This window comes from Eumetopias jubatus, unplaced genomic scaffold, assembly GCF_037043125.1.
Source record: "Eumetopias jubatus isolate StellerSeaLion01/CBP00866 unplaced genomic scaffold, mEumJub1_p1.0 scaffold_12, whole genome shotgun sequence".
Classification (NCBI taxonomy): domain Eukaryota; kingdom Metazoa; phylum Chordata; class Mammalia; order Carnivora; family Otariidae; genus Eumetopias; species Eumetopias jubatus.
This window is the reverse complement of record NW_028274818.1, coordinates 106,021,488-106,163,070: the sequence shown is the minus strand read 5'-3', so window position 1 is coordinate 106,163,070 and position 141,583 is coordinate 106,021,488. Positions and strand designations below refer to the sequence as shown.

General features: G+C 48.1%; 3 protein-coding genes across 8 annotated transcripts; 2 read left to right on the top strand and 1 right to left on the bottom strand.

The window, feature by feature from the left end:
• The first annotated feature begins 20,788 nt into the window (after window positions 1-20,788).
• Window positions 20,789-110,500, top strand: LMTK2 (lemur tail kinase 2). Of its 2 annotated transcripts, none has more exons than XM_088016713.1 (14): window positions 20,789-21,041; window positions 42,868-42,989; window positions 46,452-46,596; window positions 61,711-61,784; window positions 66,213-66,331; window positions 66,510-66,597; window positions 79,201-79,334; window positions 90,385-90,469; window positions 91,913-92,034; window positions 96,599-96,748; window positions 98,179-101,161; window positions 105,162-105,294; window positions 105,557-105,799; window positions 106,745-110,500. In XM_088016713.1, the coding sequence occupies exons 1-14, from the start codon at window positions 20,960-20,962 to the stop codon at window positions 106,771-106,773; spliced, it is 4,509 nt and encodes a 1,502-aa protein (XP_087872839.1). In that variant the 5' UTR covers window positions 20,789-20,959; the 3' UTR covers window positions 106,774-110,500. The 2 variants fall into 2 exon arrangements, with proteins under 2 accessions (XP_087872839.1, XP_027944217.1); XM_028088416.2 differs by having other exon boundaries at window positions 20,789-21,047.
• A 1,329-nt stretch (window positions 110,501-111,829) lies between these two features.
• Window positions 111,830-114,814, top strand: BHLHA15 (basic helix-loop-helix family member a15). The gene is made up of 2 exons (XM_028088466.2): window positions 111,830-111,902; window positions 112,585-114,814. Exon 2 carries the CDS (start codon window positions 112,638-112,640, stop codon window positions 113,184-113,186), a length of 549 nt encoding a protein of 182 aa, XP_027944267.1. The 5' UTR covers window positions 111,830-111,902; window positions 112,585-112,637; the 3' UTR covers window positions 113,187-114,814.
• A 728-nt stretch (window positions 114,815-115,542) lies between these two features.
• Window positions 115,543-141,361, bottom strand: TECPR1 (tectonin beta-propeller repeat containing 1). 5 transcript variants are annotated; one of them, XM_088016711.1, is made up of 25 exons: window positions 141,295-141,361; window positions 137,657-137,903; window positions 137,056-137,238; window positions 136,661-136,783; window positions 135,640-135,765; window positions 133,403-133,577; window positions 133,197-133,297; window positions 131,320-131,421; window positions 129,868-130,013; window positions 127,097-127,608; window positions 126,817-126,962; window positions 125,838-125,993; window positions 125,200-125,349; window positions 124,927-125,084; window positions 123,856-123,983; window positions 122,724-122,826; window positions 121,502-121,598; window positions 121,354-121,433; window positions 120,263-120,319; window positions 119,591-119,771; window positions 119,183-119,318; window positions 118,233-118,325; window positions 117,581-117,687; window positions 117,303-117,422; window positions 115,543-117,130 (listed from the first exon to the last, which is right to left on the bottom strand). In XM_088016711.1, exons 2-25 carry the CDS (start codon window positions 137,879-137,881, stop codon window positions 116,969-116,971), a joined length of 3,567 nt encoding a protein of 1,188 aa, XP_087872837.1. In that variant the 5' UTR covers window positions 137,882-137,903; window positions 141,295-141,361; the 3' UTR covers window positions 115,543-116,968. The 5 variants fall into 5 exon arrangements, with proteins under 5 accessions (XP_087872837.1, XP_027944234.1, XP_087872838.1 ...); XM_028088433.2 differs by lacking the exon at window positions 141,295-141,361 and adding an exon at window positions 141,233-141,294; XM_088016712.1 differs by lacking the exon at window positions 141,295-141,361 and adding an exon at window positions 141,233-141,294 and having other exon boundaries at window positions 127,097-127,578.
• Between the last annotated feature and the right edge of the window lie 222 nt (window positions 141,362-141,583).

Here is a 141,583-nt window from a genome sequence, read left to right as displayed (position 1 = left end):
GGCAGACGCTTAATGACGGAGCCACCCAGACACCCTTTATTGTGGTTTTTGTGGGAAGGAATGGACAAGGCAGGGAAAGCAGGGTAAGCAGGCTACGCAGGTTTAAGACTGGCTAGTTTGAATAATTCCAGTGGGCTCTGGGGCATACAGGCTGTCCCTAGTTGGCACCGTGGCCCTGGGGGATTAGGGCACAGGGATGGTGGCCCAGAGTGTGAGAGTCCCATAGAGGAGGAGGTTGGAATATGGGCTCTGGAGTGGTTGGTTAGCATTCAAAGGGTGTGCTCAGAGGTGAGGGGTGTATTACGTCTAGGGATTAGCTAGCCCTGGGACCGGCAGTCCCTCCAGGGTCAGCAAGGCCCCAGATATGAAAGGGTCAGAACACAGAAAATAAAAGACATGGTTGATGCACCATGCAAGAGTTTTGATCACAAGTACACTCTGGACCATGAGAGATGAGCGGGATTGCATCAGGCTGAGAAGGGGAACAGGGGAGCATTTGTAAGCAGAAGAACCTGTGTGAACAGGGGTAAGGAGGCGGGAAGGGGCCGGCACACGTGCCATGGTGTTCTAGAAAGGCCTGGAAGGTCAGATGGTCCCGAGCTCCACGTCTTCCTTTGCATGCCAACCCTTCTGCTTCTTATCAGTTTCCCCATCACGGAGAACTGTACCCCAAACGTCTCTCACACATGCACCTTTCCACACGCTCTGCTGCCTAGCCAAGTCTAGGCCACTGCAGCTCCCCCTGGTCTCCAGCAGCCTCCTAGCTGGTTTCCCTTCCTCTGCTCACCCACCCTCCTGCCATCTTCATGAGAGGTCAGTCTGACCATGTTATTTCTCTGCTCAAAACCTTTGGTGCTGGGGCACCTGGCTGGCTCGGTCAGTAGAGTACGCAACTCTCGATCTTAGGGTCACGTTGGGCATGGAGCCTACTTAAAAAAATAAAATAAGGGGCACCTGGGTGGCTCAGTCGTTGAATGTCTGCCTTCGGCTCAGGTCATGATCCCAGGGTCCTGGAATCGAGCCCCGCATCGGGCTCCCTGTTCAGCAGGAAACCTGCTTCTCCCTCTGCCTGCTGCATCCCCTGCTTGTGCTCTCTCTCTCTCTCTCTCTGACCAAAAAAAAAAAAAAAAGTGAAATGTCCCCAGCAAAAAATTCAGTTAAAAAAACTCTTCAGGCGTCCTTAACAGCGACTGGCCAGAGTCCAAAGCCTGGACTTGGCTTTCCCTAACGTCATGCCCCGGCCCCTGCTCTCCTCTCTGGTCCCTGCCCACCCTCTCTGGGTACCATCACGTGCCCTCGAGCACCCCCCTCTGTCCTTAGGACACAGCCCAGAATCAAACTCATCATCTTCGCCTGACCCCCCCCCCAAGGCTGGCTTGGTACCTCCTATCTAGCCTGAATTGTACTGTATTTCTAACACCTGTTTTCTTCTCTCTCTTACTCATTAATTCATTTGTTCATTCAATCAGTCAATCAACCTTTGCTGGCCATGTGCCGTGAGCACTGAATCCAGCCACTGGGGGTGCGGAGGGGACTGTGTCTGTTGAACCCAGCCGAGGGCCTGCTGTCACAGCCTGGGTGACGGAATAACAGAACCGAGACCGGGAATGTGCGAGCCATTTGAGGGAAAAGTCGTCTCTTTAGATGTCCCTGATCAGGGTCTTTGCTCCCTCCCTCCGTGCAGCTCTGGTGGAGAATCAGAAGCCCCAAGGGGCAGCCAATCTTGAAGCAATAAAGGGGGATCCTGCAGACACCACGGCGAACTCTCTCCATGTGGGACATAAAACCTCTGAATATCGCCTGCCTCAGATGCTTTATGATCCCAGACCTATTCTTTTCACCAAAAAACTACAAACTCAGGTGAATTCCAGGGGGACAAACTGTACGTAACATTAAACCCCACAATCTCTTTGAATGACCTTTCCATCTTTCTTGGGGCCTTAGGTCTGTATACAGCTGTCGTTAGTAGGTACAGGTTTTTTTCTTTCTTTTTCTTAGCCGGATTTTTACCGCAATCGGTATGGCGTAGCAGGTTAACTTAAAGGCTGTGGAACCCGTCTGCTGGAATGTGCATCCCAACCCCTTGCTTGGTGTGTGACCTAGGGCAAGTGGCTTGATTTCTCCGTGCCTCTGTTTCCTGATCTGAAAAATCAGGGTAGGAATAGTACCTATCTTGCTGGGTGGATGCGGTGGATTAAATGAGTTAATACGTGTAGACCAGGGGATGGGCCATGGCGAAAGCGTCTATGCAGCTGCACAAGCCAGAAATTCAGGGTCCACCCTGTGTGTCTCCCTTTTGCTACCTTCCGTCCTATTCCAACCATGTTCTGTGGGTTGTACCTGGGGGCGGGGCCGTCTTTCTCCAATCCTCTCCTTTCTCCTCATGTCTACCCTCACCACCTCGGTCCGTCGCATCCCCGCTGAGGGACTACACTGCTCTTCCTCACAGCTCTTTACTCTGCCCACATATCTTTTCCGAATAGTGATTTCACTTCCTTTGGATAAATATCCAGAAGCAGAATTGCTGGGTCATATGGTCATTCTATTTTTTATTTTCCAAGGAGCCTCCATATTGTTTTCCACAGCGGCTGTACCAATTTACATCCCAACAGAAGAGCACGTGGGTCCCCTTTTCTCCAGGTGTCCACTGAATGATGAATGCATAAGCAAAACGTGGTCTATCTATACAATGGAATATTACTCAGGCTTAAAGAGGAAGGAGGTTCTGGCACCTGCTCCAACATGGATGAACCTGGCAGACACCATGCTGAGTGAAGTAAGGCAACCACAAAAGGACAAATACTGTATGATTCCACCTATATGACACGATTGTCGTCAAATGTGTAGAAATAGAGAATAGAATGGTGGTTGTGGGCAATGTGGGAAGGGGAATAGGGAGTTAGTATTTAATGGGTACAGAGTTTCACTTTGGGAAGCTGAAAAGGGTCTGGAGGTGGATCGTGGTGGTGGTTACACACCAATGTGAATATACTTACCGTACTGAACCATACAATTCAAAAGGATTAAAATGGCAACTTTTAGGGGCATCTGGGTGGCTCAGTTGGTTAAGCGCCTGACTCTTGATTTCAGCTCAGGTCACGATCTCACGGTCGTGAGATTGAGCCCCAAGTCGAGCTCCATACTCAGATTCTCTCCCTCTCCCTCTGCCCCTCCCCCCACTTTGCCCTCTCTCTCCTCTCTCTCTCTCTCTCTCAAATAAATAAATAAAATCTTTTTAAACAAGGACAACTTTTATGTTATGTGTATTTTACCACAATTGTAAAAAAATCGGTTTCTCAGTCCATCAGCTACATTTCCAATGCCCAGCATGTGACCAGTGGCTACCATATTGGATTGCAAGGATATAGAATATTTCCATCATCTCAGGAAGTTCCATTGACCAGCCATGAGGCCAGGATGTAGCTGAGGAGGAGTTGGGTGTCAGGGACCTCAGTGGTTCCTCTTTATTGATATCATCACCAGGAATGAGGCATGAGGAGGAAGGGAGTGGGCTGCAAACCTTCCCACGGAGTCTGGTGCTGAGTGCATGGTGCCCTCTGGGTTTTCCTATCATCCTCCTGGATGCTTTGAGAGTGAGCTGGACTTGATCACATAAGCAGAGCCCTAAGCCCAGGGCTCACCTTTTAGCAGACAAAAGAGACACGAGATCTCACCCACCTTCAGAGAGATTATAGCAAGTGCACCTCCCTCCATATGGTTTCAACACTATTCTCCCTCAGTTTTGAGTCTTTCAAAAGTTTTAATTTTAAAAAATTGTCCATATGCCAGGGTTCTTGCCATAAGGGTTGAGATGGCTTACAAAAGGAAAATATTCAATAAAGTAATCACAACTTAGGTAGGAAGACAGAGCCAGGGCCAATAAAATGAAAAAGGAGTGACAACCAGGGGCAAAAGAAGTCAAAAGGCATGTCAAAGACATGAGTTGCTCTAGCTTCCTATTTGCTTCAGAGCTTCCTGGCAGGCAAAGTGAAAAGGGCGATAAGATCAGTTGTGTCCTTTTTATTGTCAGGGAAAGAAACACGTCTATGGCAGACATCTCTCCTTCGCCACTTCAGATCCACTCTCAACCCTTCACCACACCATCCTCGGTCCCAAGAAGAGCTGTACAGAATATACTAATAGGTTCCTGTGCCCTTTAGTTTCTTGCTGGGTTTAACCCATGCAAAGCTCTGGCATGAGATAAGAGAAAGAGAGGGGAGTGAGGTTGGGTTATTTACCTCCCCCGCCACGCCCCAGTGCCTTATCCCTTCGAGGTCAAGTTGCCTTGGGCGGCTGTTCCCTCAACTGAAGGTCGTCCTTCTGTACCTCTCTCTCCTCTCCTGGGTTCTGGTAACCCCTCCTTCCCCACTCCTTCCTGCCAGGGCCGATAACAACTTGGCTACTGTTATCCACACCTTTGTAAATAGCTCCGTTGTAAATAAACCCTCCTAAAATGATCCTATTTTGAGTGTGCCATCTGGATCCTGATGGGACCCCGACTGAAACAATATCCATTTCTCATGGGAAGCAAACTCTTTTTGCCCTAAGTTTGAAAATATATGTCTCGTGCAGAGTGCATTATAGGGGATAAGAACTGAGGAGTGGCGAACAGTGACCCCACAGCAGAGGCAAACGTGCAATGAGTTTCAATGAATTGTTTCCTTCGTGAGAGCCAGGAACATCTCATTCATTCATCCCGCAAATAATTATTGATCTCCTACTATGTGCTCGGTACTGTTCTGGGTGGTGGGGATTACACTAGTGAACAAAATGCAACAAAGTGAAGACATCTCTGTGGGAGGCTGAGCTACTGTGTCCCAGTATGTGCACTTTGGAGTGGTGGTTCTCAAACTTCAGCGTCCGATCCCCCGGAAGGCTGCTTTAGACACAGATAGCTGGCTCCACCCCCAGTTTCTGTTTCAGGAGCTTCAGGCCTTTGGGACCTGAAAATGTACATTTCTAATACATTCCCAGGTAATGCTGATGCTTCTGGTCTGGGGATAACACTGACTTCTGATGCCTAAATCCCAAGAGTGCCCTCTGGAAATGAACAGGTCCTGCAAGTCTTCTATCGGTAACACATCTTCTCCTTGACTTTTGTAGACCATCTGGGGCTGTAGTCTCCAGCCAGGGCTCTGGATGCTAAAAATCCCCACTCTTAGTTAACTGGACCTTGGTCATAAGAAGCCAGGAGATGTCCCTTTATGAAAACAATGACACCAACCAATTCCAGGACCCTGGGTAGCATGGAGTGTTGAAGGATAAGATCTAAACCTACTAAGTGTCTGAGTACCCTCTTCTGTATTCTCTCAGTACAGTGGGGACTGGCTTCCACAGTAAATGAAAGCTCCAGTTCTTAGCTGACCACACAGCCAGCTAGAGAAAAGGCTACATTTCCCAGCCTCCCTTGCAGCTAGGTAGGGCAATTTGTCTAAGTTCTGACCGATGAGTTTTTTTTTCTTAACTGAGGTATAATTCACATATCACAAAACTCACCCTTTTAAAGGGAACTTCAGTGAGTTTCAATATAATTCACAAAGTTGGGCAAGCATCATCACTGTAGAGTTCCATAAGGGCAAATGAGTTTTAAGATTCCAGGAACTTTCCTTAAAAGATAGCTGTTATAAAGTCTTTGCCCCTTCTTCTTCGTCCTTTCTTCCATTTTGCAATCTGGAGCACGAATGTGGTGGCTGGAGTTCCAGCTGTCATCTTGGACTGTGAGGATGGGGCCACGCCCTCGGGATGGCTGAGTGGGAAGCTAGACGGAGCCAGGACCCTGAAGTCTTTGTGCTGCCAGGACTGCTTACTTAGACTTTTAAATGAGAAAGGAATAAACTTTTGACTTATTTAAGGCTCTCTTATTTGGAGGTTGGGGGTGGAGACGATCACCAATATTCACAGCTGAACCTAATTCTCACTGGTAACCAGTAATCTGATAAATCAGTCTGGGTTCTTAGTCGTACCCACAGAAACAACTCTAATTGGCTTGAGCACAAAAGGACGCATTAAAGGATAGTGGGTAACTCAGGGTCTCCAGGAAGGCTGAAGAACCTGGGTTGGAGTCTACACAGTCAGGGACAAGCCCCAAGCACACTACAAGACAGGTTTAATGGAGATACTACTGCTAGGAACTGAGGGCAACCCTTTTGATTCTCTCTGTCTAGGCATTACATTTGACCACTCTTCTTCAAAGTGGATATGCCTGGTATTCACTCTTGTTTCTAGCCTCTGGCTAGACACCCGTGCATCTGAGCATCTGATTGGTGGAATATGGTCACGTGGCAGGGCCCCAGCTTCAAAGGAGGCTGGGAAAATGATCATCAGCCTCGCATAGCCATGCTGGGCATCTAGAAAGAATGATTAATGGCCACTACAACCAACTGCAGCATCTCCCACAGCTGTTGCAGTTGTTTAATGAACAGAGCCTCCAGTGTCTGTCCGTGTGAAGAAAATCTCTAATGGACAACGGCTTATCTCCAACAGCACCTTTTCATGCTTTATATTGCCTGTCACTGTGGGTGTAATGAGTCTGGATGTTGCCTCTTGAAATCCCCTGCCTGTCCTGAGGAGAAGCATATGCACACATAGTGAGCTTGTCATGAGGAGCAAGTAGTTCCCGACCCAGCAGAAAATTCCCCCTGCAACTCCTACCCCGGAGTTGTGGTTTCCTTTTTCTTTATCCCCCAGCAGGACAAGGGCCCAAGCTTCATGATCAGGACAGAGGAATTGTGTCTCTGCAAGATTTGGACTTAATGCAGATTCTTCACCCACAGAGAGAGAGCTTCGGGCTCCATGCTTCTCAAGACCCTTCCAGCTCAAACCTGTATTCTCAGTGTTTGGTGCTGCTGCATTTTCTAAACTTCCTGAGGTCCCTCCAGGAGGCCGGTGTTGCTGACACCAGGCATCAGGAGCCAGAGGACTTTTCCAATTGGCCTCATTTCTGTTTCTATTAAAATGTGTGCTTGCTTAGCAATTCCACTTCTGGATCTATACCCACAAGAATTGAAAGCAGGGACATGAGCATATATCTGCACACCCAGGTTCCTAGCAGCATTATTCACAATAGCCGGAGGGTGGAAACCAAGCATCCAAGTGTCCATCAACAAATGAATGGTTAAACAAGATATGGTCTATCCATACCATGGAATATTATTCAGCCTTAAAAAGGAAGGAAACTCGGACACATTATGCTAGATGAAAGAAGCCATTCACGAAAGGACAACTATTATATGACGCCACTCGTGTGAGGTACCTAGAGTAGTCCAATTCAGACAGAAAGTAAAATTGTGGTTGTCAAGGGCTGGGGGAGGGGAGATGAGGAGTTAGTCTTTAATGAGGTTATAGCGTTTCAGTTTGGGAAGGTGAAAAGTTTCTGGAGATGGATGGTGGTGATGGTTACACAGCAATGTGGATGTATTTAACGCCACTGGGCTGTACACATAAAAATGGTTAAAGTGGCACATTTTTATGTTATGTATATTTTACCATAATAATCATTTGGAAATGTCTGCTTGCTCAGAGCTCAGGGTCTTCAAAGATTCTCTTGGCTGGGTCTGATTAGCGGGACTAAAGCCAAGTTACCTATGGTCCAAACATCCCATCAGTTCACTCGGTTCATTGATAATTGTAATCAATACAGAGAAAACAACCAGCCAGCCAGCCAGCCCTTCCCCATTCTTATATAAAGGAGCTGGCACACGCTGATGGCCTGGAGACCTGGACCCCCTGACTTGTGGAAAGATGCAGACTCCACTTAGATATTCCAAAATTGAATAGGATGTCTTGTCCTCAAACAAGCCAGCTACGGGCTCCAACTCCTTTCTGAGCACAGACACAGTCAGATTTGAATAAAGACACGACAAATCACATACCATCTCCATGCATCTATACCTTGCTCAGAAACAATGCAGAAGAGCACATCGAAAAGCCATCCACCATCCCCAAACAGCAACAATCTTTCAAGTAAAATTTAAAGAAATACATGGAACATAGCCAACCGTCCCCACCAAAAATAAAACACTCAACTTCCTTCAGCCGATTCAATTATCTCTCTAAAAAAGGGCTTTTTTTAACACCTCCCAGCAGGCAGCAAATTCAGAATTGGTGGGGATAACAGTGCATAATCAAGCAACCAGAGCCCAAGGTGTAAAATAAAACACGGACTGGCTCGGCCAGGAGCAGCGGCGCCCTAGCACGGTGAATATAAATGTTTAGAAATGGATATTATCATTTTAGTGCCATCTGGAATATTTTCCGCGATGTAAAGCATATTAAAAAAATTCTTCGTGATGCTCTAATTGTGGCGACAATATGGGTGCTACGCTGGTGACACAGTCTCTGTCCTTGACGTGACATTGCTCTCAGTTGTCCGCAAAATCCACCAGCTTAAAAACAAAAATAAACACACAAAGAAAAAAAATCTCCCTTTTCCCTATAAAATAATTCAGGCTCATTATAGAAAAGTGAGAAAATACAAAAAAGAAAAAAAAGGAAGAAAGAAAGAGAAAGAAGAGAAGAAACATCCATAGTCCTACCATTCAGAGATAACCACGTTAGTATCCTAATGTTTTGGTGATTTCCTTCTAGTCCTTATGAATATGTATGAACACCAATTTGAATATGCATACGAATATGAGATCATGCTGTCTCTTTTTACGTAACATGGCAACATGGCATTTTTCCCTTGTTAACATGGTCACTCCCAGGTCTGGTCACATTTGCATCATCCCCTTTCCTGCCTTTTAAAGGCCTTTTGGCCTCTGTCTTCAGGCTGATTCTCTCTCCCTTGCGCTTGCCTTTCTCATCCAGCCTTGCTGCAGTATAATCTCCCACTATTCAGGCCTCTCTGTTGGAGTTTCTGTGCTCCAGGCCTGTGCAGGGCCATCAGGCTCTTCTGGCCACCCAGCAGCCAGCCCCGCTGGACCCTGGATCCCTGGCCAGACCTCTTTTGCCAGCCACGCCTCTCTGCAGATAGCTGCCACTCACCACCAGCTCTCCCACCTAGCCTCCGTTTAAATGGCTCACGAGGCCCCGTCTCTTTCCCTGGAAATGCTTTTTTGAAGTATAAAGAAGTTTGCAATGGGTGTTCCCCGTAAGAATCATTAGCTTCCGTGGTTTATATTCCTTAGCCATCTCAATAAGAAGAAAGTCACAGGTGGTTGTCCTCAAAGGGATCTGGGGTGTGGTCAAGCAAGACCCCGGTAAACACACCACAAATAGAGAAGGACCGAGTCTGTTCTTAGGAATGCCCAGAGATGAACCACACACCTGTGCCTGATACCTCCCAGGGGCCGGAAAATCCCCATTCTCCAGCTGAAGAGCTGGGTGAGGTTTTTTTGTCTGCTCAAGACCTAGCACAGACCTGCCGCCTAGGCCCACTCTGCCCCACCCTTCCCTGGGATCTCCACTACCCCACCTGAGCTGGGTTGAGCCGTGCCTGTTCTCAGGCAGCAGGCCCTTCATGCAGAGAGGGGAGCAGGTGGGACAGGGCCAGTCTTCTCCAATAGGAAACAGGCGTGAGGAAGGAGACTATGGCCATGGCCCCAGGTGAAATCCATGGTGACAAGTCAGCCTCCCTATGAGTCCTTTCATGCTGTTGCTGCTCAAATATCGTCCCACACCTTACCATCCTCGGGGAGAACAAAGATGCCCCCAATTCCCACATCTAGGAAATGGGCACAGCTCCAACCCCAGAGGTTATTCTGGGGAATAATGAGAAAACACACTGTCCCTCGGGACGCAACACATGTCTGAGCATCCTGCACGGAGTCTGGAATTATGTGTGGCTTGTCCCTGAAAATGACACGTATGTCATCCTAAAAGAGCTGTGGGTCACGGTTGCAACCGGGTATGCCAGGAACAGTGAAAAGGCCTATTTCTAATAAAACTCTGCAATTAAAAAAATAGCCACACCTCCCTCTGCTATTAAATAATAAATCCATTGAGCTTTAGAGAAGGAACCACACATTCTGGTTGAGCTTGTTGGCAGGTGGCAGAACCACCCTGAACGGCTTCAAGCACAAACAGGTGGGGCCAAGGGAGGGGCAGGAAGTCACCTGGACCTCCCTGACTTGGGGCCCCAGCAACTGCGGTGGAGGGTGAGGGGGTGCTGCTTGTGAGTCCAGCTTCCTGCTGGGCCCTGAGCCTGAAAAGGAGCCACGGGAAGAATCAGGCACCAGCCACACACAGTGGCCTATGGTTTATTATCTGGGTGGCTTTGACCCAAGGTTCTGGGCAGCTGGATTCTAGAGGACTCAGTTCCTTATGTGTTGTCTTTGCGGGGCGGGTTGGGGGGGATCCCATTCAGTGTTTATTTCCCTGGCATTTGAGGGGCAGACAGAAAAAAAAAGGAAAATTCTTCCTTCTGGGCACACTCTGGGCACCTCAGATGGGATAGGGTGACATTGCAGGAGAAGCCTCCCCTAGGGTTCCCTCTGCCTCAGAGTTCCCAGGCCCTGCTTCCTGAATTTTCTTTGTGGCCCAGGGCCAAGGAAGGGCCAGAGGATGGTGTTGCACGGGCTGACTGGTCCAGGCAGGCCAACAGGCCTCTGCCTGGCCTGCCCAGCCACTCCAGACCCACGTGGGAGCTCTACCCTCCTGAAACTCCCCAGTGCCCGGGCTGGCCGCCAGACACCTGCTGCCCGACCTGCCCCAGCTGGCCTGGCAGGAGCTGATGCAGGAAGCTACCCGTTACGTCAGCCACCATTTTATAGGCTTGGGGCAAGGGTCCCGTGACTGACAGGGAAACTGAGCCAGGCAGGGCTTCCCAAAGCAGTTTTGGCTCTCCTTGTCTGAGAACATCACCTCCCCAAGAGTATGGACCTCATTTTCTTGTTTTTCCTGTGCTTGGAACATGACCCAACACATCACAGTCACCTCTTATATTTGTCAAAATCATTGAGGAATTATCAGCGAGGAGCAGATGTGGCCAGAACATATGGCCCGCCCCAGAGAAGCTCGGGGTGCACACACACCAACCATTATGACACAGGACAAGGTGCCCTGCCACAGCCGGGGGCTCTGGGAGGCGAGAGGAGAGGGCTGGGGAAGACTCAGGAGAGGGGGCTTGAGAATGGATGGAGGAGGTTGCATCAGGCAGCAGGAAGGAAGGGCCTTCTGGATAAAGGGAACAGATGTAAAGGTTCCAAGGTGAGAGGTTTGGTGTGAGGAGGGAGGCTGAGGGATGGTTCCCGGCCCAGGCCAGCGGGAGGCTTGGTGGACCAGGGCCCCCACTGGGTACCTTTAAGGAGAAGAGTGACCCTTAGACCTTTGTCTAGGAAGATGGCACTGGACAAGGTGGAGGGTGGTAGGGGGAGTGGGGGGAGACTGGCAGTGACCCCAAGGGCAGCTGGAGAAGCCACATATTACAGCTCCGGAGAGTAGCCTGGGGACCCAGCTGGGCGGTGGTGGTCAGATGGGGGTAGAGCGGATGTGGGAGAGACAGAGGGAGTCCCCCGCAAACTCTGTGTCTGGCTGGGGGAGGGGAAGAAAGCGAGCCTGTGCCAGATTTCCCTGCAAAAGCTGCCAGCAGGAGCGGATGTGGCCACCGGGGCCCTGCCTCTGGCTGGCTTGCCCTGCAGACTGAGAGAGGGCATCGCGGACGTGCCTGGGTCCCGGCATGCCACGCACGACCCCACAGCCACTCAGTGGCTGATGGAGATCCCACCAGTACCAGGTCTTCTAGCAGTGCGGGCACAGCAGGGAACTCAACAGCCAGGGTTCCCCTCCGGGGACTTCTAACCTGATGGGGGGGTGACAGGTGATATACCGATGAGCATATACGTGTGAAAGAGTCAGAGGGTGAACAGTGCTCTGAGGAGTAATGACTTTGAGTTGGGGATCAGACAGTGACAGGGTTGGGTGGCCAGGGAGGCCCCTCTGAGGATATTTGGGAGCCAACAAGCAGAGATGTTGGGAAGGGGCATTCCAGCCTGACGCCGCCCTTTTCCTAAGGCAGTCCCACAATCCCTGGGGGCCACACTGGACTCTTCCCTTTCCTCCTCAAAACTTACCTGCCCTTCTACCAGTGAGTCTCCCCTCTGACGCACGGGAGATAAAACATTAAAACCCACGCTCCTTCCTCCATCTGGAGCTCTATCTCTCTCCTCCCCTAATAAACTACCTTCTGCTCATGCTTGGGATTGCCACTCAAGTATCACCTCCTCAGAGAAGCCTTCCTTGATTCCCAGGATTGGATCAGGCTGCCTTGCGTACCTACGCTTCACTACCTCTCCCTGGCCCCACACTGCACTGACCATGACTTGTGTGATCAGCTGTGTGATTTCTGTCCCCAGCAAAGCGCAGGTGCCAAGGCGGAAGGCCAGCATTTGTCTCGTCCGTCATGGCATCTCCAGTGCCCAGCACAGTGACTGACACACAGGTGATGCTCCATGAACACCTGAGGGCTTGGTTTAGGGGCAGCTTCCAAGGCACCAGCTGCATCCATAAGAAGGAGAGGCCAAGGGTCTTTGCAGAAGCTTTGAAGTAGCTGAGAGTTGGTTGCAAGGACCTTCTGATTCTCCTAGAGCCTGCACGGGACCAGGAAGTGACTGCAGAGCAGTGACCAGTTACAGAGGCGCTGGGTCTGGGCTCCGGACTTGGACTCGGGACATAGGCAGCCACCAAGGGGGCCGTGCAGTGGGAGGTCACCAGGCCCGGCCTGGAAGCTGCCAGCACCAGCAAGGACCCAGAAGGATGCTCAGGCTGTGGCTGCTGGGGACCCAGAGGCCATGTCTGGCCCCTGGTCTTCATAGTGGGAGGTGACCTTCCTCCCACCAAGATTCATATCATGGCACTTTCTTATTCATCAACATGGGAAGAAGGGATTCAGCTGTTGGGCATGCTAAAGAGAGAAAAATGCAAATGCTCATCCCAGGAGGAGATGCTGTCTTTCTCATTGGACAGATTTTTTTTTTTTAAGCAACTGCACCTCCAACTCTTTCCCCACCCCCATTTCTTTCCCCACCGGGGTCTCTCACCCGGGAGGCACACCTGGGCAACTTGGCCCACACCTGGTATTCCGAAAAGACCTCCAATGTAGGCTCTTGACATTATTTGGTTTTGATTTTGAGGCTTAGTTAGGACTCTGGAGCCAGGCTGCCTGGGTTAGGATCCTGCCTCTGCCACATGACCTTGGCCAAAGTACTTGACTTCTCTCGTTTTTCAGGTTCCTCATCTGTAAAATGGGAATAATAATTTACTACAGTCACAGAAAGCCACAGCTTGTATGATTCTGTTTAAAGGAAATGTCCAGGGGCGCCTGAGTGGCTCAGTCTGTGAAGTGTCTGACTCTGGATTTCAGCTCAGGTCATGATCTCAGGGTCATGATATTAAGCCCCATGTCGGGCTCCACACTTAGAGTGGAGTCCGCTTGGGATTCTCTCTCCCTCTGCTCCCCCCCACAAATAAGGAAAAATAAAATAAAATAAGATAAATAAAATAAAATAAAATAAAATAAAATAATAAAATAAAATAAAATAAAATAAAAAAAAGGGAAGTGTCCAGATTAGGTAAATCCACAGAGACAAAAAAGAGATTAGTGGTTGCCAGGGGCTGGAGGAGGCGAAAGATGGGGAATGACGGCTAATGGGTACAGAGTTTCTTTGAGGGATGCTGAAAATATTCTAAAATTTGGTAAAGTTTAAAGCCTTATTACTTACAAAGTGCTTAGAGCAGTGCCTGACACATAAAAAGTGATTTGTAACTCGTTGTTAAATAAAACTCACCTCCAAATAAAGGCATATACACTGATGAGCTTGGCAAAAATGTTCATAATATGATTTTAAAGTGGTATCCCATTCCTGAAGCTCACCGTCTATTGTGTACTTTTTATAAATCTCGTAATTTTCTTGCAGATAGCATTGTCATATTACATTACGCATTATGTATATTAGAAGGGTTAATTTGTTAGATGTAAACTTTAGCATATATTTGAGCATTCCCTCAGCATTTCTTTTTTTTTTTTAAAGATTTTATTTATTTATTTTACAGAGAGAGAGAGAGAGAGACAGCGAGAGAGGGAACACAAGCAGGGGGAGTGGGAGAGGGAGAAGCAGGCTTCCCCGCTGAGCAGGGAGCCCGATGCAGGGCTGGATCCTGGGACTCCAGGATCATGACCTGAGCCGAAAGCAGATGCTCAACCGACTGAGCCACCCAGGCGCCCCTCCCTCAGCATTTCTTATATTGACTGGTTGATTGATTGATTTTTACAATATTGGGCACACCTCCCTAAAATGCGAGGTGGCTCAGGGCTCTGAAAGGCAAACATAGCTGGTGAGCTGTCCTTGAGTCAGACAGCTTTGGACAGAGGATCTAGAAGGCAATGAAAGGTGAGGACTTCACACAAAGGCATTCCCAAGGACAGTCAGAGATGAGGTACGTGGCCTTTGTTGATGGGCAGAGAACTAGGGAGAGCCCAACCCACAATCTGCATGGTCTCCTTATTTGCCTAAGGCTGGATTAAAGTAATGCAATCACAAGAGGGATTCAAGCCAACGAGGGGCAATGGTAAAGACCCTATAGAGGGTACCCAATGGCAAGACCACTAGTGTGTGTAACAAGTGGCTCTCCAGGAGGGAAACAGCCCTAATTAGTATCATTTGCCAGTTTTCATGGTGTAAATGCTTACCCCATGGCTTATTTCAAGCTACAGACGTGATATCCCTGAAGTTGGAGTTGGGAAGAGGTGTGCAGTAGTATATTACCATAAAGTATTTTCACTACACAACTATGATATATGTAAATAAGCTCAAAGCATAAATAACAGTAAAATGTAGTAAAATGATGAGAATTAATAGCAGTCACCACCGCGCCTTGGCCCTAGGCAATCACTAACCTACTTTCTGTCCCTGTGAACCTGCTTATTCTGGATAGTTCATAAGAATGGAGTTATATAATATGTGACCTTTTATGACTGGCTTCTTTCACTTAGCATTATGTTTTCAAAGTTCATCCATGTTGGAGCCATATCGGTAATTCCCTCCTTTATTTATTTACTTTTTTAAAGTAGGCTCCCCACCCAACATGGAGGCCAATATGGGGCTTGAACTCATGACCCTGAGATCAAGACCTCAGCTGAGATCAAGAGTTGGATGCTTAACTGACTGAGCCACCCAGGTGCCCCAGTACTTTTGTCCTTTATTGCTGAATAATATTCCATTACAAGGACATACCATATTCTGTTGGTCCATTCATGAGCTGATGGGCATTAGGGTTGTTTCCACTTTTTGGCTACTGTGAATAGTGCTGCTGTGAACATTGATGAACAAGGTTTTTGTAAACATATGTCCTCAATTATTTTAGATCTGTATCTAGGAGCATAACTATTGGATCATATGATAACTCTACGTTTAACATTTTGAGAAACTGTCAGACTATTTTCCAAAGTGGCTCCACCATTTTATAGTCCCATCAGAAATGTAGGGGTTTCCAATTTCTGTACATTCTCACCAACACCTATGATTATATGTCTTTCTGATTAGAGACACCTAGTGTGTGAAGTGGTGTTCATTTGCATTTCCCTGATGCCAAATGATTTTGAGCATCTTTTCGTTTCTTTATTGCACATCTTGGGAACAATGTCTATTTATATCCTTTGCCTAATTTTAATTGGATTACTCCTCTTCTTATCATTGAATTGTAAGTGTTCTTTATATATATCAAAACCAAGTACCTTATCAGATACGTGCTTCACAAATACTTTCTCCTGTGAATTATCTTTTCACTTTCTTGATGGTGTTCTTTGAAGCACAAAAGTTTTTAATTTTGATGAAGCCCAATTTGTCATTTTGTTGTTGTTGTTACTTGTGCTAGTGGTATTCATGGCTACGAAACCATTGCCAAGAACATGAAGATTTATATCTATGGTTTCTTCTGAGAGTTTTATGGTTTTAGTTCTTATATGTAGGTCTTTGATCCATTTTGAGTTAAGTTTTGTATATAGCATGAGGAAGGGGTTTGTTTTCATGCTTTTCATATGTACTGCTTCAGCACCATTTGTTGAGAAATGAATGAATTGTGTTGGCACCCTTCTTGAATATCAACTGACAATAAATATTTAGGTTTATTTATATACTCTCAGTTATATTATTTGTTCTGTATGTCTATTCTTATGCCAATATCACATTATTTTGATTACTCTAGCTTTGTAGTCAGGAAGGGTGAGTCCTCCAACTTTATTCTTTTTTTCAAGACTGTTTTAACTATTCTGGGTCCCTCGAATTTCAATATGAGTATTAGGATCAGCTTCTCAGTTTCTGCAAAGAAGCCAGCTGGCATTTGATGGGGATTGCATTGAATCTGTAGATCAATTGGGGAGTATTGCCTTCTTAATAATATTAAATCTTCTGATCCATGAACATGGGATGTCTTCCATTTAGTCAGGTCTTCTTTAATGTCTTTCAATCAACCTTTAATTATTTATTTATTTAATTTATTTTTAAAGATTTTATTTATTTTTTGACAGAGAGAGACACAGTGAGAGAGGGAACACAAGCAAGGGGAGTGGGAGAGGGAGAAGCAAGCTTTCCGCGGAGCAAGGAGCCCGATGCGGGGCTCGATCCCAGGACCCTGGGATCATGACCTGAGCCAAAGGCAGACGCTTAACGACTGAGCCACCCAGGCACCCCAACCTTTAATTATTTAGACATGGTTTCCTTTAGTTCCTTGAATATATTTGTAATAGCTGATTTGTTTATTTTTCAGTGAATTTTAATAGGTTTTTTATTTATTTAAAAGTTTTCTCCATTAAGTCCACACTCTCAGCTTCCTCATGGAAAGTTTTTCCTCACTGCTCTTTTATCCTGTGTATGGTGCATAATTTCCCGTTTTTGTGTCTTGCAATTTTTTTTTTTAACTGGACATTTAAAATCACATAATATGGCAACTCTGGAAACCAGGTTTCCCTAGTATCTCCCTTCCCCAGAGTTGGTTTTGTGGTTGCTGTTTGTTGTTGTTGCAACAACTGCGCTGTCACCAATTCCTTGTTTAGTGACTTTCCTGGACTCATTCTGCAAAGTCTATATTTTTTATTATGTGTGGCCACTGATGTCTCTGTTTAGCTAGCTTAATGTTTAGTTAATGATTGTACGAAGGTTTTCTTAAATGCCTTGGATCACTATATCTCCTCAATTTTGCTAAGGGTCTCTGTATGTGTGTTAGGCATGCCTTCAATGCTCTGCAGCTTAAAATTTTGCCGTAGCCTTCACATCTTGCTTGCACAGAGCCTCAAGATCAGCCATGGGTGGATGATTTAGGCCTTCTCATGTCTTTCCTGGGCATGTACACAGCCTCGCATATGCACATAGCTTTCTAGATTTCCAGGGATATGTTGGAGCTTCTCAAAGCCCCCATTGATACTTCATTCCCTAATTTTTTCTTTTTCTTTTCTTTTTTTTAAAGATTTTCTTTTATTTATTTGTCAGAAAGAGAGACCGAGCAATAGCTGGGGGAGCAGCAGGCAGAGGGAGAAGCAGGCTCCCCGCTGAGCAAGGAGCCCGATGCCGGACTCAATCCCAGGACCCCAGGATCATGACCTAAGCCAAAGGCAGACGCTTAATTGACTGAGCCACCCAAGCATCCCCCTATTTTTTTCTTTTAAGTTTTTGATCAGCCAACAGGTATCACTGGCTCAGGAAGCTGCAATGTTAAACAATTACCGCTGATTATTTTCAACAAACTGGGGAAAGAGCTGTTTGCACTAAGGAAGTTCTGAGTCATATCAAATAAAGACAAGTCCTGAGAATGGTGCCTTTCTTGGGGGCTGCCTGATGGGTCAAACACTGTCAGTTCTCTGGGGATGCAGCTTTTGGGGGAGCTTCAAACCTGTTCTTTTCTGCAGCTGTTAGGCTGCTCAGTTTCACAGTTACTGTGGTTTTGAGGTTATTGTTTTTTTAAGGCTACCATGGAGGTGGCGGGAGAAGAATGGGAATACATGAAGTGAAAATGCCACAAAACTCAAAGTTTTTACTGACATTCAGCCATTTTTCTTTAATAAATCCTCCTTGTGTTGTTGCAAACCTTTGGCTAATTTCTAGTTTTGAAGAAGTTGATTTTGACAATTTTTGCCAGTGTTCTCATTGCTTTTCATTTTGGAAGTGCTTGTCCTTTTTCCCTTTGTTCTGTTGTTGTTGTTGTTTTGCTTTGTTTTTTAAAAAGATTTATTTATTTTAGAGAGGGTGAGGGGTAGAGGGAGGAGACAGAATCCTCAAGCAGACTCCCTGCTGAGCATGGAGCCTGACTTGGGGCTCAATCCCAGGACCCTAAGATCATGACCTGAGCTGAAATCAAGAGTCCACCACTTAAACGACTGAGGCACCCAGGTGCCCTATTGTCTTTGTTTTTAATATAATTTATTTAATTGTAAGTGTATATAATTTCATTTTTAACAATGACTGTATCTAACAAGTGGCATGCAAAATTCCTGGAGATTTAACAATTGGCTCTCATGAGCTGATACCTGCTGTTTCCAGTATACCACTGACAGAACTCTCATGTATGCACCCAGCTCAGCCCTGCAAACATTTACAGTATCTGCTGGATGCCAGACCCCCAGAGATGCATGCTCATCTAGTACTAAACTGACTCCATATCCCTCAGCATCTAGCCCTCAGTGCGAACTTGCTGGCAGGACAAGAACGCCAGTAGGGTTGTCCAAGTGATGGCCTGGCAGGGAAGAAAATTGGAAAAGCCTGAGCACAGGTGAGAACAGCTACAGGAACACACTGCAAGATACTGCTTCTCAGTTTAGGGATCTAACCCCAGATTGTGCCAAAGGCTATTTTCTGATTCCTAGGTGAAACTAAACAAAGCAAACAGGTTTTCAATTGTTTTATACATTCTCTAACTGGAAATCTTCAAGAGAAGCACTGGCAAAGTTTCGAGTGGTGAGGTGGATGGTAGGGTAAATGTTTCCATTAGACGCCCTCTGAGGAATGTGTACCTTAACTCCTGCTCTGTGAAGTGAAAAAAGAAAAAAGTTTAATTTGGGCTTTGCTCAAGTGATAATGAAACCTGCTTTGGGACATGATGCTGTTGGGGTGCACTTTAATTATAATTAACAAGCACAAAGATTATGAGGCAGGGCCTTGCTTGGGCTAGCGTTGCTGCAAATAAGCACCGTGACTCCTCCCAACACCCAGCATGAGCATTCCCTGGCTTCAAGTCCAGAGCTTCCTCCTAGAAGTAGAAGCACAACAGGGTGATTGCATCTCTTTTCCAGACCTTTGCCTACCTCCCCTTTCCCAAACAGAGATCAGCAGGCAGGCAAGGACACTTTAACACATTATTTCACATTCCAGCTATTTGTTTACTTAGGTGTTTATTGGCTTGCCTTAATCATTCAACAAATATTCCCTGGGGCGTTGTCTGTGTGTCCAGTGCTGGTTTAGCACTGCAGAGAGCTGACATTTAGGATGGACATTTGAGGAGTTTGGAGAACTGGGCTCCCCTGCCTGCAGTTTATAGAGCTCCATCTGATAAGATTCAAATCAGTTCCTCTCATGCACAAACTGGTACAAGTACATTCTCCAGAAAAGCCCAGCATTTCCCCAACCTCCAGGCCTCTAACTATTTCGTTGCTTCTGCCTGGAAGGTGCTTTCTCTTTAACAATGACTGTATCTAACAAGTGGCATGCAAAATTCCTGGAGATTTAACAATTGGCTCTCATGAGCTGATACCAGCTGGTTCCAGTATACCACTGACAGAACTCTCATGTATGCACCCAGCTCAGCCTTGCAAACATTTACAGTATCTGCTGGATGCCAGACCCCTAGAGATGCATGCTCATCTAGCACTAAACTGACTCCATATCCCTCAGCTTTCTCTACATTTTCTGCAGGACTATGGTCTCTCCTCACCTGTTGGCTGGACTTTGTCTCTTGCTGGGGAGAGGTTGGCAGCTGGGCGTGCCCAGCACCAGAACCGGGCACTATCCCTTCAGGAAATAACTCCTCGGAGCCAGCCCCTGGGCCAGCCCCTGGGGGGCTCCCACTGATGTGGGCACAGTTCCTGTCCTCAGGGAGCTTACAGTCACAGGAACAATGTACGGCAGCTGGGATAGCAGTCTGGGGACAGGGCGAGGCACTAAGAGATGCCAGTCATTTCTCCGGGGGCTGGGCGGGGCCTTCTTCGATGACGTCATCCTTCAGGTGACTCTTGACAGCGAAAAGAGAGTGTGCCAGGTGGCCGAGAGGACAGGAAGGGCACTCTTGGCAAAGGGTACATCTTGAGCTCAGGAGCTGAGTCAGTGGGTGTGAGGGGAGAGCCATTCTATTCTTGTTGAACTGAAATGGAAGCCCAAGTATCCTTGATGGCGGATAGGATGTGTAGGTCAACCTAAGGAGAAGGGCCTAAAACGGCTATGACAAGTAAAAAAGGCAGAAGACAAAACAGGCCTACTTTTGCTCCTTTTAAAATATTGAAAAAAATTCATATGGATTCTGAATGCTTTTTATTGTCTCCTTTATACTTCCCTGTATTTTAAAAATTAAAATAATTGTCGGCATTACCCGCTGCCCACGCACTCCTCCGTCTGCAGGGGGCGCACCGGCCGCCAACCTCCCTCTTTCAGGATGGTGGGCGGGGCCGCTCCAGCCGGTGTGGAACTGACGATTGGCTGGCTGGGCTGTTCGTCACGGCGTCCCGCCCCCGCCCTACGTCACATGACGCAGCCCATCATGGCGGCGGGAGCGCGGCTGCCCTGGCCCGTGGCTCCGCAGGGCTGCTGCCGTTGCTGCTTTTGAGAGGGGGCGGCGGCGGCAGCACGGGCGGGCGGGCGGGAAGGATGGTGTTTCTGTGGCCCGGGCGGCGGGTGCGGACCAGGAGCCAGGCTACGGTTTGGCCGAAGCGACGTGTGCTCAGGAGCAGCCGGCGCGGGTGCCGCTGAGGCAGGCAGGACCGACTGACTGACGGACCGACGGAAGGCGACCCGAGAGCCGGTCCCGGGGCCGCGCCGTAGGCGAGATGCCGGGGCCGCCGGCGTTGCTGCTGCTGCTGTTGCTCCTGGCCGCCGGCAGTGCGGGGGCCGCGCCACTTCCGCAAACAGGTGCAGGTGAGCGGGCGAGCTGCGGGGACGGGGCTGCGGGGCCACTGCGACGGGGGTGGCCGGGGAGGAGGCTGCGGGCCCGGTCCGGCGTCGGCGCCGGGGAATCGGAGGGCCTGCCGGGGAGGGAGGCCCGGGGAAGCGAGCGATTAGGGAGGTTTCTGCCGCAGGGGCGTGGGGTGGGGGAGCGGGCAGCCTCTCCAGGGCCGAAGCGGGGGCGAGGCGATGCGGTTGGGCCCGGGGAGGGCGGCGAGCGGGGTGGCAGGGATTGACCCCTCCCGGGGTAGGCTGCGGTACCAGCTCTGAACCTGTTGCCCGAAGGTCCTCAGCCTACATCCCTTTCTGGCAGTTCTGCTTCCCTTTCAGATGTCACCTGCCTTCTGTGCGTTTCTCACATCTTATAATAAGAACCGTTTCTTAGCCCTAATCCTACTTAAATGCAAATGACTTGGTGAGATGTGTTGCGAGTTTCCTTCGCTCCCTGCAACTTGTTCTGAAGTTGTAAATTGATTTTGGACTCTGTGCTTTTTATTCGGATTGAATCTCTGGGGATGAGAAGGAAACAACTCTGTAAATATTTCTATTTTAGGAAGCCGGTGATTAGAGTAGCAGCCTTTGAATAACTATTGACAGAATGGTCCAAGGGTGATTGAAGTTTCTATTTTAGCTACGTCAGGGTGTGATTTTCTTTTTTTCTCCCCATATTCTAGACATCGTTTTCAGTTGTGGTTTATTCTCCCAGATAAAACTTTACCCCAGGAAAGCATCCCAACTTGGGTTATTTTCTTTTTTTTTAAAGGAAAAAGAAATCTGGGTTAAGATCTAGTGCTTATCCTTAATAAGGAGAGACTGAAATTTCCTAGATTCGTGAAATTTTAGTATTGGAAGAGACCTCAAAGAAAATTGAGTCTGGTATCTTTGTTTTGCAGTTGAAGATACTGAGGCCCTGGGGGTCAAATGACCTACCCAAGGTGACACAGCTAAATTGTAGGCGGAGCTACATCAAATACCCAGGTCTTGGATTCCCCTAGTTGTGTCATTTTTCCACTTCCCCACTTAAAGCCTTGTAAGTGTTTAGGCGTACTCCTGAGGTTAAGAGTTATTTTTAAATGATGTTCACTGAGTACACAATGTGGAAGTTACCTTCCCCAGTAAATGAAAGTTATGTATACAACTACAATGAAAGTTATGTATAATTGTTTCCAGTGCTACACCAGGTTATGTCATTGAGTGCCCTTTGAGTATTAACTGTTACCGTTGTACCATGTAATGTATGGCTGAATTTTTGCCACTGCCTTAGATCAAATATTTGTTAGGTGATTTCTGTTTTCTGATCTGATAGATAAGAAAAATGAATGTTATTAGAAGTATATGCTCCCCAGATAAGAGTCACAGAAAGTACCTGGGAAGTTATAAAAGACTGTATGGAAAGATGTTGATGTTAATATTGAAAGAAACTGATGGTGAAATTCAAAATTAGCACTAGAGTAGGATAGTGGACAAAGAGTATTTAGTGAGAGGGATTCAAGAAGTTTCCGGATGACTTTGCACTTAAATTTTTATATTTTTTGAAAAACAGGTTCTGTGTGAGAACCCATGGAAATGTGTCTGCCTATAAACCTCTTAACATGATTTTTATTCCATTCTTCCACTGTTTTATGGAGGTGTGAATCATAAAATCTGAGGTTTTTTGGGAGCATTGTAAAACAAAACAGTCAGGAAAATTAATCCATAAATAGAAATACCAAATTCTGACATAGAGCATAAAGAAATATTTGCTGATTTATAGCAGCTTTTGCAGATTTTTTCCTTCATGTTCTGTTGCTCAGAAGCTATATAATTAGACATATAGCATATGAATGACAGGTATCTAAGGTTAAATTCTATGGAAAAGATGCATAATCACACATAGATTTGGGGGTTTATATTTCCATCCAAAAGAGATTGTTAGTTCTGGTAACGGAGATGGATTCTTGATGAAGATGTATTAGGCCAAGAAGAATAAAGAAACCTTTGAGCTAATCCTGGGAAGTGATCTCACTGGTTAAGAAAGAGGAACCTCTCTTGAACATATATGCTAGATAAAAGAGCAGTTAAATGTTGAAAACATAGTAACTCTCAAGCCTTTGATTATCTGGGGGACTGGCCATTTTCATATTAAGGATAGATCCATCACATAGTGTCTTTTGTCTCCTTGGCATTAATTCTTTCTACGTAAATTTCGAACTGGTTAATAGTGCTTTAAAGAAAGCATGGCTTATCAAAAATAGGTTGGAAAAAAACGCTTGAATTTGCATGGAGAAAGAAATGAGTCAGTTAACTAAAATTCAGCCAAAATTCATTTCTAGGTTTGGAAGTTGAAAAGGGTATTTACCCATTCATTCAAAATTAAGCTTTGTAAATATGTGAATTGCCTTTGCCCATCGGCAAGAAGGCATTTCTTTCTTTTTTTTTTTAAGTTTTTATTTTAATTCCAGTTGGGTAACATACAGTGTTACATTTGTTTCAGGTGTACAAGGAAGGCATTTCTTGCTTGAACTTTATTTTGGGCCTCTCTATTGCTCTGGGAGTTGCTTACGCCCTCTTTGGGGGCCTCTTCCTGAGAATGTCTATTTCTGCAAGGGCCCTTGTTACGCAGATGGAGATCTCGTTGGTCCTCACTAGGAAGCTTCCATAAAGGGAAAAAAATCCACTGTTTTCACACATAGTGAAATTACTGAACTACGGCTACAGTTGAGAAATTATTTTCTCCTGGTCATAGTTATCAGATCATTCTTCTCTTAGAAAACATTTATGCACCTTTCGTAAGATTCTTGCGATCCACATCATAAAGAAAGATCTTCTGTTTGTATTTGTGAAGGCATTCCTCTAAGTCCACAGTTTGTTATTAATATTAGGATAGTGGTTAGACAAGGAAACCCACTTCTATTGTTTTGTGGCATATTAGGTCACCGAGTACAGAGGAAGCTTTTAGCAGTTCCAGATAAAGGAGCTCACGGAAGTCTGTGAAGCCGGTGGGACTCGGCTACTTATTAAACAGCAGCTTGTGAAACCGGGGCTCTCGTTTTAGATTAAACAAACAGTCTTGGATCTCGAAAAAGATTCTGCAGTAAAGGAAGTGCTTTCTAAAAGTGTGAATTTTTGTGTTTATTTCAATAGCTTCTGAGAAATAAAAATGATTTTCATCAGGCTTTCCATGCAGATTATTTCAGGATTTATTGGCTGTAGGGCTTGAGATTTGATTTCGGTTGGGAATGTAGTTGCTCTCAGCTGGTGGTATTTTTTGGTTAACTAAATATGCTCATTTGCACAGTAATAGGAAGTCTGTCCAACAGTTTTGTAGTTGATCAGCATTGAAGTTATCAAATCCCTACAGTTTTGCTGATATCAATGTGCTGACTGTTCATGCAATTCTCTTGAAATTTAGGGAGTCCTTGGGCCTGCTATGTCACTTAGGTAGCAGCTGTAACATGTCACAAAAAAGACTTTGTAACGTAAATGAAATGTAGTCTATGGGGTGGCCAGGGTTCTGCAACAAATGAGTTTTCAAAAAAGTCCTTGTAGGTGGACATATCAAAAGAAGCCAGCCTTTGAGTCCCGTTAAGAGTGAAAGTCGTGAACCAGTCACAGGAGGAGCGGGTGTTGCGGATGGACAGAGTGTGGGCTTTGGAGTCAGTCTGGGTGGGAGACCTTCCCTTGCCACTTCAACAGTGTTGAGACCTTGGGCCAGTTACTTGACCTCTCCAAGCTTCTCAGAACTCAACTCAGAAAAAGGATGATGATATTTACCCTAAGGGTTGTAGGAGGTTATATCATGGTGGTGTGCCATGTCTGCTACATTAGGCTTCTTAATTGCTTCAGATTTCCTTGTAAAATTGGTGGGTTACCATGTAATCGACTAATGGTAAGTGGTATGGTTCAGAGAAGGAGCTCAAAAGTGGTAGCTGCTTATCATGGCATGTCTAGAGTTTACCGGATTTAAAAACCTTTGTTACTTAAAATAACTTGTACGATGGGTGAAGAAGAGATCCTTCACAGAGAAATCTGGCTTATTTAAGGATAATACATAGGCTGGTATTGTTATTTCTTGAAATTCATAATGTTGGGGAATTGTGCTAGAAATTTTTAGGATGATCTGGATTAGTCCACTTTTATGTAATAAACCTGTTTTTAAATGTCAAGATTATTAAAGCTCTTGCATGTGAACAGTTTCTGGTTTTAATGTACGTAAAGGAACCACAAACAATGCAGGTTTAGCTGATCCAAACAGCATAAAGCATCCCTGAAAACAGCCCGCTAAGCTGGGCCCTTAGAAAGTGTCATTTGGAGAGATGAATGTGACTGAGTTGCTTCCTCCCTCTCTTTTAAAATCATGTATTTTTGTAGTCTTTTAGCTGTGCCTTTTCTTAAAAGGTTTATTTATCTTATTATTTTTTTAAGTTTATTTAAGTAATCTCCACACTCAGCGTGGGGCTTAAACCCACAACACCAAGATCAAGAGCCACAAGCTCCCCCGTCTAAGCCAGCCAGGCGCCCCTTAAGAGGTTTATTTTTTACTTAAGCATGAGGAAAGGAATATTAGAAAGAGGAGAAGTTGTACAAATGATCCTGGTTTAAAACACACTCCTATCTAGGGTCGTTTTTAGTTTCTATTCTCAACTTTTCTGTAAACCTTCATATGAAGACACTGTAAGAGAAAACTGAGGAAATATGGTAAAATCAGTGCATCGGAGCAAAATATTAGAGTGAAGTATTTTTAAATTGTTAGCAAGTGACTAATTTGGCGCTGTGCCTTGGCATTACAGTTCTTTGCCACAAAGAATAGGCATATCAGAAAAATAACCTCAGTGTTTAAAAAAAGTTTTTTTTTCCCCAAAGGTTAGCACAATGCAGAGATTCCAAATTTCATTTGACCTTTATTGTGGTTCAAATGGGAAAAATGAGAATTGTTGATGCCAGATGCCTCAGGTGCCCCAAACCACAACATGGGGAGTACCTCTCATTCTCCCTGGCCCATCTTGGTCTAAGCCAGTGCTCAGCCACTCTTCCCCGCCCCCCCCCCCACGACAAAAGAGTGACTCTTTACTCTTCCGCCCTCCTGGGGCTTGGGGGGATAGTGGTGGCACACCTTTTATTTTTGACAGTTTGGCAGGTTTTGCATTTTACCATAATCCAGTCAGATAGGTGCACTGAGGCCATGTGGGGCTAGAGTAGTCCCTGGCCTCCAACGTCAGACCCCAGTTTGGGAAGCCTTGGTCAGGAAAGGTCAGTGCAACCAGATTTCTGCTGTAGGGCATCTGTGGTCCCTGCCTCCACTCTCCACCTTTCGTGGCACTTTAAGAGCGAAGTTCATGTGCTTCTCATTTGTAAATTATTCCCAGCTTTCCATATATTCTCTCTGTTGTCTGGCTTCTCCATCACCTCTGTGCTGTCGTCTTTCTCTCTCTGGTCTTTTCTTTTCACCTCTTTGCTGCCCCAGTCTCCCTACCAAGACCTTTCTTCTTACCCAGATCCTAGAGGCTCCCTTCCCCAATGAACTCCTACTAGGGTGTTCACTTGTGGAACAAGATGTTCCGTGGGGTGCGGGATGAAAACATTGGAGCCTCAGTAAAAATTTTGACTTACGTGACTTTTTAAGGTACAGAATATGTTGGTACACTAACACATTTTTTATGCTTTGTAAATCAGCATGCACGAAATGAAAGGAATGTAAAGAAAATTTACTGGTGGGCTCTGATCAGAAAGGTTTGGATTGTCTGTACCAGTCTACCATTTGCATTTAGCAAATACCACTCATTTCTTTAAGACTTGTCTCTTCACCCCGACTGCAAGGACTGTGTCCTATATCCTCCGTATTTCTGGTTTGCATGGTATCTCACTGGGTACGGATGCTCGGGCAAAGTTTGTGGGCGGGGATGGTGCCGGAGACCAAAGTGCCCAGACCAGTACTCCAGAGAGTGCGTGAGCTAAAAGGAGAGGATGTAAGCTCACAGCCTCTCATTCTCCTGCCGACTTTGCTTTTCATCCATCCACAGCCCACCACCTGGAATGAGGCCATTTATAGTTGTCTTATTTTTAATAATAAACCTTGTCTTTTGGAACAATTTTAGATTTACAGAAAAGTTGCAAAGACAGTACAAAGAGTTCCTGTGTATCCTTTACCCAGTTTTCCTTCTTAACAGCTTATATTTGTGTGGGGAGGAGCTAATATGAATACGTGATTATTAACTGAAGTCCATACTTCATTCATATTTATTTAGTGTTTCCCTAGTGTCCTTTTTCTGTTCCAGGATACCACATTACATTTAGGTGTCATGTCTCCTTAGGCTCCTTTGCCGTGTTCCTCTTTTTTGATGATCTTGACAGTTCTTGAGGAGTTTTTCTCATTGATTAGGCTGGGGTCATATGTTTTTGGGAGGAAGACCGCAGAGATTAAGTGCCATTCTAATCACATCGTGTCAAGAGTACATGCTTTCAACATTTCTGGTCATGTGATCACCTGACTGTGATGACCTGTTTGTCAGCTTTCTCCACTGCAAAGTTTCTTTTCCTTCCCTTCTCCATGGTACATGTACAGCCCACATTTAAGGGGTGGTGAGTTACGCTCCACCTCCTGGGCAAGTACCTATATACATTATCTGGAATTCTTTGGTATGGGAGATTTAACTCTTCTTTCCCATTAATTTTCTTACTCAGTTATTTATATCAGAGTGGACACATGGATATTGATTTTACATTTGGGGTTATAATCCAATACTAGGTTATTTATTTTGTTGCTCAAATTGTGCCAGCTTTGGCCATTGGGAGCTCCTTCAGTTGGCTCTGGTACCGCCATCCCCACCTTTTTTTTAGCACTTTACTTTCTGACACTGAAGAAGCTGTAGGCTCATCTTGTATATTTCCCTGTCCAGCCCTAGAATTAGCCATTTCTTCAGGCTGGTTCCTTTTTTTGGAGAATGATATTAGAAACCAAGATTTGGGTCCTGGATTTGCTTGCTGCTACTGGGGCATGTATAATGGGGTTTTGATCTTCTCCTTCCTATAGCTAATCCTACGTGTTGGGAAGAAGAGAGAAAGAGATTTTGGAAAGGTGAAGGGTCTCTTAGGCACAAATGACTTGGAAGGGCCCTGCCCATATTTTCTCCCTGTCCCTTAACCATCTGTTAACCAACTATGAGCTTTACCATAAGCACTCTACATCCCATGTTTGTGACATAATGATATTGGTGGGATGTTATTTTTATTTTTAGAGCAATAAGATATTTGAAAGATAGATGTGATTTACTGTCCCAAAAGGCAGTCTAATCTCTGAGAATATGAGGGAAACCTTTTAGGCTTAAGAATTTAATTAGAATTATTTTGGGGGTGGTCTGTCAGCTTTGGCAATTGTTGAAAAGGATTGTAAGTAACTCCTTTTAATTGGTGATTTTTTAATTGGTAAAAGTTCACAAGGAGCTGTAGACTTGATCTGTTTACAGAGCTTTTCATTTCTTTTCACTTTTTGTTCTGGATAATTTCAAACATATTCAAAGGTGGAGTAAATTATATAGTGGATCTTCGTGTACCCATCACGCAGCATCAGCAGTTTTTATTTGTGGTGAATCTTGTTCACCTCTATGCTTCCTACTAGCTTGACCACCCCCTTGCTTTGATGTAAATGCCATAGTACCTGATGAACTGAAAATGTTTCAGGAAAAAGTGAAGATATTTTTATAAAACAGGACTTGCATGAAGGTCACTGAGGTATTTGTAGAAATGCAGATTTTTGGACCACAAACAAACTAACGGAATCAGAATTCTGGAGGCTGGTCTGGAAATCTGCATTTATAATAACTTTTTTGGTGATTTCTCTGCCCTCACAACATAAATATTTTATCTTGTACTAGAGATAAGATAAAATCAGTTACTTAGTGGAAATCCATTGACTTGGGTAACTAGTGAGACTCAAGGAAGGAAGAACAATTTAAATTTTAAAAATTAATGTCAACACTTGAGTTCTGGAGAAACTTCTGCTCCTGACCACGGTATGTGGCTATCGATCTGAGGAATCTTCCTGTGAAAAGTAGGTATGCGATAACCACAAAGGAATTTAAACACTGCAGGGCAAAACAGTTATAGCTCTAAATGCCCCCCCCTTTTTTTAATTTCACCCCTTCTCTGGAAGTCGGTATAAATAATGACCTCTTTATGTTTTATGAATATCCTGTATAAATAATTGGTAAAAACTGCGAGCTGGTAGCCTGATAGTCAGATACCAGAGTTGTGTGCTGAGAGCCTCGTGGTGTAAACGTGCCAGCCCTGGACTGACCAGGGTTTTGCCTGCTGGAGCTCAGCTCAGCCAGGAAATGAAGCTAGAGCAGGCGTAACTCAGGGACATTCCTGATTCCCCAGGTGAGATATGTGCACTCTCGTGAGAACCCTGGATTCGTGACCTGTTCAGTAACTTTCAGGGTTGTTTCTTTCCAGGATAATATCATGTCATCAATGTCTTGCTTTCAGAAAGGTTATTTTTCTAAGCTAGTTTATTTTAGCATAGCCTGGGATTTGTAGCCTATTTCATAGCTTTCTTTTTTTTTTTTTTTAAGATTTTATTTATTTATTTGAAAGAGAGCACTAGCAGAGGGAGAGGGCGAAGCAGGTTCCCTGCTGAGCAGGGATCCCGACACGGGGCTCGATCCCAGGACTCAGGGATCATGATCTGAGCTGAAGGCAGACGCTTAACTGACTGAGCCACCCAGGTGCCCCTATTTCATATTTTTCAACAAGTACTTTTTTTTTTTTTAGCCAGTTGATAATTTTTGTATATTTGCTGTGGATGTATTTGGTATGTACAAAATAGTCTTATGATGAGCTAAAGAAAGTACACCATTTAATCTTTGAAACTGCTACATTGTAATGATTGTATAATCAGTCTGGTTTGATTAAGAACATCCTGGGCTCACATACTAGTACAGATATTTCAGGACTGTTGTTTTTGGCAACATCTGTATGCCTTGGGTGGGAGAAAAAAAACTGAGTTACAAGCATCTATGATAGTGATTTTTGAGGGGGAATTTGCTTTTATCCAAAATGAAAACACTGTTACTTAATTTTTTAAAAGCTTATGATTTTTTTGCTCCTTGAGGCCTGTGTTCAAAGGTCATCCTGAGAATGTCTTTTTGCCTTGTTTGCTCTCCTGCCCAGGAGACTTGAGTTTGACATGATGACATTGCAACCTTTAATTATAGGAAGTAAATCCCTAAGGTGTCTTGGACTTAGAAGGTCGAGGAGGATGAGTGTGCAGTCATTTTGCACATTTACAGTAGCTACTTTAACGAGTTAGTAATTGTGAAATTTTGTAGTTTCAGCTTTTTTATTGCAAAACCAGAGCCTTGTGGTCTATTGGTTGCCTTTCAGATGAGCCACTGAATTTAAGTTGAAAGTATTTTTACATTGCAGTTTCTTCCCCAAACCCCTGATAAATTCAGCTTGTGCTCCTTTCACAAGGAAAAAAAAATCCCTCTTCCTGGTTCCACCTGGCAGTGTGCCTGTGTAGGATGGTTCTCTGTGTCAGCAACAACGGTTACTTTCCAAGGATCCAGCCTGCCAGTCACAGCGCAGAGCCCCACTTGACTCTCACTTCAGACTATTATTAAAAGGCAACACCAGGACACTGATTGCTAGTGAGGCACAGAAAAATAACAAACTTAACCAAAATAGTCCCCTGGGAATGCTCCACCAGAGGCCTGGTGCCCGGGTGCACTCCAGAAATCTGTGGTTTGACTTCATTTTCTTTAAGAAAAAGAAAACTTTAATAAAAGATCTGATTTCTGGTATTAACCATACAGGTACTTGGTAGACTCATAAAATTGTGGAATTATAAATCCTTGTATAGAGAATTTTAAAGCTGACTTGCCAGCCGAGAGGTGAGGCCACTAAGGCCCAAAGAAGTTCAGTAGTGAGTTTGAACCCATTTTGCTAGTCAGTGGCAGACCTAATCCAGGAGGGCCCTTAACAGCCAGAGCCCCCTGTTCACCAAGTGCACAGCTTAGTACCCTCAGAACGCTTTCATTTGTGTAATGTACACATGCACAGACTAATTGCAGTCATTTCTCCTCTGGATCTATCTTTCTTTCTTTCTTCCTTTCTTGCTTTCTTTTAAATTTATTTGAGAGAGAGAGAGAAAGCACAAGTGGGAGGGGCAGAGGAAGGAGAGAGAATCTCAAGTAGACTCTACACTGAACGACTCGGGGCTGGATCCCACAACCCATGCGGAAATCAAGAGTTGGTTGCTCAACTGACTGAGCCACTCGGGTGCACCTATTTATTTCTGTTTGCTATCTGAAAGTACAGAGATGAGATTTTTTTTTAAAGATTTTATTTATTTGTTTGAGAGAGCTTGCAAGCCGGGGGGAGGGGCAGAGTTAGAGGGAGAGAGAATCCCAAGCAGACTCCACACTGAGCAGGAGCCCGATGTGGGGCTTGATCCCACGCCCCTGAGATCATGACCTCAGCTGAAATCAAGAGTTGGGAAATCAAGAGTCGGTCGCTCAGCTGACTGAGCCAGCCAGGAACCCCCAAGATGAAGTTTAAATGTAGTTGTCATATAATTGATTCTTGAAGTACTAAAGATAATTGTTTATTGAAAATTAGGAAGCTAAAGTGCAGACTTCTGGAAAGAGGCCCAAAACCCACATTCATGGGCTTTTTAAAATTTTTAAAAAAAATTTGTAAGAATAACGGTTTAGGGGAGCCTGGGTGGCTCACTGGGTTAAGCATCTGCCTTTGGCTCAGGTCATGATCCTGGGCTCCTGGGCTTGCGCTTTGCACTGGGCTCCGTGCTCAGCAGGGAGTCTGCCTCTCCCTCTCCCCCTGCCCCTCCCCTGCTTGTGCCTGCTCACACTCTCTCTCAAATAAATAAAATCTTTAAAAAAATTAGTTTTAGTCTCCACCTATGAAATGAAGTTGCACTGTTTAATTAAAGGTGATAAAAATAATTCTGACCTTTAGAAAATGTAATCATAAACTTGTAAACATGAAAAATACTTCAAACACCATCGATTTATATGCTTTTGTGGAGGAATGGGTCCTTTTTAGAATCTGCTGGAGTGCTGTGGATCCCAAGAATAATGCTCATTGAGCAGATATTTTGTGTATACTTTTTAAGATTCACAGATAGGTATTGAGAAACATATGTGGAGTCATAGACAAATGTCATTTTTCTCTTCTTTTTCTCAGCTCCTTAAGACTACCTTCTTGATTTGTGCCCTAAATCCCATCCTTTTCCAGCCCTGGTTTCCTTCTGGGGGTTAGTCATCAGGGGCATCCTTCTTTGTCATCTGCGTTTTCTCCTGGACCCCTTCTCTCGGTAAACACATAATACATAATAGAACAACTTAACATACATAATTTTCTACAGAGCTTTGGTTTTGGATAACTTTATTGGTGTAACAGTGTCACATAGGTGCTGTGACCTTGGAGAAGCACCTTCACCTCTGCGTTGCTCAGTTTCTTCATTTTAAAACGAGGCTAATAATAGTACCTAGTGCAAAGGCTTGTTGTGGGATTGGGTGAGTTTGGATTGTTGTGGGATTGGGCACGTAGTAAGCACAGTTTAAGTACCAACATGAATTATGTAACTACCTGGGGCCAAATCACTTTCATTTCTTGGGTTAATTGTAATATCAGAAATGTGTTCCCCAGTCACTTTATATAAAATAATGAATCTCCCCAATCCGTTGCTTAATTTTTCCACGTTGCTTATCACCGTCTGAGGTGCTGTATATGTATTTACCTGCTTATTGTCTGTCTCCCTGCACAAGAATGTAAGCTGTGAGTGTGGGGTCTTCTAGATTCCCAGAACCTATAGCAATGCCTGTCCTATAGAAGATGTTTAGTAAACGTTTGCTGAATGAAGGATGTGTTGGGTGGGACTTGCTGACTGGTGGACTTCACAGTAGGGTGATGGGGCAGCTGTGTGGCTAGGAGACACCCCACCCCCATAGCTCTTTTATCTATTGATCTTTTATCTTAGGCCGGACACGTGAGTGTGTGGAGGCACCTGGTTATATTGGGTTAAGTTGTCATTGGGTTTATTTTTTAAATTTAATACAAAGACATATCAGTGAAGCATTATCAGATAGGAAACCCTCGGTAATCTTGCCTGCATGTACTACAGAACCTTGTGAAGGTCAGTGTCATAAGCAATTTCTGGCTTTGTTACAAAGATAGTACTTAAAAAATAAAACTTTATTATGGGGAATTTTGAACATACACAAAAGTAGGCAGAGGAGTATAATGAATTCTCTGTACCCATCCCTAAGTCCCAGCCATTCCAGTGGCCAGTCGGTTGCATCCATCACAATCTGCTTCCTGTCTGAAGAGAGAACTTTCAAAGACACATTGCCTAAGAATACATTACAATTATATTAGCAAGAATTTAAATTAGACCTTAGGAAGCTAGAGAGTTTCTGAGACCATAGATTCTATATCAAGGTCTTGTAGGAAAATTTAAGGAAAAGGTAGACATGTTTTTCTAGGGTACTTAAGGTCTGCCCTACCTGGGAAGTAAGGAGCACACATTTAGGTCATTTCTCCCATCCTTTGGGTCCTATTGTGCAGAAATTGTATTGCCTAAGTGTTGTGAATCCAGTACTGCCATTGATCTGTCTGTACACTTCTCCACATTTCAACAGGAAGTCATATGGAAAGACAGAATGTCCTTTCCCTTAGATATTAGCGGGACACTGAAGTGCTCAGTTATAGGGGAAGAAGCCCTGGGAAACTGGGACCAGATGCTGCCTCTTCCTGAGCTGGCTTCCTGGACTGCAGGAAGATCCTGATTCAGAGCTGTGACAGACATCTGAGCACTCTCGATGACTCCACAACCTAACTATGCCATCAACTTAATTAAGATTCTGGCTCGTAAAATATTATCCGTGTCATGGTTTTCCCCAGGGTAGGGGCAGAGTCGTTTCACTGAAGTCCTGTGAGCCTGACATTCCTTTGGTTGAACTGTTACCATGTTAGATGAACTCCTCTGTGGTAGTCTCCATCCTAGTCGGTGTTTTTTAAATTGGAATGAAGTGAACCTTTGATAACAGTTCGATGGAATAGGCTGAGAGAAGCAGTAGCTTTATATATGATCTCATTCACAGGTATTCAGTCAGCACTCAAATTATATAACCTTTCCGCAAGTATGAGAGAACAGTTGGGTTGGCTGACCTTGAAAGTCATTTTTGAGCAAAAAGAACACTGTCTGATTAGCACACAATGTGGTTTGTTTTTCTAGGCTGTTGATATTCTGGCTTAGGGATCTTTGTGGAATCTCTGATTCATCAACTAGATCATCAATGCACTATTTATTGTTCTTGTGGTTGGGCATATTTAGTGCTATGCTTCATTTACTCTTTCTAATATTAGAATACATTAGGAACGTTCTAGATTATTTAATGTTATTATAAATAGATGTATTGTTACACTAAGAGGGAAGGAAAACGTTTAGTGACTTAAGAGTCTGTGTACAGGAAAGCTTTATGATAGATGGATTTGTAATTTCGAGGTGTTAGGTAGAAATGCATGATCTGTAGTAATTGTCTAAATTTTTTTCCCCAAGTAGTATGATGGTGATTCATCTTACTAGGTCTCCAGGATGTGAAGCTACTTGTCAGGATATTGGAAAATGTCCAATTTTTTTTTTTAATAATTGGAAAATGTCCAATTATTAGTCCTCCCACCCTTACAGAAAAAAAGAGAAAAAAAAAGCCAAAACTTGGTATTTAGAATCGGACTTTATGTCAGGACCAGTTTGGAAGATCTCTGGTCCCTAGCTTCCCTGAGTTGTACTAAGTTCCCTTTGTCTAATCAGCCCAGTGGCCACCGGTTTTAATTATTAAGTAGACACATAAATCTCTCATGTGAATTGCCAGAGGCCAGAGGGCAGAGAAGAGAGAACATGGGAGGGTGACATCCGCCTCTGACACTTGCCTTACTGGTCCTTTCCATTCCCAACCTTCTGCATCCTGGGAAGCCAGAGAGGAGGGCAGCATATACTTGTCCTGGGTGCTGCCCAAGATGGATCCCCTACCGAGGCGGCGGGGGGGGGGGGGCAGTGTTCCTGAATTATTGAATGTGCAGCGTTATGGACCTATCTGAGTCCCTCTCCAACCGCCCCCCCAGTCCCTCAGAAGGTGATGGTATTTGGAGATGAGGTCTTTAAAGAAGTGACTATGTTAAAACGAGGCCATTAGGTCCTTAGTTGCCAATCCAGTATGACTGGCGTCCTTATGAGAAGAGGAAATTTGAACATACAAAGAGATATCAGGGATGTGCAGAAAGACCACGGGAAGACACAGTGAGAACACAGCTGTCCTCTGCAAGCCAAGGAGAAAGGCCTCAAAAGGGACCAACCCTGGCACACCTTGATGTTGGATATCCAGCCTCCAGAACTGTGAGACATTGGATTTCTGTTGTTTAAGCACCGGTGTGTGGGAACGGTTAGGGTGGCTTGAGCAGATGAGTACACAGTGTTCAGACTAAAGCAAATTCAGAGTCACATCTTAGAAGGCATCTGTTAAGATTCCTTTTTTTTTTTCTCCTCTTACCAGTGTCCCAGTGGAGCCCCCTCATGCGCTGGGCTTTCCCCTCAGTCCAACCCCTCCCGTGGGCTCTTGCAGAGGAGAGGGCACCTTTGCATTCCTCCCTTGCAGGCAGAGCGAACCTGCTCTGACAGCTTCCAGTGAAATGCAGCTGTGTGGAGAACACAGGTGTGAATAACTACTCGTTATCACAGGAGAACATAAGTTGGGGGAAATCTACTTTGGAAGAAAACAACTGAATAGTTATGCTACTAAACATGAATTGCAAAATGGGTAAATAAAGAATGTGGAAGTTCTCTGTGACCTAGGGAATAAATGGTAAACTATTAATAGTGGGAAGGGTCAGAACCACCCCAATACAGTGTCTTTTGCGGTGTGATTAGTAATGGGAGGAAAATCTTTGCCAAATAAGAGCATAAAATCATTGAAGGAATGCTACTTTTATCATCTTTTTTGACCCTGGAAACGTAAGTTTCTTCTGGTAACCAGTAGATGATTAATGGATTTCTCTCTCTCTCTCTCTCTCTTGCTTATCTTCCCTCCCTTCTCAAGCCCCTTAGTTGCTGTCTCTCTGACTCCATCCCCTCCCCCCTTCTGACTGAATGCCAGGCTCTGTCCCGGGGCCTGGAGTCATTGCTGGAGTATACAGACCTGGTCACTGACCTCATCTAGCTTGCAGTCTTGTGGGGAGGACATTTGGGCTCTTAGAATACACAGTGTGATAAACCCCTGGGTGGGCAATACAGGTGCATGGGGGCTCCAGAGGCAGGGACTCTAACCTGTGGAACCTCGGGGACGCTTTCCAAGTTGAGATCTGAGTGGTGAGGATGAATTAGTGGAGGGGTTGTGTCAGTGGGGGAGGTTCCTGGTAGGGGAAGTAAACTTGCAGACTCTGAAGGGGCAGAGGACCTGCCTGGAAGGACTGAGAGTAGTTCATGGTAGATGAAACTAGGTGCAGTAGAGTCAGGAGTGATGAGAGAGCCTGGGGCGGAGGGCAGACGGGAGCTGACGACGATGGGCACTGGGGCTTATTATGGAGTGTGGGCATAAGGCTAAAGACGGTGGGAAGCCCCAGGACACAATGCAAGAACTATACAAGGATATAACGGCCCCTCCTCGTCCCCCAGCCACCTGGTTTCCCTCCCTGTTGGTGGCCGCTGTTGGCCGGGGGTAGCATTGTGTACATACTATTCTGATCTGTTTGTTTTTGTTTTTTCTTGTTTTCTTTTAAACATATATCATAGAGATGGTTTGGACTGTATCCCTGCTTCCCCAAATTCATATGTTGAATTCCTAACCCCTGTGACCTCAGAGTGTGACCCTATTTGGAGATGGGGTCTTTACCAAGGTAATCAAGTTAAAATTAGGTCTTTAGGCCCTAATTCAACATGACTGTATCTTTATAAAAACCGGAAATTTGGATGTGGAGACAGATCCAGAGGGACGACCAGGAGAGGGGCTGCAGGGAGAGGATGGGCCTCTCCCAGAAGGCGGGAGAAAGGCCCCGAGGGCATCCTTCCACACAGCTCTCAGAAGGGAAAACTTCAAACATACAAATCTGTGCAAGACCAGACAGACATGGCTATTCTGGCCTCCCCTGTGGCTTTCACTCAGCTTTTGTGAGCTCGTGGCCTTCCTTTTTCAGGCTACCCCCATCACTTTCACTGCCTCCATACTGTTTGTTTGAAGCAAATTCCAGACATTTTTAAATAGGTCACTATCTGTAAAAAGGTAAGAACTACTTTTTAAAAACATAATCACGTTATTAGCACTCCTAGGAGCAATGAGTCATACTTCCTTAATATGGTCAATTAGCAGTGTTCAGATCTCTAGTTGTCTCAGATGTCATCATTTTGAGTTTGCATTATGATTCAGATGATACCCATACATTGCAGTTGGTCGGTATGTCTTTTCAAATCTCTTTCAGTCTCTTCTCCATCTCTCATAATGCAGGTCTTTCTCCTTAGTGTTCCTCGTAGCCTCTGCATTGCTGATCACATTCTTGTGGTGGTATTTGATATGTTCCACAATTCTCTTTATTTCCTATGAATTGGCATTTAGATCTAGAGGGTTTGTCAGATACAGGCTTGATGTTTTGTTATTGTTTGCTTTCAGGCTACTGTTTAGTAGGTGGTGGTGTTTTTCTTTCGGGAGGCACATAATGTCTGGTTGTCTCTTTTTGCATTATTAACTTGATATAAATGTCACATTCAGGAAATACTCTCCTGTTTTTGTTTTTTTTAAACTGTTTAAAAATGTAAAACCATTCTTAGGTTGTAGGCCATACCCAAACCAACAGTAGGCAGGTCATAGAGTCTCCTGATCCCTGTTCCAAGGTATATACATATCTGTGATATAATAGGAAATATATATTTGGTCTTTGTCCCCTTTCCCGGCACAGAACTCTTAAAACCCTTGGAATTTCCCAAGTGATGAGGTGATAGGAGCATCTCTTGTTATTAAAAACAAGGCTCTTTCAACCACACTTGAATTTATGCTAATGAAGTGACTCTTAGTGGCCCCTAAATAGCTTCAGGATGGGGAGTGGTGGCCAAAGGAACAAATCGGGGGATTAGAGGGTTTGAAATTTACCACTAGATAACCAAACGGTAAGTATGAGGAAATTTCTCTATAAAAGTGTATCAGCTAGTGACTGAGGAAGGAATAACAAAATTAGAATATCAGCATTTTCAGTCCCTAATGGGCTTGCACATACCATCACTTGTTTTTATCTGTGGACCTTAAGAAAATTTTATTTAATCCAAAAATGGATTCACAAGTAACTCTTTAGTTAATTACATAGGTATTTGAGTTCTGATAGAGGTTCTAGGCATGGATTTATAAAATAATCAGGTAGTACTCCTGACTTACTCTGAGTCATTGCCGTGAAATTGTGTTCTCTAAATTACCCGTCTATAAAACAGATAATATGTACCCGCCTCTTAGAGTTTCTCAAGTTTTCTGCTTATTAAATCAAGTGCTAGATGTCTAGTAAAATGGTTTGAAAACTGTAAAATGAAAACTTACAGAATGGGCTTTAGAGATGCCAAGTATTTTTTAATCAGTGTCTTGGGGAAGCGTACTAACTACTCCAAACCTCTAATTACCCTTGTTCTCGGTTTGTAATCCTTAAAGCTGCCTAGGAGAGTGGAGACACTCCTGTGGTCATTGGTGCTTTTCTTTAGTGGGTGATTGGTTTACTTTATGCATTTCTGAATGCTGTAGGCTGAGAATGTTGAAGGAAAGCTGCCTTTCGTCATAGTTTCCTAACTGTTGCAATCAGGAACCTTCCAGGGGTTTGCAGTTTGTAGTTTGAACTGCTGGGGCGTGGGGATTTTAGTTGTCATTCCTCACATCTAGAATTTGCTTCCTCTCTGTGGTTTGTACAAACCCATCTCACCTTCCAGCTTATTCGTAGGTGGGTTTGAGTCTTCATTTTATGGAAGTTTTTCCTTCATTGGTATGCTGAATTTTTTAAAGCACAGTGCTTTGGACTGATCAAAAGAAAAATACAGTAAATAAAATACTCTTTAAAAGTGGTACAGCTGTAAAAATTTCCTCTTGAGCCTACCTGGTGAATTTCTTCTTAGGTGGTAATTTGTAGAGGCCTTTCAGTGGCACCGGGGGGCATGGAGGATTGGTAGATCTCACCTACACAAAAGAAATCTTGAGTATGGGAGAGCAGATGCCCCTTGGTGTCTTAACAGAAATAAGTATGTTATCAAGGTAGGGCAGAACGCCTCATAAATAGTTATTTTTTAACACAAGTCTGACTTTCCATGCCTACCTAATGACTCACAGAAGACAGTTTTATGAACCGGGTAATTGAGCTGGCCTTCAGGCAGTGCTCATCAAATTTTACAATAAATAGATAGTATATGATGATAAAAAATTATGGGTGAAAAGAGAGGAAAAGGTAATTTAACACTTTGTGGAGTTTGGAGGAGAGCCCCAAAAGTATGAACTTTTAATTAACAACAATGGACTTTGGTTCAAAGGACTTAGGTTAGGCTGTTTTTAAGAATTAAAAGTTAACCTCCTTGGCAAAACCATGTGGTATCAAGGGAAGTGAGGGGGATTTATTCTCAGCACCCTGAATCCAGAGTCTGGCCCTGCCACTTTCCCACTCTGTGTGTTTGGGCTTATCATTGTCCTCGTCTGTGATGTGGACCTGGTCAGATTCTCTCGGAGGTGTTGTGACCGTCGAATGGAGTAAATACTGTATTTTGTCGGATCTCAAATATGATTGATTATGACACACCCTTATTTTTGTGCCATTAAGAAAGAAGAAATGCTGCCAGAGTAAACAGCTTTCTTTGGAACATAAGATGCCCCTGACTTTTAGGAATGTTAAAGTGATGTTGGACAAAACTGCATCTTAAAAATCAATAAAATATAGTGTATATGAAAAGTGCTTTGCTACCTAAGCCTCAGGAGTCCTATTTAATCGTTATTATATGAGTCAAGGCAGGGAAACAAAGTTGTCAGAATAAATACCAGTGGGAAGCAGAGGCCCTGCAGGATGAGAGAACAGGTAGCTGCCAGGAGAAAGAGAAGTGCCTCTGTTCACAGAGAGGTGGCTCTCAGTGGCTCTCTGCTCCGCACTTGGCTTTCCATGTGCACACGGGAGTCTGCCTGGGGAGTCCTTGCTCTCAGGTACAGCTGACTTTGAGAGGAATCACCAAGTTATTTTCTCTGTTCAATGTATGGATTTTCCTCTGTTTTAGATTTTATTGGTTTAGAACTTGAAATTCTTTTTTTTTTTTAAGATTTTATTTATTGTAGAGAGAGAGAGTATGTGTGCGAGTGGAGGGAGGTGCGAAGGGAGAGGGAAAGAAAAAAATCTCTAGCAGACTCCCCGCTGAGTTTGGAGCCCAGTGCAGGGCTCGATCTCGCGACCCTGAGATCATGGCCTGAGCTGAAATCAAGAGACTCTTAACTGACTGAGCCACCCAGGCGCCCCTGAAACTTGCAGATTTCTTAACAACCCTTGGTTAACTCTCATTGTTTTAAGTGCAGACTTGAGCAAGGCTTCAGCCAGCCTGAGCCCCACTTGTAGCAGCACGGGTTTCAGCATTGTCCTTTCCCAGAGTGACCTCTTGTAATTGGAAAGGAATTTAGTCCTGTTTGCTGTTGATGTTAGACTTCTCTGCTCTTCACTAAGGTCATTTTTTATTCAAGAACGCGTTTGCAGGGCACCTGCCTGGCACAGTTGGTTGAGCATTGGACTCTTGGTTTCAGCTCAGGTTTTGGTCTCAGGGTCGTGAGATCGACCCCCGTATCGGGCTCCATGCTCAGTTGGAGTCTGCTTGAGATTCTTTTTCTGTCTCTCAAAAAATAAATAAATCTTAAACAAAACCAAACCGAATGTGTTTTGCTCACATAGGAGTTTGGGTTAGTTCTTACTTTCTTCAGGTAGTGTAGTTTCACTTCAGGAAAATGGTGACATCGTTCTTTAACTTGTCTCCATGCTTCCCCTTGGTGCACTGGAACATTGAGCTTACAAGTATATGTCAATTACATCTCAAAAAAGCAGGCAGGGTGGGGGTAGTTTATTTCTTAGACACCACTAGGTGAGACAGAACAATTCACCCTAACGAAGAAAAGCTTCAGAATAGCCCTAGTTGAAAAAGATGTTTTCCAAATAACTCTTTGCTGAAAGTAAAGTTGCATTTTGTTTTGTTTTGAAAAACACCCCTTTAAAAATGTGAAAATCATTCTAGCTAGAGTCTCCTCACTCCTATTCGAAACATACGTGTAGAAGGCTGCTTATTATGACTGAGGCTCCTTGAGGAAGTGGCTGGTTCTAAAAGCTGGAGTGGGGAAGATAGAAGAAAAGCCTGGAGCTTCTGGTAGTGCCAGAAAATGAGACAGTGTTGGAGAAAGGGAAAGATGGGGTATGTCCAAAAGACCCAGTAGTCAACTTGAAAGAGCTGCCAGGGGCCAAAGCTGGAACAATTTGAGCTACAAAATAATTTTAATAATGGATTATAACCCAAAAAATATAAAATGTCTGTGAGTCCATAACTAAATAAATGACCAGATAAATAATTGAGGGAGAAGGGACAAATCTTCCTTATGGAAGAATTCCAGGTAATAAGTGTAGAAGGAATGAGGGAATAGAAGATCACCATTAGAACGTCCATAGTGGCAATTACTGCAGGTAAAGCGAGGAGACAAATGTGAAAATAAGTGTGTCAAACTTTAGGCAGACACAGGGTATTTGCACAGCCCCAGAGTGTCTCCCAAATATGAATTACTGTGGCAGTTTTAACATATGTCTACAAATTCTATAGTATTCTTCCAAGGAGTGCAGCTTAAATCAAGTGAATTCAATCACGCTTTATTCCTCAGCGAAAATTAAAACAGGCAAGTTGGTTATTGTGGATAATGCTCTACAGCCAGGTCAGCAAACTACAGCTGGTGGGCCAAATCCAAACCACCTGTTTTTGTAAATAAACGTTTTACTGGCACACAGCCAGCGTGCCTGGACTTTGTCACCCACTTTTAAGGAATACATGAAGGGGAAAAGTGGTAACTTCCCAGTGGTGACACCTGGGCCAAGAGGTGGGGGTTCACGTCCCTGGGAGTAAGTTGTGTCTGCTGACGTGATGTGACGAGAAGAGTAGTTGGCTCTGGTATTCTAGATTCTTTGTACCCATCCGTAGCCTCAGTCCAGTCATCCGGCAGAAAACATCAGGCAACCCAAACTGAGGAGCATTCTACAAAATGCTGACCGGCACTCTTCGAAAGTGTCCAGGTGACAACACTCGAGGGAAGACTGAGGAAGGTCAGGGCCTGGAGGAGTCAAAGGGATGAGAGGAGTGAGTTCGGCACTGGTAGCCTGGGTTGGATCCCGGAAGAGAAAAGGGATGTGGGAAAACTGGGGGAAACCTGAGTCAAGTTGCAAGTTCAGTTAGTAGTGTTGTACTGCCGTTTTGTGGTCTTAGTTTTGATCACTTAGCTGTGGGGACATAAGATTTGGAAGCCTGGTGAAGGGTGTATGGGGGTGCTCAGGGTGTCCCTGCAGCACCTCTGTAAATTGAAGATTGTTTCTGTGTTCAAAGTTTTTTTTTTTAAAACCCTGACTTCTTATCCTGGATTGGTCATCTACTTTCTCTTGAGCGTCTAGGCATTATTTTCTTAATTCTTGGGTGGGGAAATCTATTGATTTGATTTGCGTGTTAAAGTTGATTTTGGAATGTCTGTGTTGTTAATATTCTTTATATGTTAATAGTTCTTTCTCTTTTCAGGGGAGGCACCTGCTGCAGAAGTCTCATCTTTTGTGATCCTGTCTGTGTGCAGTTTACTGGTATTAATAGTGTTAATTGCAAACTGTGTATCCTGCTGTAAGGACCCGGAAATAGACTTCAAGGTGAGCACAGATGGTGGGAACACTTAGAAATCATCCTCTGATACATTTATCAGTAGATGGGCTGCGTATCACAGTCCCTCGGGAGCAGGGGTGGGCAGCATTTTTCTGTAAGGGCCAGATAGTAAATATATTCTGCCATTGTGAATGGGCGATCCTGGGGGGCTGGATGGTCTCTGTCATGGCCACGCGGCTTTGATCTGCCGTTGTAGCGATGCCTCAACATGGGCATGAGACATGAAACCACATGGTTGTGGCTGTGTGCCAGTAAAACTTTTTTTACAAAAACAGGTGGTTTGGATTTGGCCCACCAGCTGTAGTTTGCTGACCTGGCTGTAGAGCATTGTTCACAATAACCACTTGCCTGTTTTAATTTTCGCTAAGTGAGGAATAAAGCGTGATTGAATTCACTTGCTCTAAGGCCTGTAAGGAAGAGCAGGCTGATTTTTTTTCTTTTTTTCCCTTCAGCTTTTATATGCTGGTGCATTGTGGTTGTTAAGATTATCAAGGCCAAGGGATCCCCCAGTGTGTTTTGTGTATGGGAAAGAACATCTTTCATTTTACCTGAACCCTTGAGTTCTCTGATGGGGAGAAAGAATGGTACCACTTGTAAAGTCTGGTGGGGGTCGGGGCTGGCGGGGAGTACTGTAGAGGGGCTGTTTTAGCTGCAGATGCGTGGAATCTGCTGGGAACCAAGTGGGGTATCCCGCTCTAGAACTTACCACATGCCTGCTGGTGTGCACTAGAGCTCAGCCAATGCTTGTTAAAGAGGAATACTTGAGAAAGAAGGAATGTATGCAGATAAAATGATCCTTAATGTCCAGCCCTGCCCGTTGTCCTGGGGGCTGTCCTGGGGGCCCTGAGGGCCACTGGTTCAAATTGGGGTAAAAAACTGTCTTCTAGCTACAACCCTCTTTTTAGTGGACACATGAACCTTCTTGGTAGACCTCACACCTGTTTCTGTGTTTTCTTTACCTTGAACCTGACAGCAGCTCCGAGAGATAAGGAGATGTATTGTCCTTTTGGCTTGAGGAAAGATGAGAGCAGAGGGAGGCTGGAGGAAAAGACTTACTAGCACAGGCCATATTCCTTAGAAGATTCTACTTCAAACAACTGTAGGATTTTATTCACAACTTCAGGCCCCAGGCCCTAGAATCACTACAGACACTTCTGTGACTGCATGGAGGCACAGTATCTCTGTCCCTTGACCCTCAGTCTTGCTGAGGGACTGTGTACAGACACGTTGTCTTTTGAGGACAAAGATAAAGTGATCAGTGCTGAGACTGAAATCCAGGCTCTTATGTGTTGTGATACTGCATTCTTGCCTTAGATTGTTCTGACCCAACTGGGTCTCAGTATTGACCCAGGGAGTTTGTTGTGATGTAGATTCTGGGACTCAGTGTTTCTGTCGAGCTTACCAAGGTGGTTCTGGTACAGGTGGCCCTGGGACCACACTGCATAGAGGATCCTCTCCAGCTGTGTAAACCATGACTGAAGGCGAGTGTCCACTCCTTTAGATTTAGAACTGTGTGGTGTTAGAGACTCTGTCCCTTGGAAGTCGTGTTACAGATCAGGAAGCTGCTGCCTGGCAGAGGAAGCAACTTGCCGGAGTGTATCTGGGCAGCCCCTGGCATAACTAGAAAAGTGACCCAGTCTTCTCTCTAGCCCCAAGTTTATTATTTTGCTGTTTTACTCCTCTGAATCTTTATAGAGTCATTGGCTGCCTAATGGTATATCATGCTGCTGCCAGAGTTTTGAGTGGCATTGTTTTTAAGGTAGAAGTGATGGATAAAGTCTTTTTTTTTTTTTTTAAGATTTATTTATTTTAGAGAGAGAGGGAGATGGAGTGAGAGAGCGGGTGGGAGGGGCAAAGGAAGAGAGAGAGAGAGAAACCCAAGCAAACTCCATGCTCAGCATGCAGCCCAACACAGGGCTTGATCTCACAACCCCAAGATCAGACCTGAGCCGAAACCAAGAGTCGGATGCTCAACCGACTGTGCCACCCAGACACCCCAAGTCTTTTTTAATGAGAGTAGCTTTACGAATGTCCAAAGGGGAATTGAGTAAAGCTCTTCCATTCAGAGGTGCTTCATGGATTGAAGTTATGGTACCTTGTTTGTCCTACCCCCTCCCCTGTTACGAATAGCAATAAATGTCCTAATGCGTTTGACAACATAGGTGACATATGAAGGTAATGTTCTCCCACATGCATGTGAGAACTTACATATTATATCAGAGAAATCTACCCTTACAACTTCTGGTTTTTCCCTCATAGGGGTTATGGGGTGCAGCCAGGGGATGAGGTAGAAAAGGAAAATTAAAAGAAGGGTATTCTGTAGAGGAATGGAAAACAGTCTTGTTCACTGATCTATTCTCAGTTTCTGTTACGGTGCCTGGTGGGTAATACTCATTAGTTATCTGAGCGAATGAATGACCTTGATCATCGTCTGTATGAATGTTAAATTAACACGGACACCAAGGAAGACACAGCTCACTGGAATGGTGACAGCAGGAGTCGGGCTAGCTTTCTGCTGCAGAGTCACTGAAAAGACTCCCGCAGCTTTACGGGCACAGCGTCAGTTCTAAAATCGCCATCTTCAGAAAAACCAGACGTTCTTTGTGTGTTAGCAGTACTTATGTGTGGGGCGCCTGGGTGGCTCAGTCGGTTAGGCGTCTGCCTTCGGCTCAGGTCATGATCCCGGGGTCCTGGGATCGAGTCCCACATTGGGCTCCTTGCTCGGCAGGAGGTTTGCTTCTCCCTCTGCTGCTCCCCCTGCTTGTGCTTTCACAGTCTCTCGCTCTCTCTCTCTCTGGCAAATAAATGGATAAAATCTTTAAAAAAACAAAACAAAACAGTACATACATACTACACAGCTTTAGACTGACCTTCATTTAGACACCGATGATTTTTCTACCCAGTTCAGTAATTTTTCCATTGTTACTCTTCCCAGAGAAACAGGACTTCCTTCTTTTCCCAGTTTTTTAACTGTCCATATCTTGATTGAAATCCTATTTCAATTAGAAATGGGTATATGGTTTTAAAATAAAATGGATCTGTTTGTGGATTCAATATGCAAAGAGATTTGTGAGATTGAATAGTAAAGAAAAAAAGAATAGCTGAAGCTCCAGTAACTTAAAATTTCCAACCTGGAAGCGTATTTCCGTGTGAAGTTCCATGGTCATTTTAGAAAATTTTGCATTTAACTTCAAGCCATCAGTTGAAAAAAAAAGTTGCATAAAGTATGTATAATTTATTTTAAGCCTTAATGATTTTGCTATTTGGCATTGGAGAACACAATTATATATGCTTTTTGCTTAAGTAGGTACAAATTGGGGGAAAACTTTAAGGCCGTGTGTTTCAGATGAGTGAGTAAATGCTCATGTCTCAGATGTTAGCATATGTTTTTAATATTTGCTCTCAGACTGGTTTATATCCGATATAACATTGCTCCTCTTTTATTTTAGGAATTTGAAGATAATTTTGATGATGAGATAGATTTCACACCACCAGCAGAAGATACCCCCTCTGTTCAGTCCCCGGCAGAAGTTTTCACACTTTCAGTACCAAATATCTCACTACCAGCTCCATCCCAGCTCCAGCCTTCTGTAGGTAAGGCCTTACCTCCCAGCGTCATGTTTTTGTGAATCATTTCTCAGGGATGAGAGTGGGAACCTTGATGCTAATCATAAAATGCTTGGATTACCTGTCTTGTCTGCTTGCTTATTTCTCTTCTTCCTGCTGCCTGCAAAAGCTGAGTCCTTTGCTTTTGGACCCTGAGTCTGGTATCAGATTAAACTGGTCTCCTCTGTTCACTGAAGTGGAACTCTCACACAGAGCTCTTGGCCTTTGCTTGGGTAGTCCTCGACACTCACTGCTCGTCTTGCTGAGTAGGACGCTGCTGTTTTTCCCTGGGCTGTCCTGTGTTTGGGGAGGGCTGTTTATTTGGATATGTTAGTTGGATTGACTTTCATGCTGAGATAGAGGTTTGATTAGATGTTGATCGATTTATTATTATAAAATAGAATATGACTGGCAGTTGGAGAGTCCGGGATTGCTGAGCCTACCAAGAGAAGGCTGTGCTGTCTGCGTGCCGTCCCTCCTTCTCGTGGTTCCGCACCCAGCAGTGTAGGTTCAGGGCAGCATAAACCCAGCAGCTGATTGCACTGCTGTAGGCATGCATGACCGAAAGAAGACAGAAGATAAAATGTGACACAGCTGGTATATTTCCTATAAAATATCTGTACAGTTAGGTATATTTAATATGTGTAGGTTTTGCAGCATTAAAATACTAACATGTAGTATTTACCTGTAATTTTAGTAAATAACAATACCCTTCCTTCTACCAAAATAGTGAAATTTAATGGGAATCTAATATACCCTCCCTTGGGATCACTTAAGTAACCTAGGTATACTTCTCTCTAAACGGAAATATTTTCTCTTCTCTTCGCTTTCTTTCTTCCTTTCTTTTTATTTTTAAAGATTTTATTTATTTATTTCTCAGAGAGGAACAGAGACAGCACAAGCAGGGAGAGAGGGAGGCAGAGGGAGAAGCAGGCTCCCCGCTGAGCAAGGAGCCCGATGCGGGACTTGATCCCAAGATCCCGGGATCATGACCCAAGCCGAAGGCAACTGCTTAACCTACTGAGCCACCCAGGCGTCCCTTCTCTTTGCTTTCTTGATCATAGACTTTCCTATATACTTAAGGGAGGCCCTGAGAGACTTTCTAGGGCTTTTACCATTTTGGAGTCTTAACACTCATGAATTCATTTCAAGTAATAGAATCCTAACTCAGATCAGCATGTACAGAAGGGGGACTTTTTTTGACGCTGGAACCAGGCAATGGGAAGAGTAGGGGTTAGGAGGACCTTAGAGGCAACTGGAGCTGGGAACTTGGACACCATCGTGCTTTTCGTTCACTCCTTGTTTCTCTCCTCTTTGCATGTTGGCTGAAATCCCGCACACCAGCTTCTTTCCTCAGCTTGGAGCATAGCTGCTGCCAACGCCAGGTTCAGATCCTTGTAGCTTTACTACCAAAGGAGCTTCTCTTTCCTCAGACCAGAAAGAAAACCCTTGGCGAGCCATTCTGGTTGGCTTCCCCCGAGTCTGACAGTGTTGACCCCTCCCTGTGGGCAGGAAGCCACGACAGAGAAGAGCCTGATGACTTCTGTCCAAGACATAGTGGGGATGGACCAGGGCACAGTCATGGGCACAGCCAAAATGGTAGTGACCTGGACAGCCATCCTCATTACATTCATACACCTTTCTGTGTTTCTCGAGCCCTCTATTCCAAATTCCTTCTTAATAGGAAGAAATTCTTTCCAATTTCTCTGCATAGAATAGTCACAGAATATTTTTATGATCTTGGGATGGAAGAGGGCTTTCCAAGCTTGACACCAAATGCAGAAACATAAAGGAAAATATTGGCAAATAGGTTTCAAAAAATTAAATATTCTTTATGGAAAAAGACACCATAAACAAATTTGACCAAGTAGCAAAAATATTTGTAAACTACAAAGAATGTCTAAGAAAAAAAAAAACCAACCCTGTTGTATATTAGTATATACTAAGGTTACAAACAAATGTATAAGAAGAACACTTCAATAGGAAAGAATAAGTCAAGGATGTGAAAGGAGAAATTCATGAAAAGAAATTCAAATGGCCAATAAAAAATAGGAATTCCGCTATTAATTAAAGAAATACAGGGGTAGCTCAGTTGTTAAGCGTCTGCCTTTGGCTCAGGTCATGATCTTGGTCCTGGGATCGAGCCCCACATCGGGCTCCCTGCTCCGCGGGAAGCCTGCTTCTCCCTCTCCCACTCCCCCTGCTTGTGTTCCCTCTCTCGCTGTGTCTCTCTCTGTCAAATAAATAAATAAAATCTTAAAAAAAAAAAAACAAACATAAGATGATAACAGCTAAACAAAGATGAGAAGAAAGGATGCTAGGTGGTGATGGGTTGAGGAGTGTGTGTGGGAAACAGGCCCTTGGATACTCCCTGCTAGCGGGACTGTAAATTGATAGAGACATTCTTCCCTGAGGGTAGTCTGACAGTATGTATCCAAATGTAAGATGTATTTACCCTTGATCCTGCAGTTCCACACTCAGTAGTTTATTTAGATCAGTATGCAAATAAATATCTACAAAGGAATTTATTGCAGCATCAGATTAAATGTCTGTCAGTATGTAACTTGTTAAAATATGGTAAGTCCATACAATGGAGTATTATGTAGTCCTGTGAAAGGAGGAAAGGTATTTGTGATATATTAAGTGAGAAAAGTATACCATATATTCAAGAGCAAATCTAGAAGAAACTCTACATGTTTTTTCCTTTTTAAAATGTATTTTATTTTACGAATAGATAATATAGTCATACAGTTGAAAAATCAAAACATACAAAGGTATATAGAGTGAAAAGCCTCTAATCTTTGAATCTGACCTCAGCTCCTACCCCCACTGTCTGTCTGTCCGTAACTACTCTTCTTGGTTTCTTATACATCTTTCTGGACTTTATTGATGTAAATATTCGCATTTATGTGCCCCCCCACACACCCCCTACCCCCCCCCCGCCATCACCAAAACACACTTTTTTTACTCATAGGGGCATGGTAAATACATTATTCCGCATCTTGCTTTTTTCACTTACAGATGTACCTTAGAGATCTTTCCGTATGCATAAAGAGAGCTTGTTTATTCCTGCTTACAGTTTCTATTTAAATTGTATGGACTTAGCACAATTTATTTAACCTATTGATGGATATTTGGGTTGTTTCTAATCTTATGCTCTTATTTCTAATCTTATGCTATTAAAAATAAAGCTTGTACGTATGTTGGTTTTCACATTGATGTTGGGCTGCTATATTTGTAGAATAAATTTTCAGAAGCAGTCAAAGAGTACATAATTTTGGGGGATATTGCCAGCTTACCCTCCACAAGGAGTTGTGTTAATTTATGTTCCTTCTATTTGTGTGTCAAATGGTATATGTTACTACTATTGAAGCTAAGTTGGTATCAGTTCAAATTAGATTATTATAAATTTAGGGTGATAACTGTAATCTCCATGGTAACCACTAAGAACATAACTAGTAAATATGGAAACAGAAAATGAAGAAATCAAAATGTACACTAAAAAAAAATTAGTCAAATATACACGAAAAAAGAATTTTTTGATGTTTCCTGATTTTAATATAGCCAAATTTAACAGCCCCTTAAGCTAGAAATGTAATATCTCTTTTTTGTAATTTTTATAATTTTTTTAAATTTTTAATTTTTTTAAAGATTTTATTTATTTATTTGTCAGAGGAGAGAGTGTACAAGCAGGAGGAGTGGCAGACAGAGGGAGAGGGAGAAGCAGGCTCTCCGGGTCTCGATCCCGGGACACTGAGATCATGACCTGAACCGAAGGCAGACGCTTAACCATCTGAGCCACCCAGGTGTCCCTTTTTTTTTTTTAATTCTTAAAATTATTATTTTTTTTAAGAGTTAGAGCTTTTTTTTTTTTTTTAAAGAGTTAGAGCTTTTTATGTCTTAAATCCTTTCCTATTCTGTGGTCAAAATGATGCTTAACTACTTTTTCTTCCTACACTGTTTTAAGGTTTTGCTTTAACATTTAAATTGATTTAAATCCATAACCCATCCTGAGTTAAATTTTTAAAAATTTTTTGTTATGTTAATCACCACGTATCACATCATTAGTTTTTGATGTAGTGTTCCATGATTCGTTGTTTGTGCATAACACCCAGTGCTCCACGCAGAACGTGCCCTCTTTGATACCCATCACCAGGCTAGCCCATCCCCCCACCCTCCCCCCTCTAGAACCCTCAGTTTGTTTTTTAGAGTCCATTGTCTCTCATGGTTCGTCTCCCCCTCCAATTTCCCCCCTTTCATTCTTCCCCCTCCTGCTATCTTCTTTTTTTTTTTCTTAACATATATTGCATTATTTGTTTCAGAGGTACAAATCTGTGATTCAACAGTCATGCACAATTCACAGCGCTCACCATAGCACATACCCTCCCTGATGTCTATCACCCAGCCACCCCATCCCTCCCACCCCACCCCCACTCCAGCAACCCTCAGTTTGTTTCCTGAGATTAAGAATTCCTCATATCAGTGAGGTCATATGATACATGTCTTTCTCTGATTGACTTATTTCACTCAGCATAACACCCTCCAGTTCCATCCACGTCGTTGCAAATGGCAAGATCTCATTCCTTTTGATGGCTGCATAATATTCCATCGTATATATATACCACATCTTCTTTATCCATTCATCTGTCGATGGACATCTTGGCTCTTTCCATAGTTTGGCTGTTACAGACAGTGGTGCTATAAACATCGGGATGCACATATCCCTTTGGATCCCTACATTTGTATCTTTGTGGTAAATACCCAGTAGTACAATTGCTGGATCGTATGGTAGCTCTATTTTCAACCGTTTGAGGAAACTCCATACTGTTTTCCAGAGGGGTTGCACCAGCTTGCATTCCCACCAACAGGGTAGGAGGGTTCCCCTTTCTCCGCATCCCTGCCAACATCTGTCATTTCCTGACTTGTTAATTTTAGCCATTCTGACTGGTGTGAGGTGGTATCTCATTGAGGTTTTGATTTGGATTTCCCTGATGCCGAGCGATGTGGAGCACTTTTTCATGTGTCTGTTGGCCATTTGGATGTCTTCTTTGGAAAAATGTCTGTTCATGTCTTCTGCCCATTTCTTGATTGGATTATTTGTTCTTTGGGTGTTGAGTTTGATAAGTTCTTTATAGATTTTGGATACTAGCCCTTTATCTGATATGTCATTTGCACATCCTTCTCCCATTCTGTTGGTTGTCTTTTGGTTTTGTTGACGGTTTCTTTTGCTGTGCAAAAGCTTTTTATCTTGATGAAATCCCAATAGTTCATTTTTGCCCTTGCTTCCCTTGCCTTTGGCGATGTTTCTAGGAAGAAGTTGCTGTGGCTGAGGTCGAAGAGGTCGCTGCCTGTGTTCTCCTTTAGGATTTGGATGGACTCCTGTCTCACGTTTAGGTCTTTCAACCATTTGGAGTCTATTTTTGTGTGTGGTGTAAGGAAATGGTCCAGTTTCATTCTTCTGCATGTGGCTGTCCAATTTTCCCAACACCATTTGTTGAAGAGACTGTCTTTTTTCCATTGGACATTCTTTCCTGCTTTGTCAAAGATTAGTTGACTACAGAGTTGAGGGTCCATTTCTGGGCTCTCGATTCTGTTCCATTGATCGATGTGTCTGTTTTTGTGCCAGTACCATACTGTCTTGATGATGACAGCTTTGTAATAGAGCTGGAAGTCTGGAATTGTGATGCCGCCAGCTTTGCTTTTCTTTTTCAACATTCCTCTGGCTATTTGGGGTCTTTTCTGGTTCCATACAAATTTTAGGAAAATTTGTTCCATTTCTTTGAAAAAAGTTGACGGTATTTTGATGGGGATTGCATTGAATGTGTAGATTGCTCTAGGTAGCATTGACATCTTCACAATATTTGTTCTTTCAGTCCATGAGCATGGAACGTTTTTCCATTTCTGTGTGTCTTCCTCAATTTCTTTCATGAGTATTTTATAGTTTTCTGCGTACAGATTCTTTGCCTCTTTGGTTAGATTTATTTCTAGGTATCCTATGGTTTTGGGTGCAGTTGTAAATGGGATCGACTCCTTAATTTCTCTTCCTTCTATCTTGCTGTTGGTGTATAGGAATGCCACTGATTTCTGTGCATTGATTTTATATCCTGCCACTTTACTGAATTCCTGTATGAGTTCTAGCAGTTTTGGGGTGGAGTCTTTTTGGGTTTTCCACATAAAGTATCATATCATCTGCAAAGAGTGAGAGTTTGACTTCTTTGCCGATTTGGATGCCTTTCATTCCTTTTTGTTGTCTGATTGCTGTGGCTAGGACTTCTAATACTGCGTTGAATAGCAGTGGTGAGAGTGGACATCCCTGCCGCATTCCTGTCCTTAGGGGGAAAGCTCTCAGTTTTTCCCCATTGAGAATGATATTCGCTGTAGGTTTTTCATAGATGACTTTTATGATACTGAGCTATGTAACCTCTATCCCTATGCTCTGAAGAGTTTTGATCAAGAAAGGATGCTGTACTTTGTCAAATGCTTTTTCTGCACCTGTTGAGAGGATCATATGATTCTTGTTCTTTCTTTTGTTAATGTATTGTATCACGTTGGTTGATTTGCGGATGTTGAACCAACCTTGCAGCCCAGGGATAAATCCCACTTGGTCGTGGTGAATAAGCCTTTTAATGTACTGTTGGATGCTATTGGCTAGTATGTTGGTGAGAATTTTTGCATCCATGTTCATCAAGGATATTGGTCTGTAATTCTCCTTTTTGATGGGGTCTTTGTCTGGTTTGGGGATCAAGGTAATGGTGGCCTCATAAAACGAGTTTGGAAGTTTTCCTTCCATTTCTATTTTTTGGAACAGTTTCAGGAGAATAGGTATTAATTCTTCTTTAAATGTTTGGTAGAATTCCCTTGGGAAGCCATCTGGCCCTGGGCTTTTGTTTGTTGGGAGATTTTTTTTTTTTTTTTTTAAGATTTTATTTATTTATTTGAGAGAGAGAGAATGAGAGATAGAGAGCACGAGAGGGAAGAGGGCCAGAGGGAGAAGCAGACTCCCTGCCGAGCAGGGAGCCCGATGTGGGACTTGATCCTAGGACTCCAGGATTATGACCTGAGCCGAAGGCAATCGCTTAACTGACTGAGCCACCCAGGCACCCTGTTGGGAGATTTTTGATGACTGCTTCAATTTCCTTAGTGGTTATAGGTCTGTTCAGGTTTTCTATTTTTTCCTGGTTAAGTTTTGGTAGTTGATACATCTCTAGGATAATGCATCCATTTCTTCCAGGTTATCTAATTTGCTCGCATATAGTTGCTCATAATATGTTCTTATAATTGTTTGTATTTCTTTGGTGTTGGTTGTGATCTCTCCTCTTTCATTTATGATTTTCTTGATTTGGGTCATTTCTCTTTTCTTTTTGATCAGTCTGGCCAGGGGTTTATCAATCTTGTTAATTCTTTCAAAGAACCAGCTCCTAGTTTTGTTGATCTGTTCTACTGTTCTTTTGGTTTCTATTTCATTGATTTCTGCTCTGATCTTTATTATTTCTCTTCTCCTGCTGGGTTTAGGCTTTATTTGCTGTTCTTTCTCTAGCTCCTTTAGGTGTAGGGTTAGGTTGTGTATTTGAGACCTTTCTTGTTTCTTGAGAAAGTCTTGTATTGCTATATACTTTCCTCTCAGGACTGCCTTTGCTGCATCCCAAAGATTTGAACAGTTGTGTTTTTACTTTCATTGGTTTCCATGAATTTTTTTTAATTCTCCTTTAATTTCCTGGTTGACCCATTCATTCTTTAGTAGGATGCTCTTTAGCCTCCACGTATTTGAGTTCTTTCCGACTTTCCTCTTGTGATTGAGTTCTAGTTTCAAAGCATTGTGGTCTGAAAATATGCAGGGAATGATCCCAATCTTTTGGTACCGGTTGAGACCTGATTTGTGACCTAGGATGTGATCTATTCTTGAGAATGTTCCATGGGCACTAGAGAAGAACGTGTATTCCGTTGCTTTGGGATGGAATGTTCTGAATATGTCTGTGAAGTCCATTTGGTCCATTGTGTCATTTAAAGTCTTTATTTCCTTGTTGATCTTTTGTTTAGATGATCTGTCCATTTCAGTCAGGGGCTGTTAAAGTCCCCCACTACTGTTGTATTGTTGTCAATGTGTTTCTTTGCTTTTGTTATTAATTGCCGTATATAATTGGCTGCTTCCATGTTGGAGCATAGATATTTACAATTGTTAGATCTTCTTGTTGGATAGACCCTTTAAGTAGGATATAGTGTTCTTCTTCATCTCTTTTTACAGTCTTTGGTTTAAAATCTAATTTGTCTGATATAAGGATTGCCACCCCAGCTTTCTTTTGGTGTCCATTAGCATGGTAAATGGTTTTCTACCCCCTCACTTTCAATCTGGGAGTGTTGGGTCTAAAATGAGTCTTGCAGACAGCATATGGATGGGTCTTGTTTTTTAATCCAATCTGATAGCCTGTGTCTTTTGGGGCATTTAGCCCATTTACATTCAGGGTAACTATTGAAAGGTATGAATTTAGTGCCATTGTATTTCCTGTAAGGTGACTGTGACTGTATATTGTCTGTGTTCCTTTCTGGTCTATGCTGCTTTTAGGCTCTCTCTTTGCTTAGAGGACCCCTTTCAATATTTCTTGTAGGGCTCGTTTCGTGTTTGCAAATTCCTTTAGTTTTTGTTTGTCCTGGAAGCTTTTTATCTCTCCTTCTATTTTCAGTGATAACCTAGCTGGATATAGTATTCTTGGCTGCATATTTTTCTCGTTTAGTGCTCTGAATATATCATGCCAGTCCTTTCTGGCCTGCTAGGTCTCTGTGGATAGGTCTGTTGCCAGTCTAATGTTTCTACCATTATAGGTTACATATCTCTTCCCCTGAGCTGCTTTCAGGATTTTCTCTTTGTCTCTGAGACTTGCAAGTTTTACTATTAGATGTCGGGGTGTTGACCTATTTTTATTGATTTTCACAGGGGTTCTCTGTGCCTCCTGGATTTTGATGCCCGTTTCCTTCCCCACGTTAGGGAAGTTCTCTATTATAATTTGCTCCAATATACCTTCTGCCCCTCTCTCTCTTTCTTCTTCTTCTGGGATCCCAATTATTCTAATGTTGTTTCGTCTTATGGTATCGCTTCTCTCTCAAATTCTGCCCTTGTGATCCAGTAGTTGTTTATCTCTCTTTTTTCTCAGCTTCTTTATTTTCCATCATTTGGTCTTCTATATCGCTGATTCTCTCTTCTGCCTCATTTATCCTGGCAGTTAGTGCCCCCATTTTTGATTGCACCTCATTAATAGCCTTTTTGATTTTGACTTGGATTTTAGTTCTTTTATTTCTCCAGAAAGGGTTTCTCTAATAACTTCCATGCTTTTTTCAAGGCCAGCTATTATCTTTAAAATCATGATTCTGAACCCTAGGTCCGACTCGTACTAATGTCCGTATTGAGTAGGTCCCTGGCAGACGGTACTACCTCTTGTTCTTTTTGTTGAGGTGATTTTTTCCGTCTTGTCATTTTGTCCAGAGGAGAATAGATAAATGAGAGAACAAGATGCTAACAGGGTAACAATGTCCCCAGAAAATATACTCTAAACAAATCAGAAAAGACCTGAAACCAGGGGGAAAGAAAGGGAAAGAAATAAAAAAGAGAAAAAAAAGAAAAAGAAAAAGATAAAAACAAAGAAAAGCAGAACAAAACAAAAAAAGAACAGAATATGATCAAATATGATCAGGCGGGTGCATAGATCAATGCCACAGACTAGATTTTGGGTGTATTTTGGTCTGTTAGAAGAAAGCGCCTCCCAAAATTTTGAAGGAAGAAAGACTTATATATGTACAAAATAAGGGTTGATACGATGAAGGGATGGAATATGACTGTAAAGATGAAAATTATAAAAAAATTTATAAGAGGAATTGATAAGTTTGAAAAAAGAAAGAGGATTTAAAAAAAAGGAAAAAAAGGGGGAGAGAATGTGATCAGGCAGGAGACTAGAACAAAGCCATACGCTAGAGATTTAGGGTATATTTTGATCTGTTAGAAGAAACTGTATCTCAAAATTTTAAAGAGAGAACAACATATATATATGCCAAAAATAAGGGTAAGTACTATGAAGGGCTAGACTATGATTCTAAAAATGAAAAATAAAAATTTTTTTTAAAAAAGAGATTGATAAGATATTGGTTGAAAAAGGGAAAAAGAAAAATTCAAAAAAAAGTTAAAAAAATTAACTTTGAAAGACTAAAGAATCATGGTAAAAAAGCCATGAATTATATGTGCAGTATTCCCCTAGCGCTGGAGTTCTCCCTTTCTCATTGATCGGTAAACTTGGTCTTGTCTGGCTGTTCTTGCTGATCTTCTGGAGGGGCCTGTTGCCGTGGTTCCCAAATGTCTTTCCCGGAGGCGGAATTGCCCCACCCTTGCCGGTCAGGGCTAAGTAACCTGCTTGGGTTTGCTCTCGGGAGCTTTCGTTGCCTGCAAGCTTTTGGTACAGCTTTGGAGGACGAGAGTGAAAATGGCGGCCTCCCAATCTCTGCCCCGGAGGAGCCGAGAACTCGGGACCCCACTCCTCAGTGCGCCCCCAGAGAAAAGCAGTCAATCACTCCCTTCTCCCCGGTCTCCGGCCATACTCCGTGCTCACACGGCCTGTGACCGAGCGTTTCTGTCTCTGGCACCCGACTCGGTGTGGAGTCTCCAAAACCAGCAGATCCCTGCGGTGCGCTGCCGCGCCGCCCCTCTCGGGGGAGGGAGGGGAGTCTCCCCGGATCTGCCGCTTGTTGGGTCCCTGCTGGAGAAGCAGTGGCCCCGACTGTGTCTCCAGTCACAGTTTATGGCAACCCCGAGGTGAGAGCCCATGCCTCGGCTCCGTCTCTGCAGCCGGCTTCCCCACTCTGATACTCAGGGGCTCTGCCGCACTCAGGCACCCCCGGTCTTTCTGTGACCCCGAGGGTCCTGAGACCACACTGTCCCGCGAGAGTTCCACCCCCTGCTTAGCCACTGGAGCCACGTCCCTCACTGGAGCCAACTTCTAAACGTTCCGATTTTGTGCTCCGCGGCTCTATCACTTGCCAGAAGTGGCCAACGAGGCCCCCTCCGCCTTCGTCTATCCTCCCGAATATCGCCTCAGGTTCACTTCACACGTCCTACCTTCCAGTAAGTGGTCGCTTTTCTGTTCAGAGAGTTGTTGCTATTCTTTTCTTGGATCTCCTGTTGAGTTCGTAGGTGTTCAGAATGGTTTGATCCCTGTCTGGCTGAATTCCTCAGACCAGACAAAATCCAGGTCTCCTACTCCAACACCATCTTGCTCTGCCCAAACCTGAGTTAATTTTTGAGTATGGTGTTAAAGAATCCATGAATCTTTTTGGTAGATTACTGTGTTTTTCTCAGCTTTCTTCACTGATTGGTCCTTCTCTTCCTCTCGCTTTTTAGTTCCATATGTAGGGGCACCTGGGTGGCTCAGTCAGTTAAACGTCTGCCTTTGGCTCAGGTCATGATCCCGGAGTCCCAGGATTGAGCCCCACGTTGGGCTCCCTGCTCAGCGGGGAGTCTGCTTCTCACTCTGCCCCTCTCTCTCAAGTAAAAAAACAAAAAACACCATTTGTGTTGTGTCTGTTGTAGGCCTTCTATTCTATTTCAGTAATTTGTCAATTCCTTGTTCCAGTACAACATTGTCTTAATTATTTAATAGTTTCACAATAATGATGTGATTTGCAAGTTTTTCTCCTATTCTGTAGTTTGTCTTTTCACTCTTTTGGTAGTGTCCTTTGATACACAAAAGTTTTAAATTTTGATGATGTCCAATTTATTTTTTTCTTTTGTTGCTTGTGCTTTTAGTGTCATACTTAAGAAACTTTTGTCAAACTCAAGGTCATGAAGATTTGCACCAATGTTGTCTTCTATGATTTTTATAGTTTTAGTTTTGAAATTTGGGTCTTTGACCCATTAGTATTTGTATATGGTGTGAAGTAAGGTTCCAGGTTCATTGTTTTACAGGTGGATAGCTAGTTGCCCCAGCAACAATTTGTGAAGAGACTGTTCTTCCCCCATTGAATTGTCTTGGCACCTTGTTGAAAATCAGTTGACCATATTTGTTTGTGTTTATTTTGGGACTCTCAATCCCACTGATCTATATCTAGCCTTATTGCCAGTATCACCGTGTTTTGACTAGTATAGCTTTGTAGTGAGTTTTGGAATTGAGAAGTTTATGAATCTTCCAACTTTGTTTTTAAGAATGTTTTGGCTATTCAGAGTCCCTTGAAATTCTATATGATTTTTATTTTATTTATTTATTTATTTTTAAGATTTTATCTATTAGAGCGAGAGACAGCATAAGCAGGAGAGCAACAAGCAACGGAGAGGGAGAAGTAGACTTCCCACTGAGCAGGGATCCCGCGGCGTGGGGCTTAATCCCAGGACCCCAGGACCATGACCTGAGCCAAAGACCGACGCCCAACTGACTGAGCCACCCAGGTGGCCCCCCCATATGAATTTTAGGATCAGTTTTTCCATTTCTGCAAAATAAGCCATTAAGATTTGTGTGTGTGCCATTTTGATTTCCTTTTGTTTATATTTTTTAGATATTTTCTTGGGGATCATAATTATCTTCAATTTATAACAATTGTGTTTCAGTTGATACCAATTTTTAGCTTCAGTACCATATAAATAGTCGGCAATTCAGTCGAGTCCTTTTATGTCATCACAAATTACATCTTCAGATCTTGTGTTTCCATTAACATAGATTTATAATTTTTCATGTGTTTGTCTTTTCAATCATGTAGTAAATTAAAAGAGGAGCTACACACCAAAAGTACAATGATGCTGGCTTTTATAATTACCTGTGTAGTTTTACAAGTGATCTTTATTTGTTCATATGGCTTCCAGTTACTGTTTAGTGTCCTTTTACTTTATCCTGAAGGACTCCCTTTAACAGTTATTGTAGGGCAGGTATAGTGGCAGTAATCTCCCTAAACCTGTGTTTATCTGGAGATGTCTTACCTTCTCCTTCATTTTTTGGAAGATGGTTTTTGTCGGGTATAGAATTCTTGATTGACGGGTCATTTCTTTCAGCATGTCACTTGTGCCATCCCACTGCCTTTTGGCCTCCATGGTTTCTGGTGAGAAATCAGTTGTTAATCTTATCAAAGATCCCTTATATGTAGGAGTGGCTCCCTTTTGGTGCTTTCAAGATTCTCCATCTTTGGTTTTTGACAGTCTGATTATGATGTGTCTGAGTATGTGTTTGAGTTTATCTTACTTGGAATTTGTTGAACTTCTTGCATGTGTAGATTCATACCTTTTTCCAAATTGGGACATTTTTTACCATTATATCTTCAAATATTCTTTCTGCCCTCTTTCCCCCTCTTTTTCTGGGGCTCTCATGCGTATGTTGGTCCCTTTGGTGGTGTCCCGCAAGTCCCTTTGGAGCCTTTGCCCATTGATATTTTTTTTTCATTCTTTTTTCTTCTGCTCAGCTTGGATAATTGTATTTGAACTCTCTTCAAGGTCACGGCTGCTTCTGTCTGCTCCCATCTTTGGTTGAAACCCTCTAGTAAATTTTTTTGTTTCAGTTATTGTACTTTTTGGCTCCAAATTGGCATTTGGCTCCTTTTACTAATTTGAATCTCTTTATTGATCTTCTCCACTAATCAGGACAGCATTCTCCTGGTGTCCTTCAGTTCTTTTTCCATGATTTCCTTTTGCTCTTTGAGCGTGTTTAAGACAGTTGATTTAAAGTCTTGTCTGGTAAAGCCACTGTCTGTATTTTCTCAGGGACACTTTCTTTTACATTTTCTTTGTACCTATGAGTGGACCATGCTTTCTTGTTTCTTTGCATGTTTTGTACTTTTTTGTTGAAAATTGGACATTTTGAATAATATGTACTTAGAAGAAGAAAGAAAACAAAAACAAAATAAAAGTATTCTGTGGGTCTTTGCATATTAGCTCTGTGTTGGGATGCTCTTCACCCAGGCTACTTACAGCTCTGCCTTAGTCCTCACCTCCTGCTTGTGCTGGGCATGAAGCCTAGCTAGAGGTGTGAAAGTTATGTTCTTCTCAAGTCTTCTGTGAGTGCATGTCCTTCTCTGAGCATACAGGTGGCTCTCAAGGTTCCTCCATATATTGCAATAGCTTTTCAGAGCCCCTGTTCACCTCCCAAATCTCACTCCCCTGCTTTTCCGCTAAAGCTTTCAGCATGTCTCCTCTTTGCCTCTACTGTTGTATTTTGCCCCAGTGGAAGTGTCTCATTCATTTGGCTTTCACGGTTCTTGAGGAACACTCTGTCCTGATAGAGTTCTGAGTTTGGTGAAACCAAGGGAAGCCACTTGTGGCGGTCCCTCAGGGAAACTTCCAGTAAAAGGAAACACAGTTCTTTGGGAATAATAAGGTCTACTGTGCTCTGTCTGGACCTGGGACCCACAACGGAACATGTGTCATCATGAAGATCGCTGCTGCACGGGAGGTTGGGGGGGTGGGGCTATGATAAATTCAAAGACACAAAGAAATTCTACCCTGTTTCAGTGGCCTTTCTCCTGGTTTGATTTGGTTGCTGGAAATCTTTGTCTTCCAGAGTTCTGATAAGATTTGACACCAATAGATTTTGACAAGCTTTTCACCTGCACCTGCATGAAACTAAGGACTAAGTAAAAGCCATTGAAATGGTGATTAGTGGTTATAGGAGAGGGTTTAGATGAGAAAACACAGTGTAAAGTATTGAAGAATCAGGTAGGAAACCCATTCAAAAAAATATTGGTCAGTTTTAAAACTTGAAACCAGGGGCGCCTGGGTGGCTCAGTCGTTAAGCGTCTGCCTTCGGCTCAGGTAATGATCCCAGGGGCCTGGGATCGAGCCCTGCATCAGGCTCCCTGCTCGGCGGGAAGTCTGCTTCTCCCTCTCCCACTCCCCCTGCTTGTGTTCCCTCTCTCGCTGTGTCTCTCTCTCTGTCAAATAAATAAATAAAATCTTTAAAAAATAAATAAAACTTGAAACCATTTTTCAAACCATGAGTTTGAAAATGATGGTGTATATAAATTGATTTCTGCCTTTATTAGCACAAGCTTTAAATTTATGTTTGAGTTTATTCTTTAGATTATATATTTAATATTTATTTTATTTCACTTAAGTACCCATATTTATTTTTTATGTTCTTTTTCCTACAGAAGGTTTGAAGTCTCAAGTTGCCCGCCACAGTCTAAACTACATCCAGGAAATTGGAAATGGCTGGTTTGGAAAGGTAAAATGTTGTTCACATCTACTTTTTTTTCCCCTCTTAGTTATAATGTTTAGAATTTAAAGCTAATTAAGAGTTGTAGGACATTCCACATTCTCTTTAGTTGCTATGGTACCAGTTGAGTCTACTCTTTACACCCTGAAATCACATAGGATAGTGAGTTTCAGTGTTTCTAGGTGTATGCATTTTTCCAAGAAGTTCTTTTATTTATATATCAGATACTTTTCTAATTGTTGGCATAGAACAGTAAGAAGGGAAGAGAGACTGGAATTTTAGAAACTTTTTATCCTCCTCAAGGTAAATTGTTTTTTAATTCTTCTCCCTTTCTCCCCTCTTCTTCATTACAATACTTAAACCACTTTAGAACCGTAGATACGTAGTATTACTATTATGGAAACCATGGCAAAGAACTGTTCTCTTATTTCTCATAGCCTGTCAAGAGGCAAATAGAAACAGTGGTTTGTTGATCTTTTTACCAAGGGGTGTTCAGAAGGAATAATCTTATTACCATAGCCATTTCCATGGTGTAACTAGCAGTTGTTCTGTGTAAAAGGTTCCTGAGTGGCGATTGCATCGTAAGCAGGGTGGTCAAGGCAAGAAGAGGTACTTGCTCAGTGATGAGCTGTCTTACGCATCTTGTCTTTCCGTTCAGAGTTGTGGGTCAGAGCTCAGTCTTCGACGTCAGCCAACCCTTAGTAGTGACCACATCTTCTAAGCTGTTTAGCAAAACCTGTTGTGTATCACGCATTGGTTTTGGTGCTGAGGGTCCAGTGTGGAGGAAGGTAGGTGAAGCCCCGGCCTGTGTGGGGTTTTAGGAATGTGGCAACAAACAAAAGAGAACCCTTGCCCTGACAAAGCTGAAACCTCTAGCCGTGGCGGGGTGTTGGCGGGGTGTGGTGGCAGGTGATCAGACAGCAAACAATCAGGAGTGGGAGACGGGCTCAGAGAGGTGTGGGGGAGCCAGGTGATATGAGATAGAGTATATGCATTTAGAGACTTTTACTCAGAGTGAGCTGGGAAAGGACTCCAGCATCTGAGAGAGGAGTGCTGTAATCTGGCTTACTGGTAACAGGATCACTTGGGCAGTTACGTTGTGGAATACCAAGCGGAAAGCGGGAAAATTGGTCAGAAGGCTGCTGTAGTCACTCTGGGAGAGATGCAGGCAGGCTTGGACCTGGATGATAGCATGGAGCGGTGAGAAGTGTGAGCCAACGTGCATTTTCAAATAAGAGCATGCGGGACTGGGGATCGATCAGAAATGGAGTCTGGAGGAGGGGGGGGGCGTCAAGGATGGCTGCTTAAGGCCTGATTGGTGGGAAGAATAGAATTGCTGGCAAGTGAAATGGGAAAGATTAAGGAGAAGCAGGCATGGAGGAGGAAGTCAGGAGTTTGCTTCTGGTTAGGTTAGATGGGATGGCTCTTAGGCATCCAGATGGAGATACCGAGTAGGCAGTTGGAAATATATATCTAGAGCTCAAGGGAGAGGTTCCAGGCCAAAGATACACATTTGGGAGAGCTCTGTCTGTAGCTGGTATTCAGAGGTATGAGCCTAGATGGAATCACCAAGATTGTGAACGTCAAGAAGGGGAGGAGAGGTCAGTGCAGGTCAGTGACAGAAGCTGAGGTGATCAGCCAGTTGAGTAGGAAGGGGTGCAGAAGAGTGGGGTGTTCTGAGAGTCAGTAAAGCAGGAGTGCCAAGAAGATGAATAGTAGTAAATGCTGCTGGCAAACTAAGATGAGGATGGGAGAGGTAGGGCCCAGCGTGTGGGGGCCATGGGATTGTCATAAGAGGTTGTTGGGGGGTGGGGGCACCTGGGTGGCTCAGTTGGTTAAGCATCTGCCTTCGGCTCAGGTCATGATCCCAGGGTCCTGGGATCGAGCCCCACATCGGGCTCCCTGCTCGGCGGGAAGCCTGCTTCTCCCTCTCCCACTCCCCCTGCTTGTGTTCCCTCTCTCGTTATGTCTCTCTCTCTGTCATGTCTCTCTCTCTCTGTCAAATAAATAAATAAAATCTTTAAAAAAAAAAAAAGGTTGTAGAGGGGTCAAGTACTCCCATGCAGTGGGCACAGGGAGAAAGTGGAGACAGCACATTTAGACAACCCTGTTGAGGAGTCTTACTGTGAAGGGAGCAGAGAAGTGGAGGATGAGCTGTTGGGGACCATCCGAAGGCCAGGGGAAGGTGTTGTTTTGTTTTGTTTTGCTTTGCTTTGCGTTGCGTTGCTTTTGATAGGATGTGCAGCTATTTTAGCCTCTTTTATATTAGAGTGGAGAAACTGATCATAAAGGAGAGAGGAAAGGGGGCTTACCATAGGAGTTCTCCTGAAAAGGGAATAAAAACAGTGTGTGGATACAGGTGAAGGTGGATTTGGTGTTAAAATGAGGAAGTTCACTTCTGGTTATTTTATTCAGTGAATAGGAGGCCAGTTGAAAGGGAGGAGTTAAAAGATGCATTGGGAGTTTGACTAGGAGAAGAAGGTGTGAGAGAGTCCTCTGGGAACCCTGTCAGCTAGGAAACACAGTGGAAGGATGGGAATGCTGAGGACCTTCAAATTTGAAATGAGACCAGTCATCGTGGTTGTGTGTTTTGTCGACTTTTGGTGTTACCATAGGCAGGTAATTGAATTGAAGCAGTGCTGGGCTTTGGCTAAGCCCACAGGGCTCTGTGAGAGGGGTAAGGGGTGGTGATAGCACAGGATGACGGGGTCTTAGCTTCCAGGGAGGGGAGAGGGGCCTTGCAGTAGGGGCGGGATGGTGGAATGGTGGTGCCATGAATGGATCTGGAGGGCAAATTGGACGGATTAGACTGTTTAAGTGAGTGAGCTGGAAATTAAAGGACAGAGGAGAAAGGAGAAATCAGAATTTGAAGTGTGGGACATAATCCAGTTATTAACTAGGTCTGGACCCACAGGAGATTTTGCCAAGATGGGGGCAGAGAAAAGATTATTGGAAATGAGGTAAAAACCTGAGAGGTCAAGGTGTTGAATGATGAATTATCTTGCAGACATTGAAGATCAAGAATGATGGCAGAGAGAGAGAGAGACAGCGAGATTATTCTAACCTTTTTTGGAATTGCTATTTTATGAGTGTTAGGCTTATGATAGATATCCAGGCTGGTTATTTGAAACCAGAGTATATGACTTGGTTAATTATCAGAATTCCTTGTTCTGTTTATTGTTCTGCCTTTATGTTCTTAATAAACACATTATATTCTGTTCAAGGTCTTACTCTCTATTTCCAGGGCATTAAATTAATCTACTTGATAAAAATATTAAAAACTATTTTAGGGGCGCCTGGGTGGCTCAGTCGTTAAGCATCTGCCTTCGGCTCAGGTCATGATCCCAGGGTCCTGGGATCGAGCCCCGCGTCGGGCTCCCTGCTCCGCGGGAAGCCTGCTTCTCCCTCTCCCACTCCCCCTGCTTGTGTTCCCTCTCTCACTGTGTCTCGCTCTGTCAAATAAATAAAATCTAAAATAAATAAATAAGTAAAAATTAAATAAAATAAAAAACTATTTTAAAAAGAAGGGCTTTTAGTTTAGATCATTCTTGATTTAAATAAAAAATTTTACTTCATTATTTTCATCTTAAATACTATGTTTTGGAATGCCTTCGTATTGTCCAGTATTTATATTTGGTGTTTCACTTGTAGTGTGCTCTTATTTTCATTCATTTTTTTTAAAAGATTCATCTATTCAAGAGAGAGAGAGAGAGAGAGCGAGAGAGCACGAGCCGGGGGAGGGGCAGAGGGAGAGGGAGGGAATCCCAAGCACACTCTGTGCTGAGTGCAGAGCCCTATGCAGGGCTGGACCCCACCACTCTGAGGTCGTGAACTGGGCCGAAATCAAGAGTCAGTTGCCCAACTAACTGAGCCATCCAGGCGCCCCGTTATTTTCATTCATTTTGTATTCTGTTCATTTCAGTGGCATATTTTTTCCTTGTGTTTTGACTGAAGTTTTAGTACAAGATAAAGGTCTGGAATAATTGGAATGCCTTAGATTTTTAAAGTTATGATGCAATGATAGTGTATTTGTGCATTGCCTATTGCCTGGGTGTCAGTTTACTTTCTCATATGTGAAGGAGACAAAAATAACAAAACCCAGTTGAAGTGTTTTGAGAAACATTTGAGTTATGTTTGAACTGAACTTATAAATTACTCTTCTGTGATGTCACTGGTAATATCCGGGAAAGTATGGTACAATTTTATAATAAATAAAAAAAAATACAGATACATATATGAAAGCTTCAGTATCCAACGAACAGTTTAATACTGAAGGAAAATGGTTTCATTTTTCAAGCTTTTTCTGAGGTGGTGTTTTCATAGTAGAAGACCTGATTGTTGCTTAATTTATTTTCCCATACTCCGCTTCCTGATAATGAGACATACTTCTTTACCATTTTGTTGGAAGTGAAGTAAAAAACTGTTCTTTGGTTTTAGGTCCTCCTGGGAGAGATTTACACGGGCACTAGCGTAGCAAGAGTAATAGTGAAGGAATTAAAAGCAAGTGCAAGCCCAAAGGAACAAGATACTTTTTTGAAAAACGGAGAACCTTACTAGTAAGTAAACCTTAATATGTGTCTGTAAACATAGCCTGTAGTCTAATGAAGATCAGGTGTTTAAAATGGCTTTGCTATTTATCATATTTCAATCATGAGTGTTAAAATTTGATTTACTGTTTGAACAGTTCTACTAGCATGCGCCTTGATGAACAACACTATGACTTTTATTTTTTAGTATTCTTCAGCATCCAAATATTCTTCAGTGTGTTGGACAATGTGTAGAAGCAATTCCCTATCTTCTGGTGTTTGAGTTCTGTGACTTGGTAAGTTTTTAGTGGAAATTCAAGGTCAAGCATTTAGAAAGGTTACATCCAAGTGTTTTTGACACATAGAAATGCTGGATGAGGGACTACTTTCACTTCTGTCCCCCAATTTTAAAAACTTTACGATGTTCTAAGTCATTACCTTTGAAAATGCTATTAACCGACACTTAAGTGTTGTTTTATATTCCACCTCTATATTAAGCTGTTTGCATGCATTACATTTAATCATATTTGTCCACACTTTATATATATGTGATTAAAGTGAGGTTCATGGAGATGAAGAAAATGTTGTTTATCAAGTATATGGCAGAGCCAGAGTGTGGATTTAGGATCACCCTTCCTGAGCTTGAGGTCTTGACTTCAGCTAGGCAGTTCGAAACACTTTTCCCCATTGAGGTGATATTATAAGAGTACCCATGACCTGTCAGGTTTTTATTTTATTTTTTATTTTTTTAAAAGATTTTATTTATTGGGCGTGTGGGTGGCTCAGTTGGTTAAGCGACTGCCTTTGGCTCAGGTCATGATCCTGGAGTCCCGGGATCGAGTCCCACATCAGGCTCCCTGCTTAGCAGGGAGTCTGCTTCTCCCTCTGACCCTCCTCCCTCTCATGCTCTCTGTCTCTCGTTCTCTCTCTCGCAAATAAATAAATAAAATTGTTTAAAAAAAGATTTTATTTATTTATTTGAGAGAGAGTACGAGAGTGAGCAAGGAAGCAGAGCTGGGGTTGGGGGTAGGGCGGAGGGAGAGGGAGAAGCAGCCTCCCCACTGCACAGGGAGCCCCCAACTTGGGGCTCAGTCCTAGGACCCCAAGATCATGACCTGAGCCAAAGGCAGATGCTTAACTGACTGAGCCACCCAGGCTCCCCAACCTATCAGTTTTTTAAAATAAGGAATGTATGTGCCATTTATATTTTTAAATAATGAGATGATTTTTTTTAACCTACAATTAATAGCCTAATTTCTTAGCATGATAGTATTACTTACTGAGATTTATAATTGGAAAAACTTTTTGTACAGCTTTTATGAATAATAATAACGTTTATGTGTAAATTTCCTGTAATCATCTGTTTTTATTTTTATTTTATTATGTTATGTTAATCACCATACATTACATTGTTAGTTTTTGATGTAGTGTTCCATGATTCATTGTTTGCGTATTATACGCAGTGCCCCATTCAGTACGTGCCCTCTTTAATACCCATCACCAGGCTAACCCGTTCCCCCACCCCAGTCATTTGTTTTTAAAAGCTAGGTTTTAATTTCCTTGCATTGTCTCAGTTTTCAGAATATTAAAACCTTAAGACTATACACAGAAAAGTGGGAGCACATCAGGATAAATCCCCAGTTAGTTCAGACAATATTTTCAGCTGGTAAAATGGAAAGAGAGCAGTAACCATTGTGGATTTTTGTTTTAATTCCTAAATGTGATTTGAATATTACGCTCATTGGCAGAGGTAGTTAATTCCAAAGAAAAATTAATAACCTTGCTGTATTAGCTTTCATTGGATTATCAGAGTAACCCCCAAATCTCAGTGACTGATAAGAGCAGAGTGGTTCTCACTCATTTTATGCATTAGCTCTGGGGCAGCTGCAGCTCTCTCCCAGGCTAGATTCATCTTCACCCTAGGATCAATGTATATTTTAATATCTGTAGGTGCTGTGGGGGGTGGGGGGATATATATTCTGGTATTCTATACAAGTGTACCTGTATGGCTCCTTTTGGGTCAAATTTATGAGGTGGTTCAAATCTCCTCTATCCTTCTGATTTGGGAGGGCATTGATGGAGGAGGGAGGAGTCAGTCTGTTTTCTATCCATTTTTGAGAGGCATATTATAATCTGTTCTGATTATGGATTTTCCTTATAATTCTAGTTGTATTTCCTTTGAGTGTTGAGTCAGGGATACACATTTAGAATTGATATATAACATCTTGTAATTTTAAGCTCTCGTGATTACGAAGGGACTCTTTTTAAGCGTTACAAGGATTAAGTCTGTTTTTACTGATATTAATATAGTTATTCCAGCTTTCTTTCGGTTAGAATTTGCCTGGTTATCTCTCTCAGTCCTTTTCTCGGGTTTGTATCACCTATGAATATTTTATTTGTCAGTCTTGATCACTTAACATGGAACATGTACTCCATTTATGTATATTATATCTATGAGATACTTGGAATTTTATGTACCTATTCTGTATTATTTTTCCTACCTACCTGTTTTGCTTTTTTGCTAGCCTTCTTTTGGATTCTTGATTTTTTTAATGATTTTATTTATTTGAGAAAGAGTGCAAGAGAGAGAGAGGAAGAGAGAGCACAAGCAGGGGGAGTGGGAGAGGGAGAAGCAGGCTCCCCGCTGAGCAGGGAGCCTGATGTGGGGCTCGATCCGAGGCCCCTGAGATCATGACCTGAACCAAAGGCAGACGTTTAACCTACTGAACCACCCAGGCGCCCCTACTAGTTTGGATTTTTGATACTGTTCTTAGTTTTTTGTATGACTACACTGGAAGTTATAACATGCATATGTAATTTGACTAAGTCTGAAATTAATATTTTAACCCTCCTCCAAGGAAGCTGGGACCTCAGAGAGCTCTGTCTCAATGTAAGGAAAACTGGAATTAAACCTACTTTTCCTGGCCATCCCCACATTTTTTCCCATCATCGAGTGTGCTTATTTGTTGAGCAGCTGCTGTGGAAAGACAGCAGGCTGCACTCCGTGGAAACAGAAAGGGAGGTCGTTGTCCTCTAGAGCTCCTCTGTAGGTGGAGCAGACATGTGATAATTGTTATTTAGCCTGATAAATTATTGAATGGAGGCGTGAGAACTAAGAGGAAGGAATTCTCAGTGATGTTTCTGATCATTTTATTGCATGTATATTTTGTTTGGGATTATCTCAGTATTGTCAGTTACATAATATTTATGATCCTCGGTTATTACAATATGAAATCTGCTTATTTTAATGGCCTCGGGGTGACCAGTATGGTGGGAGATTCCTATGCTGCCAGCACTTGAGAAAAAAACGTAAAGATGCATCTTTTTGTGATGAGACAAGTCTGCTGTCAGAGTTCTCGTTTTCTGAGACACTTTATGGTGACTTCTCTGGGTCCTTAAGCTCTTGATATTTTTTATAAATAAGAGTCACCACAGTCTTCATGAGCGAACACAACAGAAATGTGGCAGGAAGCGTATCTACTTGAAATATCACATTTCTGGGTTAATCAAGGTAGTTTATTAAACTGTCTCATACATACTGGTATTTCCTATTCTTCACCTTCCATGTCCGTTCCTGGAAGTTTTATTAGACGTTGTTGTTGTTCCTGGAATGGGAAAGGCCTCTGGATGCTCAGCTTGATGTTTTCTTCTGAATGGGTCAGGCGATGGGTTAGTTTTAGTGCTATTTTATTTTTTCACAAAGTTACCTGTTCTTTTTGGGAATAGGAGTTTAACCTACTTTTTGAAGAAACTCTAAAACATTACAAAATATACAAACAATGCCTTTACAATTTTCACAAATAACCCATAATTAATAAGATTCTTGAGTATTCTTTTTATCTTTGTCACTATACATTGTTTTTATATAAATATAATTACATACTTTTTGTTAACATTTTTTTAAAGATTTTATTTATTTGAGAGAGAGAGAGAGAGAGCGGGGGGGAGGAGCAGAGGGAGAGGGACAAGCAGACTCCCCACTGAGCAGGGAGCCTGACGCGGGCCTCGATCCCAGAACCCTGAGATCATTCCCTGAGCTGAAGGCTAGACACTTTGCCAGCTGAGCCACCCAGGCACCCCTGTTAACATTCTTTTCATAAAAATTTTTCCCCAGTACTTTTAGATCGCACATTTGAGTGCATATTCTCCAAGTACTTAGACTGAGTATTCAGAGAATATTAACTTGATAAAGTTGTACTGGCTTTCGTATTTTGGGGTGAAGATTATGCATACAGCTCCCCAGAATGAACAGTTACAACTTCTTGAAACATATTTTATGTGAACCTCCTAAGTCATAATGGGGAGTGTCCACTCCTGAAGGCTAGACGTGTGAAAAGAGCCTTCACCCCCACTAGCAGCTTTCATTAGCAGTGCAGAGTTAGTAGCTATTTGTAATTTAAGTGCACTGCCCAGTGGTACATTGATCAACAGTAAAACTTTATTTTTTTTTAAAGATTTTATTTATTTGAGAAAGAGAATGAGATAGAGCACGAGAGGGAAGAGGGTCAGAGGGAGAAGCAGACTCCCTGTTGAGCAGGGAGCCTGATGCGGGACTCGATCCCGGGACTCCAGGATCATGACCTGAGCCGAAGGCAGTCGCTTAAACAACTGAGCCACCTAGGTGCCCCCCCCTTTTTTTTTAAAGATTTTATTTATTTGACAGAGAGAGACACAGCGAAAGAGGGAACACAAGCAGGGGGAGTGGGAGAGGGAGAAGCAGGCTTCCCGCTGAGCAGGAAGCCCGATGCGGGGCTCGATCCCGGGACTCCAGGATCATGACCTGAGCCGAAGGCAGACGCTTAACGACTGAGCCACCCAGGCGCCCCAACAGTAAAACTTTAAAAACAATAATTGTTTCTCAAAAAATTAAAATTACCATCTGACCCAGCGATTTCACTTCTAAGTACATATTATCCAAAATCACTGAAAGCACTTCAAAAGAGATATGTACACACCCGTGTTCATAGCAGCATAATTCACAATAGCCTAGAGGTAGAAGCAATCAAGTGTCCCATCAGTGGATGAATAAATAAATAAAATAGAGTCTATCCATACAATGGAGTATTACTGAGTCTTGAACAGGAAGGACATTCTGGCACCTGCTTCAACATGGATTAACTTTGAGGGCATTATGCTCAGTGAGATAAGCCAAACCACAAAAAGACAAATACTGCATGATTCCACCTATATGAGGAATCTAAAGTAGACTCACAGAGACAGAGAGTGGGATTGTGAGTGCCAGGGACTGGGTAGGGAGGGATGGGGAGTTGAGTATGTAACGGGGACAGAGTCTCCATTTAGGAAGATGAAAAGAGTTCTGGGGACAGATAGTGGGGATGGCTGCACAACAGTGTGAAGGTGCTTAATGTCCCTGAACTGGACACTTACAAATGGCTAAGATGGTAATGTTATGTTTACCACACACACACAAGTCAATGATTACCTACTGTCAGTTAAGGTGCTGTCCCAGGTGTTACCTATACTAGCAGGATGCCCCTGTGCCCTTGGGGAAATCTGGCAGTCAGTGCTTGGAGTGCCCAGTCTCCCATCCAAGAAGAGGCTGTTGACCCAGGGAACTCTCCACCTTGCCCAGCAGCAAGGGCTCACGTTTGTGCCGTTGGACAGTTCTGTGCTCATCACCTCTGGGCCCTAGGAAGCTTCGGAGGGAGCAGACTCAGCAGCAGCAAGCGCTGCGGCCTCGTCAGGGTCACCAACTCTATAAAGTCCAGTTGTCCAGGCTCAGTATGTGTAGTGGCTACATGGCAGGAAATGTCAGGTAGCGTCATCCCAGTGAGCCAAAGAGGGCTCCCACCTGCAGGGATGTCCCCCCCGACACACCAAAGCCTCGCTTCAACACTGAGCCCTGCTCCCAGCCTGGACGCTCCACAGCCCTCCCAGAAATAGGCCATCCGGAGCAGAGGGGCGTCATCCAAGGCAAAACAGCCGGCTGGCAAGGATCCAGGGGACTGAGGGTAATAGCTCAGGCTCGGTAATAAGCAGCTGCAGCCACAGTGAAAGGAACCACTATCTTCACATGTTCTTAGTAGGTCAAGAGCTATTGAATGAACATTGGCCTTTTCAGTCGTCATTGGGGCAGTGATCATACTCAGCGATAACATCTTTTAAATAGAAAGGAGAGAATATTTTTGCACTTAAGTAATTCTTGCAAGATGGAATTACCAGTCTGTTGTTGAAAAGCACTTTATCTTGGAATTTTTATGAAAGAAAATAAAAACTCTTCTGAGTGAGTTCGGTAGCTGGACGGCAGCCAGCAGTTTATAATGCCGACGGCACAGCGTTCGTGGAAGGAGAGATGGCTGCAGGGTGTTGTCTATAACTTGTTGCCGTGGGATGTCCACAGTGCTCTCACATGAATATCCAGGCAAGGAGATTGTTTTGGGGGTAAGGATCGCTCATTCAATGAAAGTGTGCCAGGCACCTGTGAAGTACAAAGGGCTGTGCACAGTGCCCCGGGGAGCGCAGAGGTGAGTCATCCTGCTTCTGCGTGGTGCCCTCAGGAACACAGGCAGGGCACCCGGATCCCCACATTCCCTGCCTCTAGAGCCAGGCTGGCCTGCCTTCGGATGCTCATTCTGCCACTTATGTATCGCTTTGGAAAGTTACCTGAACTCTTTAAGCCTCAGATTAGACGTCTGTCAAATGGGGATAATACCACCTACCAGGTAGATGACCCTGACCATTAATAAGATGATAAATGTAAATTTTGGAGCACATACTAAGTGCTTAGGACATGGTAGTTATTTTTATTCATTTTTAGTTATATTAATTGATCACAATGATTAAAGGTTTGAATAATGTGTATAGAAGTATAAGCAGTTCTGGACACCTGGTGGCTCAGTCTGTAGAGCATGTGATTCCTGATCTCAGGGTCACGAGTTCAAGCCCCACATTGAGCTTAGAGGTTATTTAAAAAAAAAAAAAAAAAAAGTATTGCAGTTCTAAAGAGGATCATTGGAGAAGCCTTTGCTTTGGAGAAGGTGTTTGCTCGGAGTGTGCAGGAGTGGTTGGCTAGACCTGTGTTAATAGCCTGAATGGCCTGACCTGGGTGGAGAAGCCCGCAGTGCCCCGCAGGGGTGTGGGGGCTGGAGAAGCAGGTTGGCATCTGCTGGGAAAGATCAGTTGGAAGGGTGAAAAGCAGAGACAGACCTGGAACCCAGACCGCAGGCTGAGGTGACAGCCACGTTGTTCCGTCTTAATCTTTCTGAAGAGTCATCAGTTTCTTTGACTCTGTCACCTGACCCCAAAGCAATGGGGAGCATCCGAATGGCATTTTCTTTGCAAGGGAGTGTTCTTGATGTCAGGTCCACATTTCCTTTATGAGAGTCAGCTGATAAAGCAGGGAGTGAGTTTCTGAGAGGAATTGGCAGTGGCCACATGAGAAGGGGAAAGCAGTCCATTTGGGATTCTCAGTGTGCAGCATATTCCTCTGTGGGGTTTGCTTTATTCCGTCTCTCAAGAGTTCCAAGTTACCATCAAGAGTTGGTAACACTTGGAATCATGGGCTCTTGGAGCCAAAGGAACCTTGGCCGCTGCCCACCAAGAGGCCTAAGGACGGGAAGGCTCTAGCTTGTCTGTGCTAGGCCTGCGGCTGTCCTTTACTCCCTTCGTGGGTCCTGAGAGCCCTGTGAGATGGGTGGCAGTAGTTTCATTTTACAGATTGGAAAACAGGCTGAGAGAGATGAAGGTGTTCATTGAAGAGTTGAACCCAGGTCTGTCTGGCTTCAGCACCGTGCTTTCTGTTCTTTATTTATCTGGTTAATCGACTTGCCTGAGGTCACATAATTACCAATGGCAAAGTGGGGATTTTAACTGTTGGCTTAATTTTATTCTGTGTGTTTTTATACCAGGTGGTTTAATGCTTGTATATATTTTTTCCACCAGTGAGGAGCCTCTGTTTTAGAATTGTCCTTTTGTGCAGAAGATGCCTAGTTAATGGGTATGTCTTATTTATAAATATATTCATTATGTAAGCTCATGCACCAGGGAACCTTCTAGGTGCTGGGCATACAAAGATGAATGACGTGTCCCTGCCTCCATAGAGCTCATGTAGAAGAGAGGACATGGGGTTACAGGGGAACAGAGGTGCATGTGGACAGTGTCCCTAACCCAGGGCTGGTAGAGGGGACGCTAGTGCCGCAGGACGACGCACCACGATCAGGCTTGACCGTGAGAGCGTGGGCGCCTGGGTGGAGAGGGGGGATCCCTGGGCCCTGCTGGTGGCTTCCCTCTTCTCATGTCTGCCTCTGGCCCTGGGCCCTGAGGCCCTGGCTCTCAGTGAAAATAGGTCCAGGACTTGTTGAGGGGTTGGATGTGGGAGTCTAGAGATAGCAAACCTAAGAATGAGGTCTTCAGTTTTGATCTGATCTACTGGGAAAATGGTGATGCCATTTCCTGAGATGGAGCAGGTTGTCCAAGTTACGTATCAGGCCTGTTAGATTTGAGGTGCGCCTTAGGGCGTCCAGGAGAGGGCATCAAGTCAGCGGTTGGGAGGATGAGTCTGGGGCTCGGGGGACGGGGGCTTTGAGCCTGAAAAATGTATTAGAAATGATTTTTAAAGCCATAGGGTGGATAGGAAATGAGTGTCTGCAGTGACGAGGACCAGGATGGAGTCCTGGGCTGTGCCGGCACCTACAGATCAGTGAGGAGGAAGATCCAGCCCAGGGCTGGGAAAGCCTGCTAGTGAGAATAGGAGGAGACCAGGAGACAGGTGGAGAGAGAAGGCAGGGCTCCACCTTGGCTGTGCTGGTGAGAGGTGGTGGGAGGGCGCCGTGGGGGCAGCTGCAGCCGAGCATGGGGGCTTGGGGGGGGGGTGGTCTTGAGAGAGTGGGGCATAAGTCAGCCAGAACAGAGTTCATCTATGGAGGGAAAAGGGAAGTGGGATGTGAGTGCAAGAGACGTGTGGAGGCAGAGGGAGGCTTGTTTGGTTCTTGGTTGGACTGACCTGGGGGCTGTTTGGGCACAGGGGTGAATAATCCATAACAGCAGAAGATGGTGTGTCAGGGTGTGGACATTGGCAGGTGGGGGCTTGCGTGCTGAGGAAGAGGCCCGGGGTGGGCGGGGGGTGACCAGACAGGTCCTCAGGGCATTCAGCTTGATGTGGACATTTTCGTTCATCGGCAGGGGCTGAGTATGTGGCTGTATATGCCTGCCTTGCATCCTTTTGTTCAGATTTTTGTTTACAAATCATAAATTCCCCCCGCCCAAGTCATCCTATTAAACCTATAAATGACTGTAATTTTCCAGTTATTGAACTCTGGTTGAGTTTTTACATAATGATGAAATTAATTCATTGTTCTCAGTGCCCTGCAGAAAGCTGGCTAGAACCCTTGTGGTGGTTTGGATTGGAAGTCAAGAGGACGCGTGTGGGGTCCCTCTGAAGGTCTTTGGGTGACTCAGTGCAGGAGGCCATTCCCAGTCCCTCCTCCCTCAGAGTTCTTGGTGCAGCGCTTTGCTGCCATCTAGCGTCATACATGTTTCTTTTAGAGTCTTTTTGGGAGGTTTTGGGGAGGATCTGAGAAATTTTTAAGACTTGGATAAAGGAAAGTATATTTTAATTCAGAATACGTTGCTGTTCTTCATGATTTTTTTCTTTAAATAAGGGACCAAAGTAGTAATCCCTGTCTACTCATTAAGTACCACTGAAACATAAACCAGATATCTCAATACAGTTTTGTCTGTTTTGGATAGAATGAATCAGTTTTTATTATTTATTTAATATAAACATTTTTTACTGTAATTAAAGCTTATATGCTGATTTTTTTTTTCTTCTTAACGGTGGTACCAGTGGCACCTGGGTGGCTCAGCTGGTTAAGCGTCGGACTCTTGATTTCAGTTCAGGTCATGATCTCAGGGTCGTGAGATTGAGCCCGTCAGGCTCTGCGCTCAGTGTGGAGTCCGCTTGAGATTCTCTCTCTCTCTCCATCTCCTTCTGCCCCTCCCACTCGTTCTCTTTCTCAAATAAATAAAACCTTAAAAAAGATTTAACAGTGGTACCAGGAGAGCTCTGAGGATCTTTCTAGAACATAGAACTAACCCTGGGTCCTGCACAAACTGTTAAGTCCTGTCCAGGAGAAACAGTGATCAGGCTCCTCCTCATTCATTGATGTTAGCTCCTCACCCAGGTTAGAGGTGTGTTTGCCTGGGTTGTGCTGCTAACTCTGTCTCCGTCATGGGGGCTGGGGAGAGCCTTTTAGTTTTGCCAAGCTAGAAACATTAGCATGAACATTCTTAAGCAAAATCCCCTTCTGCTTGTTATATTTTACCTTCTGGTGAAATTTGGAAAGTGAATTATTGTGGAGACAAGACCTCTTAACATAGTGAGTGGTAAGGAGTATACAGTTGCCCCTTGAACAACATGGGTTTGAACTGCGCAGGTCCACCTAGACGCTGTTTTTTTTCCAATAAGCGCAGGGTAGTGCTGTAAGTGTATTTTCTCTTCCTTATGATTTTTTTTAACATTTTCTTTTTTCTGTCTTACCTTATTTTAAGAATATAGTATATAATATATGTAACATACAAAATATGTGTTAAGTGACTCTTTATGTTACTCAGTAAGGCTTCTGGGCACCAACAGACTGTTAGTTGTTACGTTTTTGGAGAGTCTAAAGTTACATGTCCATTTTCAGCTGCTCAGGGGTCGGTGCCCCTAACCCCCACATTGTCCAAGCGTAAACTGTGCTTTAGATGACCTTGAAAAATAACTACACCCACTCTGCCGTTCTGCCTTCATGGCCAAAGTCACTTATGAAGTGTTCAGTGTTTGCCAGCAGCTTGTTTGTTTTGTGAATTGGCCAGATACAGCGCAGCATAATGCTGCTTTTGTGTGAACGTAATTTTTTCCTTAGATGGATATTGCAGGAGAGGGGTTAGACAAATGGCTTTAAGTTGCCATTTCATTGGTAATGTAAATAAACTTAAACTATTTATTTTCATATTTAGTTTCCGCATGGGCTACCTTTTGAAAATCCCATTAGCCTGTAGGCCTGGAGCTTTTTGCTGGTGTTTGTCTAGGTTAATGTAATTATTGCGAGAATCATCTTTATTCCCACCACTCCCACCGCTGGGTAGAGGCTAGCCTGGGGGAGGGCAGGGCAGGGGCGGGAAGGGGCATGTATTGTTTTTTGTTGTTGTTGTTTTTAAGATTTTATTTATTTGACACAGAGAGAGAGACACAGCGAGAGAAGGAACACAAGCAGGGGGAGTGGGAGAGGGAGAAGCAGCTTCCTGCGGAGCAGGGAGGGGCAAGTGTTTTTAAAAGGCAAGAAAGGGTCTGTTTCTTCTCTGGAGCAGCTTGCAATTCCAGCATCATGTCTGGGAGGAAATAAGAGGTCGGAGACATGGGTCCTGAGGGCACAAAACCCCCACCGTAACCCCCCTGTCCTGCCAAAGTTCTGTTATGTTTGGGAGAATGTTGACAAATCCATGGGGTTGATATTAAGTTATTTTACATTCATTCTTATAAAATAAATTGATTCGATCTGCCTCCCTAAGTAGGATCTTCTTGACAGGTTGGTAAAACTGAGAAGTAGGAGTACAGCCCCACTGTTTATTGGCTGTGGCCTTGTGCACGGTTCTTCACCTCCTCCCTGGGCCTCATTTCTACATCCAGGAAGTGTTTCAGGTTGCAAGAATTATTTGAGGCAACGAGTGTAGAAGCTCCTAGCACAGAGCTTAGCACCCTGCTCAGAAGTTCCAGTGGCAGTGATTATGAATCTCAACATTATCATTCATATACAAATCCTTGAAACTGGGAATGAAAGATTCCTGGAGTGGACCTAGAATTTACATTGTAATGTGCTTAGCATTGAAAGTAAGCAGATGTTTGTAACACAATATTTGTGCTTTAAGGTTTTTACTCTGGGAAGAATTTGATAAATTGGTTGTCTTTCCTAACAGTGGTAAGAAATGCATTCTCTTCCTTTGTTGGAGTCTTTCCTTGACTCAGGTATAACGCACATTGAAAGCTATTGGCTTTCTAAATTGGATTAACCGTTTATATAAAGCTTTAGTTTGGAATTGAGTCAGATCAATAAATATTTACTCATGTGATAAGGACAATGTGGAAGATTTTATTTCCTTAAACGTATATTCCCCCAAAACATAAGGTCCTGAATTAAAGCCCCGGCAGAAAGTAGGGGGAGCACAGGGAAGTCCACCAGAAGTGCCTGCAGGGCTCTGTGTTTCAGCATTTGCGTTTCGGGTGTCCAGGTGTGGATTTGTTCATTTTCCTGTCCACGCTGCCCTCCTTTGATCAGGCTTCGTAACTTTATGAGTTTTTCTGGAGGGCTGGAATGTTCTTCAGAGTGGCTGGGCAGCACAGGGCCCTAGGGCGGCTGGCAGAGACTTGGCCAGCATTCAGCGTGCTTTTTCCCCTCCTCTTCCACCAGTTTTCTTTGGTTCTCTCCCTCTCTGTTGCTCACAGGTGCTTTGGTGGTAGCCTTCGTGATGTAATGTTCTCTGACCGTGTGTCTCCTAGAATCCTTAAAGGCAGTGCACACGGCACCATATCATGTCAGTTACCGGGAAACTTCTATACCTCTGCGCTTAGTTTATATTGTGCATCATTGAAAAATTATCTTATTTTTACTGTTTGTTTTACATGTGTTCATATAAACTAATATTTAGTTTGTTTAAAGGTAAACTAATATTAACAGTTAGAATGATCCTAAAAGATAATAGTGTTTTCTGTACTTTAAAGTTTTTGGGTGGAATTACTCTTTGTAAGTTGGAACTTGTTCGAATTAGATTCTTTATCAAGGTCAGATCTAAGTGATTTCTAATAAACAACCTTGATAGTTAACATTAGCTAAGGCGACTGTTGGGTTGCCAGTGTTTTCACCTCGTCCCCTTTGGGAGCTGACGTGAACTCCTTTTTGCAGGGTGACCTAAAAGCTTACCTGCGCAACGAGCAAGAGCACATGAGGGGGGACTCGCAGACCATGCTGCTGCAGCGGATGGCCTGCGAGATTGCAGCGGGCCTGGCTGCCATGCACAAGCTGCACTTCCTGCACAGGTGGGTCCGTCCGGCCGTGCCGCGCTCCCTGCCCAGGCTGCGCCCGAGAAGGCGGCGGCGCCGTTGGTGTCGAGGTTCTACAGAGGACTTCAGAGGGCGTAGAAGTTGAAGCTGTCCTGTACGTCCCACGGTTGGGATGAGGGTGGAGTTGGGCTGCAGTTAAACCGATACCAGGGAACAGAATGTCTTCATATGGCCTGAGGTCTAGAAGCCATCTCCAGAATTTCAGAGAACGTGAAAAATTGGCTCAGCGCTGAGAGCAGATGGTGCCAGTCTCCCTGCTGACATCTCTCTGTGCGTCCCATTCGTGACAGCTTCAGGCTGTGGTTCTAACTGCGAGGTTCCTGGGTGAGGAAGAGAGGCTCTTATAGGCTGGCGGCATATTTCCATGGAGGGCCGAGCAGCGGTGCCTGCTTCCCGCCTGCGGTGGCTCCGAGAGGCCGGCTTCCCCTGCCCCGCCCTCCCCTGGGGCCTGTTGCAGGTGGTCAGGGGTTGTGTGTGGGCAGCACGGCGGTCAGCGTAACACATTTGTGCAGAAACCTTTCTGGTCCCGTTTGAATAGCCGCAGCTCTTCGAGCACATTGTATTTTGCTCCTCAGACCATTGATGTAATTTCGTCATTAAAACAACAAAGGACTTGGAGTCCTGTCTGAGGTAATGGTTCTTTGAACCCAAAAGGAGGTTTCTGCTTACTCTCCTCCAGCCTTCTGAGCTTTGATTTATGTTTAAAATATGTTTGAAATTATTTCTCAGGTCTCCAGGGAAACCAGCTTCTCTTTACTTGACTTTAATTAAATAATTTAACTCTTAACGATCCGAAGAGCTGGAAAGGAGCACCTGTGTGTTGACTTTAAGGGCTATGAATTTTTTTTTTTTTTTAGTATTCTGTTTTTTAAAAGGTAGGTCACACAGGAGTATATTTATAGTGTGACTCCATTTTTTTTTAAATAAGAAAACACCTGCTTGTATTTGTAGAGGTGTGAGGGCGTGTGCACGTGCACCTGTGTGTGTGTGTGCATGTGCACGCGCGCGTACACGCGTGTATGTGAGAACAGACGTGGAAAAGTACCCTATCAAATTCTCAACATTGTTTCAGGGTAGGGAAGAAGGAAGATTATTAACATTTTTCCCATACATCTATATCTTATTTGACATGCATAGTGAGCAAGTCATTCTCATAAAGGGCTTTATGAAATACCCCAAAGATTATGGGTTTCTTCAAGCACGAGGCAGAATCCCTTACAAGAAACTTCAAAATGTAAATATCTATTTGCTTTATAATAGAGAAATCTTGGATTTCATTTTTTAGTCTCTTCTAATAGGTTAATACCCAGCATATTTGTATTGTTACTTTTTTGTAAGACACAGCAGATTATTCTCTAAAAGGTGGTTTAGGAGGTTTTAGATCTTGGAGGCTGGGGCATTTAGAGAGAGTGTCATGTCAGACTCAACAGCGTGAAGGCCTCAGAGGCAGATAGAAATTGCATTTAAAGCTCAGGTATGTTCCTGCTACTGTATTTTAAAAATTGGCAAAGACATCAGAGTAAATGTTCTTTTCCTCTGAGTTTCTATAGGTTAAAGTTCTACTTAATTTAGAATTGTGTGAGCTTTAGAACAAATAAAGATGATAAAGTAAATCACGTGGTTTGGATGTTATCCAGGTACAAAAACTCAAGGTAAAGAATATTTTTTAAACTGTTGGCATCTGTCCCCCTCCCTCCCTCCCTCCCTCCCTCCCTCCCTCCCGCTGTCTCTTTTATTTATTTGTCAGAGAGAGAGAGAGCACAAGAGGGGGAGGAGCAGAAGGAGAGGGAGAAGCAGCCTCCCCACGGAGCAGGGAGCCCAGTGCGGGACTTGATCCCAGGACCCCGGGATCATGACCTGAGCTGAAGGCAGACTCTTAACCGACTGAGTCACCCAGGCATCCCTCTCTCTCTCTCTCAAGTAGCGATATATATATATATATATATATATATATATATATTTTAAAGATTTTATTTATTTATTTGACAGAGGGGGAGAGACAGCGAGAGAGGGAACACAAGCAGGGGGAGTGGGAGAGGGAGAAGCAGGCTCCCTGCTGAGCAAGGAGCCCGATGTGGGGCTTGATCCCAGGACCCTGGGACCATAACCTGAGCAGAAGGCAGATGCTTAATGACTGAGCCACCCAGGTGCCCTTTAAGTAGCTATATTTTATGTAAAATTCCCACTTGGGGCAAAATTTGTGCTTTAAGTTTTGTTTTTTTTGTTTTTTGATGGTAGCAATATAGCATATTTTTTAAATCGGAATTCAGAATATTTACTGGCTGACTCAAAGTCGGGCTTTCTGTGTTGGTTGAAAATAGAATAGCCCACACGTCCAACTAAAAGCTGTTTGCTATTTTGGAAACTGATCTCGTAAAGCACCCCCAATTAAATTTTATTTTTGTTTATTGTTTAAGAGGAGACATATGCCTGGGTCTTAGGTAGCCTGCATCTCTGAAGTTTACATGTGACATCCGTGAAGCCTGTGTAAACAGCAGAAGCTGCCAGTATGCTACGTTCCACACCATTCTGCCTTTCTGGCTGAGAGCCTGGGACTTCCTGTCCTTTCCCTGTCAGCCTTCCTTAGCGGCTCCAGTGAGATACCACAGGTCACTGCGATGAGCTAAGTGCACAGAGGTTCCAGTGGGCAGCGTGGGCCTCATGGTGGCTCAGGTAGCTGAAGACCTGTGTGGCCATGGCCTTGAAGAGTACCCGGGTGACCACTGTTCACGAGAGAGCCTTTTTAGGATTTTCCTGGTTTTAAAGTTAAGGTAACTTTCTCCTGAGAAACCCTGAGATTCTCCAGCTCTGAGAGTGTGGCTATCCAGTGTTGCAGGAGCATGATACATAAACACTAGGGTTAGGTGCCATTTTACATGATTTTTTCTTAATCTGTGCTGTGTGTTGTGTCCACAGTGGTAGAGATGAGGAAGTCTGGTTACTAATAGGCTTGTTGTGCTGCACCTCTAGCGTGTTTCTTTCTGCTGGTGCATTATTAGGGGATTTCATTAATTTGTGTGCATGTAAAATCTTCAGATTATATCTTTTAAAGTCCTAATGTTTTCTATTTTAAAGATTCATCTTCAAGGAAAAAAATTTTATATGGCAATAAATATGATTGCTTTAATTCTTTTGATTATTTTATTTTTGAAGATCTAATTGGCTTTATTAAATGATTCATGAATTGGGCAGCACCCCATCTCCCCCCAGTCCAGGGGAGTTCTCCCTGACTGATCAGTTTATGTCAAAGCCACGGGTAGCATGTGGCACATAGTGGTGTTAAATGAAAAGAAGACACTGTACCATCATCTTGCTCTCATGAGGAAAATCCAAGGATTTTCCATACACCGGCTTCAGAGTCTGGCTTGAGCTGAAAGTCTGCAGGCATTTGACCCGTGTATGCGGAATGAAAGAGTGAGGGTCCCAGACGTGGGGCCTCACCTGCTCTAGTCTCGCGTTCTTCACTTGGAAGATCCTGGTCATAGAGCAGAGCTGGGATTCAAAACCAGAGCTGTGGTCTCCAGGGCCCACACTCTTAGCCAGCAAGCTACCCTAAACAATCACTGGTCACCCTTTTTAACTGGTGACACGATACTGTATGTTGAGAAAAAGCAAGGTACTAGTTTCTTTAAAAAACAAAACTAAATTAGAGAATTTATTGTAGCTTGCTTATAGCTGTACTACAGTTTCCCTGGAAATGAGGGCAAAAAAAACCCTCATTCCCTTTTCACCAGTGCCACAAAAATTTTCTATTATGATTTATTATAAATTACTTGGGAATAAATAATGTGAGAAAGACACAGGACTGTGTGAAGGAAGCTGTGCAGTCTTACCAAAGGACATAAAACATGTGAACAAATGGAAAGATGTGCCCCATTTTATGGTGGGAAGACAATACAGAAATGTTAGTTGTCTCAAAATTATTTTTTTTAAGATTTTATTTATTTGAGAGAGAGAGTGAACGAGAGAGAGTTCACAACTGGGGGAGGGGCAGAGGGAGAGAAGCGGACTCCCCACTGAGCAGGGAGCCCGACGCAGGGCTCGATCCCAGGACCCTGGGACCATGACCCGAGCTGAAGGCAGATGCTTAACCGGCTGGGCCACCCAGGCGCTCATATTAACTCAAAATTAATACATAAACTTTAAACAATTCCAGTAAGAATCCTCACAGGATTTGTGAGGGGGAAGGGGTAAAAATTATGTTTAGCTTCACATGGAAAAATAAGTGTCTAGAAGAGCCAGCAGAGTATGAAAAAGAAGTGAATTGTTGGGGCAGAAAGGGAGGCTTGCTTTACGAGGTATCAGAACTCACAGCAGACTCCTGGGATAGAGATCAGTATGGTTTTGATGGAGAAACAGATTCGTGGAGAGTAGACAGTGCATAGAGCAAGTGAACGTATGGCAAAAGTGGAACTCCTGTCAGTGGGGAAGAGACGGCTTCCCTGTTAAATGTGGGCACAGTTAATTACCCATCTGGGAAATTACTGGACCTCTGCACCGTCCTGTATGTGAAAATCAAGGTATAAGAAATAAATGTGATATTGGCAAAATTCTGGAAGACGGTATGTGTTTCCCAGCGATGAGCGAGGCCTCCTAACCAGAAAGGCCCTCCTTTCCTGAGGTGGGAAACCCAGGAGTTGTAAAATAATGGGTGGCTATTACATGGAGGGTTGACTGCTCTATAAAAATTAAATGTTTTGCATGGCAGCAGACACCACAACAAAGTCAGTGGACAACAGACTTGGGAAGGTGTAGCTGCCAACACAAGGAGCCGCCGAAGGGCGACCGCTCACGACACCAAACAGATGCTGGTGGATCGGCGAGAGGACGATGAGCCCCTAGACAGACGGGCAGAGACAGATGGGAAGGTGATCCCCTTCAGAAGTTAGGGACGTGCAGGTTAAAGGCATGGAACCTTAGTTCCTGAAGGAACTGCTGCATCTATTGCTAGTAGGGATGTGGGGAAGTTTCTGTCCTAAATCGCTTATAAATCATTACCAGTTTTTGAAAAGCTATTAGGGCAATAACTGTATAATTAAAAAATAACACATTCCCATTGCTAGACTCACTTCCATAGGACAGAGAGGCACCGGAACTTAAGGACATGGAGTGGAATGATCTGTCGTAGCAGCATTTGAGGCGACGGCAAAAAAAATAAACATGACAAAGTAGACGTTCACGGGCGGGAATGAGAACCAGTCTCAGGCCATCCACACTGTGGAATACCACGCAGCTATCGTAGGGAAAGATGGAGGGCTGCTGGACTAGTTGACCTGGAGGGATTTCCACGTTGTGATGTTGTTGGGTGAGAAATAAAGATGTGGAGAGGTAGGCATAATGTCGCATAAAGCAAATGCCCCTTACTCCCCTTATCTGTGTTTTCTTGTGTGTACACTCTGCCTGTGGAAAAATACAGAAAGATCATACCTACCAGTTTGTTAATACATGTTACCTGGAATGGGTGGAGCTGGGGGAGGAAGAAAGTTTAAAAAAAAAAAACAAAACATTTTTTTCATTAAAAAAAAAACGGCAGCTCTTGAGGAAGTCTTAGAAGCCTAGTATTGCTTTTTTTTTTTTTTAAGATTTTATTTATTTGAGAGAGGAAATGAGAGAGAGCACGAGCGGGAAGAAGGTCAGAGAGAGAAGCAGACTCCCTGCTGAGCAGGGAGCCTGACGTGGGACTCGATCCCGGGACTCCAGGATCATGACCTGAGCCAAAGGCAGTCGCTTAACCAACTGAGCCACCCAGGCGCCCTGAAGCCTAGTATTCCTGTAACCCAGTTAATGCAAAAAGCCTGTGCGTGCGCATGGCCGGACTAGTAGAGAGGACAGAGCTGGAGGCTTGGGCTGGCTGTGCCGTGCCCTTGGGGAAGGAACTCTGCTGCAGGCTGAGCATGTGTATGAAGCAGGGGGGGAATGAAGGGCGGGGGTCTTCGGTGGAGGGCCGCTTTGCCTCGGGACCCTCGCCCTCAACTTAAAATCATCAGGGGTAAGTAAAGTACTAAATGTTCCAGTTTTCTAGATGACCCTAGGTCTTATGGGAAAATTAATGTTCTGGGATCCATGGCATAGTGCTAGCCCTGATCCAGTGTAGCCTTCTAGGCCGGGCTTGGATTCTGGGGGTTGTTTGAGGGGTACCACCGGCCCCACTGCAGGCCTGCTGCGTTTCACTTGCCTCCCAAGTGATTCCAATACACGCCCAGTGTAAGAACTACCACTCTGAAGAGCGTGCAGTTAGTTGGCAGCTCAGTTCCATCCTGGTGTAGACGCCTTTGGGACAGGCCTAGGGGATCCCTTGCCTTATGTCAGAGTCACCTTCTTCTTAGGACCTTGAGGGGTATCACCAGGCTGTTGAGGGAAGTCTCTCCACTCTGACCAGTCTTCCCAGCTCTTTGAGTGTCCTGTCAGCCTCATCATCTTCCAGAGCACACACGTACGCAGCTCAGGAGTTGGCCTCAGACAAGACTCAGAGGGACCTGTATGCAGATTTCTGGGATGCTTGCTCGCTCTCTGAGCTTACTCCCTCCTCTCCTTCTGCCCTGCCCTATAGTTCATCCCGTTTGGCAGCCTCTGTTTCTGCCATCCTTATGTGTTTCGTCCAGTCTTGTAATCATGTACAGGGAGGAGGTAAGCCATAACCAGAGGTTGAGACCCATAGAAGCCTGACTGTCCAGCTCAGTGTCAGCTCTGGCCCAGCCCTGGAGAAAACAGAACTGAAGGCTTTGTCCCCATTTCTCAAAACCCAGGCCAGCAGTGGTGGGCCACATTCCAGCCACAGACCTTCCTTCTCTTTGGCGTCCGCCCAGAATTTCACAGCGCAAGTGTCCTCTATAGACCTGGAGCCTAGCAGGTGCCTGACATGCAGGAGGCACTCAGGAAATGTAATGTCGTTCAGCTAGCAAGGACCGACCGAATAAGTCGAGGCAAAAGCAGTTAAAACTGCGTCCTTTGTGCCGTTATCAGAGTCCTCTGGCTTTCATCTTGAGCTTGTACGGCTTTGAGCTGCGTCCCATCTTCAAGTGATAAGTGGCAGTTTCTTCAAAACTCTGAGTGATTTTTTTTTTTTTAAACTTTCATGACCGCCAAGGGCAGAGCGGTCTGGTGAGCAAAGCACGAATTAGGGGTTCAAGTTGTTAATTCACCTCTCGTTAACTGTACCAAGATAAGCCACATTACTTAATCCTTCTGAACCTTTTTCTTCTATGAAATGGGGATAATCTTTATCCTGAAGTGCTGTTGTCAAGAGGACTTGAGATAATGTATGCCACGCCCTAGAAGAATACTGAGCAGTAAGTTTCAGCTATTTTGCTTCCCACGTGGTGCCTCTGTTTATGAGGAATTAAGCTTGCTTGCGAAAGCAAAAGTGAGGCGAAGAGAGGTGTGAGTGATTTTGAAAATGGCTGCAGCCTCCCTAAGCTGTTTCCAGTCGAGCAGTCCTTCTGGGGCCAGGTTAACGCCAGCTCTGGCCGAGCTGAGAACAAGTAGTGATGCTTCCTTGTGGGTCAGGATGGGGAACTCTAGGTCTGTGGATCCTCACTCCCCGCGTCTGTATGCCCCGCTCACACGGCTGAGGCCATCACTGACAGCGGGGCGATGGACAGCCTTGCTGCCGGCCAGGGGACGGAGCCAGAGGCCGTCAGAGCTGGATCGTTTGGCAGCCTCACCACCAGACCTGTTTTTCAACTTGAAGGAAAAATATACTGGGTATGTTTGTGTTTCCTGACCAAAAGCAGCCATTGACGTCAAGAATTGCCTGTGTTGTTAAGTTACACCTTTGTGTTTTTCTCTTCTTTAGCTTTGTGTGTTGGGCTTCAGAGAATATTTGCTTTTACCAATTTGGAATCGAATTACCTCATTATCTTAGAAGTAGATAGCACTTTAACATTCTGAGAACATTTCATATATTGCTTTATCCTTATAGAACCTTGTGAGTTAGCTTCTTACAGCGCACCCGTTTGTGAGTAAACTGAGGCTCGGATATGTTAAATGACTTGCCCCAAGTCACACGGCTCCTAAGCAGTGGAGCCAGGACGAGTCCCCACATTGCCCTTGTTGCGCCGCCTCCCCCCCCCCCCCCGCTCCACCCCAATGCTGTGTGTGGTGCTTGCATGCGTGGGGTGGAGGTAGGGGGCAGGTTTAGAAGAAGCTCCTCCAGTCCCGCCCTGGTTTGGGTCCTCATTGCTTCAGATTTCAGGTGAGGAGAAGCATTCCTCCTTCCCCTGAGAGCATCATTTGGATTGTGTTAGAGTTTTAGGATGCCTTTTACAATGAAAGCCAACGGCCTTTTGCTTAGGTGACTTTTCATCTTTTCCGTAACCTATACATTTGATGTGTCTAAAGACCTGCACTGTACATGTGGAAGGAGACAGGAGAGGACGGAGGGGGCAGGGCAGCCCAGGTGTTGCCTAGGGCTTGGTTGCTCAGATGGCCCGCGGGGAAGGCGCCAAGTGCCAAGGCCGCTGCCCGCCTGCAGGAGACACACACAGGGCCCTGTTGGAATGCTGGCGCACCCAGCTTTTAATTCTGCTCTTAGGAGAGAGATGTGGGGAAGGTTAAGAAGGATCTGTTTCTCGAGACTCTGGAAATGCCCATCAGTGGTGCTCAGTGACAGAGCCTCTGTTGGCAGAACCCGCGGCACTGTCCTGTTGTAGCTGTCGGTCCAGTGGACAGTGTCGCCTGCCGGAAAGCATTTCCATTTCTCTGCCCTCGAAGGGTGTATTGCTTCTGCCTCCCTCCTGCCTCCCTTCATTCCAAAAAGGAGAGACCAATTTTCTTCTTAAGATTGGAAGTTTCTCTCTTGCTCCCAGACACCACAGGCTTGAAGGCTTCTGAGGGGAGCCCCGTGAAAATTACCGCTAGTAAACAGAGTGTGGAGACGATTGAATAGAACCAGCTGGCTGTCTAGATCAGCACGTGTTCGTCGGGGACCAGCCATACGTCCAGGACAACGCTCCAGTTGCTGGTGCATTGTTGCTGATGGTTACTGCGGCGGGGGACGGCGTCTTGTTGGCTTTGCAGCCCTGGCAAAAAAGTTACTTTGATTCTCTGCCTGTTTCCTCATCTGTAAATGAGGAGGATAAGACTATCCACTTCCAAGGTTCCTTGTGAAGATGAAATGAGTTAATACGTGTGTATAGAGCTTAGAGAAATGCCCAGTGTAGAGTAGGTGCTTTATAAATCTTAGCCATTAACATATGATTGGATCCTTGTGTACCAGGCGGGCTGTCCTTACGTACCTGGTCCTTATGTACCAGGCGGGCTGTCACTGAGTTACATCAGCCATAGCTGCTGCCGTCATCAGCATGGTCCTGGTTCAGGCATGTAAACTTCAGAAATTAAAATCTTTGAAAATTAAGAATTTAATCATTAGTTTAAGCTTTTGTCTTCTAAAATCATATCAAGACAAACATTTTGAGTTTTGGACTACAGAAAGTTTTTGATAACTTCATGATTTGAAACTATAAATGGGCTGTGCTTTTCTACTTTAATTTAGTGGACTCTCTTAATTCCTATGCCAGTGGATGATCAAACAGATAAAAAGATTGAAGGATAAAAGGGGGGCTTATACCGAAATCCAAAGTGTTTACTCTGTTGTCTATATGGAAGGCTCTTTCAGAAAAAGTAGATTTTACTTTTCAACATATGTGTTTTTGAGAATTAACCTGTTTTTAAATAACCTATGTAATTTGTTTTCAGTAAGTCCTGAAAATGTGCTCTTTACCTTCCTGTGGAGAGGTGGGGTTTGCAAGAAAGCGAAGTAACTGGAAGTGGCCTCCTTATATTTAAAAATTAATATTTTTAATAATGTAGATTAGTTTGGGGTGCTTGAAGTTGTAATTTTATTCATCTTTACTTATAATAAATAGACAACCACTAGACTATTACTCAAGTAATACAAGTTACTGTAAAAAATTATTCAGACACTTTGGCTCATAGTATTTTAAAATTCCTGGTCATCCTTTTTTTTAAAAGATTTTATTTATTTGAAATTGAATGAGAGACAGAGCACAAGCAGGGCAGGGGGCGGAGGGAGAGGGAAAAGCAGGCTCCCCACTGAGCAGGGAGCCTGATTCGGGGCTCGATCCCAGGACCCCGAGATCATGACCTAAGCTGAAGGCGGACGCTTAACCGACTAAGCCAGCCAGCCGCCCCTCTTGATCACTCTCAAAACACCAGGAAATGAGACATAAATCTGCTATTAATGCAGCAGAAGGTACAGATATGGTCAGAATTTAACCTTAGCAGTTACTTGTTTTTTTTAAAGATTTATTTATTTGAGAGTACGCGTGAGCATGGGGGAGGGGCAGAGGGAGAGAATCTCAAGCAGACTCCCTGCTGAGCATGGAGCCCCATGCTGGGCCCAATCTCACAACCCATGAGCTGAAATCACAAGTCAGACGTTTAACCAACTGAGCCATCCAGGTTCCCTGCTTTAGCAGTTACTACTTGTAAGAAAAAATTTGATCATCTCCATGGATTTTAGTAATGACGAATATGATATATAATACTTTTTCCGTTAAAAAATAATTTTAGGGGCACCTGGGTGGCCCAGTCGGTTAAGCGTCTGCCTTCGGCTCAGGTCACGATCCCAGGGCCCTGGGAGCCAGTCTTGCGTCAGGCTCCCTGCTCAGCGGGAAGCCTGCTTCTCCCTCTCCTCCCCACCTGTGCTTTCCCTTGCTATCTCTCTCTCTCTCTCAAACAAATAAATAAAATCTTAATAAATCGAGACAGAGGATATGATAGGGAGAGCATGAGAGGGGGGAGGGTCGGAGGGAGAAGCAGACTGGCGAGCCTGATGCCGAACACGATCCCAGGGCCCCGGGATCACGACCCGAGCTGAAGGCAGACGGCTAACGACTGAGCCACCCAGGCGCCCCAAAAGAAGAATTTTAAAACATTACTGAGCAGGGAGCTCCGCACACCACTCTGCTTCATAGAGAAGGCCTTGTGCACGGCAGTTAGGAGCGACAGTGCCCTGCTTGGGTTCTCCTTGTCCTCGTGTTCACTTCACTCTTTCTGCTTTTAGTGACTTAGCCTTGCGGAACTGTTTTCTTACCTCGGACCTGAATGTGAAAGTCGGAGATTATGGAATAGGATTCAGCAGGTACAAGGTAAGCCAAGGTTTAAAGGTTCTCTCCTGAAGTTGACTTAATTTCATAGCCATGAGGTGGCCGTATCACAAAATGCCACCCTGGTTTTGGAAGAGGGGGTTAAGAGTCTTGGTTACATTGCCCTTTTGGAGAATGGTTTGTTCTAGTCATCCTAACAGCAGTCTTGGCTTCTGACGTGTTGTTTGTCTACATCAGTGGCTCTGTGCTGAGGTTTTGTGACGGCTTTCCAAAGGCTTTGTTTAAAAATAAGATTTTTACACAGTGTAATTAATATAGCTTGGTGGTGCATAACACATTTTAGTATGGACACATGGGCAATAATCATTACCACCTGTATAATCAAATACATGTCATATCAACATGTCCCCAGTAAAACTCTGGCTCTAAAGGAAGCTTGCAATTTAGATTTTTTAAACTCTGCCATAAATATATCCCCAAACAAACTAAGAAGTAGGTGAGGTTTTCATGTGTTCTTTTGTAGCCCAGCTGAATGAGATAGCATGGTATGGGGCATAGAACGTGACTGTCTTTCCTGGCTCCACACCATCTGCAGAGCGGCACGAGGATCATACCTGTTCTGTCTTCCGGGGTTCTCGTGAGGACCACAGGGGTCATGTTTTCATAGTACTTTGTAACTAAAATATATTACGGAAATATAAGTTGGTTATTTGTCTACATAGTCGCTCTAGCGTCTTGAGCCCTTGCTGTGTACCAGGCACCATGAAGTCGTTGCCGGCAGTTACCTATTTTAATCCTCACCATAAAGGGAGGTGGGTATTGTATCATCTTCATTTTACAGATAAAGAAAAAGGCTTAGCATATTTGTTGCTTTCCCAGAGTCTGGTAGCGAGCTGTAAATGGTTGAGCATGGACTTAGAACCCAGTCCCTAATCTTAGGCACTGCTGCCCTACTCGGGGCGTAAGGCCCAGCATATTTTAAAAGATGTTTTGCTCAGGGTCTGTTCTGTACATCAGATGTGGAGTACCTTCCTTTTCCAGGAAGGCTGACTGAGCAAGCGTTCGTGGCTCAGAGAGCAGCTCACGAAGCCCAAAAGGCTTCAGAGAAAACCTCACCCACCTTCTGCCCAGAAAATCTGTCTTCATGCCCACTTCTTTTTCTAATATGTCTTTTGGGTTCAGCCTGTGTTTTCTGAGAATGACCTGGTGTTAAATCATTGAGTTCACTGAAAAGCTAATAGAATTTAAAATTCTGTATGCTTGGGGCGCCTGGGTGGCTCAGCCAGTCAAGCGGCTGCCTTCAGCTCGGGTCATGATCCCAGGGTCCTGGGATCGAGCCCCACATCGGGCTCCCTGCTTGGCGGGAAGCCTGCTTCTCCCTCTGCCTGCCACTTCCCCTGCTTGTGCTCTCTCTCTCTCTCTCTGTCAAATAAATAAATAAAATATTTTTAAAAATAAAATTCTGTATGATTTCTAACACAACAGGAGGATTATATTGAAACAGATGATAAAAAAATTTTCCCTCTGCGATGGACTGCTCCAGAATTAGTAACCAGCTTTCAAGACAGACTACTAACTGCAGATCAAACGAAGTATAGTAATATCTGGTAGGTATTGATTTACCATTCTGTTAGACTTTTGTGTAGCAAAGTCCTAACTTCTTTCCCCTTGAGTACTTAAAGAAAAATAACTGAATAAGATTTAGGAACACAGGTGTGCCTGATGGTGAGGTAAAGACAATTCTTTTACATCATAGCAATTATCACAATTGTGATGATATAATTAACTTTTCTCTTACCCATTCAACAGTAATAAGGTCCACAAAAGCAGGAAACTGGTCTATTTTCTTGCCTCCTGTAAGACCTGCAGTATAATAGACATTTTAAATATTTATTAAAGTGAATGAAAAAACAGAAAGACGTTTGGACCAATATGTAATACTGTGATTTATAGGAGATCAGTTTAATGAAAGTTGAAAAAAATGTGTTTATGTCTTTGACTAACAGTTTCTGTTACAGCTGTCTTAATTTATATATATATTTTTTGTGCTATTCTGCTTTTTCTATTTTCTTTTTCTCTTCTTGCCTTCTTTTGGATTGATTTTTTAACTGCTTTTTCCCGTTAGTTTGAGAGCTATCTACGCTAGTCCTATACTTTTATTAAAGGTTACCCTAGAAATTATAACATGTATATTCCACTTATTTTAGTCTAATATTGGCTCATATTTTGAGCCTCTCTCGGAACAATACAAGGACCTTTAACATACTTTAATTTGGTTTAACTATACACCACACACATGCATGGACACACACGCACCTGTGTGCGCACACACGCACGCGTGGATGCATGCATGCACACACACAATTATATCTTATTGGGTATTTTTTTTCTTTTATCCTCACAAGACGTTATTATTGGTTTTTTTAAGCTTTTTTGTTTAGGTTTATCCACGTAATTAAATCACTTTGCTCCTCATTCTTTTTTTTTCTTTTTTCTTTCTTTCTTTTTTTTTTTTTAATCTCAGAAATTCCATCTGGGATCATTCTCCCTTTGTCTGAAGTATGTCCTTCAGAATTTCCTATAGTGAGGGCCTGCTGGTAACAGACTCTCAGTTTTTTGTAGGTCTGAACATACCTTTATTTTGTCCTCATTTTTGAAATATATTTTTACTTGGTGACAGTTACTTTCTCTCAGCATATTGAAGAGATCGTTCTACTGTCTTCTGGCTTCCATTGTTGCTATTGAGAAGTCAGCTGTAAGTCTACCTAAGCTCTTTGAAGGTAATGTGACCTTTTCTCTCTGGCTGCTTTTAAATTCTTCTCTTTGTTTTTTGTGGGTTTTTTTGTAGTTTCACTATGATGTGTATGGGTGTGGATTTCTTATGTTTTTCTGCTTGGGATTTATTTGGCTTTTCAGATCTATAGGTTGGTGGTGTTCTCAGGCCTACCCTTCAAATACTGCCTCTGCTCCATTTCTCTCTTTTGGGAAGTCCGTTTAGATGTGTGTCATGCCTTCCTGCTCTGCCTTCTATCTCTTCATCTCTCCTTTATATATCCTATCTCTTTGACTCTGGGCCACGCTCTAGATAATTTTGAGACCTGTGTTCCAGCCACTAATTCTTTCTCTTTTTAAAAATTCTCTCTTCAGCTGTGTCTGTTCTTCTGTTAAATCTCTCTATTAAGTTTTGTGTAGTTCAGCTACTGACTTTTCAGTTTTAGGAAATCTATTTGGTTTTTTAAAACATGTCCCAGTGTTTTTAAAACAGTTGGATTATGATCTGCATCAGATGTTTCTGGTAGCGGAAGTCTTAGTGGATTTGATCTTGCTGGTTCCTGATGGTGCCTTGTTTCCTTGGGGTGAGGATCTTGGAAACCTAGAATTGGGGAGCATTCCTCCAGAGAGGATCCACACTTACTTGCTTGTGTTGGATACCACGGGGTCCTGCCATGTATGAGAGCTTCACATATTCAGATGAAGGTTTTTTTTGAACACTCAGGTGTTGTGAATTTGGGCTGCAAATCCAATCAAGGATCAGCTCTGTGGTTACAGCTTGTTAGGGACCACACGCCCCCCCCTTACACATGCACACACACACACACACACACACACACTTGTACACACATACACTAACAGCACCTAGTGCTGAGTCAGCTTGCCTTTCAGGCTCCTGGAGGGAGGCAGGGGGCAGGTTTAATCTCACTGTGAGGAGGTGTCTCTGTGATTCCCCTTAGCTTCGGCAGGCCCAGGGCTTTGGCCTATTTACCACCACCCGCATTGCCTTGTAAACCAAGACCACAAAAGCCCGAGTTCTGTGCTTCAGCAAAGGCACCAGCTCAAAGGTGGTTTTAGTATTCTCCTTAGTTCTTCAAGTTCTAGAGTTTTTCCTGGCAATTCCGTTAGCCCATCTTTGATACCTTTAAAAAGATGCTCTGTGTGCTTCATCCATATTTTTACTGTTCCTAGCAAGGTGTTGGACCTGAAAACTTAGCCTGTGTTCCCAGAGACAGCCCACCCTTGTTGCTAACGCTTTGAGAAGTCTCTGGTGGTAGGGCCAACAGTAGTGCCAACTGCGGCCCAAGGCAGGGCCCACGCTGCCCTGTACCAGGGGGATCAACAGGGGCCTCTCTTAGAGAGCTTAGTGGAAAAGAGGGTAAGAACTACAGGACGCTCTTTTTTCCCCAGAGGGGAGAGGCCAGTGGTACTCAAGGACGTAAGAGCCAGTACAAAGTGAAGAATGGAAGAGCTAGGGATCAGCGAGTGATTGGTGGTGGTTACCCTGGAGGGCGCCGCATGGGGTAGAGTAGAGAGCTCTGGGGGAGGGACAGACCTGGAGGAGGAGACGTGTCTCATCTTTCTCTGTGGCCTGAGGAGATGAGTAGGGGATGCATAGAGATGCTAGGATTGGTGGAGTGGGGAGTTGAGAAAGCCCATGCTTCGTGTCCTCTGAAGAACAGGGTGGGCTGGGGCTGGAGAGGGCTTTGATTTGGGAATGGGGGAGGGAAAGTGAGTTAAATCAGGGATTTGGAGAAATTGACACAGGTAGTTATATGCCCAAGATCACACCAAGCATGGTGGCGGTAACACTCATTTTGCCATTAATTATATACTATCTCTTTGGTCTTTAGTGTTTCATGTGAATTTCTTATTTTCCTCAGTTAGATTATAAATTCCCTAATGTCATCAATAGTGTCTTAAACTTTTTTGTATCCAGAACGACCCTCTGCCTCTGGCAAGTCTGTGCCAGGGAGAAGAAATGTTTTATTTCTTGAATTGAGTTGTGAAATTTGGGTCCATTTATTTTCTCTGATAGAAGTGATTTCTCAACTTAGATACTGAATATGCTGATTTTTTTTCACTGACTTGTGAAGTTAGCATAGAGAAATTAACTCATAAGTTAGATTGTACTGTACAGTGTCAAATAATAGACTTACTCATTCAGTGCAGTTTATTATTCAAACAAGCATTCTGGAGGTATTGATCCAAGTCACGTAAACCATCAATACCCAAACCTGGCTGGATGTCAGAATCACTAGTGAACTTTTTAACTACAGTTTCCTAGGCCATACCTGCATCTACCAACTGAGAGTTCTTGGGGGTGGGTCCTAAATACCTCTCTATTCTAGATGACACAGGTGGTCAGCCAGATTTAGGGGCCATTGCAGTGATAGGAGATGCTGCTACACGACCAAAGGCTCGTGCTGGGATAGAAACCCAGAGACTGCACAAAGGAGATGGAGAGTTAAGTGTACATCTGAGCTGCAGAGGCCGTTTCCATGGCGACAGAGCACTTGGCGTGAGAGAACGGGATGGGTACCAAGAAGGGGCATTCCCTCCTGCCTGTGGTAACAGCCGAGAACCTGGAGGCATCGAGAGGCTCGGGCAGGTGGCAGACACACAAATAGATGGAAGAATGATGGCAAGAAGTCCCTTCCTAATAGCAACCAAACCCACACTGTTAAGGAAATGTGTGGATCCACCAAAGAAGAGATTATTTGTTTATATAAAGGTTTCTCTGATATATTTTCTGGTGTTTACTGCTATTGTGAATGGGATTTTTTTTTTTTTTTGTCCACCTCAGGATTTTATCTTATATCTCACCATTTTGCTAAACTCTGAAATAATTCTAATGTTCTTTTTTTCTTTTTTAAAGATTTTATTTATTTATTTGACAGAGAGAGAGATAGCGAGAGAGGGAACACAAGCAGGGGGAGTGGGAGAGGGAGAAGCAGGCTTCCTGCAGAGCAGGGAGCCTGATGTGGGGCTTGATCCCAGGACCCTGGGATCATGACCTGAGCCAAAGGCAGACGCCTGACGACTGAGCCACCCAGGCGCCCCACGATCTTTCAAATAATTTCTTGAATTTTAAAGTTGACAGTCACATTAGCTGCTCTCTATAATTGTGCCTGTTATCTGTTTGATTTTTTTTTTTTTGCATTGGCCAAAACTTCTAGAGTATTCTGTAGTAAATATGTAAGTATGAGGAGGCATACTTGTCCTCATCTTATTGAAAATGCCTCTTTTTAAAAGTCTTTGAAGAGTTATCTTTAATAACCTTTTCAGTACACACCTTGTTCGTAAAGTCACTAATGAGTGTACAAATGAAGATATTGGTGCTGAAAAATTTGACATCTGTAAAGGGAAGAGAAAATAACTGTTTTCTTTTTTCCACAGGTCCCTGGGTGTGACACTTTGGGAGCTTTTTGATAATGCTGCTCAGCCTTATTCCAGCCTTTCCAACTTAGATGTTCTCAATCAGGTGATTCGAGAGAGAGACACAAAGCTCCCTAAGCCTCAGCTGGAGCAGCCTTATTCTGATAGATGGTGGGTAACTCCATTTTACGTTTTGTTGTCTCTTTCTTTGGGTGTTAGTTGTATATTCCCTCTTTTTAAACAATAAGTGTTATGAAAAGCAAACTGTATTATTCACAACTGATTTTCGATCTATTTTTAAAATTTAATGTTTTTTTTAAGTGTGTAGAACAAGTAGGGGTTTATGAATTACATGCAATAAGAAAAAATGTGAAGTCTGAACTAATTCAGAAAAGTCAATATTAAGGGAGTTTCCTGTTGTGGAATTGTTTTAAAATGAGGCTATTTTTGTAAGTGATACCTAATATGTGCGAAAAGAGCATAGAAACGATAATATTTAAATAGGCAGTGGGAGCTAATTTGCATAATGTATGTTGACATTTGCAAAACAAATTTACTTCATATGAGTCTTTGGACCAGTTCTTACTCCAGTGCCAATTAGGGTAAGGTTTACCTCTTTCTAAGCCTCTGTCTACACCACTATGTGCCCAGCGCACACTGCCTCTGAAGCAAGGTGAGCCCCTGTACTTAGGCATCGCTCAGCTCCCCACGCTGCGGGAACCGTTTCACTCAGAATAACTGGATCTGGACTCTATACATTTAATAATTTGAAGTCATCTTTGTCTTTCCTTCTGCTCTTGGCACCAGCTTAAGATGATGGCTCTATTCAGTCAACCCTTGGAAGACCCAGCTCCTGGTTGCTGCCTTCTTTGGATTTCATTTTCTACTGTTTCCCTCCACTTTCCGCTACTTTTCTGATCTAAGGAAACCATGTGCTACATAAGATCGTAGTGTTACTTTTTATTGGGGGGAATAGTTAGATATTAGTTACAACAGAATTTGTCTCTGAGAATTCTTGCAAAATAAAGTGAGTAAATCTAAAAATGCAAGACAAGTGCAGTCTTTACTACACAGGATACCTGTGATAATGTTTTAAAGAGGAGATGATGTTAAAACTGTTTCTAAATTCTGGGGCTAAGTCACTGGATACACACTAGAAAAACAAATGACAGACACCAATACCGTGAAGTGTCCTGGGAACACAAAAAACTAGGATTTTATATTTTTATATTTCTTTATTTCCTCTTTCACCATGAACTGAGCTGCTTCATGTGGTCAGCAGTGATCATAGCATAGAAACTTTTGAGGTGTTGGGTTGGCTTAGGAGTTCTTGTGAAGTCCTTTCTTATTTTAAAGCAGTTTACCATTGGGGCGCCTGGGTGGCTCAGTCGTTGAGTGTCTGCCTTTGGCTCGGGTCATGATCCCGGGGTCCTGGGTTTGAGCCCCACATCAGGCTCCTTGCTCAGTTGGGAGTCTGCTTCTCTCTCTCCCTCTGCTACTCTGTCACTCTCTCTGTCAAATAAATAAATGAAAAATCTTTAAAAAAAATGAATAAAGCAATTTACCATCAATCTATTAATTACCTCTCAATTGTCATTCAGGTATGAAGTTTTGCAATTTTGCTGGCTGTCACCAGACAAGAGACCAGCAGCCGAGGATGTGCATAGATTGCTCACCTACCTGCGGATGCAAAGCCAAAGGGACTCAGAAGTTGACTTTGAACAACAGTGGAATGCTCTTAAACCAAATACAAATAGCAGAGACACTTCAAGTAATGCTGCCTTCCCAATTCTCGACCATTTTGCCAGGGATCGGCTTGGTCGCGAGATGGAGGAGGTCCTCACCGTGACTGAGACCAGCCAGGGCCTGAGCTTTGAGTATGTCTGGGAGGCGGCTAAGCATGACCACTTTGATGAGCACAGTCGGGGCGCCCCAGACGAAGCCTTGTCCTACACAAGCATCTTTTTTCCAGTTGAAGTTTTTGAGAGTTCACTTTCAGATCCCGGGCCAGGGAAACAAGACGACAGTGGCCAGGATGTCCCCCGTGGGGCCCCTGGAGTGGTTCCTGTTTTTGATGCCCACAACCTTTCTGTTGGAAGCGACTATTACATCCAGTTGGAAGAAAAAAGCGGTAGCAACTTGGAGCTCGATTACCCGCCTGCACTGCTCACAACTGAGATGGATAACCCAGAGAAGATAAGTGATGAGACGTCCCAGTTTCTGACACTCAAGAATCTTGAATTTGAGGAGTCCAGTACAGATGAGGATTTCTTCCAAAGCAGTACAGACCCCAAAGATTCCAGCATCCCCGAGGACGTCCATGTTCCCAGGGGCCCTGAGAGCCCCTTCAACAGTATATTTAATGATCTGGACAAATCAGATGGTCTGCCCAGTCACCAAAAAATATTTGACTTAATGGAACTAAACGGAGTTCAAACGGACTTGAAGCCGACCACTTTAAGTTCAAGTCTGGATGCCTCCAGAGAGTCGGTAACAACATGCCACTTTGAGAAAGAAAAGCCCCGTAAGCTTTTTGACTCTGAGCCTCTTTGCTTATCAGAAAACCTTTTGCACCAGGATAATTTTGATCCACTGACTGTTCAAGAATTGTCAGAAAACTTTTTATTTCTTCAAGAGAAAAACTTACTAAAAGACTCATTGTCTGGCAAAGAACATGTAAATGATCTTCAAACAGAACTTAAAAACGCTGGTTTCACTGAAACAATGTTAGAAACTCCACGTAGAAATTCTTTAGATCCTGAGGTTAACTTTGCTGAAAATAAACCAGGCTTTTCTTTGTTGCAGGAAAACGTAAGCGCAAAAGGTAAAGACACAGGTGTCGTGTTCAAGGACAACACTTTGAATACCTCATCACAGTCTTCCCCGGAAGTGCAGGTACCTCCTACCTCTCTCGAAACAGAAAGAACACCTCATCATGTACCTCCAGATATGTTCCTGAAGCAGGGAGAACCCACATGTTCAGATGTCAGTGTCCATGAAGACTGTCTCTGCCAAGAAATCAGTCCAGACTCTGTGGCCGTCACAGTTGTAATCCCCTCAACTGATGCCAAAGCACACAGCATTGGCGACAGGTCCCATGACTTGACCCACCAAAGTCCAGAGACCTTGAGACTGACCAAAAGTGACTCGGTTCTTGTTGATGACCTTTTTGCCAATAAGGTGAGTATAGGAAATAATCTTCCAGAATTGAGACAGAACTTACAAAACCAGCCCCTTTCAGAAGACCATCACAGCAATAGTCTGCTGGAGAAAAACGTGGAAGCCGTGGAGACTTTGAGTCAGCTGCATTGTAAAGATGCTACAAAAGAGGGGGGCTTGGTGTCCGTCCTCTCCTCGGACTCAACCAGTCAAGACAGCCTTTTAGAAGACAGCTTGTCAACACCCATTCCGACTTCAGAACAGTCTGTGGAGACCCCAGACTCTCTGGATTCAGTGGATGTCCATGAAGTTTTATTGGGTTCGTTAGGCTCTCACACGCCTCAGAAACTCCTGCCCCCTGATAAGCCTGCAGACAGTGGCTACGAGACTGAAAACTTGGAGTCCCCTGAATGGACTCTGCACCCTGCTTCTGACGGCGCCGCAGCCTCAGAGCCGTCCACAGCAGGTGACAGCGGTCATAGCAGTTTGCCTCCCAACCCGGTCATTGTCATCTCAGACGCAGCCAATGGCCACAGAGGTACAGAAGTGACCTCGCAGACATTTGCACCTGGCCCTCAGAGCTCATACCGAGACTCTGCTTACTTCTCAGATAATGACTCTGAGCCGGATAAGAAGTCCGAGGGGGTCCCAGGACCCTCAGCTTCAGCCTTGGAATTGGTAACGGATCAGCCCCTGCCGGAGCCAGTCATTCCAGAGCAAAGTCCTGGCACCAGGGACGGTTGCCGGGAAACCAGACATGGCCAGCCAGACCAAAGTTGTCTACCTGTGTCGCAAGATTCCAGTCACCTGGAGTTGAGAGAAACGTTGGAACCGGCACCAGCTGATGTTTCCAAGCAGACACCTCCTCCTCAAGACGAGGCTGGCAGTCCCTTGAGTTTGTTGAATTCCGAGCTAAGCAGCTGTGATGACTTTGAGGCACAAGAGGAGCGCCCCTGCACGCTCGCCTCCACTGGCACCAACACCAACGAGCTCCTCGCCTTTGCAAATGCCACCCTCTGTTCCAGCAGCGCGTCAGACCTGACGGTGGAGAAGACCCTGTGCGGCCACGCCGAGGGCCACAAGTTGAAAGAGCCAGATATCGAAGGGAAATACCTGGGGAAACTTGGTGTGTCGGGCATGCTTGACCTCTCTGAGGACGGCATTGAGGCAGACGAGGAAGACGAAAACAGTGACGACTCCGACGAGGACCTGCGGGCGTTCAACCTGCACAGCCTCAGCTCTGAGTCGGAGGATGAGACCGAGCATCCCGTGCCTGTGATCCTCAGTAACGAGGATGGAAAGCACTTACGGAGCCTGTTGAAACCCTCAGCCACCGTTGCCATTGATCAGCTCCCCGATGACTGGAAAAAAGAAAAGAAGGCAGTGACATTTTTTGACGATGTCACAGTCTATCTGTTTGACCAGGTACCTGTTAACCTCCAAACTGTCATATTAGAGAATTCCAAGGTGTGTTAGGAAATCAAGTGTGCTTTGTTTTCCTGATTGCTGTTTTGAGGCCGCCAATCTGTTTTATGATTCCTCAAAAATAGGAATTTGGGGGGCCTGGGTTAAGCGTCTGCCTTTGGCTCAGGTTGTGATCTCAGGGTCCCGAGATCAAGCCCCACATTGAGCTCCCTGCGGACAGGGAACCTGCTTCTCCCTCTCCTCTCTGCTCGTGTGTGTGCATGCTCTCTCTCGCTCTCTCTCAAATAAATAGGAATTTGGGTTGGTTACAGTTTCAAGAATATGCAGAAATGTAGTTTGAACAGGGAACTATTAAATGAAGGGAAGGAGACCTGGATGCCCCTTCTGGATTTGCTGACAGAGTCCTACTGAAATCAGCTCCTCTTTACAGACCAAATTTCCATAATCAGCAGTTGGCAGCAATAGCCAGCACGCAGGTGCAGGCTGGAACAGTCCATGGCTCACAGGTAGCCCCAGAGGTGCCGGCCACAGGTGGTCCCTGCGGATTGGGACCAGGCAGCGGTGGAATCTGAGACCCTCCCGCCCTCCTGTGCCTGCTGAGCACTGCTCTGTGAGCTCAGACTTCAGCCTCTCTACAAATGAAGGGCTGAAGATTTTCTTGCATCTGTTAATTGATTTCTTTTTTAGAGCAGGGACACAAGCAGGGGGAGTGGGAGAAGGAGAAGCAGGCTTCCCACAGAGCAGGAAGCCCGATGCGGGGGCTCGATCCCAGGACCCTGGGATCATGACCTGAGCCGAAGGCAGACGCTTAACGACTGAGCCACCCAGGCACCCCTGTTAATTGATTTCTAGGCTAATTCCGTTAAGGTCAGAGAGCAGGTTTGGTATTGTTTCAGTTCCTCTGAACTTACAGAGGTTTGTTTTAGAGCCTGGCCGTGGTCTGTCTTGGTGAATGTTCCGTGTGTACTTGAAAGAATGTGCCTAGGGGCGCCTGGGTGGCTCAGTCGGTTAAGCATCTGCCTTCGGCTCAGGTCATGATCCCAGGGTCCCAGGATGGAGCTCCGCGGGGAGCCTGCTTCTCCCTCTCCCTCTGCTCATGCACGTGTGTGTGCACTCTCCTCCCCCCGCCCCCCCCCATTTAAGTAAATTTTGAAAAATCTTTAAAAAGAAAGAGCCTGTCAGGTCTAGATGGTTGATAGTGTTCAGTTCTTCTACACTGCTGCTGATTTTCCTGTGTGCCAGGAGTCCATCTGTGGTGGGGGGAGGGGGGAAGAGAGAGAGGGCGGGAGGAGGGAGGGGTTTTGAAGTCTCCAGCTGCGATTGTGGATTTGACTCTCTCTTCATTTCCGTTCATTTGTGCTGCTTCTGTTTTGTGGCTCTGTTAGCTGCATGGACATTTAAGATCACTAGATCTTGAAAAGGTCGAACTTGACCTGTTTTATTGTTACATAACGTCCTTCTGTATTATTTTGTCGGATACTCATGTAGCCACTCGTGGTTTTCTCTTGATTGGTATTTGCATGATGTGTCTTTCTTCGTCCTTGTACTTTCAGTGTTACTGTACCATTATGGTTGACATTAGTTTCTTGTGAATAGCAAAGAGTTTCTTTATTCTGAAAAATTCTCTCTTAATTGATGGTTTTAGGCCACTTACATTTAATAAAATTGGTCTTGTTTGCATTTTGGCGTACTATTTTATTCACTGTTTCTGTTTGCTCCTCTGGTTCTTGCTTCCTCCTTCCTTCCTGTCGTCTTTGTGGTAATTTAAGCATTTTTTAGTATTACCTTTGAATTTATCTATCGCATTTTTTGCTGTGTATCTTCTCTCAGTATAGTTTTTCTGTAGTGGTTTTGGAGATTACAATACACGTACTTGACTCTTTACAATCTATTTAGAGTCAGCACTTTACCATTTCATGTGGAATGCAGAAACTTTATTACCGTTGTCTGGTATATTCCAGGCACGGACACTGAAGCCCCATCAGACAGTGCTCCGCATTTTACTCCCAGCGATCAAACATGTTTTAAGAAGCTCAAGGGGATCAAAAACTAATGATGTAATGTATGGTGATTAACATAACATAAGAAAAGAAAAGAAAAGAAAAACTCAAGGGGAGACTAATCGGGTTCTGTATACCAAGACAGTCCCTACCATTTCTCTCTTTACATTTTTGATGTTCTAGGATTCTTTCCCTTCTGTTTGAAGAAGTTTGTTTGGCCTTTTTTTCCTTTTTTTTTTTTTTTTTTTTAAATCAAACCTACTGACAGATAATCTTCATTTCCCTCATTCCTTAAGGATATTTTCTCTGAATATAGAATTCTGAGTTGACTGTTCTCTCAGTATTATGTCTGATTGCTGCCAGGATTTCTTTCTTTGCAAAATTTCTTTTTCTTCTTAGCAGTTTGATTATTGGCATGGATTTCTTTGAATTTACCCTGTTTCAAATTTGCTGAGCATCTTGAATCTGTAGTCTTATGTCTTTCACCAAATTCAAGAACCTTTCAGCCATTATTTGCCTGAATGCTTTCTTTCATCACGCTCCAGGTCCCCTCCGGCTGACATGCCAGTGTCAGACTGTGGTGTGTGGCCCATTGGCTCTTTCTTCAGTTTTCATTGTTGTTCAGATTGGGTCATTTCTGTTGATCTCCTTCAAACTCACTCACTCTTGGTCATCTCCATTCTGATACTAAGTCCATCCACGGGGCTTTTAGGTTTCAGCTGCTGTGTTTTTCTATTTTGAAATTGGCATTTTATTATTATTTTTATCTCTTTTGCCGAAACTTTTGTCTATTTACGTTCATTTCAAGAACGTTTCCTCTTGCTTGTAGGAACGTTTTCATGATAGCCTTTCAGAGAATCTCAGCATCTGTGTCACCTTGGCATGGTATCTGTAGATTGTCTTGTGCATTGAGAGTTTCCTGATTCTTTGTATCCGGACTGATTTTAGATTGTATCCTTAGTGTGTTACGTGACTCTGTGTCTTGTTTAGATTCTAAGGAGACTGCTGACATTTTTGTTCTAGCAGGCATTGACCCATTGGGATTCAGGTCACAAGTTCTAACCGTCCTTCTGTGGATTGGGGTTCCCCTTTCAAAGCTTTTGCTGTACCATTTGAGTCTGTCCTCTGCATGTGCCCCCCACTGGCCAGGATGGATCTTGGCCATGGTCCGCCCTGCAGTTCAGTTCTTAGAGCTTTGGTGTGCTTTTGAGAGTCAGCTCTAGCACGCGCAGCTCGGAGGTAAGGCGGGAGCTCATAAACTTGATGGGGTCGCTTTCCTGAGCTTCTCCCTCTCCGTGCTGTCTCTGGTACTTCCGGTTGTCTTGCGCCCCCCACCCCCAAGAGCTGGGGCTTTCGTTAGCACCCTGTGTTGCTCACTTCATGCCGCTCGACAGAGGAAGACAAGCATTGGGCTTCTCACTCTCTGGGGTGGCAGTTCCTCCAGGCGGAGAGGGAGGTCACCTCCCTCAGGGTATAGGTGCCTGTCACCCCAGGATTGCTCGGGGCTAGGGAGCAAGAGAATGGAGGGGGAAAATGTAGAATCCCCCCGCCCAGCCTCCGAGGGTCAGAAGACCTCCTGCCTGCTTCAGAACCAGAACCAAAGGGCTTCCGGAGCTCTCTCTGTCCACCCCCGTGGCCACTTTGGATCTCGAGCTGTGCTGGGTCCAGGCCCGGAGCCGTTGAGGCAGGGGCAGTGGGAGGACAGCAGATGCACGGCTGCGTTGGTGTACTTTGAGTTCTGGCGTTCTTGCCCAACCGGCCTGCTATGTTTACTTTTCGGAGGTCTCCGGCAGCTGCTGCATGCATTCTGTGCGGCGTCAGAACTGCTTTGGTGGGAGAGACGGGGCTGTGTGTTCCTATTGCAGCTTCCCCAGGCCCGGAGCCCACCCTCTCGGTCAGACACAGTGCTGGCCTGCCACGTGTACACTGGAGCGGGGGAGGGGGTGGGGCTCTCTGGAGAGCAGGCCTTCGCTGATGGGGATTTCTCTTTGGCTTTTCAGGAGACCCCAACCAAAGAGCTGGGGCACTGTGGAGGAGATGCACGTGGCCCTGAGTTGAACAGCCCGGCACCTTCTTCAGGCTCTCCCTACCTGAGCAGGTGCATAAATTCGGAAAGCTCAACTGATGAAGAAGGTACCTCACTTCACTGATGGGTTTAAAAAGAAACTAAAAAATAGTGCTTTGTGAATAAGGTGAACTTTTTGGAGGATAACATCACAGATTGTTTTAAATGACACTCTTAAGACACCCGGGAGCAGCTCTGCCATCTGTCAGGCCCGAGTCGGTTCTGGTCGATCTGCAGGGCACACCTGTGTGCTTGCCCCCCTCTCCCCCCGCCCCCCGCGATTCTCTGTTCTGTTGTAAAAGGAGAACTGTTTTTATTTTTTCTTTTTAGGTGGAGGCTTTGAATGGGATGACGACTTCTCCCCCGACCCTTTTATGTCGAAGACAACAAGTAACCTTCTTAGTTCTAAGCCTTCTCTTCAGACGTCCAAGTACTTCTCGCCACCTCCGCCGCCCCGGAGTGCGGAACCGAGCTGGCCTCACACACCGCCGTATTCCAGATTCTCCATCTCTCCTGCCAACATCGCCAGCTTTTCTCTCACACACCTTACTGACTCGGACATCGAACAAGGAGGTGAGAGGAGGTGGGGGCCAGCCTGGGAGACCATCCCTGCTGGACTTGCGTGCTTATTAATTTGGTGCCTTCCTAGTGTTTGCAGCATCGATTGTAAGAAAATCTTTTACGAGGCCCTCACAGTCCTGAGCGCACGCTCTCGGAGCCAAGTCCCCCACGTGTGGGCCTCTGTCACTCCACACACCGAGTGCTCCTCGAGCTGCCCCCTTGCAGCCCCTGTTGGGCGAGGCAGCCCGGTGGCGGCCTGGCTCCAGCGCGTCTGCCACCTTCTTTTCTCCTTTCTCCCTTTTTGCCACAACCCCCTCCACCCCCCGCCCCTTTCTGCTGCTTTCCCCCAGAGAGAAGCCGTTCTCAAAAACACTTGGCCCGAGATTTTGGGATTGAGCCCAAATGGGCTCTGGCTCTTCCCAGGGAATATTGATTTTGCCATTAAGTCTTGGTCTTGTGTGATAGCAGAGGCCTGGGTGGGAAGTCACGGGCAGGGCGCATTTGAAGTGGTATTATCTGAACATATGGATCCTTTTTTCCCCATAACCCGATTGGAAGATAAATGCTAATAGGTACATATTTTGATTTGAAGGTTGCAGTTAAGATACTAACTATGAAACATAAAGAGCTTTCATTTGTGCTCGTGCTCTGTTTAATTGTGCCGATTAGATAACGCCCATTACCTAGGGATCTGTCAGAGATCAGGGCTGACTTTCTCCTGGGCCCTGAGCACGGACACTGAGTGGCGTGCGAGCTGAGCAGATGTGTGCGCGGGAGTGCGCCGGAGTCTGGCAGGTGCCGCTGTGACAGGAAGCTCCACGGCTCGAGCAGGTGGTGGGCAGCCCCACCGCCAGCTTCAGTTCCTCTTTCCGTAGCGCAGGTCACATGCTGTCCACGCTATTTTTATCTGTGCCGATCACTTCGCAAACCCGGCTTTGCTTGTTCTCCCTGAACTAGGAAGCAGCGAAGACGGAGAAAAGGATTAGGTGGACACAGATGTGCTGCCGGGCCCCGGGCCGCTCCCCCAGGGCGGCACTCCTGCACCGAGCCCAGCGGCGACATCCCTCCACGTCGGCTGCAGCGGGCCCGGCCCAGGAGAGAGACTCAGGCGGCCGGGACGGAGCTGCGCTGGCTCCGTGCCCACGGCGGGCAGCCCGGCGGGGGAGGCTCTGGGCCGCTCTCACCCGCCGGAGGTGCTCGCGCCCTGGTCATCCTTGGGGAGCGTCGACCCTGCTCTGGTGTGTGGGGAACTGAAGGCTCGGGGTTGTTTTCCGTGCGGGGTGTTCTCCGCCTCCACACCTGTGCATCCCTTCTGTGCGTGAGGGCCCAGGGGAGCACGATGGGAATGGGCACCAGTGAGCCATATTTATTATTTTTAAAGAAATCACTAATTGCTTTCTGTAATTGCACTGTGGATAAATGTTCTAGGAGTACCTGATATTGTACAGAATCGTAAATTATTCAAGGAAAATAAGGCAGGTCAAGCTGGTGCTATCCACTAGTTTGATTTCTTTCTCTGTTTTATAGTTTGTTTGCTCTGCATGGTACTTGTAAAGTTTAAATTTTTGAGTGTTCTGCTGTCTAGAATTGTTGGAATTGTACATATGGTACTTTTTCGTAAATGATACATGATTCCTAATGTTAGTGTTTTTTGTTCTTATAGGAAGTACTTTTGATGAGTCCAAAAAGACTGCTTTGTTCTGTTGACCGAATGAAACATACGTTTGTCTCTTTCTATAACGCAGGTTCCTTGTAGCAAGTGACGCTTCTCTGAGGAGCTGAAGGGTCTTGCAGCCCCTCTGTGTGATTCTCTCACCCCACTCCCCCATTTTTTTAGACCCTTCGGTTAAACTTGACAGGTGGTTCACCCCAGAAGTCCACTTCGGGTCAGAACGTCCGGGTGTCTGTCCTGCCCCTCTCCCTGGGAGCCGTGCTCTGCTGTGGCCCCTGAACCACCTCCCCTCACGCCGGCTCCTCTGCTTAGTGTTTGGAAGCACAGGCTGCTGGGGCTTCGGTGTCCCTGTAGCTCCTTCCTTCAGCCGCTGCCAAACTCTAAGGAGGAAGCTGCCCGTGCAGGGCTCTGGTTGCCGAGGACAGTCTGAGTTCATTCTGTTTGTACATACTGGGTGTTGAGCTTTCAAATAACGTCCAGAGTTTTTCCTGGAGTTTTCCTGGAAGAACCACCCCGCGTCACGGCCAGCGGCGGCCGGGCTCTGTAACCGAGGAGATACACTACATCCCGCAGCTGGGAGCAGGGACGAGAGACCATGGCGAGCCTGCGCAGCCAGCACGTCCTCCTGGTTGGGACCTCCCACCCGGATGCGGCCCTGGGACTCATCTGCACTGACCCTTCCCTTCTGCATTAAGCACCACGTTTTCCCCTTGCCTTGAAAAGGACCGAGTGTGTCCAGCGCCACCTCCTAATGTTGCCAGGAATTGGGTGTTCATGATAAAAAGCTGACCTCATTCTGCACTCTGTGCGTTCTGCTTTGACATCAGGAAGTTTCCAGGGACTAGAGCAGCATGTGTTGAAGGAGGCTTGGCATGTCCGCTGTGAAGCCGTGTATACCGGGGTCGGGTGTCGGGTCTGTGGTCACCACCCTGGCCCTTCACCCCAAATGTTTTCCGGTGCTGATTTGCTTCCCCGACTCCAGCGTAACACAGGTCCACTGGGGCTGCGTGATAGAAATCCCAGCAACCCTGGTCCTAGCGCAAGATGCAGTTGTGTATACTGGCTAGAGTTTACAAAGTAAATTATGACCTTTATTATCAATTCTAGTTCGCTCCACTAACGTTTTATACTAGCAATAACTTTCCCGAGCAAGAACTCAGAATGGAGAAAGAGCCCCCTTTACTCTCCACTTGGTGTGAGCAGGGAGCTGAACAAGGAAAAGTTAATAGGGCATTAGAAGGTGATTTTGCCAAAACTGTCATAACTCTGAATTTCTTGCTATGAGGACTTCCTGAGTTTCCTGAATTTTTACATCTAACTATCAGTCTTTGTTGAGAGATATATGAGAGGTGATAATTAATACAAGTTTTTTCAAACTATAACGAGTTCAGATTTCATGACTAAAGTCAAGCAGATCCATAGAATATATAGTCTTCTTGTATAATCAGCCCGGGATAAATTTATTGATATGTGGGGGCTGTACCTTTTCCACTATGATTAAGGAGATTTTAACAACCTAATTCCCATTTTAATTTATTTTAGGTCTATCTTGCTGTCATGATTAATTGCCAAAAGAAAGCATTTTATACATTGAGTTGGGGGGGTGGGTTGGAGTAGTAAATCTTACTGTGGTGTTGCATGGTGGGGAAGATTTTATATTTATAATAAACATGTGAGTCAACATGTTCTTTTGAAATCTCAAGCAATACACGGGAAACCAATTATGTAGATTAGAATTTTTGGCCCATCTTTGAAGTGTCAGCATGTGCTTTGTTGTTCAAGTCAGGTTTTCTTTTTGTTTTTTGGTGTTTTTTTTTTTTTTTAACTACGTTGGTTACCAATAGTGGGTTTTCAGACCGAACTTGTTCTAATAAGTTATGCAATGAAATAAATCAGTGGAATTCTCCAGATAATATGGGTGAGGTTAATAATACCTGGTTCACAGTGGTATTTTCCTGGCCTTCTTTGGAATCTATCAGGTTTTAATTTGTGCTACTCTGGTGGAGTTTACGTATTTTAAATCCTATAATAAAAAGAACCTTCATTTCCTTCCTAGCTAGATGTTAATTTGTGTTATCAAACGATCCTGTCCATAAGTCAGAAAAAGAAATGTAAAAAAATAAAAAAGTGCTCCCCAAATCCTTCTGGAACTTGGACTGTGCATCTGGGTAAGAAGCCATTCATCTTAAGGGTGAAGAAGCTCTGTGAAGCTGAATTGAAAACAGAGCATTCGTTCTATTTTTAAATGTACAGGTGATTGTTTCTATAGAAATGGGTTTTATCTTAGAAAAGTCTTTGTATGTTTTGCTGCCGTAAAACGCCTTTCAGAACCACTCCCTCGTATTCATATTTTCCATAGGGTACTTGTAGGGTTAGCGACTTACTGCATGTCTGTCCTGGGGGCCCCGGGGCGTGAGGGAGGCAGCGCCTGGTTTTGCCCTACTCAGCCCACCATCTGACAGTTCGGGAAGTGAGCCCAGTGTTAGGCTCCGAATGTTGGGCTTCAGTGATAGGGGCTTCAGAATAATAGCCTTATGAGAAGTAGCCTTAAAATAAGAATGGGTAACTCAATTACTTCAGATTTCAATCCCATAAACAATATTCCTGATAGTAGCGGGGCTGGCTCCAGTTTTGGCTATTAACAAACTCCTCTTTAGTACACAGGTAAATTCTGAAAGATGCGTAGACAGTACTGAACTACCAACAACCTGTTACCCAAAGGGCTTGAACTAGGTTGTTCAGGCTCACACAAGCGCAGGCAGACCTTACCAATGGGCCGGTGTGTGCATCCACTGTTGAATCTGGTCTGCAAGTGAGGACCCATGGGGGCAGTCACACCCACGCAGCTTCCCTGTTGTGCTTTAACACAGTTGTGAGAGGTTCACGGCAATATCACAGCTAATGAACTTTCAGTTTAAATTGTGTACATTTTTAAATTGTAAGATTTTTACTGTATATTGATGCATAGTGTGATTCAATAAATTGCTTGTAATTTAAAAACTATTTAATATTCAAAATAAATATAGTTATATATTTATAAACTCTGTTGCTGCGTTTCTTTCCTGTTTTTTCCCCCTGCTCTGCGAGGCCCAGGGCTGGTGACCTGGCAATGCCCTGCAGTGGGCACTAGCAGCCAGTGGCCCTGGGTCACTCACTGCCCCTGTCTAGAGAAAGCGTGCCCTTTTCCATGACCTACATCCCCCATGCTCCTGAGAACACGAAAGTCTGTATAATCACTGAAAAACTGAACTTGCAAATGTCATGCTTGTGCTGCCTCAAAGTGTATCTGTAATCGGAAGCCTTTATTGATGAGTTTCGGAAGCATTTTAATTTCTGAGATACAGCCTCTACTGAGCTATACGCCAAGAGGCTAATCCGCTCAGCACCAAGCCTCCCTCAGTGGCCCTCGTTCCCCTGTCCCAGCCGCCAGGAGCGCAGTAACAGCCTCCTACCAAGCAGGACTGGCCCCGACTTCGGTCCCACCAACTCCCCCGAGACCCTCAGGGGCTAGATGGAGACTAGGAGCACCCCTGTGAGGCCCTCGGAGAAGTGCGAGATCAGCGCTGACCCTGATCCTGCTGGTCACAAGGCGCGGGAGGCCAGGCCCACGCGGGACCTCACGGCACTGCAGGTGCGCCCCATCAGCCTGGAAGAACCCCTAAGCCTCCGCCCACGCGGGACCTCACGGCACTGCAGGTGCGCCCCATCAGCCTGGAAGAACCCCTAAGCCGGAGGCTGCTTTTAACACCTTTTCAGGCTGCTGTGAAGGGTAAGGAAACGGAGGCAGGCAGGCCGGCGATTAAGCAAAGCAGGTGGATGGAAGCCGGGTTTTGAGCCCAAGCTGAGCACCTCTCGCCTCGCTGGAGACCTCGGGAGACCTCGGACCACGTAGGTCCCCGTGACCCGCACGCAGCGGCGGGGCAGGGCTCCGCCCACTCGCCCCTGGACCTGCGCCGGGCGGAGTGCTGGGGGGTGGGGGACCTCGCGAAGCCCCCGGGGGCTGCTACCCCTTTGAGAAACTAGTGTTACTGCAAAATGGCTTTTCCGCCAACTCTTCCTCGGGCTTCGGCTCGCCAAGGCCAGGCGCGGCGGCCAGGCGCGGTCCCAGGGCTTCCCTCCGCGCCCGCGGGCTCGCAGACGCCTCAGTCTCCCACTCCGCCGAATGGGCTCTAGACCCGGGCTCCGCGCGGCGGGCAGGCTCCGGCCGCCGGGAGTCGGGGTGGGAGGGGGGCGCGGGGGGGGGCGGTGGCGCCGCCCCGCCTCCCTGCCCGCAGGTGCGCCCCCGCCCCCCGCCGCCGGGCAGGGACACGCGCACACCGACCCCGCCCCGGCCCCGCCCCGCGGGCTCATTTACATGCGGCCGCGGCCCCGCCCGGGGCGGCTAAAGCGACGTGTCCTTGTCCCCCGTGGGCAGCCCCGGCGCGTGCAGCTGCGGATCTCCAGGTAAGTGGTGGGGGGGGGGTCCCGGTGGGGCCGAGGGGAGAGGAACGAGCGGCGGGTCCTGGTGGGGTCGGGGTGAGGGGGCGGAAACGTGGGGGGGGGCCGCCCACGTGGTGGGACTGGGGGCTGTGGCAGGCCCGGGCCACTGTCGACCTCTGACCGCGGACAGCTGCCCCATGTCCGCAGCGGTTCTGGCCCCAGTGTCTTCCCTGCATGTGTGACATCCAGCGGGCCGCGGGTCCGGGACCTCGGCTGGAGCGGGCGCCTGTCCATCAGGGCAGATGGGAGGCACGGCAACCTCAGGCAGACCCTGCGCTGAGCTAGCGTCCCGCCACGTCCCTGGGTGGTCTGAGAAAAGTGTTGAAGGCCACCGAGGCTCAGGGGGCAGGGAGGAGCGGGGGGCCAGGGAAAGGTCCCCGGATCAGCCCATGTCCAGTTGAGAGGGGGCACCAGAGAAAAGTCGGAGGGGATCACCTTGAGGTCAAACGGGAATGGGGTGGGGGTTCGGCTCAGGGCTTCCGTGTGTGAGGGGGAAAGGGCCTGGGGTCACTGTGCACCAAGTGGTCAGCTGCCACTGGGCAGTGAGGGGGCTGCCGGGCACAGCTGCCCTGAGTGTCCACGGGGCGTCCTAAGCATCCACCAGCCTGCCGTGTGACCACAGGGTGGCCTGTGTTCTGGATTTCAGTTCCGAGGGCCTCCCTGAGAGCCACCCCCCGCGGAGACAACTAGCCTGGAGCCATGAAGACCAAGAACCGGCCCCCCAGGCGCCGGCTGCCCCTGCAGGACACGGAGGCCACCGCAGGGGAACGGACCCCGGACAGGCCCCAGCAGGGCTCGGGGCTGGAGCTGGCCAAGGGCCTGCGGAGCAGGGCGGCGCGGGCGGAGGGTGGGCGCCGGCGGCCGGGGCCCTCGGGGCCCGGCGGCCGGCGGGAGAGCAGCGTCCAGCGGCGGCTGGAGAGCAATGAGCGGGAGCGGCAGCGCATGCACAAGCTGAACAACGCGTTCCAGGCGCTGCGGGAGGTCATCCCGCACGTGCGGGCTGACAAGAAGCTCTCCAAGATCGAGACGCTCACGCTGGCCAAGAACTACATAAAGTCGCTGACCTCCACCATCCTGACTATGTCCAGCGGTCGCCTGCCAGGCCTGGACGGGCCGGGCCCCAAGCTCTACCAGCACTACCAGCAGCAGCAGGTGGCCGGGGGCGCGCTGGGGGCCACCGAGCCCCAGCCCGAGGGCCACCTGCAGAGGTACTCCACGCAGATCCACAGCTTCCGAGAGGGCTCCTAGCGCCTGGCCTGGGGGCCGGCGGCCGGGCCCGCTCCTCCCGGTCCTGCTGCCTCCGCGCCGAGAGCCCCAGCTTGGTGGTGACACCCCGCGTGGACGTGGGCCCCGGCGGTGGCTCCGTTTTCCCTGAACGCTCAGCTGCCCTCTGCGGAGCACGTCCTGGCCTCTAGGGGCCAAGACCGGTGAGTGGCCTGGTCCAGGCCATGGCTCTGGGCCACGTGAGGCCCAAAGCTCCACAGAGGTCCCAGGACCTGCTTTTTAATGGACTAGGGCCCCACTGGACAGGCCTTTGTAACTAAATTCTCTTCACTCCCAACTCCCTCCTGAGGCAAGGCGAGATTCCAGGAAAAGGTCAGCCTGGGTAAGTCTCCCCAGTAACTGCGGAGGCCCAGGCCCCAGAAGGGTCCTCCTCCAGCCTGCGATGTAGCCTCCTCGTTCGGGGTAAACTGAGGCACAGAGCGAGCAGAGCCCACGGCCACGGAGTGTGGCTAAGCAGACATGATTGATGCGTGTAATTCAGCATGTGTCAGATAGAAACCCCCAAGCCCCTAGAAATACTAATCCGATTACCTCAAATTAATTCTAAAGAGACCTTGGCGGGAAGAGCGGCTCGGACCTTTTCCTACCTCCGCCTGGGTGGGGGCTCCTGACTGTGGAGGGGAACGCGGCCTGGCGCTGCGGGGCCGGAGTCAGGTCCGGGAGGGAGGCTGGGAGTCGCTGCCTTCCTCTGCGTCCCACCCATCATACTGGTCACTGCCGGGGTCATGTCAGTGGCAGAGGACGGTCTGACAGACCTTCCGGGTGTTCTTGGGCCCTGCGTGGAGCCGGGGGCCCGGCAGGGCTCCTCCGTGGGAAGGAGCCTGGGTTGGCAGGAGCTGCCCTCCCCCACCCGGTGCTGCTCCTTCGGGGCAGGCCCGGGCAGTTCGCCAGGCCCCTGGCTGCCTCGGGCCAAGCTTCCTTCTGTGGCGACAGGCTTGGCGACTTCGCTCTCAACGCCCCCTGGCATCTCTCCTCCCTCATCCCTGTGCCTCAGGCAGGAACCCCAGTGACAGGGGCCGTGGGGAGGGTAGGGGTGGCCTGGCACCTGAGGCCAGAGCTGTCCCCGAGGCGCCGGGGGGCCAAGCCCCTCCTGGGTGGGAGCCCGAGCAGCGCGGGAGCAGGGCTGCCCCAGCGGAGGGCCGCCTCCCGCCCTCCCAACGCCGGTGGTCCCAGCCCCAGCCGCTTAATCCACTGCCAGGCTTGGCGTCAGCAGCAAGGACGGCAGAGAGCCGAACAGCCATTAGCCGCATCGGTCCTCACTTTCCAGGTCAGGCACTGGCTGGACCCTCCGCGGGCCGCATGCCAGGCCCGCCGGAGGGTGGCCCTGGGAGGCCTGGTCTGGCCGCAGCCATCCTTCAGCATGGTCGGGTGGGGACCCAGGTGCTCCTGGCCTGCCCCTCGGAGGCGGCCACTCGGGAAAGTCCGTGGTCAGGACATCCTGCCCATGGGAGCCGAGGTCGGGGGCCGCTGGGAGCTCGGGACTGATGGGGCCCGTGCTCCCCGTGGGTGCCCTGCTGGCCGGGACCCAGCGCAAGGCCTGCAGAGCTCAGTGCACCCCCGAACTGGCTGAAGGAACCGACAGACTGAGCTGAGGGCACTGGGCGGGGGGGGGGGGGCGCCCAGCAGAGGCTCGGTCCGGGAGACCGTGCCCGATGACCAGGGGTGGTGTGAGGGTCTGTGGGTCACCACCTTGCGGATGACAGCTTTCAGAGCTCCTTCTGTCCCAAACTGGCACCTGCATCCACTCTGCTTCCCAGAGGGTGACCTGGGCCCAGATGTCTGGTCCTTCTTCCCCTGTGGCCTCATCACAAAAGACCCTTAAAGGTCCCAGTCGAGCTTTGGGGTGTTAAATATGGGGGGCAGGGGAGGGGAAAGGTCTGGTGACGGGCCAGTGAGGCCTGCTGCTGGGTCTGCTCCCTCGGCCTTTGTCTTGGGCCCTCCTGCCCTGCAAGGGCGCCCAAAGCCAGCGACCCCCTAGCCCTGGGCCTCACACCGACCTGCCGACCAGACCTGCTGCATGAGCTCTGGCGGCCGAGATCCCCGCGGACTGGAGCCGAGAAACCAGAACTGCGACTTCTCTGTGTGGGAAAACCTACCCGGAACTGAATGGCCAGTGCCCCTGCTGTAATTGTGGTAAAAATGTTTCTTAAGTGACCCAAATCTGCTTTGATTTCTCCTAATGGTCCCTTCAGAGTACTAATGAAACCAATGCTGTGTCATAAAACAAAATTAAAAGATTCTACCACGACTGCTACTGTGGCCCCGGGCTGGACACTCATGGGGAACTGTGCGTTTTCATCACAAGGTAGCAATAAAAAAACTGGCACGTCCTTTGCACCCCGGCGTGAGTTTTTACTGACTAAAGCATCCAAGGAATCGAGATGGTTCAGTGGTGCTGAGCTGGAAGACGGTGGGCGCTCAGCAGCGAGGACACAGTGGCCCAGCCACGGACAGCAAGTCACCGCGGAATGGCAGGTCACTGCTGTAGAAGAAACCCGCAGGGCCCATCTGGAGACAACCTGACAGGTGTGAACACCCACGACAGTGTCTCCAGCCCACACTCGCACCTCCCGGTCGCACCTCCACAATTCCCAGCAAACGTAGAGACCCTCAGCCCCCTCCAGTGCCCCGCAGGAGGGGGCGTCGGAGGAGACCTCCTTTGAGTCACCGTCTGCGGACAAGCCCCACCCTGACCCCTCCTGATGGGAATTCCAGGGAAGGCTGGAGTCCGTTCGTTTTGTCCCCAAATGAGCGAGGCCACCTTGGGCTCCCACACCCTCCAGGCAAAGTGTCTGTTTGCAGGAAGCACATTTGAGGCTTCACCAAAGGGGGCCGTAATCACTTAAGCAGCAGCAGAGAAGAGGCGCCTGGCTGGCTCAGTTGGTACAGCCTGCGACTCTTGATCTCAGGGTTGTGGGTTTGAGCCCCATGATGGACGTAGAGGTACTTAAAAGTAAAATCTTTAAAAAAAAAAAAAAAAAAAAAACAGAGAAGCTGCAGGATGGGAGGTGCCTTCCTACCGGCCTGGAGAGAGGGCTCCTGCCCTGGCGTGTAGGGCTTGGGGCTGCGGCCGGCACACCCCAGGTCCCCACGGCCCCTACCGCCTGATCAGACAGGGGGGCGGGGCGGGGTAGGGGAGGCTGGCTGGGGTGAATGCCAGCAAGTTCTGCAGGCAGACAACTTCTCCCAGCCCTGCCGGGGGCTTGTGCCCACCCAGGAGAAAGACACCCCTCCCCAGCCTTTCCTTCCAAGCTGCCAACTCTCGCTTAACTTCTGAAATTAAATCGTATTCTCGCGTCTGGCTCTGAGAGCGCATCCCAGAACAGCGCAGAGTGGCCCTGAGCCCCACAGCCATTTTCTTTGTGGGGGGGGGCAGAGGGAGGGCGTACCCCATCTGTTTGGGGACACTGGGGGTTTTGTGGAATTGGCTTCCCTGGGGTAGCATTCCTGGACGGCTCCAGGTTCCCGTTCTGGAAGGGCGGGAGGCAGAGTGGGGAGGGACAGGTGGGAAAGGCTGGGGTGAAGGGGCCCCCAGCCCGCTCCGTGGCCCTCCTTGCAGACAGGGACACGTGTGAGAGCATCCACAAAGCTTCACATTTCTGGGCTGGTTCAGCCAGTGCCTCTCAAGTGGCCGTGACCTGAGGCCAGGTTCCCTCCAGGATCCACATTTAAGAATGGCTCAGACGTATCAACCTTGACCCTTCACACCTGCATGAAACCTGCTTCAGGTGGGGGGGGAGGTGGCCTCAGCAGCAGACGGGGCCGCGGGCCTCGTGCGGGGCTCCGGCCGCCCTCGAGGGCGTGCTGGGGAGGCCCGGCTCCCCACTCCACCCAGTGGCTGTCTCCTGGGACCTGCTCCTGAGGGCTCTGGTGGCATTGGCCCGGACGGTGATGTGATCCCAGCCCCCCTGGAAGGAGAGAGCCTCGTCACCCGTGGCTGCCAGGGTCAAGGGGAGACACCATGCTTCCAGACTGCAGGAGATCAAGGACCCCCGAGGGGCTGTCTGGGGCCTCCCACCCACCCATGGTGACCACGCCGCCCTGGGGCCAGGTAAGCCGCCCCGCATAGGCCTTGCTCACCCCGATGCCGTAGTCCCAGCCCTGGCCCTTGGGCTGTCGGGGCTGCACGCCGGTGCGATGGCACACGGTTCCCCGGCTCAGGCTGTGGCTCCCCGGGACCTTGTTGGCGATAATCCAGACCTGGAACACAGACCCGGTGAGGGCCCAGCCCCCAGCTCCGGTAGGACCGTGGGGATGGCAGCGGGGAGACCAGAGCGGGAACCTGGAGCACCCCAAGCCCCCAGAGCAAGCATCCGCTTTCGGCCCCTGCCCCGTACCCGCCCCCCGGGCACCCAGACCTGGTCCAGGGGCCCCACGGACACTCGGCACACGTTGTTGGACACGTGCTCCCAGCTGGAGCCCTGCGGGTAGCTGGGCGTCACCCCCTGGCGATACCACAGGTTCCCTGGAGAGAGAAGGGCCCAGAGTGTTGGGACCCACTTCGGGGTCTGGCCATGGAGACAGAGGCGGCTGTCCCCACACTTGCTGGGGCTCCTGCCGACCCAGGAAGAGAAAAGCCGGGGCCGGAGCCAGCTCTCCGCTCTCCACGCCGGACTCCACCTGAGCCTCAGGATCGCCCTGCTGGGCTGGGCTGGTACCGTCGTGCTCTCTACGCATGAGAAACGGAGGACAAGGAATTCTTTAAACAAATACAGAGAACAGGGTCTGGACTCAGAGCCCTGGTTCCAGTCCCAACTCTGCCCTTTTCCCGGCCTTGCTCGTCGCAACGACAGCCGGAAAGCACACAAGGGAACTGGCGAGAGCCCTGCCCGCGCGGCACAGGCGGCTGACCTCCGCCAGCCCCAGGCTGCCCAGGGGGCCGAGCTGCCGCCCCCCGGCCCGCACAGCTGGGGACAGGGACCGGGCCTGGTGAGGGTCTCGTCCCACTATAGGGTGCTCAGGGACGTTCTAGTCTCCCCTGGTGACCACTGAGGATCAGAGACAACTTGCCGTTTTCGTCCAAGGCGTAAACCGACGTCTGCCCCACGGACACCTGCTTCAGTCTCTGCTTGGGAGGGGACGGGATGTGGTACCAGCAGTCGCCTGCAGCACAAGGTCGGACTCAGGGTGCGGCCCGGCGACCCCAAACCTGCCACCCCATGTGCTCGTGGACCACGTGGCCTCCCCTGCGGCTCGCAGGCTTGAGGCAGGTATGGCCGGCCTCTGTCCCCAGGACAGCCGGGCCACACACACGTGACAGGGCCCGGTGTGAGCTGAGGGCCAAGCAGAGCAAAACCCCCAACACCCCACCTCGCCCAGGGCCCTCAGAGGCTGGGGCGGGTTCCAGACGGTGGGGTCCAATGGGACGATCTCGGAACAGAGACACCAAGGTGCTCAGCCTGGCACGTGGTGGACAGCCCGTCTTGGGGCCACCACGCACCACCACTGCCACATGGCCCGTCCCCGTGTGGAGGGCAGCAACGTGTAAGCCACCACCCGTCTGTCTGGACCTCCGCCATCCAGCCAAGAACAAGCCAGCATGGCCTGCATGCCCAGAGGGTTGTAGAGCCGTCAGGAGGCCATGCAGGGCCACCCCGGGAGGGCGCCCCGAACGGCAGGACGTGCGAAGTGCCCACAACCAGCGATGCCCTGCGCTGGAGGCCAAGGCTAGTGAAGGGCGGCTGCGAGGGACCGCCCCGTCACCGGGATGACCGCCCCCCAGTTGGTCCCAGAGGTCCCAGCAGGAGGGGGCGAGGCCTCTGGGGCGTCCTGGCTTGGCCCCCGTGCCTGGTCCACAGGCAGCACTGGCCCCACGCTTGTCCAGCTGAACTGAACGTGAAGAGAACCGTCTTCCTTCCTCCAGAAGCAGAAGCACGTGCAGCCTCGCTCTGACCAGCCCCGGCCGCCCCCTGTCCCCACTCACAACTGGCGGGGGACCCTCCTCGAGAGGTAGCACTCACCAGCCGGCTGCGCGGGGGACACGGAGCCTCGGTAGAAGGCAGAGCCGTCCCTGGCCACGGCCCACACCTGGTGGCAGGCCCCAATGGAGACGGAAGTGAAGGGCTGGTCGGTGCCCACGTGCAGCCAGGAGGAGCCCTGGGGATGGAAGCCAGGGTGGACACTGAGGCTGCCGGGGTCCAGCCTCTGCCCCTCCCCCCCGCCCAAGGTCCCAGGAGCTAGTGACCCCCTCGGGCCACCTATAGTGTCCACCTGCCCCAGGGACTGTCCTGGGCAGGCCCCGGGAGGCCTGAGCCCAGCTGGACTTCAGTCCAGAGTTCACCTTTGGGAAGAATCTGCCAGAACCCCAGGAGGGCCCAAGGGCTGACAGGTGGGCAGGCCCAGTGGCCCTTCGGAGGCAGGGTGCTCACCGCGGGGTTGAGCTCTGACACACCCAGGCGGCACAGCACGTCCCCCTTGTCGCTGACGGCCCAGAGGGCGATGCTGTGCCCACTTCTGTCGGTACTTGGGCTCTCTGGGATGATGGACACGTCCCCAAGGGCGATAGGGGCCACCTCCAGCCAGGGCCCACTGGTCACCAGCTTACATTTTCTGCACAGTGCAAGAGAGCAGAACCCAGGGGTCTGATGCTATGGCAGGCCACCTGCTCTAGACGTGTAGGCAGGAGGCTGCAGGTGGTTGCAGTGGGCCACCCTTCAGCCCACACGGCCTCCGCGAGCCTGGGGGGGAGGGCCAGGACCACCCCCAGCACCTAAGTGGGCACCCCTTTCTGATGGTCAGGAATGGGGGGCCTGGAGCGGCGGCCCCACCCTGCCCTGCCCCAAGCCAGGCCTCCCATCCCGACCTGCCTGTCCTGCTCAGAGCAGAGCCTGCCAGTGACATTTCTCTTATTTGTTCTTGAAAACAAACTTCAGAAACCAGAGAGCGTTGGGAGCCCAAGGGCACTTCCTGGGCTGACATTTACTCTGATTCTGTTTCCCTCCCACCTCTCTTTCTGCTTTGCTTCCGTGCAGACTGGCCCGGGAGGGCCCTGTGGGAGGGGCAGGCTCACAGCCCCGTTACCATGTCACTCCCATCTTTACCTGGCCCAGCACCTTCTCCTGACAAAATCCTTCATGGTTTTGTACCCATGGTATGAGCTGCAAAAGAAAGAAACCAAAATCAAGACCACTTTGCGGAAGTTTCCGGAAAGGGACCCTGTGTGCATTCTTTCTCCACTTGTTAAGGGCAGAGCCTCCGTGTGAGCCACAGAGTGGGCTCCTCAGGCAGCAGGGGTCACAGGGCACAAGGCTTGCCTGGCCGGCGTCTCTGGGGCTCAGGTCTCCCCGGGGTCAGGGTCTCCGGGGGGCCAGGATGGGGAGGCTGCCAGACCAGGGGTTCTAGCTAGGGGGGCTCTGAGCCACCCCCCCCTCCCCCGCCACCAGGCCCATCAGAGCCCTTCCAGGGAACAGCTGAGCTGAGGCCCAGAGACAAGGGGAGGGTCAAGTCCAGGAGGCTTGGCTATGGCTGGAGGGGATGCCTGTGGGTTCACCCATCCGAGACACCTGCCTCATTCCTGGGCCTAGGGCCTGCTCAGAGGCCCTGGGTCGGGCTCCCACAGCTCTGTCTTCCACATGGATGTGACTTGTGCCCCGGGAAGGGCCTGCTGCCCACCAATGCCATGTGCCCACTGGCCACCAGGGCCTCCCGGCTTTGTGGACCTGTTACCCACTTTTCCCTTTGCTTCTCAGGACGGCGCTGGCCTCACTCCACACTTTGTTCAAGCTGCCTCTTCACCTGACACCTCCCTCCAGCGCCCGTGCCCATCACCCAGGCCCTGGCCCGAAGCGCCCCAAAGCCACCCCTGATCAAGCAGCCCAGGGCACCAGGTCCCTGGCTGGCCCCCCCCCCCAGAACCCTCCCCCAGTGCAGCAGGGACAGCAGCGGGGTGCTGAGGGAGCCATGGCAGTCCTCCTTGAGCCTGACGCTGAGCTAGGTATGGCAGGTGGGCGGGCCTGAGCTCAGCTCAGACTGGCTCCAAACCCTGCCGGCAGCCGAGGTGGCCACACTGGGGTCTGCTCCTCGGCCACACCCGAGGGCCTGCGGGGGCTGGAGCGACCGGGGACGGCAGGGCATGGGGCCAGGGTGCCGCCTGGCACGGGGCAAGGGCCCCTCCCCACGCAGAGATGCTTACGCAGGGAAGTCACTGGCGTACTGCCACCCGTCCTGGTCCGTGCCCCCGGGAACGCTGAAATCCACAGACCAGTCAGAAACCTGGAGGAGAGGCGGATCAGCATGGGCGGGCCCCAGCGCCAGACCCCGCCCCGCAGCCCGGAGCTCACCCAGGTCCACTGCAGGGATGGGGGCTTCGTGCCGGCCTTGGTGCACTCGTGCAGCCCCGAGGCGTCACTCCACATGTACCGGTCGGTGGGCAGACCCCTGCGGTGGACAACGGGGGTGGTGGTGGGGTGACTTGGAAGAGAGACGGGCCAGCACCAGCTGGTGACAGACATGAGCACCTGGGACACCGGCATCTCCAAAGGGGTTGAGGGGCAAAACCAGAACTGCCCCGGGGTGGGGACAGCAACCCGCTGACCGCCGTCACATGGGAGCCCGGGTGACCCCTGCGGCCAGGCCACCCGCCTGAGGCTGAGAGCCCACCTCTTCCCCTCTTATGGGTCGCTATGCCCCGCAAAGATGTTGAAGCCTTATCCCCAGTACCCGTGTGACCTTACTTGGAAAGAAGGTCTTTGCAGGTGATCAAGTCAGAATGGGGTCCTTAGGGTGTGCCCTAAACCAATACGACAGTGTCCTTGCTGAGTTCAAATTTCCCAAATAAGGAAAGTGATGTGAAGACGGGAGGGACGTTGCCACAAACCAAGGGACAGCTGAGGCCTCCAGGAGAGAGGCTGGGAGCGGACTGTCCCTCACAGCCCTCAGAGCGAAGTGGCCCTGCCCACACCTTGGTTCTAGACGCCCCAACCTCAAGATGGGGAGAGAATGAACGTCCATCGTTTAAGATTGCCCAGTGCATGGTGCTTGGTGACAGGAGCCGAGCCAACCCAGACACAGAGCGACAGGCCCCACATGATGGTGTCAGGCAGGTGGCCATGAGGCTCAGGTGGCAGGAGCCATGGCCCTCGGTGTGCACGCTCTGAGGGGACCAGAGAGCATGCGGCTGCCCTGTCCCTCTTCCGAAGGACTGAGGAGGAAGCAGGGACGCAAGCAGGTCAGCATTCTGCAGGGACGCTACACACAGCCACGCAGAGGTCTCTGGGACATCCTCTGGCACCGTGTTTCAACTGCCTCAGCAAAACTCAAACCCTAATTTACTGGCGTGAACGGAGAAACCCACAAATATTTACACACAAGGAAATCCCGCAAGCCACGGGTGCGACACTGAACGGTCATGAACGATCTCCCCGTCTGAGACAGAGCGGAGCTTAGATGAGCCGGATGGCCCTCGGGGACCCCACGGTGAGGCCATCACAGACCACCTTCGTGTTCCCGTCGAGACCGTGGCCTGGGCCGGGCAGGCCCCTGACTGGCGCCCGAGCCGCTCACCTGCTGGAGTAGCCCGTGACGGGGTTCCAGCGCTGGTTCTCGTAGATGTAGACGCACTTCACGTCCGACTGCGTGTAGATGTTACTGGTGCTGCTGGCCAGGCCTGGGGGGAGAGGAGGCTGCCGGCTGGGGGCTCAGGCTTCCGTTCGAAGCCCTGAAGGCCACAGAGGGTAGGCGGGGAGGGCCAGCAGAGAGGGGTTCACGGGCCTGGCTTGGGGTTCTCGCTGCGTGATTATTCTGCTCCTCCATGAGCAGACCTACAGCGCATTACATCTCCTGTCCACGCCACCTCGAGCTCCTGTGTCTCACTCACACCCTGTTCTTGGCTGCCCCTCTTCCCTCCCTGTCTTCCTACTGACCAGGCATCAGGCAGGTGGGGGGGGGGGCCCACCAGCTCCATCCTTATTAACACTCACATAACGTCCACCAGCCCCAATCTCCTCACATTTGTAAAATGGGGACAAACGTAATTCCTGCCTCACAAATGAGGAAGATGTGCAGTTCCCATGGTCTTAGGGGACCACACCTGGTTCTCCAGGATTGGCCGTCCCTCACTGTAGGGCATGTGGGCTGTGGCTTGGAACTTTCCACTCCAGAGTCTGTTTCTGCCTGCATTTCCCAGGAGGAGACACAGGACCTTGCTTCCCAGAACTTGGGGAGTCAACAGGGGTTCGGCAAGGTCTCATCCCCTAAGGCATGACCCACCTATTCAAGGGCTAGAATTCAGGCCTGGGAATCAGGAGACCCAGGTCTTGGGGCCACCCCAGTGTGCCCTGAGGCACCATCTGTGAAGTGAGGGGTGGGACACAGTGGGAGGCTCTGGCAGCTGCCTTTCTAGAACCTGCAAGGCCCCCAGCTCAGCTGCGGGTGCCCAGGAAGGTGCACTGGAGGCCAGGCCTGGTCTCTGGGCTCTCACACCTGGAGGGTTGGCCCCGGGACAATCCTCCGTGGAGGCTGGCTGTGGTGACGGTCACCTGTCAGCCGCTGTCAGCTCAGAGTCAACCCTGGGACAGTGGCTCCGGAGTGGGGCAGGGAAGCCAGGTGGGTTTAGAGGAGGGACTGGCCCGGGGAAGGCTGTGGGCAGGGCTCGGGGAGCTGGTCCTGCCAGCCTCCGTGTCCAGGCCGCTCTCACCTTGGAAGCAGCCTCCGCCGTAGCCGCCGGTGTAGACCCAGGCCGTGTGGTCATAGCCGATGCCCCACACCACACCCCGGCCATTGGCCTCCACCACCCGCAGGTGGCCTCCCATCTGCCGCCAGAACCTGGAGCGAGCGGAGAGGGGTCACGGAGACGCGCGCCCCGGCACACCTTGCCAGTCTTCTACCCCTGCAGCACTTTTGGCTCACTGGCCTCCCTTGAACATCCAGTTTTGACTCCTCTTCGGTCTCAGATTGGTGGGCTGTATTAAGGACGGTGGCACCTGCCTGGCTTCCCATCCGGCAGTGATCGGAGCTAACACGACCCCAGGATGGGTGCAGGAGACTCAGGGTCTGCGGGTGAGGGGTCGAGCCAGCAGCCCCCGTTCCTCATGGCCCCCGGGGTTCTGGGCCGGGCATGTGGGGGCAGAAGGCAGGGCCATCCTCATCTGGATGGGCCATGACTCGGGCCAGCACACTGCGGGGCCACAGCACAGCCTCCCAGGTGTGCAGAGTGCAGGGTCCTGCCCACTGTCCCCGGAGGCCGTGTGACTTGTCCATCCGGGTGCTGGACACCCAGGGCCTCCAAGAATGGACGAATGAAGGGTGGACACATGCATCCACTCTCCCCTCCTGAGTGGGGCCTCCCGGTCTCACCTACGTTCCCCCTTATCCTCAGGGGCTCAGGGGGACCTAGGGGAAGCCCTGGGTCAGAACTGGGAGCATTGTGTCCCCTCCTGGGTCCCCATCTGCCTTCCCACGCTAACTGCCAGATGCCCCAGAACGGGGCTACCAGCGCCCCCTGCGGGCGACCTCATTCTATCCCCTGCCACCTACAGAGCCACCCCCACCTTGCCCCCCAACACACAGCACCTACGCAATGGCACCTATGTGCCTGAGCCCTACCAGGCTTCTGGTCCCCCTTGGGGTCCTCCAACAGGCCCAGGAAGACTCAAGCCCTGGGAACCAGCCGGCCATTCCTGTGGCTGGCCAGTGGGCAGCGAGGCCCTTCCTTCTAGAACCCCCGCCTCTGGCTGCCCTGGGCTAGTCCGGGGCAGAGCTGACTCACATCTGGTCGCAGGGCAGCATGTGCTCGGAGGCCTCCAGGTCCGGGCTGGGCTCGCTTACAAAGATGTCCCCCTTGCACGTGATGGACCAGATGGCCTGTGGGGAGGGGCGGCCGTGGACCCTCCGGCTCTCACAGCAGGACAGGTTGAGCAGGGCGAGCTGGCGTGGGGAAAGGGCCGGTCAGCGCTGGGAAGGGGCAGGCAGAGGCCGAGGCCGGGGGGCGGGCCCAGGACCACTGCCCTCGGAGCCCGGCCCGTCGGTCATGCGCGCTCACCCAGTCATTCATGTCCTGCTCGGTGGCAGCGGCCAGATGCACAGGCCACCTCTGCCGCGTCCTCTCGGACGTGTAGAGGGCGAAGGAGTGCTTGGTCTCATTGAGCACGGGGACCAACACCGTCACCTCGTTGAGGAACACGTGGATGTACTGTTTATGGAGGGCGGAGGGCAGGGCTGTCACCGGGGCAGAGGGGGGACCCGGGGGGCTGGGGGCAGAGCGGGCCTCTGGGTGGAGCCCCTGCCGTGGTGGTGGTACAGGGATGGCCTGGGACGCCCTGGTTCCAGAGACCCAGTACCAGGGGTCCCCGGGGCCTGTGGGTTCGAGTGGTGGGCTCTGGGGCCACGCGTGCTCAGCAGGGAAGCCTAGTTCATGAGCACGTGCCTTCGTGACATTCTTGATGTCGACAAGAGCACTCGAGAACCCAACTGACTGGGTTTGAACCCCAGCGCTGGGAGGGCGGAGGGGCTTTAAGTCCCTGAGCTGAAACCCCAGTGACTGTCAGCGGCTCCGTGAGGAGAGGGCTCGCCGACGCTGCAGCAGGGGACTCCGTGCACCTGCCGGCCGCTGACCCAGCACCAGACACGGTCCCTGACTGAGCACCTGGGGGCCCCCTCCCCCGGGAGCCCCCCACACACCTTCTTCTCCTCGTGGACCACATAGTAGATGAAGAGGATGCTGTCCCGAGCCCCGTCGAGCCCCGTGAACTGCTCCAGGGCCACGCGGACGTCCACCCACTTGTGGGGCTTCCAGTCACACCACCACTGCAGGGCCCCTGTCTTCACCCACACCGACTGCGGCACAGGCCCCAAGGGCACAGGGCAGAGTCACAGGCAGGCCCCTGGGGCCCCGGACTCTGGCCCCGTGCGTACCCAGCTCCCAGCTCCCTAACTTCCCCCTAATGACCAAGGTAGCACTATCATACACCCCAAGTGAGTGTTGTCTCTGCACACCCTCCTAATTCTCAAATAGCCTGTGGGGTCGGCACTCTTACCCCATGCTCGAGATGGGGAAACTGAGGCTCGGGGAGGTTCTGTGCCTGACCCAATGTCACTGAGGGAGCCAGTGGCAAAGCTGGGGCCCACAGCTGGTCTGCCTGTGTCTGGAGGCCCGACGCGTAGCCCCCGACGAGATGCTCCCAGACCAGCAGCCGAGGCCTAGGGAGCCATGTGCTTGGCGTAACTTCGGCCTCCCACCCTGACTGCGGGCCTCCAGGGCCTGGGCTCTGCCTGAGGGGCTCCAGGCCAGCCCTCAACCCCGTCCTCACTCGTCTCAAACGCCACACCCCCTTGGCTCTTGGGGTTCCTTCCGGGGGGGGAAGGGGACGACAGCCCTCCCCTGTCCACGCCTCCCACTGAGGCTGGTATCTGGGTCCCCAGGGCCGAGGCTGTGCCTAGAGCACAAGGGGGCCTGAGTTCTTCTGGATGGATGAGTCCGGGACTGGACTCCCGTCTTTATCCCTGAATCTATGGGGCCTGGAAGGGACGCCTTCACCTCTGAGCTGGGCGGACAGAGGAATGGATGCCTGTCGGTCTCCTCCACCTCCCCTTCGGGACAGTATACCGTGGGCGCTCAGCGCGTGCCAGCTGAAGGATGGTGCCTCCGGGAACTGCCCACCTGCTCCACGGCCTGCTCGTAGTGCCGGAAGTGCTCCAGCTCCCGCTTGGTCCTTTCCGTGAGCTGCTGGAAGATCTGCTTCCGCCAGGCAGCAGTCTGCGCCGGCATGATGGACAAGGAGAGCGTCTGCACCGGGGGGGACAGGCCTGCAGGCCAGTGGAGCCTCAGGGCCAGGCGCCCAGCCCGCCCACAGCTGGGCAGCAGGCCAGGGCTCTTTCCTCTGCTACCCCCCGCAAGGAGCACCCTCTGGGGTGCTGGGCCCTCGGACACCTGTGCTTACCCGACTGGACGGTGAACCACTTGAGGACAGCGTGAGCCTCGACGGCACAGCCTCCTCCTGACACCCAGGCCCACAGCGGGTGGTCATCGGCCCCATAGGGTTCCTCCAAGCCCAGTGGGAGGAGCCCCAGCGAGGAGAGGCCGGTGGTCTCTGGAAAGCTAACAGCGGAGTGGCTGGGTGCTCTCTTGGGCTCCTTCAGGTCAATATTGGTCCAGGGCAGTTCGGCCGGGGTGGAGGCCGCGCCAGGGCGAGGCTCGGGCCCAGGAGTCTGAGTGGCCGGGCCAGCAACCTCCACGGCAAGCTCTGGGGTCCTGCCGGTGCCTGAGGCCAAGCTGTCCCTGGGGTTCCTGGGACCGTCCACAGACTCTGCAGGGACAGGCTGGTCAGGCCCCGGTCTGTCGGCTTCCAAAGAGGCGTCCGTGTCGCTCGGTGCACAGGACTCACCACTGCCCCTTACCTCGTCGCCAAAGAAGCAGCCAGCACTGGGGACAAGAGGGGCAGACCCGTGACCCCTTCAAGAGAAGGACACGTGCTGCTGTGGGCAGGCCTGGCTCGTCCGTTGTGACCCGACAAGCCACAGCCACGCCGTGTCACACTCACACGGATAGCTACCTCCCGGGGAGCTGGACAGCCCAGTCTCACCCCAGGCTGATCATATCACTTATCTGGGGGTGGAAATCTGGTGGTATTATTATTTTCATGTTCTGGCAAAATACATGATAGAATATTTACCATCTCAAATGATGTGGCATTTAAATACACCCACGAGGTTGTGCAACGACCACCACTACCTCGTTCCAGAACTTTGTCGTCACCCCCACGTGGAAACCCTGACCTCATTAAGGAGCCACTCTCCATACCCACCCCCACTTCCCCACCCCCCGGCCTCCACTAATCGGCTTTCTATCCCTATGGATTTGCCTCTTCTGGACATGGCATATAAACGGCATCGCGTGACATTCAGTCTTGTGACTGGCTTCTCTCGCTTCGTATGATGAGGTCAAGGTTCACCCACGCTGTAGCGTGACTCAGTACCTCCTTTTGTTGCTGAAGAATATTCTGCTGTATGGATACCCCACGTTTCATTTATTCATCTGCGGATGGACATCTGAGTTGTTTGTACCTTTTGGCTACTGTGAATAACGCTTCTATAAACATTCACATACGAATTTTTGTTTCGACATCTGTTTTCCGTTCTTTTGGGTATGGATCTAGGGGTGCGAGTGCTGGGTCACGGGGTCGCTCTATCTTTAACTTCTTGAGCAACTCCAAGACAGTTTCCCACAGCGGCCACCCTGTTTACCTTCCCACCAGCACTGCACGGGGGTCCCAATCTCTCCCCATCTTGTCAACACTTGGTATCGCCTTTCTTTTTGACTTCAGTTCTCCCGGTGGGTGTGAAGTGGTATCTCGTTTGTGGTTTTGGTTTGTATTTCCCTCGTGACTAATGACGCCGAGCGTCTTTCCATTTGTTTGTCGGCCATTTGCGCATCTACTTGGGAGAAACGTCTATTCCAGTCCTTTGCCCTTTTTAAACTGAGTTGTCTTGTTGTTAGTCGTAAGAGCTCTTTATGTATTCTAGATACCGGACCCTTGTCAAACATGTGATTCGCAAATATTTCCTCCCATTCTGTGGATTGTCTTTTCCTTTTCCTGATGGCGTCCTTTGATGCACAAAAGTTTTTAATTTTGATCAAACTGTCTCTATTTTTCCTTTCATTTCCGGTGCTCCTGATGTCATATTTAAGAAGCCATTGCCAAGATTAAGGTTTGGCATCAGCAGTTTTGGAAGCTTCTCAGCTGATTCCAATATTTGAGTACTACCAGCTGAGCGCCTCAACCCTCAGGTAAATGAGGAAAGTCCAGCCCGGCCAACCTCCTGGGCCTCTGGGCGTCCGGTGCAGCAGAGTGAAGACCGCCATGTTTGCGGAGGCGAAGGGATATGGACCAGGGTCTGGCGAGGGCCCATGCTGCTGTGGAGCGCTGTCCCGAGGGCCCCTGTGCCACAGGACTGGGCAGGTAAGCACCGTGGGCACTCGCGGTACAGAGCTGAGGTGATACCCTCCCCCTCCTCCCCGCGCCCCCCGCCGGCTGAGACCCTCAGTCCCCTGCCTGCAGTGGCCGCCAATGGGCACAGCCGGGACTCATCCACACTCTCTACACCCGTGACTCTCAAGGCGTGGTCCTCAGAGCTGTTAGCAGCAGGCACACCTGGGACCACGCAAGTAACGCAAAATCTACCGAATGCAAAATTCTATGGAAACAGAAGCTCTGAGGCCGGGGCCTGGACGTCTGTGCGGGGACAAGCCCTCTGGGCGTTTCTGGTGCACGGCCAAGTTTGAGGCCCCCGTTCTAGACTAGAGAGACCCTCTGTCTTCTTCTCTGCTTTCCTTTGACAGAGGGGCCTTAGCATCCACCCCGCAGAGAAGCCTTTTCTCTCCCAGACCTTGAGACCTCAGAACCAGTGGGCCAGCCCTGTTCAGGGGCTGGGACGGACCCCCAGCTCCAACATGGACGGACATCCCAACCTCACCCACCTGCCACCACCCACCCTGCCGCCAGCCTGCCCCCATGGGCCACCCTCGGGCCGAGCCCTGGCACCAGGCACAGGAAGGGAGAGACCTCACAGGCCCTGGCTCTTGCAGGCCGAACCTGGTTTTTCCCTGCCTCAGACAAGGCCCAGCTGCAGCCTCCCCCAGACACTGCCCACCGAGGCCACCGACAACCCTTCCCGACCCGAGTCCTCGGTGCCCTGTTGCCCCTGGGATCACCTGAGGAGACTTGATGAGCTACCAGAGTGCGATCGGTCACTCTCTCGGCTGGCAACGATCGCCTTCCATGTTTTCCCACTGAGCTCGCTCTGGGTGACACCCTGGCGGAAGTACACGGCCCGGTCCTCACAGCCAATGCCCCAAACCTGGCACGGAGAGAGGCACGGCTGGGTGGGAGGCCAGCGCAGACCGGAAGGATCCCTTCCCTTTAGGGGCATGGGGGTGAGCACCCCAAGGCTAGAGGACATGTCTACAAATGCAGGCAGGAGTCCCCCCACACATGTGCAGTGGGCGGTGTGCGCACACACGAGTGTTATGGCCGGCAGGGTTGATGGTGGGGGGGCGTGGGTGCAAAAGTCAGATGCAGGGAACAGAGGCCAGAGAGGACCGGGGGAGGGCATAGCACCAAGTTCAGGAGAAGTGGGGACCCTGTCCTGGCTCCCTGACCTCAGGCAGACCCTGGGCTTTGGGCTGACAAAGCCCAGAGGAAGTGGTGGTGCCGTTGGGCACTGCACTGGGACACAGAGTCCACCCACATCCCCATCTTCCATGTAGCCTCTGGTGGGAAGAAAGCTGCTCCCCAAGTGAACCCAGAGAATTGGCTGGGTCTTTTTAAAGATGCGAGATAGCTTCCTCGATCTGGTGGCTGGGCAGGCATCCTCCCCTCTGCCTCCGGGTGCTGAGGAAGGAAGGTGTGCCGAGCAGCTGACAGGCCCAGGGAGCAGCCCATTTTGGGCCCTGGCTTATGGGGGTGCCTAAAGGGCCGCAGCCTGCCCAGGGTGGTCCCCGGTGGCCTTGCTGGGAGGGCTGCGGTGTCTCCATCACTTGGCCATGGCAGGCTGGCCTCCGTCCTTGGTCCCCGTGTGCACCCGCCAGCGCCTGTCATGCCCCTGACTATTGTGTACCCTGCTGACCAGGGTGCGTGGAAGGATGGCATGGGGGCACAGAGAAGGCCCGCGCCCCCGAGAAGAGCTTCTAGGCCAGTGCGCCGCGAAAGGAGTCACCCTCCCACAGTCAGTCTTCAAAGCAGCCAAACCTCATTATCTACGAGGCTGCCACGCTGTACAAACTATGACGGTCAAGAGATGCTGTGTCTATAAAGCTGGGAAGATCAGTTTCATTCTTCACTTACTGAGTGATTTTGCCCAAATCATTCTCAACAAAACCCTTCGGCTCTCCGGGGCACGCGCCCCTGGTCCGTGCTCACCACCACCGCACTGAGCATCCTGAGGGAAGGGGCCTGCGACGAGCAGGGGCTGTGGGACCCAGGCGGAGCCAGCGCCCTGGGTGCCCTTGCAGGCCGGGAGCCTGAGGAGCAGCTGGGCACCTTCCCCCCCACGGCCCCCGGGATGGCATCATGGAAGCAGCAGGAGCCCCCACTCTGAGACCTCGGCTGTGGATGAGCCGCTGACCCCAGAGGTCGGGATCCACGGCTCAGAGTCCCGTGCACACCTGGTCGTTCAGCCCCACGTTCACCATCATCATATCTCCGACCATCTCAATCCAGCTGGTGCCACAGGGATTGTGCGAGTTGACGCCTCTTCGGAACCACACCTGGGAAAGTCAGAAATCGACAGGCCCCCTTGGAGGGTCACTGAAACAGAAGATGGTTTTCAAAGGCTCTGGAAGAACAAACGAATATTTGGTCCTTTGGTTCATGCCACAGATGAGCACAGCACATCACTGAGAAAGGAGACGTGATCCAGGTCCCTCTTCCCCACACCCCTGCCGCATCTCCCTCTGGGCTTGGCACTGTCCCACACAGTTGATGGTCAACCTGCCCTCAGCCATACCTATCCTGGTGGATTCTTGTCTCGTCTCTGGCAGAGAGCATTGCCCCTCCAGGAGACAAGGCTGCATGAATCTTTCTAGAATGTTCTACCAGTTCAGCACCTCTTGGCACCAGGCAGGAGCAGCAGCTGTCTCACTGCGCACAGAGCCAGGAGGTGGGCCTTCTCCTGGGCAACGTCTGCATCTCGAAAGCAGACACTGACCTGTGTGAGCTTGGCGAGCGACATCTCACCCCCACGGACCTCTGTGCAGTCCCCATCTTAGCCTGACACCTGGAAAATGTCATTTTGTCCAATCAAGCTTGCTTCTATGTAAGATAACGGCCTTATTGATGTTATTTAGAAAAGCCATTTTTTTTCTAAACCTATCATGAGATACATAACATATTCTGAATCTATTCTTACTGCTTCATGAAATAGTCTCTTTAAGCCTAACTTTTCTCGGGACACCTGCCTGGGCTTAGTTGGAAGAGCATGCGACTCTTGATCTTGGGGTCATGAGTTTGAGCCCCATGTTGAATGTAGAGATTACTAAAAAAAAAAAAAAAAAAAAAGAGAGAGAGATAAAAGAAAAAACCTGATTTTTTTTCAGGTTAACTTATAAAAATACACATGATCCAACCAAATTTCCCTCAAGCCCACATGTGGCCCCGTGGCTGACCCCTCCCACCCCGGCCGTGCTCCCCGCGACTCTCCTTCCTCACTCTGGATGGCCACGTGAGCAAGACCCCAGCAGTTCTGAGACCCACCGAGAGGATCACGCATCATTAGCACTCACGTGTTTAACCACAGTTCCTGAGGCAGGATGCGGGGAGGTGGCCGGTTAAATGAGAAACCCTCAAACCCCTTTTTTTTTTAACAATTTCTAGACTGCCTAAAATGTCTCCTTGACCCAAAGAAAGTTTGCACAAACATCTATCTGAAGACTGAGCAAATGTCTCATATAAATACAGGGTTCTGCTCATTGGATGCATTGTGTTCTGAGAGGGGCTCAGGGGTTGTGGGAGGTGGATGCTTCAGGTGATGGAAGCTTTGGGCTCAGGGACCTTCTGCATGGACACAGACTCAGATGTGTGGGGGATCCATCCCCTGGGATGCTATGGGATGCCCATGAGGTGGGGTTAGAGAGACAATGGAAGCAACCTGAAATCTGCTTATTTTATTGGACTTTCTCTGTTAATGTAAATATGACAAGCACTGAGAGCAAAGGGGCATATTCAGTTAGTGGAGGGTTTCAGAAAATTGGCATCTGACTATTTGAAACGTCATGGCCTACTGAGTTGTTCTGCACCTTGGTACCGGGGTGTGGGCATATTGTGGAGATCATCAAGGCCTTCAACCCCAGAAAGTGCACGGTGCTTGGCTGGATCTGCTCTAAGGGGTTGAGACCACACTTGCAAGAACAAAAAAACCACACAGCCCTCAACACCGAGGCCTGAGTTCCCTATGGGCCAGTGATTCCTTTCAGGAAAAAGAAACGAAGGAAAAAAAGGAATTAAACAAAGCCCTTGGCCCCAGCCCCCAGTGACGCCATCTTACTTTCCGGTCCTTGGTGATGGCCCAGACCACGCCAACTCCCACGGAGACATGCACGATCCCGTTTTCAGAGGCGGGAGGCTCCACTATGGACCAGGAACTTCCTACCCGGCCCCAGAAGAAAGAGCAGGCGGCCCCCATCAGCGAGAGCACTGGGGAGAAGCTGGGCGTCCCCGGCCTCTCCCTGTATGGGGCGTAGGGCTGCCCACCTTTGGGACTGTTCCTGTTGATTCCTTCCCGGACCAAGGCCTGCCCCTCCCAGAGCGTGACCCACAGGAGGTCGTGGGGCCCACAGCTGATCTGCACTGCCTCCCCTGGGGTGTCCACGAGGGACCACGATGAGCCTTCGGGGTTGGGGTGGCTGACGTCCTCTCTGTACCACACCTGCGAGGCGAACACACCCACGGCAGGGTCAGACAGGGTCCGGCCAGGGCTCCACGGCTGGCTATGTGCCTGAGTGTACACCTGAGCCAGGTGTAGAGTCTCTGGGGCCAGGGAGCCCTGACTGTCCAGACTTGCTCTCCCTGCCCCCACTGCCATCCGGATCCTCATGCCAGATTAGATGCCCCCCACCCCCGCTGAAAAACGTAATCCTGGATTTCAGTCATCCTGGGAGACAAACCCCTTTGGATCATCTGCTTGCAAGAACCCCTTCCCCATGGGCGCCTGGGTGGCTCAGTCGTTGAGTGTCTGCCTTCGGCTCAGGGCATGATCCCGGGGTTCTGGGATCAAGCCCCACATCGGGCTCCCTGCTCCGCGGGAAGCCTGCTTCTCCCTCTCCACTCCCCCTGCTTGTGTTCCCTCTCTCGCTGTGTGTCTCTCTCTGTCAAATAAATAAATAAAATCTTAAAAAAAAAAAAGGAAAAAAAGAAAGAAAACCCCTTCCCCCTTCACCTAGGGCCCTGGTTGGACCTCTGGCCCCAGCCTGGTGTCCCGTGCCCCCTAGTGGCCATGTACTCTCAGTACACCGTCTCTAGGGAAAGTGGGGTCCTTGGTTAAATGGGAAAACCCCCAAATCCCTTTCATACAAACGTTTAAAATGTCCACTTCTTTTCCCCCTTAACCTGAAAGCGATGAACATAATAAAATATTTAAGACTGAGCCACCTGATCATGTTGTCCAAACTGGCTCGCATCCTCTGCAGAGGGCTACATCTTGCTGCAAGGTGCAGGAAGCCTGGGGACCACCCCCCAGCCTGTCTTCACACTGGGGACCACGGCTTCCCAACCCTTTACCTCACCCTCACGGCTCACACTGCAGAACCACGCCTGGGCGGCCTCCCTCTGGTGGTCTGGGGACCCCTCTGTCTCTTCTCTAGCTCCTCCTGGAGCCCAGGGTCCTATCGTACCTTTCATGGCCCCCAGGAGCGGTGCAGGGAGGCACCAGCTCAGGGCCGGCACGCAGTGACTGCACACTGCTCTCCTGCCCCTGGTCTCCCCTCTCCGCATCCAGGTGGTCATGGCCCCTCAACGGGGGCTCCGTCCCAGGCCAGCTCCCCACCATCCTCCAGCACGGCTCAGAGAAAACCCACAACTATGGCTGACCGAAACCCAGGCCAAACAGGACCCAGAGGTAAGCCTGATCAAAACCTACTGTGTCTATGCTGAAGCCAGCCAGAGAGTTTGGGTGAATTTGTGATAAAGAGTACTGGATAGATGAAGTCCGCTCTAAAACCACAGCTGAAGTGTTCAGTCGCCTGCAGGCAGGACCACCTGTGCTGCTCCCGCCATCAGGGGCTGGCTTTCCGCCTCAGTTCGTAAACTCCCTGAGAGAAGAATCTCCTCTCCTCCCTAAATATCCATCCACCTACACACACACCCAGCCATCCCCCCGCCCCCCCCCCCCACTGGCCTCCCCAGCGACCCATCGCCCAACCGCCCGCCCACTCACCCAGCCATCCCCCCGCCCACCGACCCACTTACTCATCCAACACCCACCCATCTGTCCACCTGTCCATTCACCGGTCCGTACGTGACTCCCTCCCCCGAAGTCCGCAATCCCACCCACAATCCTACTGGAGACTGCTGTGGGGGGGCCACCAGAAGGGAACCGGCAGGGAGCTCAGAATCAGTCTGAGGGGACGCTACTGATGGCATCTGAGCTCAGGGTGGGCACTGATCAATGCTCTGGGGGCTCAGAGAAGGGCCAGGCCAGGGCCAGGCCAGGGCCAGGCATGAGGTGGGGTGTCAAGAGGCTTCTGGGAGGAGCAGGAGCACGGCACAGCAGGATCCACAGGAGGGGCTCCTGTGGGGACCCCAGCAACACGCCGCCTGGCCCGCTCAGGGCAGTCCCCGCTGTGAGGACAGGAGGTGAGGAGGGCAGCCCCCTCACCCCTCTTCCACCCCTGGGAGGACACCTGAAGGCCAGTCTCTCCCGCCCCGCTCCTGCTGTGGCCAGCCTCCCTCAGCCACCTCCCACCCTAGGCACAGGGCGACACAGGCCTTACCTTTCCCTGCAGAGACACAGCCCACACGGACAGGCGGCCCACGGGCTCGTCTGTGATTTCCCACCCCCCCACAGAGAGGTCATTGAAGGGGTCGGGCAGTTGCTTGGGGTCCTCCTTCGAAGGGATCTGAAACAAGGTGTGCGGCAGAAGTGGTCAGTACCTGTGGGCACCTGGCCAGGTAGATGGCACTGTTCCCCTCCCGCTGGACCCCCGGGCGGCGTACCCCTCCAACGCTCCCTCCCACCTCCCAGCACACTGCCTTCCATTCTCCAGCTCGCCCCACAACTGCCTGACATGGAGAAGGCAGCATTGGCACAGAGAGCTCCTAGCCCTGGGTCCCTTCTGCCCTGTTCTCCCTCTGTCGGGCACCAGGCCTGCGCCACTACCCCCGAGGGGCCACTGCTACTCCCAGCCTGGAAGACAGACGGACAAGCAGGGTCTCAGGTCTGTGCCTTGTGGTGGCCCAACCGCTGTGACTCTGTCCCCTCACCCTTCGAGAAGGGGGGGCCGATCACAGAACCCGGTGCTGTGGTGTAAGCCCTCCATGATGCTGGTCATGGGGGGCACCCTGCTCTCTGGGCTGCTCGCAGGGCCAGGGGCTGGCAGGCTGGGCTAGCGGCCCCACCTCGTGGACCTCCAGAGGGGTCTGCTGAGGGTCCAAGGCCCTCCTCTTACGCAAGGCCACACAGGACCCTAGTCCAGGCCTCCGATACCTAAGCTCGAAAGTTTCTGGGGGTCACGGCAACAATACGAGGGTCAGAGTGGCTCCTGTGGGAGCTGGGGGGAGGAAGAGGTATACAGACTGAGCCTCAGGCCGGGACCGAACCACCTGGAGGCCAGTCAGGTCATGTTCTGTGCTGTCCTGGGCCACGGTCTAGTCTGGCTTCCTGTATGGCGAGCTCTCAAATGAAGGAACACACAGTACCACGGTGTTCTTGGGACAGGGTCCCATGCGACCCTCCCGACAGCGGTATGGCTGTCGGGGCGCTGCCCCACCCCCGGGCCCCACTCGGGCGTAGACCTTGGCCCAGGTGTCCCGGGACTTGTATCTCCTATACCGGATCCACCTCCGCCGCCGCACACAAGAATTCCACTTCTTGTCTCTCGTGTACGTAGCGGGGAAGTCGATGGCGTATGTCCACCCCTGAAAGACCACGCGCTCTGTAAGGCTCCCGGGGAAGGACAGAGCCGGTGCAGGCGGGGAGCAGGGTGGAAGAGAGGGAGGGAGACAGTATGGTATGGCCCAAAGCGCCAACAGCCACCTCTCCCGAGCAGCAAGCTGGAGCATGCAGGGCGCCAGCTGGGGTGCTGGGGACGGCACGGGGCAGGCGGGGGTGGGGTGGGGGGGGGGTATGGGTCCAGCCCCAAGCACTCCTTCCCCACAGGGGAGCCCCAGCGGGAACCGAATTCACCTACCCCTTTCTCGGTGGGCTCCCCTCCAAAGTTCTCATCCACGTACCAGTCCGACTCCCACTCCCAGTGCCGCGAGGGCAGGGCCACCCCGTCCAGCGGCCGGTGCTGGAGCCCACTCACGTCACTCCACTGCCAGCGGTCACTGGGCAGGAACTTCTCACAGAAGCCACCCACGGGGTTCCAGCGCTGAGGGCCGGGAAGCAGAGACAGGCCTGAGGCCTGCAGCCGGGCCGGGGCTGAGTGGGACCCCGCCCCTAGGGGGCCTTCCTGCCGATCTCCAGGATGGAGAGTGGGCAGACGGTCTGCCCGGAGCTCAGGGATCAGGGCCTCCCCACGGCTCGTCACCAAGAGCCAGCACTTGAGCGTGGCCCCGAGCGGCAGGCAGGAGAGGTCAGGTCCAGCTCCTGGGCTCCTGGAGCCCACCCTTGTGCGGACCTGGCCAGCCTGCCTTTATAAAGACACGACAGGGGCTCCGGCCCCAAAGCGCCCGAACGCTATAGAACCGAGACCTGAAGCAGAATGAAGGACACGAACGTCTGGGGCGGGGCGATTTCCTTCCCAGAAAACCGACCCAAGGCAGCCACCCAAACACGCGTGAGCCCACCTGGTTCTCGTAGGCCTCCTCCCGGCGGCGGATAGGGACGTCGCTGGCGCACACGAACACGTAGACCTGGTTGTCGCAGGCGATGCCCCAGCAGCACTGCGCGGTGGCGCTGACGCGCTTGAACTCCAGCGGGCTGTCCCTGCAGAGCTCCCAGTACTGGCCCGCCGTGGACAGCGTGTACACCTTCCCAAAGAGATCCACGGCCCACAGCACCGAGTTGGGCATGGCCGCGGCAGCCCGGGGAGAGCTGGAAGCGGGAGGCCGGGTCAGTGTCCGCCGCCAGCTCCCGGGCGTCCGGAGCCTAGGGCACGCTTTCCTTCCTTGTTCTTGCCTTCCCTCTAACGGGGGGCATTATTTTAAAAAATTGCATTTACCTCCTCAAATCTAAAGCACGTCGTGCGTTATTTGGTCACATTTCCTCCCTATCTTTCTTGTCAAAAGAACAAAGGCAAAGTCGCGGATTTAGTTCGATCCTATGCCCATCGCTGCCTGCCCAGGAGGCCTCTGCCCCACGGTGGGCAGGTCCCCTCATTTATGCTGGTCTCACGGCTGACGATCCTATACGGGTTTGGTGAAAGCGTCCCCACGGGTCTGGCACCCCAGCCCGGTCCTGCGAGAGCCCTGCAGCTGCATGGCGGGGATGTGAGGGTCCCGTCTTCGACCCCCTGTGGGGGACCACCACCCTCCCCGCCTCAGCCCCTCCCCATCCGCCATCCTCCACTCCTGCTCCTTTTCTTGTCTTCTTCCTTTCTGCCCTAGGGAAGGGGGGGTGCGACTGGTAAGTTCTATCACTGGCCACGCCCACACCTCCAGGGCCGACTGTGCTGGTGCTCCCTGGGGCCTGATTCCTGGGGCCTGGCTTCTGGTAGGGTCAAGCCTCCTACCAAGGCAGGGCCACAGGTCAGAACCTCAGCAGCGAAAACAGAAAAGCTGGATGGCAGCGGCCTGGGGGTGGGGGGCAGTGAGAAGTTCTGCCTGACGCTGCCCCAGGGCCAGGAAGGAGGGAAGAGCTCCTGGGGAGACCGGCAGGGGCAGGCCGGGTGCCTCGAGGCTGCTGGGCCAGGCTGTGGGTGCTTGGGACAGCGTGACAGATGCAAAGTGGCTGAGAACAGGAGCATCTGCTACAGGCACATAGGCTTTTCTGGAACAAAGCGTGTCTTACAAACACCAAGAAGAGAGCAGGCGGGGGAGGAAGTAACCAAGGGATGAGGAAGAAGGGAAGCAATAGGAGCCACACGTTGGGAGACACCCCAGAACCGTGACCTCTCCGCCCTGGTACGTCATCCCGGTCAAACACATGGGAAGTCACAACACCAGCCTTCTGGAGCCACTTGAAAACCGGTATCTGCATCCAGATGGAAGAGCTCTGGTAACCCCAAGACACCTGTTTGCTCCTACCTGGCCAAGCCTGGGGGTCCACTCTCCCCCTCTGGCATCTACACTGTGAACTGTTGGAATCTGGGTCCGGGCTCCATCCCTTTCTGGCACCACCTGGAGCCGACTAGCCTCTCTATGCCTCGATTTCTTAATTTGTTAAAGGCAGAAGGCAATACCGACCTCCTTACGAAGTCGTTGTAGGAATGAAGTGAGATAATATAGGTACGGAACCTGCGATAGTGCCCGGTACGCAGCAAGAACTCCGTGAGCGTTACTGGTGTCGTTTTATTACTTGGCACCTGCTTTTACACACTACCGCTGATGTCCTATGTCTTAGAAAACAGAAAAAAAATCAAATCCCTTCCTCCTCAGCCTGAGTCTTCAGCCTCTTCATTTCCAGGGTACCTAACAGTACCCTGCACATAGTGGGTGCTCACCCAAAGTTTATGGATAATCATCACCACCTCCATCCATGGCACGGCCAACTCCCTGAGCTAAGATGGAAATACTGCTCCAGGGAAGCCAAATATCATCCGTGACTTAAGGTTTAAGGTAAGGTCATGATAGGTGGATAGGTATGGGATCAAACAAGTATAGTAAAAGATCAAGAGCAGAATTCAGGTGGGGGGGGGGCATAAGGGCGTTTACTGTATAATTCTTTAAACTTGGCCATGTGGTTGAATATCCTCATCATAAACTGTTGGGGGGGAAAGTAAGAATTCTGGGGGTAAAGGGAATGCTGGCTCCTGTGATGTCATGTGAATATAAATCCATCTCTCAGGTCACAGTTCACCGTAGAAGAAACCAGTGAAGTCAGGCCATCTCTAGGTTGAGCTCAATGAGTAGTGACTTTCGCTTACTCGATACACTTCCCTTCAGAGAAATGACTAAGCACTAATTTCCATATAGACATAAACTGAACCTTCTGGGCAGCTAACAAAAGACCCTACTGCAGAGAAAGGAGAGGAGGCAGGTTTATGTTTGCAGACTCCCTTCAGAGTGGACACACAGGCACCATCGCTTCCTGGCTAAAGAGGATAGGGGTGAACACCCTTGGCCAGCCTCACCCCCTTTCTGCTCCTGCCAGGATGCCACCCCAGCTCCCTATATACCACTTCCTGGCTCCGAGGTGACCAGGTAACCAGTCCAGGGACACTGGGTCACTGGGTCAGAAGACTCTGGAAAGGGAGGTTTGGGCATTAAGTCCCATGATTCTGGGATCCTGGGATTTCTGTGTTTTGTAGGGCCAGAGAGAATGCTTTCCAAGAAAGCAACCTTGGGGGTTCATCAAGAACTTTTGTACAATGAATTCCAGCTGGACCTTCGGTCAATCCACTAGGAGGTCACCTGCTCACCATCCTCAGAGCCAACTGCCTTTCTGCGCAGGTTTACTAATAGGTCCCTTCGGAGACCAAAGGGTCCTCCAGGGAAGGTGAGGGTGGGGAAAGCAGGGCCGGGGTATGGGAGAGGGAGGGACACAAGGGGGCCAAGGGAGCTCCCGAAGCATCTGTTTCCCTGCGTCTGCCTTAGGGCTCCTTCCAGAAAGGTTTCCTGTTGGGTTTTTCTCTTACACCCTGTCACTCCCACCCCTTGAGCAAACACAGAGCCCTGCCTTCTGACGGTTGCTTACTGCCTGCCACTTGCGGGGGCTGTTGGAAAGCGACATCACGGTGCAAAGACGCGGGAGAAAATGGCAGGACATGCCCGGTAGTTGGGTCCTTCCTGAGGCAGGGTCGGCTGGCCGCACTGGGCAGGAGATGCCCTGAGCCGGCAATCTGGGGATGAACTCCACCCCATCCCACCCCGCATCATCGCGGCCGGGCCAGCCTGCTTTCATTCCGGTTCCGTGCACTTGGGCGACAGGTGGGCCCCCTGCCCGGCCACCAGGGGCGTAGTCGGAGCGCCCGGCCCTCACCATCTGCCCGCGCTAATCCCACGACACGCAGATTTGCTCCTACCGCTGCCTCGGGGAGGGACAAACGCGCTCCTCGCAGCTCGATCCTCTAAATCCGCAGGCTCCAGCAACCCGCTCCCCAGGTCACTCCAGCGCAAAGGCTGGAGCGGGGGCGTCACCGGGCGTTCTGGGGGATGGCGACGGCGCCCCGCACGGTGTGCAGGAGAGCGCACGAGCACAGCCTCTCCCACCCAAAGCAGCCGCGGGGAGAGGAGGATCCCCAGGCCTCCGCCGCCCCAACCTACCCGGAAAGGCCGGGCGGTGCCGCCGCCGCCGTCGCCGCCGCCGCCGCCGCCGCCGCACTCACCTGGGCGGGCGCCCGGCGGGCGGGGTCGCGGCGATCGCTCGTCGGCGGCCGGGCTAGCGGGTCGGCCCTGCCCCAGCGGCCGGGGCTAGCGGGCGGGCAGGAAGCGGCCGTCAGGCCCGCGCCCATTGGCCGGCCTCGCCGTGACGCAAGGCCGGGCGCGCGCGATTGGCTGCGGCGCACCGCATCGCGGGCCCGCCGGGGGGTCGCGCGCCCACCCACTTCCGGGGTCGGGGTGGAGTAGGTGCTGCGGCCGGCTGGTGCGGCGAGGCTTTCGCGCGCTCCCGGGAGC

Coding starts and splice junctions, on each gene's coding strand:
- BHLHA15 (XM_028088466.2), top strand. CDS start 112,638: ATGAAGACCAAGAACCGGCCCCCCAGGCGCCGGCTGCCCCTGCAGGAC.
- TECPR1 (XM_088016711.1), bottom strand. CDS start 137,881: ATGCCCAACTCGGTGCTGTGGGCCGTGGATCTCTTTGGGAAGGTGTAC. Junction 137,239..137,656: donor AGGAGGCCTACGAGAACCAG/GTGGGCTCACGC, acceptor CCCGGCCCTCAG/CGCTGGAACCCCGTGGGTGG. Junction 117,131..117,302: donor GCTGGGACTACGGCATCGGG/GTGAGCAAGGCC, acceptor CTCTCCTTCCAG/GGGGGCTGGGATCACATCAC.
- LMTK2 (XM_028088416.2), top strand. CDS start 20,960: ATGCCGGGGCCGCCGGCGTTGCTGCTGCTGCTGTTGCTCCTGGCCGCC. Junction 21,048..42,867: donor ACTTCCGCAAACAGGTGCAG/GTGAGCGGGCGA, acceptor TTCTCTTTTCAG/GGGAGGCACCTGCTGCAGAA. Junction 66,598..79,200: donor TGTTTGAGTTCTGTGACTTG/GTAAGTTTTTAG, acceptor TCCTTTTTGCAG/GGTGACCTAAAAGCTTACCT.